General features: G+C 44.1%; 2 protein-coding genes across 4 annotated transcripts; one reads left to right on the forward strand and one right to left on the reverse strand.

Moving 5' to 3' along the window:
• Nucleotides 1-19786: 19786 nt before the first annotated feature.
• On the forward strand, nucleotides 19787-72886 carry ZFYVE1 (zinc finger FYVE-type containing 1). 2 transcript variants are annotated; one of them, XM_025919512.2, is made up of 12 exons: nucleotides 19787-20024; nucleotides 21404-22324; nucleotides 43847-44351; nucleotides 48217-48431; nucleotides 62531-62637; nucleotides 64610-64718; nucleotides 65275-65372; nucleotides 65469-65586; nucleotides 67959-68129; nucleotides 68868-69048; nucleotides 69720-69833; nucleotides 71309-72886. In XM_025919512.2, the coding sequence occupies exons 2-12, from the start codon at nucleotides 21842-21844 to the stop codon at nucleotides 71539-71541; spliced, it is 2334 nt and encodes a 777-aa protein (XP_025775297.1). In that variant the 5' UTR covers nucleotides 19787-20024; nucleotides 21404-21841; the 3' UTR covers nucleotides 71542-72886. The 2 variants fall into 2 exon arrangements, with proteins under 2 accessions (XP_025775297.1, XP_086565473.1); XM_086709347.1 differs by lacking the exons at nucleotides 19787-20024; nucleotides 21404-22324; nucleotides 43847-44351; nucleotides 48217-48431 and adding an exon at nucleotides 57117-57951.
• A 5743-nt stretch (nucleotides 72887-78629) lies between these two features.
• DCAF4 (DDB1 and CUL4 associated factor 4) lies at nucleotides 78630-103404 on the reverse strand. 2 transcript variants are annotated; one of them, XM_086709350.1, is made up of 14 exons: nucleotides 103280-103404; nucleotides 97891-97993; nucleotides 95635-95738; nucleotides 95056-95213; nucleotides 94288-94370; nucleotides 92936-93038; nucleotides 90269-90412; nucleotides 89261-89310; nucleotides 84834-84913; nucleotides 83469-83564; nucleotides 83259-83356; nucleotides 82100-82273; nucleotides 81692-81806; nucleotides 78630-79695 (listed from the first exon to the last, which is right to left on the reverse strand). In XM_086709350.1, the coding sequence occupies exons 2-14, from the start codon at nucleotides 97983-97985 to the stop codon at nucleotides 79502-79504; spliced, it is 1494 nt and encodes a 497-aa protein (XP_086565476.1). In that variant the 5' UTR covers nucleotides 97986-97993; nucleotides 103280-103404; the 3' UTR covers nucleotides 78630-79501. The 2 variants fall into 2 exon arrangements, with proteins under 2 accessions (XP_086565476.1, XP_086565474.1); XM_086709348.1 differs by lacking the exons at nucleotides 92936-93038; nucleotides 95056-95213; nucleotides 95635-95738; nucleotides 97891-97993; nucleotides 103280-103404.
• Between the last annotated feature and the right edge of the window lie 35356 nt (nucleotides 103405-138760).

Genomic DNA, 138760 nt, shown 5'->3' on the forward strand with positions numbered 1-138760 from the left:
TTGAAAAAAAAAAAATTAAAAAAAAATAAAAAAAATAAAAAAAAAAAAACCTTTGCGTACATGCACCAGGACACATATTCAAGAATGTTTATAACACCATTGTTAATAAAAGAAAAAAAATACTCGTAATTACTCGAATGTCTAACAAGAGAATAAACATATTTTCAATAAGTCACATGATGAGCATTATACAAAAATAGAATGAATAAACTACAGTTACACACATGAGATATTGAATGAAAAAAAGACAAGTCAGAAGTCTATATTGTATGATACCATTATCAATGAAGATTAAAAACTGGCCTATGTAATAATCTACTGTTGAAAGAAACAACAGATTTTTTTTTTTTTAAACCAAAGGGTATTTCAGGGTAGTGGTTACCCCCTAGAGTTATTATTTCCCTTCTGGAGGGAAGAAAGGTGATGAGAAAAAAGAACATATACGTAGCCTCGATGGTTTTGGTAATGTTCTGGTTCATAAACTCAGTAGTGGGTTCACTGGTTTTCATTTTATTATGCTTCATAATTTACATATGCATTACATCAATACAGTAAATATTACATAATTTTAAATTAAAAATAAATTATGCAATCATGTCTATATATACTTAGAGAAACATATTTTATTTTGCTTTTTAGAATTTTACATAAATGGAATCATAGAGTTATTCAATTTTTACTCAGTAGGGCTAGGATTTTTTTGGTATGTTAAATCAGTATGTAGAAATATACCTAATTTTGGGGTGCCTGGATTGCTTAGTCGGTTGAGCATCCAACTTCGGCTCAGGTCATGATCTCAGTTTATGAGTTTGAGCCCCACATCAGGCATACTGACAGACTGCTGTCAGCTTGGAACCTGCTTCAGATTCTCTGTCCTCTTCTCTCTGCCCCTTCTCCACTGGTTCTCTCTCTCTCTCTCTCTCTCTCTCAAATAAACATTAAAAAAAATGAGTTCAGTCTTTAAAATTAGGTAGATGTTTTAATGTTTTTATTTTTATTTTTGAGAGAGAGAGCAATTGGAGGAGAGGCAGAGAAAGAGAGGGAGACACAGAATATGAAGCAGACTCTAGGCTCTGAGCTGTCAACGCGGAGCCTGACTTGGGCCGGCCCATGAACTGTGAGATCATGACCTGAGCCAAAATTGGGGCAACCCAGGTGCCCCTACCTCATTTTTTTTAAGTTTATTTATTTTTCTCAGGGGTGCCTGCCTGGCTCTGTCAGTGGAGTATGTGACTTTTGATCTCGGGATCATGAGTTCAAGCCCCATGTTGGGCATTGAGCCTACTTAAAAAAAAAAGTTTGGGGTGCCTGGATGGCTCAGTTGGTTAAGCATCAAACTCTTGATTTTGACTCAGGTCATGATTTCACAGTTCATGGGTTTGGGTCCTGAGTCAGCCTCCATGCTGGCAGTGTGGAGCCTGCTTGGGATTCTCTCCCTTTCTCTCTCTGACCCTCCCCTGCTTGTGCTTGCTCTCTCTCTCTCTCTCTCAAAAATTAATAAACTTAGGGGTGCCTGGGTGACTCAATTGTTTTTTTTTAATCTTTTTAATTAATATACTTTAAAAAAAAGTTTATTTATGTTTTTCAGGAATCTCTATACGTAACATGTGGCTTGAACTTAGGACCCTAAGTCCCGTGCTCTTCCAACCAAGCCAGGCAGGTGCCCCTGAATATTTTTAAAATTGCTACATTGGGGGTGCCTGAGTGGCTCAGTTACGTCTCTGATTCTTGACTTCAGCTTCTGTTCCTGGGATTGAGCCCTGAGCCAGGCTGTCAGTGCAGAGCCTGCTTGGGATTCACTCTCTCTCCTTCTCTTCCCCTCCCCTGCTCCTGCACTCTCACTCTCACTCTCACTCTCTTTCTCTCTGAAAATAAATAACTAAATAAACATTTTTTAAAATTGCTACATTGTATTCCATAACATGGTTGTGTCACAGTGTATGGACTAGAATTTTCAGAAGCAAATAACAGACCACTCAACTCAAACTGGCTTAAACAGTAAGGAAATGTTTTGGCTCATCCCACAGAAAGACTAGATAGGCTTCCCTTCAGGGTTGAGTGATCCAGAGGCTCCGTAATTTTATCAAGAACAAGGTTCTTTCTGCCTTGCTTTTTTTCTCTTTGCTCTACTCTCTACAATGTAGGCCGTCTTCTTTGTGTTTTTTTTTTTAAGCTTTCATTTTTATTTATTATTTTTTTAGTAATCTTACATCCCATGTGGGGCTCAAACCCATGATCCCAAGATCAAGAATTTCATGGTCTTCCAACTGAGCCAGCCAGGCTCCCCAATGTGGGCCTCATTCTAAGGACAGCTCCCCTCAAGGTCATAGAATGGCTATATTGAGCCCACATGCTTTTTGATTCAGGAAAGAGACCAAGTAGATTTCAGAAGCTCTTCTAGAAGATCAAGGAAGAACATTCCAGAAGCTCCAAGAACCTGAATTGAATCGCATCCTACACTGAGTTTCTTGCTCTTGCCTAAAACAATCATTGGAAAATCAGGCCTACCCCTTGAGCTAAGAGTCCAGTTACCTTTCTCCGAAACCCAAGGTCTCCACTGGGGAAAAGTAGACATTTAAACAAAATTAGAATTCTGTTAGAAAAGAGGAAGAGGGAAATAGTTACTGAGAAGGCAACCATCATCCACTATATAATTTATTTAATAATTCCCTTATTGATGGATATTTGTTTCTATTTTGTACACATTTAAACAGTTTTGCAATTACCATCTTTATACATGTTTCCTTAAAAATACATGAAACACCGGGGTGCCTGGGCAGCTCAGTTGGTTAAGCATCCGACTTTGGTTCAGGACATGATCTCACAGCTCCGTGAGTTCAAGCCCCACATCAGGCTCTGTGCTGACAGCTCAGAGCCTGGAGCCTGCTTCTGATTCTGTGTCTCCCTCTCTCTGCCCTGCCTCCACTTATGTTTGGTCTCTCTCTCTCTCTCTCTCTCTCTCTCTCTGTCTCTTGGAAATAAACATTTAAAAATTTGAAAAAAATACATGAAATATTTGTCTATAATTCTCTAGAACTGATATCAAGGCAAGGTGGAAGGCTATGCTAATTTCTAAACTTGAACAGATAATACCAAATAGCACTTCAAAAGGGTTATATCAATTACATTTCTACAAATAGTTTAAACTTGACATACATATATATATATATATATATACATATGTATATATATATACATGTATGTATAAAACATTCTAATGGGAGACAATGACATTTAATTTAACTTTTATATCTCTGACTTTCTGTAATAAAGGAATTTTTTTCTCTTTCTTTTAAATTTATTTATTTATTTTGAGAGAGAGAGAGAGAACATGCATGGGAGGGGCAGAAGAGAGAGGGAGAGTGAGAGAGTCCCAAGCAGACTCTGTGCTTTCAACACGGAGCCTGTTGTGGGGCTGGAATTCATGAGCCATGAGATCATGACCTGAAATCAGAAGTCAGATGCTTGGGGCGCCTGGGTGGCTCAGTCAATTAAGTGTCCGACTTAGGCTCAGGTCATGATCTCGCGGTTTGTGGGTTTGAGCCCCATGTGGACTGTGTACTGTCAGCCTGGAGCCTGCTCTTGATTCTGTGTCTCCCTCTCTTTCTGCTCCTCCCCTGCTCTTCTCTCTCCCTCTCTCTCTCTTTTTTCTGTCTCTCCCTCCCTCAAAAATAAATAAACATTAGGGGCGCCTGGGTGGCGCAGTCGGTTAAGCGTCCGACTTCAGCCAGGTCACGATCTCGCGGTCCGTGAGTTCGAGCCCCGCGTCGGGCTCTGGGCTGATGGCTCAGAGCCTGGAGCCTGTTTCCGATTCTGTGTCTCCCTCTCTCTCTGCCCCTCCCCCGTTCATGCTCTGTCTCTCTCTGTCCCAAAAATAAATAAACGTTGAAAGAAAAAATTAAAAAAAAAAATAAACATTAAAAAATTTTTTTTCATTAAAAAAACAATAGAGACACTTAACCACCTGAGCCACCCAGGCATCCCTAAAGGTACCTTTTTCAATAACTGTTATCTGAACCCAGTCTCCACCAATCCAATAAAACTACATCTACTTTTTGCTAAGCCCAATGGACATTTCGTCACCTTTATCTTATTTTACTTTTCTAGCATGTAAGGTTTCTGACCACTGCACTCTTTCCTTGGCTTCTGTGTCCCACACTCTTCCTCCTACCTCTCTGCTTCCTCTTGTTCATTCTCCTTTGGAAGGTCCTCTTCTTATGCTCATATCTTAAAATGTTGATCTTCTGTAAGCCTTCCCCTTCCTATTCTAATGATTCCACAGCGAACTCGTGTACTCTTAGGGCTTCAACAACCATCTCTTCCCAGGTCTATTTCTGTAGCCTATATCATTTCGGTTCCCTTCTCTTATTGGCCAGCTACCTACTAAGTACCTCCACTGGGAATATTCCCTGGGCACTTCAAACCCACAATGGGCAAAACTACACTTACCACCTCCCTTGTTTTTGCAACTATCATCACCATCCAGGACATTTTCATCACCCCAAATAGAAATTTCATACACATTGGGTAGTCACTACTTATGACCCACTCCCCACAGCTCCTGGCAACCACTAACCAGCTTCCTGTCTCTATGGATGTGCTTATTCTGGGCACTTCCTATAAATGGAATCACAGAACATGTGACCTTTTGTGTCTGTCTCCTTTCGTTTAGTATGCCTTCAAGGTTCAGCCATCTTACGCCACGTGACAGCACTTCATTCCTTTTTAGGCTAAAGAATATGCTGTTGTATGAATATGCCACATATTATTTAACCATTCATCAGTGGATGGACACTTGGGTTGCTTCCCCAACGAATAATGGTACTATGTGCATTTGCGTGCAAGTTTTTGCTTAAACGTGTTTTCAGTTCTCTTGGCTATGTCACTGGAAGTAGGACTGTGGGATCATATGGTAGTTCTATGTTTAACTTTTTAAAGAAATGCCAAACTGGTTTTCATAGCAGCTGTGCCACTTTACGTTCCCACCAGTGAGGTTTGAGGGTTCTGTTTGTCTACACCATTGCCAGCACTTGTTATTCTTTGGGCTTTTTTTCTCCCAATTATACCTTTCCTGCTTGATGTGAAGCGAGATCATTAGGGTTTTGATAGCATTTCTCTCATGACTAATGATGCTGAGCACCTTTTCATGTGTTTATTGGCCATTTGTATATCTTCTTTGGAGAAATACCTACTTAAATCATTTTCCCATTAAAAAATTTTTTTGTATGATTCATTTTTATTTTTGAGAGAGAGAGAGAGAGAGAGAGAGAGAGAGAGAGAGATCACAAGTGGGGGAGGGGCAGAGAGAGAGGGAGACACAGAATCTGAAGGGAGACACAGAATCTGAAACAGGTTCCAGATTCTGAGCTGTCAGCAACAGAGCCCCATTCGGGGCTCAGACTCGTGAACCGTGAGATTATGACCTGAGCTGAAGTCGAACGCTCAACTGACTGAGCCACCCAGACGCCCCCCCTTTTTCCATTTTTAAAAAATGTTTATTTATTTATTTATTTTGAGATAGAAATAGAGAACGAGCAGTGGAGGGGCAGTGAGGGGAAGACAGAGAATCCCAAGCAAGTTCTGTTTTTTAAAAGATTTTATTAAAAAAATTCTTAATGTTTATTTTTTGAAAGAGAGAGAGTGAGGGTGAGCTGGGGAGGGACAGAGAGAGAGAGAGAGAGAGACAGAGAATCCAAAGCAGGCTGTGCTCTGTCAGTGCAAAGTCTGACATGGGGCTCAAACCCACAAACCATGAGATATGGCCTCAACCACTCAACCAACTGAGCCACCCAGGCACCCCAAAAGATTTTTTTTTTTAAGTAATCTCTATACCCAGTATGGGGCTCGAGCCTACAAACCCAAGATCAAGAGTTGCAGGCTCTACCAACTCAGCCAGCTAGGCGTCCCGTGATTCATACAAGTTTTTAATTTTGATGAAGTCCAATCTACCTATTTTTTCTTTGCTTATGCTTTTCGTGTCATATTTAAGAGACTATTGCCTAATATAAATTATCATAGTCTGTTCAGGTCACAAATATACCCACTGGCTGGGTAGCTTACACACAGCTGATTTTTATTGCTCACAGTTCTGAAAGCTAAAAGTCTGAGATCAGGTTGCCAGCATGGTCAGGTGAGGCCACTCTTCCCAGTTGCAGACTTACTGTATCCTCATACGGCAGAAGGAGCTGTGGGATGTCTTTTATGAGACTAATCCCATTCGCTAGAGCCCCATTCCACATGACCTAATCACCCCTCAAAGGCCCAGCCTACTAATACCATCAGCTTCAGGGGTTAGAATTTCAACATATGAATTTTGGAGGGTTACAAATACTCAGATCTTATCACAGGGTCATGAGGACTCATACCTATACTTTTTCTAAAAGTTTTATACTTTTAACTTCTTTAGGTCTTGGATTAATTTGAGTTGATTTTGTATTGTGATATAGGGATCCAAATTCAATGTTTTGCATGGATATCCAGTTATCTCTGCACCAATTGTTGAAAAGACTATTCTTTCCTTCATTGGACAGTTTGGAACTCTTGTCAAAAATCAGTTGAACAGGGGTGCCTGGGTGGTTCAGTTAGTTAAGCATCAGACTCTTGATTTTGACTCAAGAGGTCATGATCTCACGGTTCGTGGGGTCTATTCTCTTGGGATTCTTGGGATTCTCTCTCTGCCCCTCCCTGCTTGTTCTCTCTCTCTCTCAAAAATAAATAAGTAAACATTTTTAAAAAATCAACTGACAAAAATGGATGGGTTCATTATGGACTCCCAATTCTATTCCATTGATCTACATTTCTTTCTTAAAGGATTTTTTTGAGAGAGAGATTTAAGATTTTTATTTGTTTATTTATTTATTTATTTATTTATTTATTTATTTATTTATTTATTATTAGAGAGAAAGAGTGTGCATGCAGACATGCAGAGAGGGGAGGGGCAGAAAGAGAGGGAGAGAGAGAATCTTAGGCAGGCTCCATGCCCAGCGCTGAGCCCAACTAGGGGCTTGAACCCATGAACCGTGAGATCATGACCTGAGCCAAAATCAAAAGTCAGACATTCAACCAACTAGACACCCAAGTGCCCCCATTTATCGTTCTATATTTCTTTTTTTTAACTCTTCTTTTTAAAGTTTATTTACTTATTTTGAGAGAGAGAGCAAGAGTAAGAGAGAGAGAGAGAGAGAGAACACGAGCAGGGGAGAGGCAGAAAGAGAGGGAGAGAGAGAATCTCAAGCATGCTCCATGATGTCAGCTGTCAGCGTGGACCTCTATGTGGGACTGGGGCTTGATCCCACGAACCATGAGATCATGACCTGAGCTGAAATCAAGAGTCGGACGTCCAACTAACTGAGCCACCCACCCAGGCTTCCCTGTCTTTTCGAATTTCTTTTAGTAATGTTTTGTAGTTTTTAGCATACAAGTCTTTCATCTCCTTGGTTAACTTTATTCCTAAGTAGTTTATTCTTTTTGATGCTATTGTAAATGCAATTTTTTTCTCCTGAAACCATAAAACTCCTAGGAGAAAATATAGGTGGTAAGCTTGACATTGGTCTTAGTCAATTTTGGGGGGCTTGACACCAAAAGAAAAATTAACAAAAGCAAAAGTAAACAAGTGGGACTCCATCAAACTCAAAAGTTTCTGCACAGCAAAGGAAACCATCAACAAAATGCAAGGACAACCTACCGAATGGGAGAAAATATTTGCAAATCATATATTTGATAAGGGGTTAATTCCAAAATATGTAAAGAACTCCTACAACTCAATAGCAAAATAGAATATTATTTTCATACAGTTGGCCAAGAGGTACATAAAAAAGGCGCTCAACAATACTAATAATTAGGGAAATGCAAATCAAAACTTCAAAGAGATATCATCTCACCCCTGTCAGAAAGGCTATTATTAAAAAGACAAGATATAACAAGTGGTCGTGAGGATGTGGAAAAAAGAGAGCCCTTGGGCACTGATGGTTGGGAATGTAAATTGGTGCACTCACTATGGAAAACAGTATGGAGGTTCCCCCTAAAATTAAAAATAAAACTACCATATGATCCAGCTTCTGAAGAAAATGAAGGAAAAAAAAAAAAAAAACTAACTTGAGGGGTGCCTGGGTGGTTAAGTGTCGGACTCTTGGTTTCTGCTCAGGTTATGATCTCATGATTAGTGTGTTCGAGCCCCACATCAGCCTATGTGCTGACAGTAAGGAGCCTGCTTGGGATGCTCTCTCTCTCTCTCTCTCTCTCTCTCTCTCTACCCCTCCCTGCTTATGCTTTCTCTTTCTCAAAAATAAACTTTAGGGGCGCCTGGGTGGCTCAGTCGGTTAAGCGGCCGGCTTCGGCTCAGGTCATGATCTCGCGGTCCGTGAGTTCGAGCCCCGCGTCGGGCTCTGTGCTGACAGCTCAGAGCCTGGAGCCTGTTTCAGATTCTGTGTCTCCCTCTCTCTGACCCTCCCCCGTTCATGCTCTGTCTCTCTCTGTGTCAAAAATAAATAAACGTTAAAAAAATTTTTTTTAAAAATAAACTTTAAAACATTTTATTAAAGGAAAAAAACTAACTTGAAAATGTTAAATGTAAATGCTGCATCATTGCAGCAGTATTTACTACAGCCAATATACGGAAACAACCTAAATGCTTGTTAATGGATGAACGGATTAAGTGTGGTATATATACACAATGGAGTATTATTCACTCATAAAACAGAATGAAATCTTGCCATTTGCAACAATACCAATGGACCTGGAGGGCATTATTTGAAGTGAAATAAAATTACTGTATGATTGCACTTTTATGTGGAATCTAAAACAAACAAAACTGATAGATACAGAGAAAAGACTGGTGGTTGCCTAAGGGTAGGGTGGTGTGTGTAAAATGGGTGAGGGAAGTCAAAAGGTACAAACTTCCAGTTATAGGGGAGTCTGGGTAGCTCAGTCGGTTAAGCCTCAGACTCTTGGTCTTAGCTTAGGTCTTGATCTTAGGCGTGTGAGTTTGCGGGCCTACTTGAAAGTCACTAAGAGTAAATCTTAAAATTTCTCATCACAAGAAAAGAAGTTGTGTAATTTCGGATGGTGATGGATGTTAACTAGACTTATTGTGGTGCTCATTTCACAATGTATACAAACACCTGACATAAATAAAATGTTATATGCTGATTATACCTCAATAAAATAAAATAAGTTGGAAAGTGTTCCTTCCCTTTATGTTTTTTTGGAAGAATTTGTGTAGAATTATATTATTTCTTCTGTAAATGTTTTGTTTTGTTTTGTTTAGAGAGAGAGAAAGAGAAAGAGAGCACAAATGGGGTAGAGGAGCAGAGAGGGAGATAGAGAGAATCCCAAGCAGGCTCCATTCTCAGCGCGGATTCCAATGAGGCTGATCCCATGACCCTGGGATCATGACCCGAGCTGGAAATTAAGAGCTGGATGCTCAACCAACTGAGCCATCCAGGTGCCCCCATAAGTGTTTAATAGAATTCACCAGTAGAGTCATCTGGGATTGGGGGGAGGGGGTGCCTGGATGGCTCAGTTGGCTAAGTGTCTGACTTCAGCTTGGGTCATTATCTCATGGTCGTGACTTCCAGCCAGGCATTGGGCTCTGTGCAGACAGCTTGGAGCCTGGAGCCTGTTTAGGATTCTGTGTTTCCCTCTCGCTCTGTCCCTCCCCCATTCGCACTCTGTCTGCTTCTCAAAAATAGATAAACATTAAAAAAATGATTTAAAAAAGTCATCTGGGGATGGAATTGCCTTTCTGGGATGGTTATAAATTAAAATTCCACTTAATGGATCTATACGCCTCCTGAGTTCTCCCTGAAATTCTCTTTTTCTTTGTATTTCGCCCTAAAATTCTAGTTCCTCTCACCTCACCTTCCTCTGAACTCTGTCTCTTTAACTAGGTGAAATTGCTACGATCAGCTTGGGTTCTCCCTCCCTGCACTGCACCTGGAAATTCTCTCCAGGTTGTAACACTGGGGCAATTAGTAATTGTATGGCTCACCTCATTTGTTCTTTTTTTGGCGGAGATTAATGTCTTTTGTCATTATTTCATATACCTTGTCTAGTTCCCTAGCTACTTAAAGTGGGAGGGTAAATATGGTTCCCATTATTCCATCATGGCCAAAAAGAAGTCCATTGACTTTTTTTAAATTTATTTTTGAGAGAGAGAGAGTGTGTGTGAGCTGAAGAGGGGCAGAGAGAGAGGGAGACACAGAATCTGAAACAGGCTCCAGGCTCCGAGCTGTCAGCACAGAGCCCGACGTGGGGCTCGAACCCACGGACCGTGAGATCATGATCTGAGTTGAAGTCGGACACTTAACTGACTGAGCCACCCAGGCGCCCTCCCCCCCCCCATTGACTTTTTAAGATCAGTTTTGTATTTTCTCCTTAGAAATTCTGCCTCATTATTTTTTTTATGATTTCTTGCTAGTTTTATCAAGTGATTCAATATTTTTCTCTATATAATCAATATATTTGATAATTATAATAGCTGGGAATCTCAGAGGTAAAAATACCTCGCTTTTTGCAGATTCTTATTCATGGGGGCTTGTTTTTGAGTTCATATTTAGCCTAGGTTTATCTGCGACAAAACCAAGGAGCCTAGGTTGAAGATTCTTCCAGAGCGGGTTTTCATTTATACTTGCTATGTGCCACTGGGCACTACCAGCTTGGGATCACTTCATTTCAAACTCAGACCTTCATGAGGGTAAAACTATGTTTACAAATTCTCGGTAAAGACTATCATTATCACTATTATTAGCAGTAGCATTATCATGATTCTAGTATAGTCTACCTGGAGTCACCAACACTAAGACAGGTTTCTTTTTTGATTCCTTTGCCCGCAGGCAAATTTTCTTCTAGCTCACCCTTTCACTCAGCCTGTTGAGGCTCTAAGCTCTGTTCTTCAAGGGCTCTCTTTTATTGCCCAAGACTTATTTTCCTATTCTCCTATGTAATTATTAATTATCATGACTCGAGGATAGGCTCCTGAGGCTTCCCCACCAACTTACTCTTTGGGATTTTATACTTTCCTTTTTTTTTTTTTTAAAGATTTATTTTATTTTTTTTTAGAGAGAGACCATGAGCAGGGGAGAGGGGCAGAGAGAGAGAGAGAGAGAGAGAGAGAGAGAGAGAGAGAAGAGAATCTCAAGCAGGTTTCACACTCAGCATGAAGCTCAATGCAGGGCTTGATCCCATGACCCTGGGATCATGACCTGAGCTGAAATTGAGTCAGACACTCAACTAACTGAGCCACCCAGGCACCCTAGCAATGCATGTAAATGTATATTTGCGTAGTTTATCCAACATCTGAATATTCTTCTACATAAGCATTTTTAGAATATCAAGTCAGGCATACTCTTAAAAATAGAAGTCTGTGCTGACAGTTCAGAGCCTAGAGCCTGCTTCCGATTCTGTGTCTCCCTCTCTCTGCCCCTCCCTTGCTCGTGTCATGTCTCTGTCTCCTCTCAAAAATTCATAAACATTAGAAAAAAAAAATAGAAGTTTCATTCTGAATTCCAAACTGTTCCTTTTATTTACTTATTTTTTGCCATTGCTCCAGACTTATGGTCCTTGGTCAGCCCACTGGTTGAACAATGTCTCATCCACACTTATACAATAGGTATATCTCCAAACACAGGGAAGATATTACATTTAGGGTACACTCTCAGTAGCAAATGTCCACCCTGTTCATTGTTTTTGGGCGTCAATTCCAAATTCCCTGGGGCAGAGGGTCTGATTGGCACAGCTAGGGATTAGGCTGATAGAATACAAATGTTATTGATTGGGACCCACCTCTGTGAGTCAATGTGGCAGTTTCCAGAGAAAGAGAAAGTAATTATCCACTGAGAAGATACTTTAAAAGGTATCTATTTTGCCTTCTCTACCTGCTAAAGAGCTTCAAGAAAGTTAATCATTCTGCAGTTCCAAATAACATAATTGTTTTAGCCTTAGTAGTAAAAATAATGGGTAATGTTTGAATACTGCCTGATTTCCTGTGTTGAATACAACTTTGGGCTGTATTTTTGGTTTATTTTCTCACCTCATGGTATGGTTACCAAGGGCCTTTTCACAAAGAAAAAGCTTTCATTTGATGATGTCTTTTTCTTTTCTTTTTTTTCTTTGATATAATTTATTTATTTATTTTTATAATTTACATCCAAGTTAGTTAGGACATGGTTGAGGTCTTTTTCTTTTATATCAATTTTCTCTCTTATGATTTGTGTTTTTGGTATCATGCCTAAGAACTCTTCACCCAGCTTGGTCCTGGATTTTCTCATGTTTCCTTCTAAAAGTAGTTTTGCCTCTTACATTTAAATCTATGATCATTTTTGGGGTGCCTGGGTGGTTCAGTCAGTTAAGCGTCTGACTTCAGTTCAGGTCATGATCATCTCACAGTTCGTGAGTTCAAACCCCGTGTCGGGCTCTGTGCTGATAGCTCAGAGCCTGGAGCCTGCTTCTGATTCTGTTTTCCTCTCTCTCTCTGCCCCTCCCCCACTCTGTCTCTTTGTCTCCCCAAAATAAATAAGCATTAAAAAATATATATAATCAGTTTTGAAATAATTTTTTAAAGGTTTATCTTTAAATAATCTCTACACCCAACGTGGGGCTCCAATTTACAACCCTGGAGTCAAGAGTTGCATTAAAAAAAAAAAGGGTTGCATACTCTTCCAGTTTTGAATTAATTTTTTGTGTAATTACATATGAGGTTTAAGTTGAAGTTAATTCTTTGCCTGCTTCTTGTCCAATTGTTCCAGCACCATCCTTCCTCTAGTATCCTTCCAGTGTTGAATTACTTTTGCACCTTTGTCAAAAATTGGCTGAGTGTGTGTCCAAAGCTGAGAAGTGGAGAGGGAAACAAGGTCCTAAGCATATTATTTGATTCCTAGATTGGGCGTTTGCTGCAAGTGTAATTGCCCAGATTGTTGAGTACCGTGAGCCAGTACTTTTATTGATTAAGGCAGTTTGATTTGTGACTTCTGTCTTAACTAATGGAAGAAACATGCAGATCGTACGTTGGCAGGACATAAATATAACCTGGTGAAATATATTATCATATATAACAAAAACAGAAGTGGAGTAAACTTAACCATTTAGGTATAGATAAAGCAAGGTGCTCTTGGCAAAATCCAGGATGGCCACTAATTTGTTATTTAATGGTCCAACAGCTAACCTCCCTTTGTATTTGTGGGTAATCCTTCACCATGTCATGCCTCTCATTCTGGAATTCAAGAGAAAAATCCTCCCTCTTCCCACTTTGCTTATATCCAGGGCATAGGTATGTGATCTATGCGAGACATTAGATTTTCCTGCCTAGGATTTTGAATCTTGAGAGAGAGTCTGAACAAAAGTGCACACATTACCACACTGGCTTAAAACAACACAGATTTATTATCTTACACATTTTTTAAAAGGTGTTTTAAAGCAAGGGGACAGGACCCGTGGACAGGAAGAGCTGCCCCTACGGTCCTATAGTTTATCAGAAGTTGGATATAAGTTTACTGGAGTAAAACCAAGGCGTTGGCAAGGCCGTGTTCCTTCCTGAGTCTGTAGGAACTAAACTGTTTCCTTGAGCTTTCCAGCCTCTAGCCGCTGCCCCTGCTCCTCCCCCGCCAGGGTTCCTTAGCTCTTGGTTCCCTTTCTCCATCTTCAAAGCCAGTAACTCTGTTTCTGTCATCACGTCTGTCTAGGACAGACAGCTGGGAAAGGTTGTCTGCTCTGTGATTAGACCAGGCCCACCCGCATAACCCAAGATACTCTTCCCGTATCAAGATCCTTAACTTCAGTCACATGTGCAAAGTCCCTTTCGCCATATGATGTAACATATCTACAGGTTACAAGGATTAGGATGTGGACATCTTTAACATTATTCTGCTTATCACTGTTGCTGTCATTCAGAGTGCAGTGGGGGCAGTACCACAGAGAGTGAGTTGGAAGAGGTATTCAGTGGAGACAATGACAATGATGGCATCATCACCTGGCCTCACGTGGTGAGAACTTGGTTGTAATTCTTGCTAACTGCTTCCCTTGTCCCTGACCAGTTTTTGAGCCTGATGTTCCAAACTTCGCAGCAAGTCTAAGATACCTAACAGCTATTCAATCAATTAGCTTTCTTCTTAAATACAGAGTGACTTTCTGAGTTCTGTCTTGGTGGGTAACCACATAATGTCAAAGAGAAAGGAAACTTTAGAATTTAGTCTCTGGTTCCCTGGGCAAGACTGTCTCTAATAAGAGGTCTGTACACGTTAGCCTTTTGTCATAAATATTCAATGACTCTGACTATTTTTCTTTTGTTCTGATTCCATACTCCCCAAGCACCTTTTCAGCAGGCTTCTCCAACAAATGTGCTGTGTGAGGTTTGAGCATTACGGCCTGAGTGACAACAATATTTCATCGTGAACGATTGGATTGGCATTCTCGATCTGGTAAGATTGTTTAGTGTGTATTTATCCCAGAGAGAGACTGATTCACTCTTGGTGGGTGATAAAATAAAAGTTCTGTATATATAAGACTGAAGGTTGGATTTTGGGCTCTGGCAAATTTACCAAGGAAATGAATGTCATCTCTCAGCGCTATCTGGGAAATACACTTTTCCTATTCCACATTGAATATCTTGATGTAGCCACTTAGAAATGTGTATTTTATTTTATTTTTTAAGGTTTATTTATTTGAGAGAGAAAGAGAAAGAGAGAGAGAGAGAGAGAGAGAGAGAGAGAGAGCGCATGCACAGGAGAGGCAGAGAGAGAGACAATCCCAAGCAGCATCTGAGCTGCTAGCACAGACCCCAATGTGGGGCTCGAACTCACAAACTGTGTGATAATGACCTGAGCTGAAACCAAGAGTCAGACACTTAATCTACTGAATCACCCAGGCACCCCAGAAATGTATATTTTAATAGCTAAAGATCAATTGTGTGTGTGTCTGTTTATATTAACGTCTCCCTTTAAGGGCACAAGCCTGGAAATTTGTCTTCTACTTGTTTTGTATTTCCTGAAATTGTAGTTAAATATTATTAAGATTTTTTTTTTTTTACTGTAATCTCTATCCCCAATGTGGGGCTTGGATTCACAACCCCAAGAACGAGTCACATGCTCTACCAACTGAGCCAGCAGCTAGGTGCCCCTTGTTAAGATCTTTAAAATGTTATTATTATTTTTTTAATGTTTGTTTTATTTTTGAGAGGGGGCATGAGCAGAGGAGGGGCAGAGGAGCCAAAGCAGGCTCTGTGCTGACAGCAGTGAGCCTGATGCAGGGCTCAAACTCATGAACCATGAGATCACAGCTTGAGCCAAGTTGGAAGCTCAACCGACTGAACCACCCAGGCACCCCTAAAATGTTATGTTGAATGACTTCGGGAAATGATTCTATTAAGTCCAAGGGCTTGGTTTGTTTACCTTGTAGAATTTACTTTTATGTTACCTTTTACTTTACTTTTTTCCTAATTAAAATTAAATTTTTTTATCTTTTATGGAGCAAGAAAGATATACAGACGGAAGAATGCAAAAGACACAGGGCGCGTAGGTGGCTCAGTGGTTTAAACATCGGACTGCAGCTCAGGTCATGATCTCACAGTTTGTGAGTTTGAGCCCCATGTCGTACTCTCTACTGTGAGTGCAGAACCCACTTGGATCCTCTGTCTCCCTCTCTCTCTCTGCCCCTCTCCACCCCTCTCTCAAAAATAAATAAGCATTAAAAAAAAAAAAAAGAATGCAAAAGATCCATGATCTAAAGCAAGTTTATCAAGTGAAGATTGGTGCAGCCACCACCCAGGTTAAGAGCTGAACGTTGCCAACACCCAGAAGCCCATATGCCCTGATCATATCAGTTCCCTCTCTGAGCTAACCACTAGCTTGATTGTTTCTTTTTTGTAATATGGCTCAGAGTATGGCAAAGAGTTCACCCTGCCGAAAACAACAAAAAATGTTGGTAAAATATTGAAGAGTCAACAAGAAGATACGTTAATTATAAAGACTAAAATCTAGGTGAAGGCAGGATCTAAGTAGAGCAACGATGTCACTTTTACCCTGGGGCATGTTCCTTAATTGGCACTTAAGCTTGGCTTTTCTAGGCCTTTGGGACAGAAGACAAAGCCCAGGGTGGGAGTGGGAAGTCTAAAGCTGGGGCCTCAAGGGGCTATAATTTCAGCATAAGGGTAAATTGTAAATAAATAGACCCCCACTCAACAGACTGGAAAGAATGTTGTCTTGGAAGGAGGAGATTGAGGGGAGTTAGAGGGGGCACTGGACCCATAAGAGAGCCCTCCCAATACAAGTTTCCTGGTGGTTTAAAAAAATCCCAAACAATGGAGCCTGGGTAGCTCAGTCGGTTAAGTGTCCAACTTTGATTCAAGTCATGATCTCGCAGTTCATGAGTTCGAGCCTTGCGTCATTTGGGCTCTGTGTTGACAGGTCAGAGCCTGGATCCTGCTTCGGATTTTGTGTCTCCCTCCCTCTCTCTCTGCCTCTCCCCCCCTCACTCTCACTGTCTCTCTCTCAAAAATAAACAAACTTAAAAAAAAAAATTAAAGGGGCGCCTGGGTGGCTCAGTCGGTTAAGCGGCCGACTTCGGCTCAGGTCATGATCTCGCGGTCCGTGAGTTCGAGCCCCGCGTCGGGCTCTGTGCTGACGGCTCAGAGCCTGGAGCCTGTTTCGGATTCTGTGTCTCCCCCTCTCTGACCCTCCCCCGTTCATGCTCTCTCTCAATAATGCTCTCAAAAATAAATAAACGTTAAAAAAAAAAAATTAAAAAAACTCCTAAGCAGTGACTACAACATAAAGTGGTCCCTCCTAGAGGCGCCTGGGTGGCTCAGTTGGTTAAGCATCCGACTCTTGATCTCAGATCAGGTCACGACCTTACGCTTCATGAGTTTGAACCCCCAGATGGGGTCTTGTGCCCACAGCGCCAAGCCTGCTTGGGATTTGCTGTCTTCCTCTCTCTCTGCCCCTCCCTCCCTCTCTCTTTCTCAAGTAAAAAAATAAACATTAAAAAAAAAAAAGTGGTCCTTCCTGGCAGAAGCAAAAGGAAATCCTCTCTGGAGGAATGAAACTTTATCCTAGGACTCAAAGAATTCCCACAAATAATTTTCCAAGTAGAATGCGGCTCATAGTAAAAAAATAAGCACACAAAGAATGAGAATGAACAAAAACAACAGAAACAGGTCTGATAATTTCAATTATCTGTTAAATAAAAATAAACTACCTTATTATTATTAGTAGTAGTATTGACATATTGCACTTACATAGTAAAAACCTCAAGAGTACAAATTTGTTTTGGGGCACTGGCTGGCTCAGTAGACGGAGCATGTGACTCTTGATCTCCAGGTTGTGGGTTCAAGCCCCACGTTGGTTGTAGAGATTACTTAAAATTTGGGGGCGCCTGGGTGGCTCAGTTAGTTGGGTGTCAGATTTCAGCTCAGGTCATGATCTCATAGTTCATGAGTTTGAGCCCTGCGTTGGGCTCTTGTGCTGACAGCTCCGAGCCTGGGGCCTGCTTCAGGTTCTGTGTCTCCCTCTCTCTGCACCTTCCCCGCTCATGCTCTGTCTCAAAAATAAACATCTAAAAAAAAATTAAAAAAAATTAAATCTTCCAAAAAAAGTACAAACGTGTTTTATTTATTTATTTATTTTTTACTTTTATTTGAGAGAGGGGGGGCAGGAAGGAGTAGAGAGAGAGGAAGACAGAAGATCTGAAGCAGGTTCTGTGCCGATAGCGGAGAGTCTGATGTGGGACTCAAACTCACAGACCGTGAGATCATGACCTGAGCTGAAGTTGGACGCTTGACAGACTGAGCCACCCGGCCGCCCTCAAATATGTTTAAGTAAAGTCTTCCATTTTACGTCACCTTAGTTCTACTCCTTGGAGGCAACCATTTTCCACAGGTTTAGGGGTGCTTATTACAACTTTAAAAAATGAACTTTAGGGGCACCTGGGTGGCTCAGTGGGTTAAGCGGCCGACTTTTGATTTTTGGCTGGAGCCCCACATCACAGAGCCTGCTGCGGATCTTCTGTCTCCCTCTCTCTCTGCGCCACCCCCCCCCCAGCCCCCACAATCACACTCGTGCCCTCTCTCTCTCTCTCTCTCTCAAAAATAAATAAATAAATACATAAACTTTAAAATAGGTATCCTTGGATTCAAAAGGGATTAACTACCATTTTGTTCCCAGGATATGTCTTCATTTTATTATTTATTATTATTATTATATATTTATTTTGGGGAGAGCATAAGTGGGTGAGGGGTAGAGAGAGGGGGACATAGGGTTGGAAGCGGGCTCTGCACGGACAGGGTGACAGCAGTGAACCCGAGGTGGGGCTTGAACCCATGAAGAGTGAGTTCATGACCTGAGTTGAAGTCAGAAGCTCAACCGACTGAGCCACCCAGGTACCCCATCCTCATTTTATAATTAGGAATATAAAACAACATATTAAGCTTAGAAAAAATTACAATATCAGTCTTAGGAACAAAACCCTCTAGGGAATTTTTAAGAGCCTAGCTCAAGACCTATTCTCTTAACTTACTAAAACCCTTCTTTTCCTCTTCCCACTTTGAAACTTTGACGTTTTAAAGTGCTATAGATAGCTTAGTTCTTAATATCCTGGTTTGTGATAAAACATAGGAAAAAAATTCTGTCATGTTGTGCAGTTTTTCCAACTATTGGCTCTCTGCCCAGTCTTGAAAACATAATTTTTATCAATATAACCTTCCTATGTGGCTCACTCATTATAATGCAGATTTGTTTTCACGATTGGTCTAATTATGTCCCTTAAACCTAAGAGTATGTGACTAAGTCAGGAGATGGATTCTTGTCCCAGCTTTGTCAATCATTTGCTGTGTAACTTGGCAAGTCACTTAATCTTAGTTTTCTCTACTGGGTTAACAATTATCAAGGTAGAATCATAGAATGTTAGAATTGGCAAAGCCTTCATTATTGATCCAGTGCAATTCCTTCATTTCATGGAGAGGTTGAGTGACTTACCCATTAGCTTTCTAGAACAAGCACTCGTCTTCCCATCTCAGACCAGTGCTCATTTCATCATATCATGCTTTCTTTCAGTGTTGTTCCAAGAAACAAACGGAGATAAAAAAAAAAAAAAGGAAACAAACAAATAAACCCCAAAGTGAAAGCACTGAACAAATATATGGCTTTCTATAAAAAAGCCCGATAACAGTGTTAACCATTAGCCTGCACCGTAAGTCCACAAGCTTGTCTGAAAATGTACCCCGTCTAGCTTAAGGATGATTTAAAATCCAGAAGCTCTAAAACTATGTAAGAAAACGTCAAAAAAGTGAAAGGTAAGGAAAATAAATAATATTTGGCTTGAAGAATACTCATAAGGGAAAACAAAATTCCAAGAGTATTCTTTTGTCAATTCTTTCTGGTCTTCTCCTAATTTGTGCAAGGTGAAATTAGGGAAGAGGAGACCGCTTGTTTTTACACATTTCTGAAGGAATGGTGTGCAACACCGGTTACTTGAAATCGAATTATTTGCCTCAACTACACAACACATTACATCAGTCATCTAATTTAGCGCCATTCCCTCTCCGGCCACTACCCAAAACAACGCGCTGAAACCTTCGAACACCGCAGTCGATGCAAAAACTCCAAGTCCCGAAATACTCGACGGCCTGTCTTCACCACCTCCTCACAAGAGCACTCTGTTTCGTTTTGGGAGTTGTAGTCATTCAGAGCCTTCCCTTCCGGGACGTGGGGGAGGATTCACGTCCGCGGAACTACACTTCCCAGGAAGCTGTGCGCGCCCTTCTCCACCCTCGCGGGAGTCGGACTCCACCCCCTCCCGTTCGTCCCTCCCTGGGCTGCACTGCTCACGCCTTCCTGTTAGTCCGAGCTGGGAGAAGTTCACTCCGATCAGCTGATCCCAACTGACAACAGGAGAGGAGGAAGCCCGGGAGGCAGCGAAGGAGGAGGGGGGCGGAGATGGAGATGAAGATGGATCCACCGGTGCCCTGAGGAACAGCCCCCGCCCCCGCCGGCGCACCGCGGTCCCCCGACGCCGCCTCGCTGCTGCCGAGCTGCTCCGTGGTGGGGTTCCCGGGCAGCCGCGGCGGGGAGGGAAGGGCACGGCCCTGCGGCGGGCGAACGATAGTCCTGGAGCTCCGGCTGCCCCCGGGGCGGGGGGGGGGGGGGGGGGGTGCGGGTGCGGCTGGGGTGGGGGTGGGGTGGTATAAACAATAGATTCGGCTCTGGCCTCTGCTAGCGTGGAGGGGAGATTTTGGGGGACCTTCTTTGTTCAGACTCTGCTCCTGCCCCTCGGGTTGTGGTGGTGTTGCCCGGGAGGAAGGAAGGGTGAGGAATCCCCGGCTCGAGAGAGGTGTCGAGGTGGGGGCCCGAGTGGGCAGATTGTTTGCTTGGCCGGCTGGTCCGGCGGTGAGGTGTTCTTTCGAAGGTTGATTTTCTATTTTTCTAAATTTCTCTGACAGATTTTGATTTTCGTTTCCGTTGTGGAGGCTGGTTGGCCATGTCTGAGGTTAGGGTGTAAATAAGGTCTCCTAGTCACTCTCTTCTCCTTCCTTGTTTATCCAAAAATAAGATTGATAGATTGATTACTACAGGGTGGAGTGAGTATTTGTGAGGAGGGCTTTACGTTTCGTTGGTGCATTAGAATGGAGGTCAAGGCTAAAGGGGGGTTTAGAATGTAATTGTAGAAGTGACAAAAGCCTCTTCCCTGTCCCAGTTATCCTATCTTTTTCTTTTTCCTTTTTGAAGTTATTTTTAAGTTAGTTTTTGAGTGACAAAGAGAGAAATTATTTGTTTTAACTCACTGCAGGCCTGGCTTTGCAGTGGGCTGTAGAGGAGGAATTCTGTCTCCTGTTGCTCCCTTTTTTTTTGCAGTTAGAGAAGGGACAAAAGGAAGTATAATAATTGCATTTTATTGTTTTTAAATATGACACGGTGACTTTTGTTTCCAGGCTGACAGTCCTTAATAGACATCTGTCTAGAGTTGAAACAACCTAACTAGATCTGCCAAAGACTTTGATGGAGCCAAAGTCTGTATTATCATTTCTTTAGCTTTTTACAGGCCTCTTTATCCACCTCACAATTGTGTGCTGCAGGTTGGGGGACTGCAAAGGGTTGTCCCTCCAAGGACTTTTTGCTAAATGATTTTGATTCTGAATTTAATTAATAACTGGACGAACAGAGAATTTCAGTCTGAGAATTAAAGCGGCAAAGTCTCTGAAATACCCTGGGCCTAGGGATAGTGGCTGTTTTCCAAAGGGGGAGTCTTGCCTGTGATTTTGAGACGAAATTTCGAGGATCAGAAAGAGCCGGTGTAAGCATTACAAGCAAGAATGAGATTTCTGTCAGGAGTTTTGGCCTCTTATTTAATCACATTTTTTTTTTTTTTTTAAGGTGCACTTCTGTTTTTAGATTAGTGAAATCCTTTTCCTTCCTCTATTTAGGTATCCCCTGAAATATTGACTTGGGGTTGGATTATTTTGCAAAGCTCCTGACCACTCTGTCACTATACCAAAACCTCGTGGCCGAGGCCCAACTGATGAGCCCACCTCGGTGAACCCATCGGATCTCTTTCAGATAGCCCGAAGAGATCCTTCCAGGCTTGCACTTTACAGACGGATAACACCATCAAACCAAATCAACGTTGCTGCAGATACAGGAATCTTGGAGGCAGAAGATTAAAAATTGGAACGTTTGTGAGCGTGTGAAGAATTCTGATAGGACCCCAGAGGTTTTTTGTTTGTTTGTTTGTTTGTTTTTTTTAAGGCGTGCAGAACGCCGTGAAGGTTCTGTGCAGGCTTCAGACCCAAAGCCTTGGTCTTCACTGCTGGGGAAAGCCCAGTGACGGTGACGTTGTGGGTGATTTCCTTACCGATCCGAGTATGAGTGCCCAGACTTGCCCGGCAGACAAGGGCCTGAATCCGGGGCTGATGTGCCAGGAAAGTTATGCCTGCAGTGGGGCTGACGAGGCGGTCTTTGAGTGTGATGAGTGCTGTAGTCTGCAGTGTCTCCGCTGCGAGGAGGAGCTCCATCGGCAGGAGCGCCTGCGAAACCACGAGCGGATAAGACTCAAACCTGGCCATGTCCCTTACTGCGACCCCTGCAAGGGTCCCAATGGGCATTCACCAGGTGTGAGGCAGAGGGCAGCCGTGAGGTGCCAGACCTGTAAAATCAACTTGTGCCTGGAGTGCCAGAAGAGGACTCATTCTGGGGGTAACAAAAGGAGACACCCCGTTACTGTGTACCATGTCGCTAAGGTCCAGGGGTTACTGGAGGAAGAAGAGCTGGATGAGGAGACCAGGAGGAAGAAGATGACCGAGAAGGTTGTGAGTTTCCTCCTAGTAGATGAAAATGAAGAAATTCAGGTAAGCCTGTGGGTGAAGCCCATGGGATTCATGTGGTTGTGGGGCAGATCTCTTGTTGGAAGGCACCTCTCAAAAGGGAATTCCGAGAAGAGCTCACCTTTTTAATCATTAAAGGGGGAGACCCCTGAAAGCTTAAAATTACAGGGTGTCAGATTAGTTTCTTACCGGTTGTGTGACCTTGGGCTGAATTACTTTATCTCTTAGCCTTAGTTTTGTCGTCTATAAATTGAAGACAGTGCCTGCTTTGGGCTGGTGTGAGGATGTAATGGCACCGTGTTTGTTGAGCCTGTTGCATAATAAATGCTCAGAATATGGTAGCTGTTATTGTTATTAGGGCTATTATGGGGAAGACCTTATTTAGATCAGCTTTCTGAATGAGAGCACTTGGCAAGTTGTGAATAAATGTGAATGACGAGGGGCTGTGTGTGCAGGGCAGGAGACATAGCGGGTCCCCTGGGAGTGCGAGGCAGTAAGTCATAGGCTTGCTATCTCAATTTAGAGAGGCGGGTCTTCAAAAAGTGGCCTCTGATAAGGATAGTATTCTGTTCAGATGGCCTCTTCACGTATAGGCTGATTGGGAAAAGCCAGTGAGGGCACCTGCCGTTACAGAAGGACTGGAGCATATTTGATTTCATTCCAAGTTGAGGGGGGAGGGTAGTGTGTGATGGGAGCAAGCTGGGCAAATGATGGCGTGTCACAGTGAGGGGTGACTCGGGAAGGGTGGTATAACGTTTATACTTTCCAGTGGAGGCATTGTGATGTCTATACTTTTGAGTGAAGCCTGCTTGAATTCATCCGAGCTTCACCACTCGGTGGCGGTGTAACCATGGACAGTTATTTCAGCTTTGTGCCTCAGTTTCCTCTGTACTTCACAGTAGTAGTTGAGAAGATTCAAAGAGATTAAGGAACGGGAATGGAAGGGCCCTCATCACAGGGCCTGGCACATAGTGCCCAGGAGCAGTTCGTTGTTTCTGTCAACGTCATGGGGTATTTGTGGTACATCGACTCCATACTTTGAGCAGTGATGACTCCTCAAGTCACCAGGTTGGAGGAGACCCTACGTGAGTTGCTGTTTGACAACTTTCCAGTTACCCACTAAACATTTTTCAGCTCTGTCTTTTTGCTCCTTGGTAAGATTATGGAAATGCATTACATCATGATTCCATTGTCAGCTAAATACTTTGCTAACACAGACTTCTTTATTGGCTGAGAGGAGCTAATGGAGTTATGGAAGAGTGACCCAGATCCCATCCTGCCTCCCTTGTTAGCAATAATGTCTTCATTATAGTTATGCTCTAATTGGGTGACAGTTGGATTAAATATTTTATAAATGGAACACTTGGACTTGGATGATTCTTGTTGGTTTTGCCACCAGTTCAGCCTTTGGAAAGTCATACTTTAGATTGCCGTTGCTTTTTAAGATGAGAGGAAGACTTAGGATGAACCAGTAACCGTCATTATTGTGTTGGCACCAAAAAAGAATATTTTTTGAGGGGAGGAGGGTGTGTATCTTGTTTTTCTTTTTGTGGCTTTGATACATGTTCCTTAGTAAAGAATTAGAGAATTAGGAAAATGTAATGAAGAAGACAAATCCAACTACCCAGAGATACTTGTCCATCTTTTTTTTCTTGCAGTGTGTAATAAAGTATGTAATTGTGTTTTTGTAAAGATTTCTCCTGCTTTTCCTTCCTTCTTAAACACTGACCACTTCCCAAGAAGTAACGGTTTCTTAAGCACAAGCAGCGCTGGTTGGGACTAATGGATTAGACGTAGAATTTATTCTTTTTAGGTGGTGATTTGTTCTCTGAGTCACAAGTGGAAAAATACTTTGAGAGAATGTGTGGTTCTGTTTTCTTAGGTGAATGTCCAAAACAATTGGATGATTGTCTAATACAAATCTAGATTATAAATTCAGCCAGAATGTGAACTCCTGGAGGGCAGGACTGTGTCCTATGCCCTGTAGCATGTACAATGGTGGGCACATTGTCAGTGCATAAATACTTGCTGATAGGTTGGTGATGTCACAACTCAACTTCAGTTTCTTAAAAATGGGTATCAGGCACATACCTAGTTAAAACCTAAAATAACATAAAAGGGCATGTGATGGCAAGAGTTTTCCCCTCCTGTTCCATCCCCTTAGTCTCTTTTCTTCGAACAACCACCGTGAACAGGGAACTACATGCATGCCCTTTTAGAAGTTTTTTAGATGTACTTATGAACATATATATATATATATATATATATATATATATATCTTTTTTATTTTTATTAAAAATTTTTTTTAATCTTTATTTTTGAGAGAGAGACAGCGTGTGAGCAGGGGAGGAGCAGAGAGAGAGAGAGGGAGACACAGAATCTGAAGCAGGCTCCAGGCTCTGAACTGTCAGCACAGAGCCCAACATGGGGCTCGAACTCATGAACTATGAGATCATGACCTGAGCCGAAGTCGGATGCTCAAATCTGACTGAGCCACCCAGGCGCCCCTGTATCCTTTTTATTTTTAAACAGAAATGGAACCTAATATTCTCAATATTCTCCTAATATTCTGTCCTTGAGCTTTTTTTTTTAATTAGAGGATACATCTTGTAGATTTATCAGTACATTTTATAAGCTCATTATTTAAAGGCTGCCTACTATGTTGCTGAGTGGATTTTCTATAATTTTAGCCTGTTAGTGGATATTTGAGTAATTACAAACAAGGATGTGTTGAATATCCCTGTGAATCTTTTTAGAAATGGAATCTCTTTGTCAAATGACGTGTGCCTTTTAAATTTAGATAGATATTACCAAATTTCCTAACTTCATTTTTTTTAGCCTGTGAAGTACTTCAGTGCAGTCCTCTGGGTTCTGATCTTGACTCCTAAGAGCTAAAATGTAAAGAGCTCTTACTATCGCTGTTAGGAACCGTTCTTAGCACTTTACACGCATGAGCTCATTTAATCCTGTTTATAACTATGTATTAGTTTCTTATTGCTGCTGTAGCAAATTTCCACACATTTAGTGGCTTAAAACACAAATGTATTTTCTTATAGTTCGGAGGTCAGAAGTCCTAAAATGGGTCTGTATAGTTGTGTTTCTTGTGGGACTCTAGGGAGTATTTCCTGGTCTTTCTAGCTTCAGGAAGCTTCCCGTATTCTTTGGCTTATGACCCCATCATCTGGCTTCAAAGACAGCAATGTACCATCTTCCAATCCCTCTCTCTGTCATTCTGCTTCTGTTGTCATATCTTCTTCTGGGTCTGTGGCCCTCTTGCCTTTCTTGTACAAAGACACTTTGATTATGTTGGACCCACTTGGATAATCCAGCGTCGTTTCTTGCTCTCAAGGTTTTTAATTCAGTCACATCTGCGAAGTTCTTTTGCCACATAAATGGACCCATTCGTAGGTTTCAGGGATTAGGATGTGGATTTCTTTGAGGAGGGGCTGCAATTTCAGCCTACCACACCCTATGAAGGAAGTTGTAGTCAGTTTGGGCTGCTCTATGTGATAAAATACCATATATCATTATATTACATACCATTGGGTAGTGTATAAGCAACAGAAGTTTATTTCTTGCAGTTCTGCAGTCTGGGAAGTCCAAGATCAAGGTGCTGGCAGCAGATTTGGTGTCTGGTGACGACTTGCTTCCTGATTCATAGACAGCCATCTTATCTTCTCCCTGTGTCCTCAGATGGTAGAAGGGAGTTCTAGAATCTCTTTAATAAGGGCACTAATCGGGGCGCCTGGGTGGCGCAGTCGGTTAAGCATCCGACTTCAGCCAGGTCACGATCTCGCGGTCCGTGAGTTCGAGCCCCGCGTCGGGCTCTGGGCTGATGGCTCAGAGCCTGGAGCCTGTTTCCGATTCTGTGTCTCCCTCTCTCTCTGCCCCTCCCCCGTTCATGCTCTGTCTCTCTCTGTCCCAAAAATAAATAAAAAAACGTTGAAAAAAAAAAATTAAAAAAAAAAAAAAATAAGGTCACTAATCTTACTCATACGGACTCCACTTCATGACCTAATCACTTCCCAAAGGCCTCACCTCCCGATACCATCACGTTAGGGGTTAGATTTCAACATGAATTTTGGGGGGGAGGACACAAAACATTTCATCTATAGCATTGGGTTTTATAGGTGAGGACACTGAAGCACAGAGAGATGAAGTAACTTGTCTGGATCGAGTTACAGTAAGTGGCAGAGGATTTGAACACAAGCGTCTGGGGGTGCCTGGGTGGCTCTGTCGGTTAAGCGTCCGACTTCGGCTCAGGTCATGATCTTATGGTTTGTGGGTTCGAGCCCCGCATCTGGCTCTGTGCTGACAGCTCAGAGCCTAGAGCCTGCTTCGGATTCTTTTTTTTTTTTTTTTAAATTTTTTTTTTCAACGTTTATTTATTTTTGGGACAGAGAGAGACAGAGCATGAACGGGGGAGGGGCAGAGAGAGAGGGAGACACAGAATCGGAAACAGGCTCCAGGCTCTGAGCCATCAGCCCAGAGCCTGACGCGGGGCTCGAACTCCCGGACCGCGAGATCGTGACCTGGCTGAAGTCGGACGCTTAACCGACTGCGCCACCCAGGCGCCCCGAGCCTGCTTCGGATTCTATGTCTCCCTCTCTCTCTCTACCTGCCCGCCCCCCCCGCCCCCACTCTCTCTCAAAAATAAATAAAATGTTAAAAAAAATAAAAAAAAAAACAACACAAAAACACAAGCGTCTGGCTCTAAAATCCTTGGTCTAACTCTGACCCTCTTGTTGTTTCTGACCAAGTCAGTGAAGCTTTCTGATGAAGCTTTATGTGGCCAGTAGCATCAGCTCACCGATTCCTCAGGGCTGCCTTGAGGAGCAAATAAAGCAAAGCCCGATATAAATGTAAGACAGTGTTATTAAAGAACTGTTTACTCACCGTGGTAAGGATTCTATGAGTTAGGCCCTGTCTTTGTTTTTCATTTTATGTTTCTGGCATTTGTGGGTTTTGGCCATTTTCAGTTTAGTACATAGGAATTATTTTAGAAGCTTGTAGGCTGTAACTTATGTGTGGTTTCCTCAAATTCTGTGGCCTGGAGTCCCCTAAGGTTTGTTGCTTGTGCTTTGAGTATTATTCGGTTCCTTTTCGAAACGAAAAAGTTCCTTGTAGGAGTGAGAATTCTAGCATTACCTTGTCGTTTGGGTGTGTACTATAGTGGTAAATTTGAGGAGAGACTGACTTTTGGTCTCAAGCAAGACTTCATCTTTGGCTTTTAAACGGGTACATTTAGTCTGTTAGCCAAAAGCATTCATTAATTCCTCGCATTTATTAAGCGCATATTATGTGCCAGGTACTTTCTAGGTTCCAGGGAAGCATGGGTAATAAGATTTGGTCCATGCTCTCATAGACTTACCATTTAAGTGGGGGAAAGCAGAGTTCACACATGTAAAACACATAAAAGATGGCTCAGGTGTATTATTAATATTATTATCTTTAAATTATTTTATTTATTGGAGTGCCTGGGTGGCCCAGTCAGGTAAGTGTCCAACTCCTGATTTCGGCTCAGGGCATGATCTTACGGTTGATGAGATCGAGCCCCATGTCAGGCTCTGTGCTGACAGTGCAGGGCCTGCTTGGGACTCTCTGTCTCTTCCTGCCACCCCTCCTCTGCTCATGCTATTGCTGCCTCTCTCAAAATAGATAAATAAATTTTAATTATTTTTTAAAGTTTATTTATCTATTTTGAGAGAGGCAGAGGTAGCATGAGTGGGCAAGGGGCAGAGAGAGAGAAGACAGAGAATCCCAAGCAGGCTCCGTGCTGCCAGAGCAGAGCCTGATGCAGGGCCTGAGCTTATGAAGCTGTGAGATCATGGCCTGCTCTGAAACCAAGAGCCTGATGCTTAACCTACTGAGCCACTCAGGCACCCCTTAGATGTAGTATTATTAAGCAAGAGTGATTTGGAAGCTACTTGTGCAGGATGGTCAGGGAAGCTTTTATTGTAGAGGTTACTTTTAAGCACAGATCTGATGGATAATACTACCTGGGGAAATAGCTCTCTGGACAGAGGGCAATGAGAACAGAAAGAAGGTGTATGTCATGTTTGTGGTATAGGAAGAATGTCCCCGTGGCTGGAGGGAGCTGGCAGAGAGTGTAAGGGAACAGGTTCCACACGACGTGGGGCCTTGCAGGCCGTAGGAAAAAGTGTGGTTGTTACGTGTGTTGGGAAGCACCAGACTGCTTTCTGGTAGAAAGTCTCATGATCTGATAGACATTTTCAAGAAGTGGCTTCAGTGTGAAGGCTAGATTGTAATGAATGTAGTGGGGCGAGAGGAAAAGAAGGGAGACCACTTAGGCCACTGCAGAAGATGAGGTGAGAGGTGGCTTCGATTCGGTGTCACCAAAATCACTGGGGAGATGGAAAGGCACGATGAGAGCTTCTGGGTTGGTGAACACATGGACACTGGGGAGAGTTGCATGTATGGAGGGGGCATGGAAGCTCCTCGTGTTTTCCCCATACCTTTCCCAATGCATCTCTCCATCTGGCTGTAGATTTGTATCTTTTATCATATCCTTTAATAAACTGGTAAGTATTAAAAAAAAGACATTGATGGATTTGGGACTAAGTTTGGATATAAAACAGGAATGCTGTTATAGAGTAGAGAGTGAGGAATGACCACCCTCAGTGGTGACTCCTTGGCATTTGGTTTGTGCAGATCACACCCTGGATTTTATTGATTTGTTAAAACTAAAAGACTTTAAGAACCCAGTTCATACAACAAAGAGCTAAATTAGTGTCATTTGGTTTTATTTAACTCAGTGGTTCTCAATGGGGAGTGATTTTGCTCTCCCTGCAGTCATGTGGTAATGTTGAGAGACATCTTTGGTTGTCATGATTGGGGCATGTGCCACTGGCTAATGGGTAGAGGCCAGGGTGTTGGTAAATATCTTACAATACATAGGGTAGCCGCCCCCCCCCCACCCCCCCCAAAATAGTGATCTGGTACAAAATGTCAGTTGTGCTGCAATTGAGAAACTGATCTAAAGGATGCAGGTTTGGTCTAATAGGAGATCTGCGTTCTGGTGACGTGGAAAATGTATCAGGGACAAAAATTTAACATATACACTAGTTTTTCCTCCCTCTCTTGGTTCTGTTTGCTCCCCAGAAGTAATCTAGCTGAAATCAGTATTTTCTTTTGGCATACTTGCAACCTCTCTCATGAAATGGTTAGATTTTCTTCTGTGTTGTTGTCATTGATTTTTCTAGGCCTCTGTAGAACTATGCTAGGAAAACCAGAGGACTTTCAGGTCCATTATTTAGAGTCCATAATAAGTAAACGATTCACACTGACAAATCAGTCCCCAAGCTCTTGAACTTAGAGACAACACCCTTCTCAAACAACTCAAAAGGTTAGAAGAATAAAGTTCTAACAATGGGAGTTCTTAGTGGAAGAAGAGAATGGTATTTTCCTATCTGTTGTGTCTTGTGAGGGATTCAGACATCCTGTGTGAATAACCACCCCATTCTCTTCTTTGTCCCTTTTCTACAAACTTCCTGTGACTGTCTTCTTTCCGAGAAAGTAGAGCAACAAACTGATGAGAAATTTCACTTGTTGTCCCTTTGTGCTGACTGACCCCCGAGTGGGACATTAGGAGAGCCAGGGAGCTTTTTGTGCCAAAGACTCTTCAAGTTAGATCCCCTCATGCTGAGCACACAAGGTGATAAGGAAGCCCGGTGACCCAGGAGCGGTCAGTGAGAAGCTAAGAAAGTGTTCGCTGGGGCAGGTCTTCCTTGACTCAGAGATACGCAGTCTGGACCCACTCTGAAGTGGAAGGCCACAGTGAGCCCTCTTCATTCCTTCTTCAGCACAGTGGTAGACTTCCTCTCTTCGGAGACCGTTCCTTTAAGAAGACCCATCACGTTGTTTGGCTGCTTCACTTGTTTACAATCCCAGAATAGTGTGGCTCAAAATACTGGGACTTGGCTTTTTTTTTTTTTTTTTTTTTTTTTTAATTGGCTAAAAGAGACATTATTCTTGTGAGATTCTGGAATGGAAAATAGCAGAGGATGTTTTCATACTGTATGGGAATCCTTGACCATAAGCTGGCTGTGCTGGTCTGTCCCACTTTTGTGCTCCTTTTTGGACTTCATCTGCTAGAGACCCTTGTGGCCCTGTCCTCTGTTTCCTGGTTTATAGGGTACCTTGCTGGGGCTTGGTCACTTTTCAGATAGGCTGGCAGAAACACCTGAGGACTTAATTCTGGCCACCAGTTCGTGAGCCAGGGGAATCGATCTAATTTGTGGAACTTCCCCATTTTTGCTCTGCAGATGGCCAAACCATTACAAAGTAAGGACTAATTTTGATGCTGTGGCTGGTTGGCCCTTCGGCAGGTTCTGGTCGGTACTTGAATATATGTGCTACAATATTAATCCTTGGGTGCCATATGAGAAAATAACAGATCTGCTTAGGAGCTGACTGTCACAATCATAAGCAGTAATTGAGTAGCACGGGCTCCCTCCCCCATCACTGCTCTTTACTCTCAGAAACCCAAGTGAAAAAAGCCCCTTTTGCTTGGTAATAGTAGTAGAGGGAAAGCATTGTGTAGAATTACTGGGAAATTCAGGGTTGAGGATGACTCAGACAAACAGAAGGAGGAAAGGGCCCCTATGATGTGCTTTCTGTTTCTGCTTGGCATCTTTTGAGCTTTCTCAGTCTTGGACTCATTCAGTTATAACGGGGTCCCAGCATTTAACTTGGGAGGCTATTTTGTTTAGTATAAGGCTTTTTAAAATTTGACCCACAGAATCCATCAAAACCACTATGAATCAGCTTTTCAGGGAACCTGTCTTTAACTATTTCAAGTTAGCTCCAGTTTGTGTGAATCTGTTTCTTCTGGTCTGTTATTTCCTTGAAGTGATTGATTTTTCTGGAATTAGGCAAACATTTGACTTTTTGAGCCAAGGTCAATATAACAGGCAGATTTCATATTAAGTTGACCTTATATGTTTTTCCTGTGGATGTATCTCCTGGCGGTAGTATCCCTGAGTTTATCCTGGAGATTGTGTGGCAAGGAAGTGCTTCAGACAGCTGGTTGAACTTTCCTGGGGAGAGGGATGGTCGTGCCTGCTTTGAGACTGTTTCTGAGGTTAGAATTGCTAAATGTATTGATGAAGAAGGGAAAGAAAACAAGGATATAGAAAGTTCCAGGCAAGAAGAATTGGGATGGGAAGGGATACAGAGGAGCTTTTGGAGGCAGGAGAGCATGGATGTTTCCTGGGACGCTGTTTTGTTCATTTTCCCATTTTTCCAATGGCTTCTGGCCAGCAGTTAAGAGGGTTTCTTTGACTGGTTTTTGTGGTCAGCTTGGTGGTGGCTGGAATTCTTGGGTTAGAGAAGTAGGTGTGCAAAAGCACCTGACCTCTGGCTTGACTTGACTGGAGGATGATTCTACTTTCTGGTAGCTTTTGAAAAAAATTTTTTTTCCCCTTCTTGATTTCCTTCTATTTGAGACTGAATTATCACTGTGTTTCCCAGAGAATTTGACTCTAAATGTTAGAATGCTTGAAAAAAACTGACAGAACCTGGTTCCTGCTTATAGACACAGACATCCTAAGTTCAAGTTAAGAGACAACATAATCTTGAGCATTTCCGCATAGAGTATTCTAGAAATTCCTCTGCTTTCTAGCTCAGTTCTTTCTGCCTGGTGAATGTCAGTCCAAATGGCTAAACTGTTTTCTGTAATCTCTCATAGCCTTTTCTTTAAAAGAGCTAAATTCACTTTATCTGTATCACTCAGCAACAGTCATAAACATTTATTGAGTGTCAATTATGTGCCTTATTTGTTTAAGTAATCTCTATGAAAAATGTTTTAAAATGAAAATTGAGAGGTTAAGTGAGACTGGGCGGGTGTGGGGGGTTGCAGATGACAGAGATCTTCATTCCCAGGAAAGCTTTTATTTCTCTTTTGTACTTGTCTGTGAGCAGAGGCTGTTTGAGGATGCCATAATTCTTTTTGCACCCTCTCTTGTCATGCCTGGTGACCATGCAATCATAGGTCACAGGGTGCACTATTGTTTTTCCCCCACGTCTCTCTCAGTCAACTCTGTTATTTAGATCTGGACTATGACTGTTGGACAGATGGACAGGCAGACAGCCTGCTTGCCGGTTTTTCTTTTTGTCTCTTCTCTGTCTTCTCTTTCCTTCCCTGTTTCCTCCCTCTCTCTTTTTCTCCCTCCCTCCGTTAGTTCCTCCTCTCTTCCCTTCCCTCATCTTTCTCTCCCTCTCTCCTCTCCTTCCTCCTCCCTAACTCCCCCAACCTGCCTTCATGAATTAAGAAGTTAAATCTGCTATTGCCAGGGGAGAAAAGTTTCTTTCTAGAACTAAATAGAAATGATTTTAGGCTTATGTACTGTTTTGGATTGTTCGTGACATTTCTCTTCCTTTTGTTACCACAGAAAATTGTGTTCATTACATTGTTTTTAAAAGGATTGACCTAAAGAGGTTTTGCTTCACAGTGCAACTTCTTTAAACACCATATTTCAAAGAGCAACTCCTGCCCTGGCCTTGTACTGTTAGTCTCTCCTGATTTCTTTTCATACCACTTACCACCATTTGACATAATGTATACTTTAAAAAATCAGCTCTAGGGGCACCTGGGTGGCTCATTCGATTAAGTGTCTCTGACTTCGGCTCAGGTCATGATCTCACGGTTTGTGGGTTTGAGCCTCGCGTCGGGCTTTGTGCTGACAGCTCGGAGCCTGGAGCCTGCTTCCCATTCTGTGTCTCCGTCTCTCTCTGCCTCTCCGCTGCTCAAGCTCTGTCTCTCTCTGTCTCTCAAAAACAAATAAATGTAAAAAAAAAAAAATTTTTTTTTAAATAAATAAACTTCAAAAAAAATCAGTCCTATTGTGATATAGTTTACGTATGATGTAATATACACATTTTAAGTGTACGTTTTTATGAGTTTTGACAAATGCACGTGCACGTGTATAACCACCACCACCACCACCACCACTGCCACCACCACCGAGATACAGAACATTTCCATCTGCCACGATGGTTCTCCAGCAGTCACTGATCTGTTCTCTATCACTTTAGATTTGGTTTTTCTAGAGTTTCTTATGAATAGAATCATGCAGTGCTGTTTTGTGCTGGCTCATTCACTCACCGTAATGTTGTGGAGGGAGGGTCATTCATCTTGCCTGTCTCAGTTCTTTTCTTTTTATTGCTGAGTAGTGTTCCATTGCATGGATTCACCACAGTTCGTTAATCCAATGACTTGTTTTTTGGTGTGTGTGCTGTATATTTTAATTGTTTGAATATGGTCCTCTCCCCATTAGAGTGTAAGCTCCATGAGGGCATTTATTTATTTATTTTTATTGAGATGTAATTCACATCACACAAAATTAATCATGGAGAAGTGAACAGTTAAGTTTTGTGCATCCCCTACTCTGTCTAGTTTTTTTTTTTTAATGTTTATTTATTTATTTATTTTTGAGAGAGAGAGAGAGAGAGAGAGAGAGAGAGAGAAAGAGTGCGAGTGGGGAAGGTGCAGAGAGAGAGAGGGAGACACAGAATCCGAAGAAGGCTCTAGGCTTTGAGCTGTCAGCACAGAGCCCGATGCCAGGCCTGAACCCATGAACTGGGAGATCGTGATCTGAGCTGAAGTCAGATGCTCAACTGACTGAGCTACCCAGGCGCCCCTACTCTGTCTAGTTCTAAAAAATTTTCATCATCCCAAATGAAAACCCTTTACCTGTTGAACAGTCCATAGCAGAGGGTAGTGATTTTTTTTTAAATTTTAAATTTAAATTTAATTTTTTTTAATTTTCCAATTATAAAACAACAGATTCTGCATGTTAAAATACTGAAAATACAGAACTACAGAAAAGTATAGAATTTTATCTTAATTTTGCAATAAAAGAAGTCCACTAGTATCTCCATTCTTTTCAATGTTGGATTTACTTTCTTAAAAAACAATTTTATTGGGATACGATTCACATACTGTACAATTCACCCATTTAAAGTATACAGTTCAGGGGCACCTGAGTGGCTCAGTCAGTTAAGCGTCCGACTTTGGCTCAGGTCATGATCTCATGGTTCGTGGGTTCGAGCCCCACGTCGGGCTCCGTGCTGACAGCTCAGAGCCTGGAGCCTGCTTCGGATTCTGTGTTTCCCTTTCTCTCTGCCCCTCCCCTGCTCACACTCTGTCTTTCTCTCTCTCAAAAAAATAAACATTAAAAAAAAATTTTAAGTATACAGTTCAGGGGCACCTGGGTGGCTCAGTTGGTTAAGCATCTGACTTCATCAGGTCAGAATATCTCGGTCTATGGGTTCGAGCCCTGCATCTGGCTGTGTGCTGACAGTGTGGAGCCTGCTTGGGATTCTCTCTCTCTCTGCCCCTCCCCAGCCTGTGTGTACATTCCCTTTCTCTCAAAATTAAAAAAAAAAAAAGTATACAGTTCCTTGGCTTTTAGTACATTCATGTATATGTACAATCATCACCACAGTCACTTTTGTAACATTAAAAGACAAAACAAAACCATTTTCATTGGGCAGTGATTTTTGCCTCTTCTGTTCATCAGCATCTAAACCAATGTTTGGCATATAGTAGGTACTCAATATCTGTTGAATGAATGAAATGCATTAATGAGAATAAATCAATTTAATCATTAATTCAATGAACATTTAATGAGTGCCTACTGTGTGCTGACCACTGAGGATAATTGCAGGCGGCACTCAGATACTGAGCTTGCCCTTGGGGAGAGGACATTCCAGTGGTAACAGAAGACAAATATGTGGAAATAAGATGGATGAAGTCTGAGTGGTAGAGAGAGGATGTTATGGAAATTCAGAGGAGGGGAATACTGCTGGGGGGGTTACTTTGTTGACTTTAAGTAGTTATATGCCATGTTGTTACTTCACCAGGGCTCCACTGTCACATTCGATATGGCATAGAAAGCAGCCCCTTTCGTGGGGCGCCTGGGTGGCTCAGTTGGTTGAACATCCGACTTCAGCTCAGATCATGGATTTGCTGTCCGTGAGTTCAAGCCCTGCGTCAGGCTCTGTGCTGACAGCTTGGATCCTGGAGCCTGTTTCAGATTCTGTGTTTCCCTCTCTCTCTCCCCTTCCCCCACTCATGCTCTGTCTCTCTCTTTGTCAAAAATAAATCAACAGTAAAAAAATTAAAAAAAACAGAGCAGGCCCTTTCGGTCTCCACCTCAGACACCAAAGATCTCCTTGAATGCCAGTGTCATCTATTAAGATTTTTTACATAAGGGAGAAGAAGAACATTTTTAGGGAGTCTATGGTATAGTAATAATTCTTGGAATCATGGCACGTCGTTCTTTTGAAAACGTTATGCCATCTTCTGCATAATGTATGTATTCAACCTCAGAACAGCTTTTTTTTTTTTTAATTGAAAAGATACATCCTTTTGAGGGAGGGAACAGTAAATATTGAGTAAGCATCTTCTTCCAGTATCTCTAATTTTTTAATGAGCTGTGTATTGGAAACCTTCCCATGGAAGGGTTTTTACTTGGGATAATGGAATGAAATTCTGTGGTGGTGGTAATGACTGTGGCCTAGAAGCAAACCAGTATAAATACAGCAATATGGCAGCCAACTCTTTTCTGGCATTTACTGCATGATTCCAATGTGCAAAGTGCTTGATGTGCAATTATCTCATTTAATCCTCACAGCAATTTTTGAAGTAGATTGTGTTGTTAACCCCATTTTACAGGTGAGAAAACTGAGGCCCAGGGAAGTTAAATTCTTTAAGGTTATTCTAAAATCAGCAAGTGGATGGGGCGCCTGGGTGGCTCAGTTGGTTAAGAGTCTGACTTCAGCTCAGGTCACAATCTTGTGGTCTGCAGCCCCGCGTCGGGCTCTGGGCTGATGGCTCAGAGCCTGGAGCCTGCTTCCGATTCTGTGTCTCCCTCTGTCTGCCCCTCCCCCGTTCATGCTCTGTCTCTCTCTGTCTCAAAAATAAATAAAAAACGTTAAAAAAAAAAAAAATCAGCAAGTGGAGGGGCTCCTGGGTGGCTTAGCCGGTTTAAGCCTCCGACATCAGCTCAGGTCATGATTTCATGGTTTATGAGTTTGAGCCCCGTGTCGGGCTCTATGCTGACGGCTCCGAGCCTGCTTCAGATTCTCTGTCTCCCTCTCTCTCTTTCTGCCCCTTCCCCGCTTGCTCACTCTCTCTTTCTCTCAAAAATAAATAAATCATTAAAAAATTAAAAAAAATTTTCAGTTAGAAAAAATCAGCAAGTGGTATGTAAGCAGATTGGTTGAATCCTTAACGGTAAAACTATTCCCGGAGAGAATGTAGCATTTAGATATTCACTCATTTAACAAATATATGTTGATTCCCTATTATGTATCAGACCCTGGGCTAGGGCTACAGTGGTGAACAACACAGAACAGACCCTGGCCAGCATGGTACCTTATGTTGGGAAGTTCAGAACCAGGAAGAATGGAAAAATGTTAAAAGAGACGATGAGTGGGGAATGGAGGAGGCTTTGAGCAAGAGAAGGGTTGAGTGAAATTGCCCATGATCTAATCCAAGTAGAGGTGGACCTAGCTCTCTTGTCTTCTTTCTGGCCTGGCGCTTTTATTGCTAAGTCCCAGAGCCTTTGTTGGAGCTTATGTCTGTTTTATAGCTGGCCAAATACGGGTATGCCGTGCCACTTAAGAGGGGGGCTGTGTATGCCATCTGGAAGTTCCTTGAAAGATCCTCTTAGGGGTGATGTGGGTCTTGAGGATGACTCGGTATTTCCTGTCTGTCCTCAGAATTCAGCTTTGTTTTGGAAAGCTTTTTGTTCAGATATAGAAGGATAGCTGAACAGAGTGAGTTGGGTGGAGGTCAAAGAAACCAACTGATCATGGAGCTAAAAATGACCCTCTTTAAAGAATTCACTTTGTGGATCATTTCTGCATACAAACATTCTCTTTCTTGCTGGAGTAGGAGGGGAGCTGCAGGCAGAGTCCGGGAGGCTGTGTGTCAGAAGTACTTCTGGTAGTTCTAAGACAAGGGGGGAGAATTCCTGACCTCTCAAGTAATGGAATGCTTTGGGGACACTGGAGTGGAAGAAAGTGATCTTTGCCCTTACCAAATGTGCTCAGTGTGTTTGTGAGGCCAATCTCATGACTTCAGTGGTCTTAAGAAAACATTTGATTGAGAAACAGTTGAGTTTTTTTATGAAACCCTATGGACACATACATGGATAAACACAAAGTTACACACTCCTTTTAGAATACAATGAAAGGAAACTTTCTAGACTTGCAAGGTTGGAGAGACAGGTTTACTAGAATTTTCTGGCATAGGAGTTTATTACTGGAATGGAACATCCTTGTCATTTGGATTGTAAAAATAGATCAGCTGCTGGTCTGTTTGACATTGTTTAGGTAAAATCTTATGTGAAAATTAGATCATTGACTTAAATCACGACCTGGAGGCTCTTTTCAACATGATGAAAGTGGCTCTGGATTTTTCTAGGAAGAGTTCCCTCGCCTTCCACTTCTCCTTTACCTCCCCAGGAGAAGGAAGATGTTACCCAAGTTGTATACCTGTGCTGTATATCTAACGTCATCAGGTTAGTGCCAGGCACTAGATGAAGCTTGATAATGTATGTTGTTCTCGTTTGTTGAAAAAAGTTCTAGTTTCCTTTTGGGATAGCGGTCTCAGTTCTGGTAAGAGTGACAATCTGGTTTGGTTTCTTTGGGTTCTGTCTCTTCCTCTGAACCCAGCTAAAAATGGAATGAAAAGTAAGATAAATCAGAGACCAACACGTAGAAGTAATTAGTAGGAAGTTCCCTTTGGCAGGAACTATGGACCGAGGCTAGTTTTAGAATCTCAGCGGGGAGGCATAAAATCATCTTTGTTGGTTCAGGGGTGGGATCTGTTGTAAGCATTGGGTTGTGAGGGGTTGGTAGGTGCAACCAGCCTTCTCTTAGCTCTTTCTGTGACTCTGGGGAGGGAGCTGGGTTTTGCTCTCAGCCACAGGGGACACCTTTATAAAAATTTAAAGGACTGTATGATTTTAGTTGGCACAGATTTTTTTTTTCTTTTTTCTTTTTTTTCCTTTTTTTCTCTTAAGGCCAGAACTGAAAGGACCTCAGTGCTTAGCTACTTTCCTCTAGAGTTTTTTTCTGATGCCTTTGGGATTTCACTTCTGTGCTCTGTTGAACTTTCCTCCTTCCAGGCTCTTTCAGTTCCTTCTCTATCTCTTGCTTTTCCCTTTGCAGGGGACAAAGCTGTTTTCCCTCAGAACAAAGCTTATGTGGTTATTCTTTCTAGAATGATTCTCTAAGGGCTAAGCAGAAATTTCTTGACGGAGATTGTCATCATTGTCACTGTCTGCTTGGGACAGAGGGTGACTGCTGGACACTTTTCACTATCATAAACTGCTCTAAATTCTAAACTGGAACAGTGGAGATCACTGAGTTATTGTTATGTTTCATTTTAGAAACTCTGTTTGGAACCCTATACAGAGCGAAAAGCTTTGTGAGTGAGAGAGAGGTATACTCTTTGGTTTCTTAAGAACTGATGATGTTAGATAATCACTTTACTAAAAGTAAATACTAAGAGCCAGTATTACTAATATGTTGTTTTGATGAGAGGGAGAGGAAAGGAGTCAGGGAGCTTCCTTCCTTCCTTCCTTCCTTCAAGATTTTATTTATTAAAATTTTTTTTTAATGTTTATTATTTATTTTTGAAAGAGAGACAGAGCACAAGTAGGGGAGGAGCAGAGAGAGAGGGAGACACAGAATCCAAAGCAGGCTCCAGGCTCTGAGCTGTCAGCACAGAGCCCGACGCGGGGCTCGAACCCACAAACCAGGAGATCATGACCGGAGCCGAAGTCAGAAGCTTCACCGACTGAGTCACCCAGGCCTCCCTGTTTATTTATTTTTAAAGTAATCTCTACACCAGTGTGAGGCTTGAACCTACAACCATGAGATTGAGAGTCTCATTCTCTACTACTGACTGAGCCAGGCAGGGGCCCGGAGATGTTTCACTTTTACATAGACTCCGTTTAGATCTCACCACATTGCTGATTTAGTCTCTGAATGAAAACTGGGCAACAAGCTAGTGCAAGCCCAGTTGCCACTGCTGTGTCCCTGGATGTTTTCACAATGAACTGGTCTTGAAATAATCATGGGTAATATTTATCGAGTGCTTACCGTGTGCCAGGCAACGTGCTGCGCCCTTTACCTGCTTTATCTCCCTTAGCCCTCTCAGTATCCCCGGTGGGTATGGAGTGTTGGTATCTCCTTTCCCTGAGGCCGTGGTAGCGAAGTAGCTTTTCCAAGGCCACTCAGCCGCAAAGCCAGGAGTGGAATTTGGGAGTTTCTGTCCAAGAGCTCGGGGGAAGAGCAGAAGGCAGAAGTTGGGGAGGGGAAGCTTTGGTGCAGTGCTCTTGCTGTTGTGTAAGGGCCGAGGAGCATTGCAGACATGTGGAGCTGGGTGGGGTGGCCGGCTCTGGCATGGCTCGCTGGGAGGCAGGCTGCTTCTTTCACTCCAGGAGTAGAGCAGAGTGGGGTCATTGATTGCAAACTGGCAGAACGAGTAGAGCAAGCGCCTTGTTCCCTTCTGGCCCCTTCCTTCCGTCATGAAAGGGAATCTTCTTATCTTTTCTTTACCATTTCCCCCCCTGACTGAAAATCAGTCTTGCTGCTGTCTAGGCTGTTCTCTCCTTTCTAGCTCAGGGGAAACCGGCCACAGATTAGGATGATTTGAGTAGTAGAACAGGGAGCGAAATAACATGGACGGCAGAAGAAGGAAAAATGAACTATGGTTTCAGTTTACGAGGCATTTTCTCAATTTACCTATTTATTTGACTAGCAACCACTACCCAGTCTGGGAGGGCAAAGATGACTATGTCCTCCCTTTACATGTGGAAAAAAAACAACAACCCCACAATCAGTCCATGTTAAATGATTATCCAAGGCTTGTCAGTAGAGAAACCAGCCTAGGGCTTTGAGCTCCTGGAATTCTTTGCATTGAACTCAGATGCATAGGCCCAACACAGGAACGTGTGTGTTTAACATTCCCCAGGACACTGGGTGTCAAAATCATACCCCCTCGTGCTGACAGGGAGTGCTTTATTTTCATCCCAAATGTGTTGTTTGTTTATATATATTATGTATATCACTTGGTGGATACTAACATAAATCCTGAGGCACTTAATTGTGTACTTAAAGGCTCCCACATGCCCCCTTTTCAGGTGCCCACCGTATGTATCGCAGAGAACCATTGCTCTGTGGGCTAACAGAGTCACAACAGAGTAGACTTTCCGGGGAGGAAATCCCTAGGCCTAGTCTTCTTCCCCAGGACTGTTTGGAAGGTGCTGGCTCTCGAGCCACCACTCCGACCTTACCTGACTCTTTGCCAGTAGAGCTTTATGGAGCTTTTGTTGTCTCTTTCTCTTGTGGCTGACCTAGCAGTTTGGAACCAGTGAGTGACCCCAGTCCCAAACGGGCTGTTCCATGTAACTTTTTGTTCCTTCCAGTTGTCTGGGAGGTCAGTGAGCCCATCACCAGGTGTATCGAATGCTGCTGTGTGTTAAGCCCTATGGAGGATATAGGGTGGAGAAAAGTGATTAAGGTACCTAGCAACATGCATGACATTCATTCATTCATTTATTCATTCAGTAGCTAGATATTGAGCCTCTCCTATGTTCCAGGTTGTATCCCAAACACTAGGGATGAAAACATAGGATAGATATGGTTCTGCCCTCATGGATCTAGTTAAGGGCACTGTCATTGCAGTAGTCATTCAGTAAATTATTAGCATTGCCATTAACGTTAAGGCTATTAATAACGTAACAATAGTGATGTTATTAATAGGATCATGAGTAGTTTACTATCTTGATGAGGTTATGGGAAATGAGGGCTCATATTATCACACCCATGGCCTGAATATATTTCTCTAATTGCTCTTTGTCAAACCAGCAGACTCTTAAGAATCAGGAAGGTGTGTTTTCTCTTATGGCTAAAGGATACTGGGTGTAAAGGTTTATCACTCCTTGCTGGAGCAGAACATGGCTTATTTAGATTAGGAACTTTGGCACTGGGATTCTGTATTCTGAGGTAGGAATCCCATCTTTCTGGGGGTCCAGTCTGAGATCTCACTGGCACTGGGTCTCTTCTCTCCTGCCCTGATTTTTTTTTTTTTTTTTTAACATTTATTTATTTTTGAGAGACAGAGACAGAGCATTGAGCAGGAGAGAGAGAGGGAGACACAGAATCTGAAGCAGGCTCCAGGCTCTGAGCTGTCAGCCCAGAACCCGACGTGGGGCTTGAACCCACGAACTGTGAGATCATGACCTGAGCTGAAGTCGGACACTTAACCGACTGAGCCACCCAGGTGCCCCTCTCCTGTTCTGACTTCTTAAAGAATTACAATGTTCTTTAAACTGTGAACAGAGGAATTATGGGATGGGTGATTTTAACCAACACTTAAAAAAAAAAAACAGCTTTACTGAGATGTAGTTCATATGACCGTATATTTTACTCTTTTATTTATTTAAAAAAATTTTTTTAACATTTATTTGTTTCTGAGAGACAGAGCACAAGTGGGGGAGGGGCAGAGAGAGAGGGAGACACAGAATCCGAAGCAGGCTCCAGGCTCCGAGCTGTCAGCATGGAGCCTGACGCGGGGCTTGAGCCCACGAACTGTGAGATCATGACCTGAGCCGAAGTCGACGCTTTAACTGACTGAGCCACCCAGGCGCCCCTATTTTACCCTTTTAAAGTATATAGTTCAGTGTTTAGTGCATTTATAAAGTTGTGCAATCCTTAACACTAATTCCAGAACATTTTTATCACTCAAATAGAAACCCTATACCCATTAGCAGTCATTCCCTAGTCCTTCCTTACCCCAGCCATTGGCAACCAGTAATATACTTTCTGTTATTATGAATCTGCCCATCATGGATATTTCATATGAACGGAATCATAGAATATGTAGTATTTTTGTGTCTGGCTTCTTTCACTTAGCAGGATGTTTTCAAGGTTCGGCCATGTTGTAGCATGCGTCAGTACTTCATTCCTTTTCATGGTTGAATAATAATACTCCATCTTATGGATACACACCACATTTTGTTTATCCATTCATCGGTTGATGGACATGAGGGTTGTTTCCACCTTTTGGCTCTTAGGAATCTTGCTGCTGCCACGAACATCCAATGTTCAGGTTGGTGTGGACATATGTTTTCGGTTCTCTTGGATACATACCCAGGAGTGGAATTACTGATATGTATGGTAACTCCGTGTTTGACTTTTTGAGAAACTGCCATGCTGTTTTCCAGAGTGGCTGTGCCATTTTACATTCTTACCAGCAGTGAGTGCATAAGCAGTGCGGTTCCTCCATATTCCCACCAGTGTTGTCATTGTGTTTTTTTTAAAGTACTCTCGGGACGCCTGGGTGGCGCAGTCGGTTAAGCGTCCGACTTCAGCCAGGTCACGATCTCGCGGTCCGTGAGTTCGAGCCCCGCGTCAGGCTCTGGACTGATGGCTCAGAGCCTGGAGCCTGTTTCCGATTCTGTGTCTCCCTCTCTCTCTGCCCCTCCCCCGTTCATGCTCTGTCTCTCTCTGTCCGAAAAATAAATAAACGTTGAAAAAAAAAAATTAAATTAAAGTACTCTCAACCCCCAACATGGGGCTTGAGCTCACGACCCCGAGATGGAGTTGCATATGCTCACCGACTGAGCCAGCCAGGCACCCCTAATAAGTACGTGAAGATTTGTGTTATTCATTTGTTTGTTTGTTTATTTTTTAACCTTTTTTTTTTAGTGTTTATGTTTTGAGAGAGAGACAGAGAGACAGAGCACAAGCCGGGGAGGGCCAGAGAGAGAGGGAGACAATCCAAAGCAGGCTCCAGGCTCTGTGTTGACAGCTCAGCCAGGGCTCGAACCCACAGACTGAGATCATGACCTGAGCTGAAGTCAGATGCTTAACCCACTAAGCCACCCAGGCGCCCCTGTGTTGTTATTTTTTTTAAAGCTCACTTATTTATTTTGAGAGCGAAAGTGTGAGTGGAGGAGGAGCAGAGAGAGAGGGAGAGCTCAGAGCCAGACGCGGGGCTTGATCCCACAAACCGTTAAGATCATGATCTGAGCCAAAACCAGGAGTCAGACAATTAACTGAACCACCCACGCACCCCAGGAGTTCTTTAAATATTCTGGAATACTCGTCCTTTATTAGAGAAATGATTTGCAAATACTTTTTCCCATTCTTTGGGCTTTCTTTTCACTGTCTTGATGGTATCCTTGCAGAATACAGATTTTAAATGTCATATCTAAGAAACCAGTGCCTAATCCAGGGTCACAAAGATTTGCTCCTATGTCTTCTGAGAGTTTTATAGTTGTAGCTTTTTCACGAGCATTAAATTGTACTGCCTGAGGGTTTGAAAGTTCTTAGCTGTTTTCTGCGGGTTAGGCTGGGTGGGAGGCTGTCATCCTGGGGCTTTTTTTTCCTTGCCACCTGGACAGTCCATTCAAGGACCTTGACTTTGAGAAGCAGTTGTTCTTGCAGGTTTTCTAACTAGTATGCATTTTATATTCCTTTATTTATTTATTTTTTTTGAAGGTAACGAATGAAGAAGACTTTATTAGGAAATTGGACTGCAAACCTGATCAGCATCTGAAGGTGGTTTCTATTTTTGGAAATACTGGTGATGGAAAGTCTCATACTCTCAACCATACTTTCTTTTATGGTCGCGAAGTCTTCAAAACGTCCCCTGCCCAGGAGTCCTGCACCGTGGGAGTGTGGGCAGCCTATGACCCAGTCCACAAAGTAGCAGTGATAGACACAGAAGGGCTCTTGGGGGCTACGGTGAATCTCAGCCAGAGAACACGACTGCTGCTTAAGGTCCTGGCCATCTCAGACCTCGTCATCTATCGAACTCACGCAGACCGGCTGCATAATGACCTCTTCAAGTTCCTTGGGGATGCCTCTGAAGCTTATCTCAAACACTTCACGAAGGAGCTCAAGGCTACCACTGCCCGCTGTGGCCTGGATGTCCCCTTGTCCACCCTGGGCCCTGCTGTTATCATTTTCCATGAGACTGTGCACACTCAGCTGCTGGGCTCTGGTAAGTGGACAGGGTACCGTGTCACAGATCGACCTTTCTGGGTACGTGGAGGCAGCCGCTGGGCTGCAGTAGTAACTTGGTGGTGGTGGATTGCCCAGTAAAATTTCTGCCTGGGGCAAGACATGAAGGAGTGTTTGAAGAAGGATGGAGTGAGCAACCATGTCAAAATCTGCTTATGGTCAGGATGAGGACTGAGGATTACGGAGGTCCTTGGTGATCTGGATAAGACCTGTTTCCCAGGGATGGTGGGCATGAAAGCCTGATCAGGGTAGGATCAAGAGAGAATAGGAGGAGAGGCATTAAGGTTGTGCATATATTCCACTCTTTCAAAGAGTTCAGTTACAAAGGGAAGCAGATAAACGAAATGATAGCTGGAGGCTGACATGGGATTTCAGGAGATTTTCCCGTTTTTAAATTGAAGCTGTGAGGTATTGCAGAGATTTGTGTACTGGTGGGAATGCTTCACTAGGAAGGGAATAATGCAGATGGAAGAGAGCAGGACAATTGGAGTGAGGCCCACGTGGATGGGTTGGCCCTAGGAGCAAGGACAGTCCCTCTATGAGCACAGGAGGGAAGGTAGAGTGTATGGACACGATTGCAGGTAATTGGTAGATGTGGGGTGTGTGTGGGAGTTGTCTTCTTGTTTCTATCTCCTTAGAGAAGTAGGAAGTAAAATGATTGGAGGGAGGATGGGGGAGCAGGTGCAGCAACAGTAATTGGACACAGGTGGGGGCAGTAGTGTGGGCCCCTAACACAGTTGTATCATTTTCCTGCTCCTTCAGTCAGCAGAGTTTCTTAAAAAAAATTTTTTTTTAATGTTTGTTTATTTTTGAGACAGAGAGAGATAACGCGAGCGAGGGAGGGCGGGGCAGAGAGAGAGGGAGACACAGAATCCGAAACAGGCTCCAGGCTCTGAGCTGTCGGCACAGAGCCCGATGCGGGGCTCGAACCCACGAACAGTGAGATCATGACCTGAGCCGCAGTCAGACGCTCAACTGACTGAGCCACCCAGGCGCCCCAAGTCAACAGAGTTTCTTAAGTGCACAATGCCACGTGCTGAGTGCTGATGCGCAGAGCTGAAAAAAATCGGGTCTTGCCCTTGAGTAGCTCACAGTTCGGTTGGGGAGACCACATGTGGTCTCTTCTGTAGTGGATGTAGATCCTGGAGCTGTGGTAGTACAGAAAAGGGACTTTTTTTTTTTTTTTTTTTTAAACGTTTATTTATTTTTGAGACAGAGAGAGACAGAGCATGAATGGAGGAGGGTCAGAGAGAGAGGGAGACACAGAATCTGAAACAGGCTCCAGGCTCTGAGCCATCAGCACAGAGCCTGACGCGGGGCTTGAACTCATGAACCGCGAGATCATGACCTGAGCCGAAGTCGAACACTTAACCAACTGAGCCACCCAGGCGCCCCGACTTTTTTTTTTTTTTTTAATATTTACTTTTGAGAGAGCGAGAGAGTGTGAATGGAGCAGGGGAGGGAGAGAGGGAGACACAGAATCTGAAGCAGGCTCCAGGTTTTGAGCTGTCAGCACAGAGTCCCATGTGGGGGCTCGAACCCATGAATCGTGAGATCACGACCTGAGCCGAAGTCAGGTGCTTAAGTGACTGAGCCACCCAGGCACCCCCAGAAGAGGGAGGATCTTTATAGATCTTAAGGGGATCTAGGGGAGGGGAGGTGATGTTTGAACTCTGGACAGGTGGCTTGGTAGGGCAGTGGGGGAAGGACGCTCTGGAAAGCCCAAACCCCTGGTGGTTTGAAGGAGCAGATTGTGTCTAGGAAACTGCGTGTGGTTCTCTAATAGCTTCCTAAGTTCCATTCTAGCCCCTCAGTGCACCTTCCACACAGCATCCAGGGAGATCTTTTCAAAGGCTTTATCGATAATTTAGATCGTGTCGTACTCCTGCTTACAAGCTGTCGGTGGCTTTCACTACAAACTAGTTACAGTGTCCTTACTGTTAAGCCCTGTCTGTGTCTCTGAACTCCTTCTCTGGTTATGTCCTTCATCCCCTTCCGCTGCCCGCTGCCTGCCCCCGCGCACATGATGTATATGCACACTCCCTTTAGCAGACATGCCAGCCTTTTTTGTGTTACCACCTTTGCATATGCTGCTCTGTCTGCCTGGAACACTGTTCCCTCAGCAGGCCATACTTCAGATTCAACTCAGCTCTCACTGGCTTGGAGCCCTGGCTCATGTCCCCTGTAAAGTGGTCCTTCTTCCTGCACCCTCACGGTTACGCTCTGTTCATTTGCATCGGGGCACCTATCACTATCTGAAATCATCCTGTGTGCTTCCTTGCTTGTTTTTGTTTCTTTCCCATTAGAGTGGAAACTCTATGAAGTCAGGAAACTTGCCTGTCTTGTAATCTCTAAAGAGCCTGGATGAGTGCTTGACACGTGGTTGCCTCTCATTAGATGTTTGCTGGATAAGTAAATGAAGCGGCTTGTTGTATCTGAAGCACAGATTGTACAGGAGGAAATGGTGGAGCTGCTCGGGGGCCGGATCACAGATGCCTTGACTCAGTTCTCAAGTATGACAGGAGCCCCTGAAGGATTTTAAGCAGGGAGTTACATGATCAGATCTATATTTTCAAAAGATCCCACGGCTGCCCATTGCAGGATGAACTAGAGAGGCATGCCTGGAGGCAGGGAGACCAGCCAGGACGTTACCACGGTACTGGATGAGAAGTGATGGGGGCCGAGCCAGGCCAGTGGCATGCATAAGAGGGAGGTGGAGAGACTGGGGCCGAATGAAGGATGTGGGTCTAGCAGGAAGATGAGAAATCTAAATGTTCCAGCAGAGGCTCCTTAGCAAGTGACTCTGAGGTAAGAAGACTGGAAGTGCTGACTTTCAGATGCCTCCTGTGATTTGCATTTTTATGCCACTTTGGATTTTTACAAATTTGGTAAGGGGAAGGTTTAATTTTTAGCTCAGGATTTTGAAATAATGAGCCCTTCATGGATAAAAAAATCTTGTTTCTTTGTACCATCTACCGCTAGGTGGTTTTATTTTTTTTACTTTTATTTTCTTAAATTTTATTTATTTGAGAGAGAGAGTGAGAACAAGTGCAGGGCAGGGGCAGAGAGAGAGAGAGAGAGAGAGAGAGAGAATGAATCCCAAGCAGGCTTCATGCTGTCACCATGGAGATCGATGCAGGGCTCAATCCCACGACCCTGGGATCCTGACCTGAGCTAAAATCAAGAGTTGGATGCTCAACTGACTGAGCCACCCAGGTGCCCCTAGCTATTTATCTTAAATGTTCATTGGTAGATAACTGGTTAAATATGCCTATAGAATGGAATGTAGCTATTAAAAAGAATAAAGAACTTCTCAGAGTGTGTCATGAAAAGGACAGATACTTACAGTATGTTATTAAGTGATACAAGCAAGTTGCATATATGTGTTGGTAAGTGTGTAGGAAAAAAAAAGGCCTGAAAGGGTAAACACTGAATTATAACCACCTCTGGGAAGTAGGAGAGAGCAGAGGAAATCTATTTCTTTCCTCCATGCTTTGACATGTTTGGATTTTTTTACAATGAGCAGATTAAAAAGAAAAAGACTTTCCTTTGAAGTATAATGTACATACAGAAAAGTGCACATCAAAAGTATATAACACGATGAGTTTCACAGTCTGGATGTACCTGTGAAAATACCAGACCATGACATGCCAGCACCCACTTCATGGGGAAGCCCTGCTCATGCTCCCTTCTAGGCAAGGCTAACCTGAAGTCTAACAGCGTAAATGAGTTCTGCCTGTAGGTGTACTTTATATAGAGTCAGACTGTATACTACTTTTATAGTGAAAGACAGATTTTCTTTTTAAAAGAAGGGTCACTGTTTATGTACCTGTTTCCTTATCCAGATCACCCCTCCGAGGTGCCAGAAAAGCTCATCCAGGACCGGTTCCGGAAGCTGGGCCGCTTCCCTGAAGCCTTCAGTTCCATTCACTACAAGGGAACGAGGACTTACAACCCTCCCACGGACTTCTCTGGGCTCCGGCGTGCTCTGGAGCAGCAGCTAGAGAACAACACTACCCGTTCTCCCCGGCACCCGGGGGTCATCTTCAAAGCCCTGAAGGTCAGTTGGCTCCTGCCCCAAGTGCCTCTCACTGGGTACCAGTGGGTGGCGAGAACACTCTGCTCCCATGTTGTTGCTGGGGATTGGAAACTGGGGCTGGAAGGACAGGTTGTAAGAAAGGAAGTGCATGAGTGGAGTTCACAAGTGTTGAGTGAGCTCATCTTGCCGGGGGCATGAGTACAGAGGAATCTTGGGTGATAATTAAAAAGTGATGGGTCCCCATTTCAGAAAAACCCGGTATTCAGAGGATAGAAAAAGCGTTCATTTCTGCGTGGTGTGGCCCAGCCCTGGTGAGTTGACCTTGTACTGAGGCTCAGTTATCTGAACAGGATTCACCTTTTTTTTTTTTTTTTTTTAAGCCTGTATTAAATTTATTTAAGAAGGCAACTTTTGTTATCACCATAAATGGAAAACCACTGTCACAGGTAGAAGTTTCCCAAGATAAAAAATGAACACAGACACCCTATAACACTTATTGCTGTTTATTGTATATTAGCATTCAGAGGAATGTGTATAAATTAGTTCATTTAATCCTTACGCCAAGGGCGCCTGGCTGGCTCAGTTGGTAGAGTGTGTGACACTTGATCTCGGGGTTGTGGGCTTGAGCCCCATGTTGGGTGTAGAGATTACTTAAAATCTTGGAGCACCTGGGTGGCTCATTTGGTTGAGTAATTCTTGGTTTAGGCTAAGGTCAGGATCTCACAGTTTTGGGGGTTTGAGCCTTGCATGGGGCTCTGTGCTGGCAGCTTGGAACTTGCTTAGGATTATCTCTCTCCTTCTCTCTCTGCCCCTCCTCCACTCATGCTGTTTCTGTCTTTCTCAAATAAAAAGTTACAACAAAAAGTCTTTATAAAGAAAAAGTCCTGAGCGGCCTGGGTGGCTCAGTCGGTTAAGCGTCCGACTCTGGCTCAGGTCATGGTCTCACTGTTCGTGGGTTAAAGCCCTGTGTCAGGCTCTGTCCTGACAGCTCAGAGCCTGGAGCCTGCTTCAGATTCTGTGTCTCCCTCTCCCTCTACCCCTCCCCCGCTCATGCTCTGTCTCTCTGTATCTCTCTCTCTCTCTCTCAAAAATAAACATAAAAAAAAAAAAAAAAAAATCCTTACATCACCACCCTGTATGAAGTACAGTTACCATCCTCATTTTACAGATGAGGAAACTGAGGCACAGAGGTGAAGTAATCGGTTACACAGTTAGTAAGTAGCAGCAGGTATACACCCTGGCTGGTTTACTCCAGAACCCCCTATAACCAGTAAGATTCTCCTGCTTCTCAACAAATATAACAATATATTATTTCCTCTCTAGAGACTGTTGTTCATGGAAGGAGACTGGGACTTGTTTTTTCTTTATTTAAAAGGAGTATTAAAAGGGGTATTAGGTTCAAGAGATGATAAAGATAATGTTACCTAAGTGAGACTTTCTCTTTAACAGAATTCTGAAATTTTGAAATTTTGAAAATGAGTTTGTTTATTTATATGTTTTTAAAGTTTATTCATTTAACTTATATATATAGAGAGAGAGAGAGAGAGAGAGAAAGAGAGAGAGAGGGAGAGAAAGAGAGTGCACAAGAAGGGGGAGGGGCAGAGAGAGGAGGGGGAGAGAGGGAGAATCCCAATGTGGGGCTTGATGTAGTGATCCTGACCTGTGCTGAAATCAAGACTTGGACACTTAACCAACTGAGCCACCCAGGCACCCCAAAATTTCTCTATTATAAAAAATACCACAACTGTATATCATAAAAGCTCTTCCTATATTTGGAATTATTCTAGGTTATATTCTCTTGAAGTAGATTGCATCAAAAGCGTGTGTGTATGTATATATCTATGCATCTATCATTGCATTTGTGCTGTTTCGCATAGTTGGACATGGAATTCTATTTAAGTATTTTTACTTATTTGTAAGTAAATTTTACTTATTTGGTGTCTTTTTTTCTGTTTTTCTGTTTTTAGTATTGCAGGGATTTTGTTTCAACACAACCTCTTATTTATTTTACCATTCTTGATAATTCATCAAGTGGATCCCTGTGAATGCTGCTTCCTTTTTGCAGTGTGCTCTTTGCTCTGTGCTAACCGCTGTGTTACCAGGCCTGCAGGCTTAGGACAGAGGAGCAGGAAGGGAGCAGGGCGTTTGGGGCAGTGCTGCGGGTGTGGGATCTGGAGAGAGGCTGGGGATTGTTGACAAGATTGGAGCTAGGGTCGTGAGGACACCCCGAGGACTAGGGGATAGAGACTGGGGCCGGGAGGGATAGGAAGGAAGGGATAGGAGAAAGGGGTTTGGCATAAGATGAAGTAGGCTCTGTGCACACTGGAACAAACATCAGACATATGCGGATTTGCCCAACCCATTGAGGTTTTTAATTTTGTTTTTGTTTAAGTTTATTTATTTATTTTGAGATAGAGTGCAAGTGGGGAGGGGCAGAGAGAGAGGGAGGCAGAGAATCCCAAGCGGGCTCTGCATTGTCAGCGCAGAGTCGATGTGGGGCTTGAACCCACAAACCGTGAGATCGTGACCTGAGCTGAAGTCTGACGCTTAACCGACTGAGCCACCCAAGAGCCCCCTTCACTGAGTTTTTAAAAGGTTCGTATTGGGGTACAACATAGACAATTAGTGAATATGGGTAAATTGTATATGAGCGTTTCTTGTACTATTCTTTAAACTTTTCTACAAGTTTGAAATTGTATCAAAATGAAGAGTTATCCTTTAGGGGCGCCTGGGTGGCTCAGTTGGTTGGGTGTCTGACTTCGGCTCAGGTCATGATCTCGCAGTCTGTGGGTTCGAGCCCCATGTCGGGCTCTGTGCTGACAAGCTTGGAGCTTGGAGCCTGCTTCGGATTCTGGGTCTCCCTCTCTCTCTGACCCTTCCCAGCTCGTGCTATGTCTCTCTCTCTCTCAAAACAAACAAAACAACAACAACAAAAAACATTAAAAATTTTTTTTGAAAAGTTACCCTTTAAACAAACTTTGTAGTTTTTGCATCATGGTTGCTTTAGGCTGGATGTTTGTATCCTCCCAGAATTCATGTGTTGAAACCCTGATGCCTGATGTGATGGTATTGGAGGGCCTTTGGGAGGTGATTGAGTCATGAAGATCGAGCTCTCACGAATGAGATTAATTTCTTAGAATGAAGCCCCAAAGAGCTCCCTCGCCCCTTCCACCAAGCGAGGACGTGGTACAAAGGCACCATCTGTAAACCACAAAGCACGTCCTCACCAGAACCTGACCTTGCTGGTATTCTATCTTGAGCTTCCAGCCTCCAGATCTGTGAGAAATACGTTTCCATTGTTTAGAAGCTATCCGGTCTGTGGTATTTTGGGTTCTGGAGTCAGACAGACTTGTAGGAATATTCCAGTTCTGCCACTTACCATCCACTTACTTGGTCTTGGGAACTTTAGTTTATTTGTTCGTTGGTTCATTCATTCATTCAAAAAATAAAAGAGTGCATCTATGTGCCAGGTAAAGTTTGAGGTGCTGGAAATATGGTGGAGAACAAGATAGACAATAACCTTTGTCCTTAGAGGACTTCTTCAAACCTTTCTCCTCATCTTTAAAATAGGGATAACAAAAGAATGTTCCCAGGTGCCTGGGTGGCTCAGTCGGTTGAACGTCTGACTCTTGATTTTGGCACAGGTCATGATCTCATGGTTCATGGGATGGAGCCCTGCTTGGGATTCTCTCTTTCTCTCCCTCTGCCCCTACCCCACTTATGCTCACATACTTTCTCTCAAATAAAATTAAAACTTAAGAGAAAGGGCGGGGTTGCCTGAGTGGCTCAGTCAGTTAAGTGTCCGATTCTTGATTTTGGCTCAGGTCATGATCTCACGGTTCGTGGGTTTGAGCCCCATGTCAGGCTCTGTGTTGACAGTATGGAGCCTGCTTGGGATTCTCCCTCTCTCTCTCTCTGCCTCTCCCCTGCTCTTGCTCTCTCTCTCAAAATAAATAAATAAAACTTAAAAAAAAAAAAAAAAAAGAATGTTCCCACTGAAGTTGAGCTGAGGATTAAATGAGAGCAACAGTCTTGAAGAAACAAAGCACTTGGTATATAGTAAATGTTCAGTAAGTGTTCAGTGGTGTGGATGATTCAAAGGAAAAAACTATGAAAAATTATTGTATTTGAATAATTCATGAAATACATACTTCTAGTTAGAGTTGAGGTACTTAAATGTACTGGCTTATGTCCTTGAAGTGGCTCAAAGGTAGTCACAGTGGAAGATTCCACCGTCAAAAGAGGCAGAATCCATACCCTGTTATACAAAGAACTGTAAATCTGATCAGTATACATAAAAATTTTTTTTTTAATTTTTAATGTTTATTTTTGAGAGAGAGAGAGAGAGCGAGCAAGCAGGGGAGGGCAGTGAGAGAGGGAGACACAGAACCCAAAGCAGGCTCCAGGCTCCAAGCTGTCTGCACAGAGCCTGACATGGGGCTCGAACTCATGAACCATGAGATCATGACCTGAACCGAAGTCAGATGCTTAACTGACTGAGCCACCCAGGCTCCTTGATTAGTGTACATTTTAATGACAAGGCCAATGGCTGGGTTCTAGAATTCCTTAGGTTTTCTCTAAGCTAACCCAGCTTAATGTCTAAATTAGACTGTCAAGCACACTGAGTGCTGTAAGCAGTAATTAGCGCTCAGGGATTTTTTACCCTCAGGAGATTTGGATGTCCTCCTCCAGGCCAGTTTGTTAGGCAATTTTGAAAAAAATAGTTACGCTCTATGCGTAGGAGTTGTTATGGTTCATGAAGTTTTCTGTAAATACACTGAGCCTGGTCAGCTGGAGTTGCGATGATTCTTGGTAACCAGGACCTGCGGAGTTTCACTTGGACCCTGTATTCTTTAGTCTCTGGAGTGGAGACTCAGGACATGCGGCTTCTCTCCACGGGCAGAAGTTATCTATTGAAGCATGCGTCTTTGACTCTCCCCGGGGAATTGTGGGGTTCTTGCAGCTTGCTGAAATCCTGGAAAAAATTGTTTTTGTCTTTTTTGGTTGTTGCTTTTTAAATTTCTTCTTTAGGTCAGAAGTTGTTACTTCTCTGATTATCATTCTGATGGAAAGCTACTGGTGAGGTTTGCATTAGGCAAATTGACCCAGTAGAGTTTTATTGCTGTTGAAATACACTAACTGAAATCTTCATAGTTCACAGCAGTATATAATAGAATGGCTGTCCTTCTCCATTTATTTTTTATTTTTTTAAGTTTATTTGTTTATTTTGAGAGGGGGGGAGGGGAAGAGAGAGAGGGAGAGTGAGAGAGTCCCAGTGTGGGGCCCGAACTCATGAACCACAAGATCATAACCTGAGCTGAAACCAAGAGTTCGATGCCTAACCCACTGAGCCACCCAGGCACCTCTCCATTTATTTTTTATTTGGCTTTATTTTGTTGTATTCATTTTTACAAGGAGCCTTGAATTCTTTTTGGAACAGATGAGTGGGGATGGGCATAAACAGATAAATTATCAATGCCAAAATAATTTGTTTGGCTTCCTGCTTCTCCCAGTTTTTTCTTTCTCTCTCTGGTATTCTTAGCTTTGTCCTATTCCTCGCTAACTCAGTAGAAACACTTCACGAAGTGGTATGTTCTAATATGACAAATGTAATTTTTTTTCCTATGTAAATTTCTCTTTATTTAAAAAAAATTTTTTTTAATGCTTATTTTTGAGAGAGAGAGACAGAGTGCAAGCTGGGGAGGGGCAGAGAGAGAGGGAGACACAAAATTTGAAGCAGGCTCCAGGCTCTGAGCTGTCAGCACAGAGCCTGACATGGGGCTCGAACTCACGAACCGTGAGATCGTGACCTGAGCCGAAGTCAGACGCTTAACTGACTGAGCGACCCCGGCGCCCCAATTTCTCTTTATTTTAGATAAGATGTACAGGAATATTGTCAGGAGAAAGTGTATAAACTTTTAAGAACATGCAGACACAAATCACAAATGAGGGGATCAAAACTGGGATGCACAAATATAGAAATCTCAGCTCTCTAGGGATCAAAGAAACTCAAATGAAAACCCCAGCGGTATGAGGGCAAACACTGAAAAGTCTGGCAAGAAAATGTCCAAAAGGATGTGAAGCAGTGCAGACTCTTACTGACTTCCCATGGTGGTGGCGGGGGCGGGGGGCACCTGGACACCTGGGCGGCTCAGTCTGTTGAGCATTGGGACTCTTGATTTCCCCTCAGGTCATGATCCCAGGGTCGTGGGATCCAGCTTTGTGTTGGGCTTTGTGCTGAGCGGGGAGCCTGTTTAAGATTCCCTCTCTCTTTGTCTGCCCCTCTCCCACACACTCTCTCTCTAAACAAACAAACAAAACAAACAAAAACAAAACCTGCCAGTTGAAGTTAAAATTAGTACAACCATGGCTTCTGACTGGCTCGGTAGAATGTGCGACTCTTGATCTTGGGGTCATGAGATTGAGCCCCATTGAGCATAGAAGTTACTAAAAAAAAAAAATTAATTAAAAATAAACAAAATTAGTACAACTGTTTTGAAATGCAATTTATAAATATCTAGTGTAGGTGAAGATATGAGTAATATATAGTCTAGGTGTATCATCTCTAGGAATTTATCTTAAACTCTTCCACAGGAACATAGGAGACCTTTAGAGGGGATGTGAATAGCACATTCTTTTGTAATGGCAAAATAATATAAGCTAAGTATGAAAAAGTAGATAAATGGTGGTATGTGAGTCTTTGCTACTTATTTGTTTTAATTTTAGAGAGAGGGAAACAGAATCTCAAGCAGGCTGCATGCTCACTGTGCTTGGGGTTTGATCCCATGACCCTGGAATTATGACCTGAGCCAATATCAAGAGTTGGACACTCAAGTGAATGAGCCACCCTCTTTGCTATTTATTTGTTTATTTTAAAGTTTATTTTGAGAGAGAGAGCGCTTGCAGTCGTGGGGGAGGGGGACAGGCAGAGAGAAAGGGAGAGAGAGAGAAACCCAAGCTGGCTCCATGATGTCAGCACAGAGCCTGACGTGGGCTCAGTTCCATGACCCTGGGATCATGATCTGAGCTGAAATAAGAGTCAGACACTCAGTCAACTGAGCCACCCATGTGCTCGTCTTTGCTATGTATGTATGTATGTATGTATGTATGTATGTATGAATGAATGAAAGAGAGCATAAGTGAATGAGGGGCAGAGAGTGAGAGAGAGAATCCCACGAGGGGTAGTCCCATAGGGGCAGAGAGAAAGAGAGAGAGAAGCATTCCTCACTTGAAGCAGGGCTCTGTGTTTTACCTGGAGTGGAGCTCGAACTCAGGAACTGTGAGATCATGACCCGAGCTGGAGTCAGCTGCTTAATGACTGAGCCACCCAGGTGCCCGCTACTTATTTAAACAGAGAATTGGGGTCAGAGTGTATGTATGTGCAGTTACATACTTTGCTTTGTTCACGGAACATTGAAGCCTAGTGTTTTCCCCCGTGCCATTAAATGTTTTATGAAAACACGTCTTGAAAAACAAAGCTGTCTGCTTTTCATTTATACGGAGGACGGATCATTTTTTACATTTAGTTAATTTTGCTTATTTTAGTAGTGGTTTTCGTCTTTTCCTTCTTCTATTTTCTGTATATTTAAAGGTATTGTTTACATTGTGCCTGTTTCCTTAGGGTAAATGACAACCCCTCTGCTATTACTGACTGATGTCACCGATTGTTCACTGTGGGCCACGTAGTGTATGCTCTGCACTGCGTGTAATAGATTCACTTAATCCTCATACCTGCTGTATGAGGTAGAGACGTGGAGGCATAAACCTAATTAATTTGCTTGAGATGACTCAGTCAGTGGTGGAGAATCTGAACCAGCTAGTCTGGCTACCAAGTCGGAGCCTTTAACCCAATGGAATCTGGTCCTTCTCAGTAGTTACTCCACTCCTAAGAAGGTCAGAGAGTGTAGTCATCTTGAAAGGTTCCTGATGCACGTGCCAGTTGCCTTTAGAAAGGATAGTCCCATAAATTGTATTTTCATGTTCAAAAAGTCATTTATTAATTAAAAAAGCAATGTGTGTTCATGATATACAATTCAAATAGTACAGAAATGTGTAAGGTACGAGTTAAGGTCCCTCTCCACCCCCGTCATAACCATTACTAATACTTGTATATGCTTCTAGAGATTTTCAGTGCTACACAAGTATATCATGTATTTATTTTTCTCCCTTAAAGGGATCGTCTGATTCCTGTTATCCTCCAGCTTGCTTTTTTTCACGGAATCTTGAATTATCTTTCTAAAATAGTACATAAAACATACCTCATTCTTTTTTTTTTATACTGAACATTCTGCGTGTACTTTATTTTTTTTTAAATTTTTTAAAATATGAAATTTATTGTCACATTGGTTTCCATACAACACCCAGTGCTCATCCCAAAAGGTGCCCTCCTCAATACCCATCACCCACCCTCCCCTCCCTCCCACTGCCCATCAACCCTCAGTTTGTTCTCAGTTTTTAAGAGGTTGTTTTTTTAATGTTTGTTTATTTCCAAGAGACAGAGTGAGCATGAGTGGGGGAGGGGCAGAGAGAGGGAGAAGGAATCCTAAGCAGGCTCGGTGCTCAGCTTGGAGCCCGACAAGGGGCTGGATCCCATGACCGCGAGATCATGACCTGAGCTGAAATCAGTCAAGAGTCGGCCACCGAGGCATGCCTGAAACATACCTCTTTCTTAATGCAATTAGTGTACTTTAAAAAAGTTACTAGCTGTATCTTACTTACGAGCTTCCACCTGGTTGATGTAGCGCTGTTGGATTCCCAGGGAGCCTAAGTGCCCCTTTCCATGTTCATTATGGAACAGGAAATGTGCTGAATGAGAAGGACGGAAGAGTTTGCAGAATTTGTGTGAGAGAGAGGTCTACAGTGGTCCTCTGCTCTCGTGGCCTGCCCGCTGTTTCCTGATTCATCATGCTGACCTGATCATTCTTCCTGCCAGTCGGCCACTGTGTGGTCCAGGCTCCAGTCCCTCTTATCTAGCAGGGTTATTTCCCCCTTCTTGACCAGGTTCCATGGTAGTAACAGCTCACACTCCTACCAGCAGAGCGTGCCCTCACTGAGCAGGTAAATCTGTTTAAAGAGCTATTCAGGTTTCTGTTGAATAAGGGAGTGAAATACTGAATTAACTTACCTGTATTTACAGTTCTGAATATGTGAGAGAACCGTCTTAAACCTTCTTTAGCCTCTGATCTTTAATTGTAGAAACTCTGACTTTCTAATTCTATCACATCAGGAGGTATCTATTTATAAAGTTATTACATTTGGGAGTTGGGTGGCATCAGTGATTTACGTAAGAGTCTCCATTTTGAATCAGAAAATTCACCGATAGCCCTTGATGACTGGGACTAACCTTACAGGTTCAGTAGAAAGGGTCATACTGTTGCCAAGGCAACTAAAGTTCAAGATCATCTGGTCTCCAGGTAACCTTTTCTAGAGTTGTCTCAAATGCTCCCCCTAGCTTTCTCAGGAGAGGTCCTTCCCTGCCTTTCTCTAACAGCTTGGGGACCTCAGGAGGAGGAGAGTCCAAGAAAAACTGGAATGATGTGAGGTTTGGAATCTTTGAAAGACGAAGTATATGAATTAGGTGGCAGGGTCCACACTGGAAAGAAAGGAGGATCCTTTCTCTTTACCCTTGTATCTAAAACACACTAACATTGGATTTGTTTTGAACAGCTCTGCTGTTATATTCCCATACTGTTGGTGGATGTCAGTCCTCCTGAAGTTTGTTAAGCTCCGATTCATTACTAACTACCAGCTCTTCAGCGACTTGAGGGAAGTGAGAGGGGTGATGAGCGTCTGAAGTGATGAGGCTGGTTAACCTAGGAGTTCTTCTCTTTCTGATGTCACAAGAGGTTATGGCTGCCCTGGCCACCATAAGCCAACAGTGACTTGGTCTAGGGCGGGCGGCGGTGGAGGTTCTGTGGGCATGCGTACCACGGAATCAGGCTGCAGACTGTTTCACGCCTTGAGATGCTTGCTACCATTTTTCTGAAGAACTTTCAGAGAAGTGAGCCAGGCCACTTGGGTTTGGAACAGAAAGAACCTTGTGCTGCCACTGTTCCTGGGCTGCAATTTTATATTTTTGGGGGAGTGGCATCCCCCCTGAATTCGGCCCAGCTGGTGAACTCGGGCTACATTTGATATTTTTCCTGAGGGAAACTAGTACTTAGGTTATCCTTTCAGTTACTTGTTTAAAAGAAAAAACTCTGGGGTAAAGATACTTTTTTAAAAAAAATATAATTTATTGGCAAATTGGTTTCCATACAACACCCAGTGCTCATCCCAACAAGCACCCTCCTCAATGCCCATCACCCACTTTCCCCTCTCTCCCGTCCCCCATCAACCCTCAGTTCTCAGTATTTAAGAGTCTCTTATGGTTTGCCTCCCTCCCTCTCTGTAACTTTTTTTTGCCCCTTTCCCCTCCCCCATGGTCTTCTGTTAAATTTCTCAAGGTCCACATATGAGTGAAAACATATGGTACCTGTCTTTCTCTGCCTGACTTAAGATATTCTTTTTTGGTTTTCCCTATACCTCTTTAGTAGCTTCTATGTTCCTTAGTTTGTTTTTTTTTTTCCTTCCTATGTTACCCCATCAGATACACACACGTCTTTTTGCAACTAAATATTCACCCACTGAGTTCAAGCCCCACATTGGCCATAGGGCCTACTAAAGAAAAAAAAATAGGGGTACCTGGGTCGCATAGTTGGTTAAGTGTTCAACTCTTGATTTTGGCTCAGGTCATGATCTCACGGGTTGTGAGATCGAGCCCCTCGTCGGGCTCGGCGCTGACAGTGGAGCCTCCTTGGGATTCTCCCTCTTCGCTCCTCCCACACATGTGTTCATTCTCTGTCTCTCTGTCTCTGTCTCTCAAAATAAACTGAAAAAAAAAATTTAAAAAATAGGGATACCTGGGTGGCTCAGTCGAATGTCTGACTTAGGCGCAGGTCACTATCTCACAGTTCATGGGTTTGGGCCCTGTGTTGGGCTCTCTGCTGTCAGTGTAGAGCCTGTTTTGGATGCTCGGTCTCCCTCTCTCTCTGCCCCTCCTCAGCTTGCTCTTTCTTTCAAAACTAAACTAACTAACTAACTAACTAACTAACTAACTAACTAAGCGAGCCCCTCTCTGGCTCAGTCGGTGGAGCATGTGACTCTTGATCTCAGGGTCGTGAGTTCAGTCCCCACTTTGGGCATAGAGCTCGCTAACTAAATAAAATTCGCCAACAAATGGAAGCAACTGTGAAGACCAGTGAGCTGTCTTGGAAAGGAAGGAGGTTCTTGTATCCCCTGTGTGTTACCTGGATTAGGTAGGAGGGTATCCAAGGAAAAAAATAAGAAAATTATCCGCATAGGAAACAACACAAAGGACGTTAATAATGGCAGCGAGTGTTTTCTATGCTCTTAATTTATGCCAGGTGCTCCTCATGTTTAAGTTCATCTGATCTTTATAGTCTAATTGTGAAGACTCCTATTGAGGAAGGTACTACCAGCATCCCCATCTTATAGATGAGGAAGTAGAGGCACAAAGGGTGCAGACCTGGAAACTACAAGCTGATATGCCTTTGCGGGGGGGGGGGGGGGTGTCTCATGTTTTATTTACCCAAATTGTTCGGTGTCATACTGTGCCCGGGTTTGCGCAGTCTGTATCTATCAAACTTTCTCTCCAAATCTTTCAATAAACTGATGTATTAGGAACATGATGCTGTATTTTCCCACAGCCAGCCCCAGACAGCTATGCATATACCTGTTGGAGAAATACAGCTTTAAGAGTTGTCAGTAATTTGACAAATCAGGGAGCAGCTGGCGTTAAATTTGAGAGGGTCTGTGGGCATGAGATGAAGCCTGGTGCGGAGGGCAGGGCAGAGGTTGGCGTATGCACGGGGGTTGGACCGCTTCGTTTCAGACGTCCTAGTTGAGCACCTGTCACGACCTTCGCTGGGAGTCAGCGGAGGATACAAAGGTAGGAAACCGCTTTCACAGCGCGTGTCTTCTCGTCTGCGAGGTCAGATCCGTAGAGCTGGGCCGTAACTTTGCTTCATTGCCTAGTTACTCAGTGCCTCTGTCAGGTATCGAATACGACAGCTGTTTGGAGAAGGCTGTTTGGAGTGTGGTATGTCTTGAGGGGTTGGGAAGGCTTTGGGGGAAGAGGCGAGACCAAAAACCCCTGGAAGGATGGGTCATTTCGAAGTGGGACAGAGTAGGCCATGTAGACTGGTGAGTGATTCTCCTTTTGGTTCTTGTTTATTCTCTTTAATATTCCTATGTATAGTTATTTATATTCTCTCTCTGGAAAGCTTAGTGTTTTCCCTAAGCTACTCCTCACAAAATACCCCCAAGAGGACAGGACTTACATGTATTATTTGTCAGGCCTTTTCCATTGGTCTAAGTGAAGGATTGGCACTTGCTGGGCCATTGCTGTCAGATGGTGTCTTCAGGGCCCCGTGCCTTAGCCTCGCAGAGGCCGAATATGAATGCCCTTAGGTGAGCCGCGCACCCTCACTTTGACACGTTCCTTGCCATTAGTGTCCCACACCTGGCCTGGCTCAACACTGATGTCATGTGCCTCTGTAAACACTTGATTTTGGAATTCAGGATACTAAGACCTCACTGAGAAAAGGAAAAGGAACTTGAACAAGTAAGTTCTCATTAAGTGAAATTCCCTTCAGAGCTTGAGAGCCTTAGTTTAAATTTTTATTTTTTACATTGATTTATTTTTGAGAGACAGAGACAGAACACAAACAGGGGAGGGGCAGAGAGAGAGAGAGGGAGACACAGAATCTGAAGCAGGTTCCCGTTTCCAAACTGTCAGCACAGAACCCAATTGGGGCTCGAACTCACGAACTGTGAGATTGTGACCTGAGCCAAAGTTGGATGCTCAACTGACTGAGCCACTCGGGCGGCTCACGAGAGCCTTAGTTTAAAATCAATCTGCTCTTTTCCCAAATCGCATCTTAAATTTTCTTTTGTCTTTTTACTAAGGGAAATAACTTGTCTTTCTGTTTTAGCCACTTTTCCTTCTCTTCCCCTGGAATAGTGCATGGCTGCCTCAGCACAGGAGATTGAAACTTAGAAGCCCGGAACTGCATGCATATAATGATTTTTAAAGTTTGGGCGCCTGGGTGGCTTAGTCAGTTAAGGGTCCGACTTTGGCTCAGGTCATGATCTCACGGTTCTTGGGTTCGAGCCCTGTGTTGGGCTCTGTGCTGACAGCTCGGAGCTGGGAGTCTGCTTCGGATTCTGTGTCTCCCTCTCTCTCTCTGCCGCTCCCCCCTTGTGCTCTGTCTCTGTCTCTCAAAAATAAATAAATCCCATTAAGATAAAAATAGAAAATCCCATTTCTATTTAATTTATATAACTTTTTCCCTTTGCATATGAGTAAGGGCCTGGCAGGAAGAAGTTAACCTGAAAAATACTTTCAGTATAAAGTAGTGCCTGAAAACAGAGGACCAGCAATGAAAGCTACCTTTCAACATAAAATTTTTCAGTTTGCTTTTGCAAATACTTTATCTTTCTTGGCATTTATTTTGGCCATTTGCGGTCTTTTAGGTTACTGTAGTTGACAAAAGGCTGCCAGGCACCGTATTCTTCCTTGTTTTTTGGCTGATGCCTTCCTTTTGACACTGAGATAGTTCTGTGGCCTAGCGGAAAAAGAGCGCCTGTGGTTAGAACTGGGGTAGACGCCCAGGGAACTCCCAGCTCACCGCTCAGCTCTGCCTCTCTCTGACTTAAAGACGAGCCCTCTTCTCAGGTCTCAGTTCCTTGGTTCCTGCTTCAAAAGATGCAGTGGGCATTAGTCAATGTCTGTGGTGGGTTTGAATGAAAGACTGAGTGTGTGAGGTGTTCCTAACCTCCAAGGTAATCAGGAGAGCGCAGTAACTTTGTTGGCTCCCTTCTGACCTCTTGGGAAATGAGCTGGTTCTTCCTCAGGTTTCCTGTGGTGAGGACTGGGGCATGTCGGGCCAAGAAGGTCGAGGGTGAGGAGCAGAAGTCATTGGGTTGCCTCTCCTGGCTGTGGAGCCTGTGAGAAATAAGCCAGCAGCGAGGGGGGACTTAGAAAGGCACGTAGTGGAAGGGCCAAAGCACGGGGGCTCTGCCAAGTGCCTTCACGTGTCGCCTTCCCTCCTCGGCAGGCATTGAGTGACCGCTTCAGCGGTGAGATCCCCGATGACCAGATGGCGCACAGCTCCTTTTTTCCAGATGAATACTTCACCTGCTCTTCCTTGTGCCTCAGCTGTGGGTAAGTGAGGCTGGCCATCTTGGGAAAAGAGGCTCAGAATTCAGGCTTCAGTGTGCATGCGGATCACCTAGGGTCTGGGTAAATCACAGACTCTGAATTAAGGATGGGCGGGGCTCTGAGAAGGACACTGCCAATAAGTACCCAGGTGGTCCTGGCCGTCGGAGGACCACACTCTGAGGTTGTAAGACACATGATTATGAAGAATCCTCTGAAGATTCCCACCTGGTTTAGATGGGCCATTGCCTTCTGGTCTGGGAAGTTTTTACTACAGAAAACTTCAGTTGCTTTGTTTTTCCGTGTTTCTCCTACCAAGGCTTTTTCGCTGTAGTCATTAAACTCATTGATATTTGGTAGCCTAGTGTGTACAAAGCTCTGTGGTAGGTACTAGTCCTGGTTAATTCCTTTCACCGTGAGGGCAAACTCCCGAGCACATTAGAATTATCCAGGGATCTTACAAAATCATGAAGGCCTGGGCCTCCCTTCCAAGGATTCGCACTTAACAGATCTGGGGTGGGGCCTTCACACTGGTGCATTTAAAAAGGGTCCTCAGATGATTCTAATATGTTGAGTTGAGAACGAGAAGTTAGGGCAGTGCTTCTCAAATTTTATAATCTGTGTATTTATCACCTTGGGATTTTGTTAAAATGCAGATTCTGAACCACAAGGTCTGCTTTTAAGATTGTGTATTTCTAACACGCTCCCGGGTGATGCCTGTGCTGCTGGTCTGTTGACCACACTTTGTTACGGGAGCTTTAGGCAGTGATTCTCCCATTTTAGTGTGCACAAGAAAAACACGTTAAAACAGATTGTTGGGCCTTGCCTCCCCAGTTTCTGATTCAGTTGGTCTGATGTAGGGCCTGAGAGTTTGCATTTCTGATAAGTCCCCAGGTAATGCTGATGTTGCTGATTGGGGCCACCCTTTGAAGATCACTGGATTAATTTGAGCTGTTGATGGCTATTAAATCACAGTCAGGTGACTTGTCCCATGGAGCTCGGCGGCGGATTTAAGTGCTTTGCAGTCTCCTGGTCCCATAGACACTTCCCCACCCCACCACCTTCTTCACCATTGAATTGTCTTTGCTCACATCAGGACCTCTGGTCCTCCTCCTCCAGATTTATCCATTTGGGGGAGGAGATCTGAGCCTTTTGTGAAAGGTTTTGTTTGTTTTTGCATGGAACCCTGTAGGCTACCTGCTGGGCTCAGAAAGCCACCACCTTGGCTCTGAATATGTAAAAAGGATTTGGTTCTTAGATTACACAGTCTGGGCTCAGAGAATGAAGGTTATTTTGGTGAGGAAAGAGGGATGGTAGTTGCCAGCATGACTTACCTTCCTTTTTGTTTACCCCATAGCCCAGCATGAGGGACTTAGGTTCTTTTGGATCATCACTTTTCCATTCTAACAGCCTCACCAGGGTTTCCAGAACTTTCCTTTCTATCACAGTGAAACTCTAAAGTCCCGATCTCTGTTTTTGCCTTGTCAGGATGGCAGAGCTCACTGTTGATTCGGAAGGTTTTCTTGTTCAGCTTAAGCCTCCTCTTAATGTATTGCCAAATTTTGGAGGTTGGTTTTTGTTTTACATCTTGGCAGCCTGTTCTGGCTAAACTTCCCGTTTCCTGCTTTTTGGATTTGGGGGTTTGCCGAGAGCCATTCAGTCTTTATCTCCTGTCAAGGTGGTGTCTTCAGGCTCCTCCTTTCTGCTGTGGGACCAGGTGGCTTTTCCTGGAGGAGATTCCTCCTTTTCTCCTTTCTCCTCACACAAGGCCAATAGTGCCTTTGAGCGCTGTTGGTTCAAGTACAAGAGAGGCATGTGGATTTCTGAGACATGCGCCGTGCCCTCTGTGCTCACTATTCAGGGCCCAGTTCGTAACCAAGGTCTGGTTTCGGCCCTGTGTCTGGCTCTGGCTCAGACTCTGTGGAAGTGGCGGGGGCTTCTTTAGCCGCCTCACCGTCAGCTTTTGGGCTTCACTCAGGGCTGGATGTAAGAACAGCATGAACCATGGGAAAGAAGGAGTCCCTCACGAAGCCAAGAGCCGCTGCAGATACTCCCACCAGTACGACAACCGGGTTTATACCTGCAAGGTGAGTGCTCTGAGCTTCTCCCTGCTCCCGCAGCTGCCTTGCGGATTCTGCTCGGCTTTTGAGGACTGGCTTGGGGCCACCCTTTACTGTATCCCAAAGAATTTGATACTCAAACCGAGTATCTCGGGAACTTCTTCCCTAGCTCTAACCAAAAGAACTCAAGAGGCCTTTGATGCTGGGGCCCCTTGGTTTATTTATTTATTGACTTCCCAGCAGATTTTCCTGTTACTCTGTTGGCTTCTATGCCAGGGCCATGTCCATTGACTGTTCATTCTTCCCCAGAGCAGGAGTGCCCTGCGGGAACCCAGTTGAATGGACCGTGATGGGTATAAATTACAGCTCAGTTTTGGGGCCCGGGACCGGGCCACATTCAGTTCATGATTGTTCAGGGCACTGGCTTTTTTTAGAGCAATGATCCCTCCTCTGATGTGCTGAACTCCCGAGTCTGTAAACCCTCAGCTGGTATGGTTTGTTGGGAGGGGGCTGGACAGGGACATAAAGAGGCCAGGGGGTCTGGTGTACAGAGAAGAAGCTGGCAGAGTGCTCCATGTTTCAGGCCTGCTATGAGAGAGGCAAGGAGGTCAGCGTAGTGCCCAAGACATCCGCTTCCACTGACTCCCCCTGGATGGGTCTCGCAAAATATGCCTGGTCTGGGTGAGTTTAAATGACGACGATGTAGCTGAGGGTTGTTGGTGTATTCGTCTGCCAGGTACCTGCCCGGGTAACAGGGTCTGTTTGCTTTCCTCGTAGGTATGTGATCGAGTGTCCTAACTGCGGCGTGGTCTACCGTAGCCGGCAGTACTGGTTTGGGAACCAAGATCCTGTGGATACGGTGGTACGGACAGAGATTGTGCACGTGTGGCCGGGGGTAAGAGCGGTTCTGTTTTTCTTCTTGTATCGTTCATTTATTCATGTGTGTGGAAAAGAGCTTGTTTGGAATTCAGGTTAACCATGAATTTTAATATATTGGTGGTTTAGGAAGGCAGGATCTGGAGAGCCTTTCTTGTTCGAGGCCGTTATTTTCATTTTTTCTTGGATGTACATTAGAAGCACAACTTCATTTTTTATTTTATCATTTTTATATATAATTTCTTGTCACATTGGTTTCCCAGTGGTCCCACACCCAGTGCTCATCCCGATAGGTGCCCTCCTCAATGCCCATCACCCACTTTCCCCTCTCCCCCACCCCCCATCAACCCTCAGTTTGTTCTCAGTATTGAAGAGTCTCTGATGGTTTGCCTCCTTCCCTCTCTGTGACTGCCCCCCCACCCCGCTTTCCCTCCCAACTGGTCTTCTGTTATGTTTTCACTCACACATGGATCCTGAGAAACTTATGGCATCTTTCTCTGCCTGACTTATTTCACTTAGCCTAATACCCTCCATGTTAGAAGGAGAACTTTAAATAAACTAAATGTTGGCCTATTGTTGTACTGTCTTAGCAAATGAAATACTTTTTCACATTCTCCTTTCCATAGACATGTTTGTATAGATGCAAATGTAATTTACGTGCCATTTACCTGCTTTTTTCCCATCCCACCATTTATTTTTATTTATTTATTTTTTAAGCAGCCTCCACACCCAGTGTGGGGCTTGAGCTCACAACCTTGAGAGCAAGAGTCGCATGTTCCACTGGCTGAACCAGCCAGATGCCCCTCATACCATCATTTTATTTCCACATTGCTTCCACTTCTCATGATTTTCCTTTGTAGTCAACTGTGTAACATTGTCTTATGCTTTATTTTGATTCCCATCCTCTTTTTTTATGTTTAAATTAAAAAAATTTGTATTTTGATAGCACATGTGTGAGTGGGGGAGGGGTGGAGAGGGAGAGGGAAAGTGGGAGGGGGAGAAGGAGAGAGAGAGAATCCCAAGCTGATAGCGTGGAGCCCGATGGGGGGCAGTCAGTCTCATGAACCGTGAGATCATGACCTGAGCTGAAATCGGGTTGGATACTTAACCAAGTGAGCCACCCAGGTGCCCCTCCCCATCCCCCCTTTTTTGAATATTTATGCTGTTTACGTAATGTTTTTATTATCAAAATGCTATGACATTCTTTATGTAAGAAAGCCTTTGTTCTGGGAAATTTTCTTGCAGTATATTCTAAGAAGTGGGATTACTGTAGACCCTATTTTTTAATTTGACTTTTGAATTCAATTTTGAGGTAGCAATGTGGTGATTTCATTCTGCATCAAACCACAACTCACACTTGGAATTGCAAGTAATTCAAAACACATTTTCTATTTGTAGGAAAAAAAAAAAAAAGATTTTTCTCTAAGGAACTTATCTTACTTGCTGGGTGACTCCTAAGGCTACTGGTCAGCCTGACAGGCTCCCTGCAGCCATCTTGAGCTTTTCCAGGTCCTACAGCTCATAAAACTGAAGATGTCCTTAGTGTTTAGTTCCTCCTCTCTCCAGTTTCCAGCCCCACTAAAATTTGTCCCTGTGGGATGGTCTCACTTCGGGAACCCACCCTCTTGGCATGATGGGCCAGGCCATCCTGTCCCAAGGACTTAGTGTGGCCTTGAACTAGTATAATTTTCTCACTGTACTTTTTATGACTAATGTCTTTTGTTTTTGGATCTGTGTTTGTTCTTGTGAAAGCTGTTGTCTCTATGGTAAATAGTTCTATTCCAAGAAAGTAGTAATATCATAGTTCACTTTTAGGCCACATTCCTCATGGTCCTTAGGATTAGAGGATACAGGTCCCTCCCCTTCTGTTCGTTCATTCACTCCTTCATTATTTGAACTTAGGTTGGTTGAGTACTGTATGCCCAGAATTGAACTAGACACTTAAAAATACAAAAATGAAGAAGATAGGTTATTTTCAGAGGGTTTGGTCTAATAGTCAAATATGTAAACAGATACTGTCTTTACATGTGAAAATAGGATTCTCAGAAGAAACCGAGAGGAAGGGCTAAACCCAGCCTGGGGTGGGGGGCTTCCTGGAGGAGGTACCATCCTTACTCGAGTATCTCCTGGATTGTACATGTTGTTTGGCAGGTAAGGCCTGAATTGAACAGCTGTGCACCAGATCTTGTCGCCTTGAAAGGAATAAGTCAGTAATGACTGGTTGGCTGTGGTATTGCCTAGAAGCCAGAGGGAATCCTGGTCTACTCCTCTCTGCCCGGGAGTTTGTGGTTCTGAGTTGACTGTGATGAGTGTGCTACTCACCTGAGACCCCTCGCCTTCCTTCCTTTTGCTCTTTTCGGAGAATGATGGGAGCCTGCATTTTCATTTCAGACCGATGGATTTCTGAAGGACAACAACAATGCTGCCCAGCGCCTCTTAGATGGGATGAACTTTATGGCTCAGTCAGTGTCTGAGCTTAGCCTTGGGCCCACCAAGGCTGTGACTTCCTGGCTGACAGACCAGATCGCCCCTGCATACTGGAGGCCCAACTCCCAGATCCTGGTATGGTGTGGCAGGATGCACCCGCATCCCTGGTGTGGCCCATGCTGGTGCCGTTTTGCCCCATTCTAAGCTTATTTTGTGAGGGAGGTGTGGAATTTCTCTTTCAGATTAGCTCCCAGGGTATTAGAAAAGGCGGGGTGCATCGAGGCAGCCAGTGTTCTCTTTGCCCATTGATTTCCCTTTGTGTTACTCTGTGATTTTCTTTCCAGTGGGTTTTAGTTTCTTGGCCTGCAGGGGCTAGTTATTATTGGTTAGATAGATGTCTGAAGTCCTAGATAACAGAATCTGGAGGGAAAGGGGAAATTTAGAGGTCATTTGGCCTGGTTCATAAATCTCTACAGTAACCACATCAAGGGAGTCCCCAGCTTTGGTCCAAACACTTTGTGACGGGAAGCTCACTCTCCACCAACTTCCCAAAGGCTCTTTTGGGAAGCTGTAGGAAAAAAATGAATTCTCATTGGTCTCCTGGCTAGAACTAGCATAGTTTTTCTGAGAATGCTGTGACTCAGCCAAATAGATATAAGGTGCCTTTCCAGGTATTTCTTGGAAGAAAATGATAGTCACAGCTGTGCTTCAGTGGGTGCATTCCATGTGACCAGAGGCCTTAGGTTCTCTCCGTTACAACTGTTGGGTTCCTGCCGTTCCAAGTGTCCTGTGGTCCTCCCCTGGGTCTCGCTGACTTTTCTCAGCTGAGCAGAAACGAATAATACCTGCCTCTCTGTTTTGGGCTTGGAACAGAGCTGCAACAAATGTGCTACATCCTTTAAAGATAACGACACCAAGCATCACTGCCGGGCCTGTGGGGAGGGCTTCTGTGACAGCTGTTCATCCAAGACCCGGCCAGTGCCCGAGCGGGGCTGGGGCCCTGCGCCTGTGCGGGTGTGTGACAACTGCTATGAAGCCAGGAATGTCCAGTTAGGTAACGTGGGGCCCAGGGGCTGCAAGGGTGGAGGGGACCCTCTCTTTGGCACAGGGTACTGGGAAGTGGACCCCCACATGCCTAATCCTGTTCTTTTTTTTCAAAATGTTTATTTTTGAGAGAGAGAGAGAGCAAGTTGGGGAGGGGCAGAGAGGGAGACAGAGGATCTGAAGCGGGCTCCATGCTGACAGCAGAGAGCCTGATGCAGGGCTCAAACTCACGAACTAAGAGATCATGACCTGAGCTAAAGTCTGACACTTAACCGACTGAGCCACCGAGGCGCCCCGTAACCCTGTTCCTAACCCAGTCGCTCTTCTAAGGGCAGCTGCTCCCCTGGTCCTGGCTGGCATCCTCTAAGCTCTTTGTTAATAGAGTCCTAGGGGGTGCTAGTCCTGGGTTGGGGGGCTTAGCCCTGTCCTGCGTTTATCAGACATGGCTTAGACTGGATCTTCTTCCTGGAGAAGGCTCTTGGTCCTGTTCCTAGCCCCTTTCTGGTTCTAAAACAGCTCCAGAGTGAAGTAAAGGACTAACAGAGGTCACTTGGTGTCAGGGTGTGTCCTGACCCACAGCCCAGACCCCTGTAGTCTTTATAGGGTAGCACAGTGTTTGCCCCAGTTTTCCATGGGAAATGACCTAAGAGGTGATGGCTTTTCCTTTCTCATTGTCCACAGATGTTACCGAAGCACAGGCTGACGATGAAGGCGGGACGTTGATTGCTCGGAAGGTGGGCGAGGCCGTGCAGAGCACTTTGGGAGCTGTAGTGACAGCCATTGACATACCACTAGGTGGGTGTAGTGTACGTGGGATGAGGGGTTTCACGGTGCCCTGGGCTGTCATTTTGTCAGAGCTTGCTGACCTAGATTGAGTTGGACAGCAAGGAGTTGACTGAGAATGTACATTTTCTTGCTTCTGCATACCTTTGTGTTTATTCCCGGAGGCCATCTCTTTATACCATCTATTGCCGTCTAACAAACTACCTGGACACGTAAAGGCTAAAAACAACCACCATTTCATCATGTCTCACAACTTTGAGTCAGGAATGGTTATTATTCTGGTCAGGTGGCATTGCCTAGAGTTTCCATCTGATGCTCTAGTATGGCAGCCTGACCCGTCTTGAGGGGTCAAGCCAACCTCACTCACATGCTGGGTACTTTGTCAGGGATGCCCGGAAGGTGGGCTTGGTAGAACCCATCTCCATCTATTCTCCAGGCCTCTCTTCGTGGTTTCTCCCGTGGGAGTTAAGACTTTTTACATGGGGTGCTTAGGACTCCTGTTCCGAGAGGTAGGAAGTGGAAGTCAGCAATGTCTTAAGGTCTGGGCCTGGAAGCTGGTACTCCTACTCTAGTTTCCCCTAGTCACAAAGCCTGCCTGGGTCTGAGGGAGGGGCAGGAGTGTCAGAATTTGTGGCTGTCTTTAATCTACCTCACTAGTCAGTTCTTCATTTAGGATAGATCTTTATTTATCTCCTGATGGGAGGGGTACTTGTAACTAGGATGGTGAGAGGAAGGGGAAGGGAAAGGCACCGGTGTGTGGAAGGCTTAGGCAGGGTTGGCTGGGCCTCGGCTGTCTCTGCCCATTGCAAGGGAGCAACCAGAGGCTCCTGGGTTGGGTGGTGGTGAAAATTGCTTGGATCTGATTTACCACCACTGGGGCTCGAAGGTGAGTAGATGAACTTTTGACTCGAGGGTATAGGAATAGGTTTGCCCAGGCTTGAAGCTCAGGTTGCATCTGCTCTCAGGGGTACCTGGGAGAAGCAGGGCTGCCCTTGGCACAGAGAGCCTGCCGTCTGCTCCCCACGGGGCTCACCTGCTGAGCGCTCTCTGGCTGGCGGGTCCCAACGTTAGACATGTTCTTTCTCGTAATCCCCACAGCTGCTCTTGAATGTGGCTTGTTGAAGATGAGGAAGCCAGGGCCCTGAGGGGTTAGGGAACCGTCTCTTAATCCTGCAGCTGCTAACGAACACGTGCTCAGTGGAGCTGGGGTTGGAACGAAGGGATGTCCCGACTCCCAGAGTCTGGGCTGCTTTATTGTTACTCCAGTGGTTCTTACTGGAGCTGCGCCTCAGGGTCACCCGGGAGCCCAGTGCCTAGGTGCCAGCTCTGGAGATTCAGAGCCGCACGGTACGGGGTGAAGGCCTCTGTAGGGGGCTGTGTGCGCAGCAGGACTGCGAGCCAGAGGTGCCCGAGGATGCTTCTTGCCCGGTGGGACTCGGCGTGCTGGGTCCGTGTATCCCACTCATCGTCGTTTGCTCCTGCCACAGGTCTGGTGAAGGATGCGGCCAGGCCGGCGTACTGGGTGCCTGACCACGAGATCCTGCACTGCCACAGCTGCCGGAAGGAGTTCAGCATCAAGCTTTCCAAGCACCACTGCCGGGCCTGCGGACAGGGCTTCTGTGATGAGTGTTCCCATGACCGCCGGGCTGTCCCCTCTCGAGGCTGGGACCATCCTGTCCGAGTCTGCTTTAACTGCAATAAAAAGCCCGGTGACCTTTAACCCCAGCTCCCTCTCCGAGTCCTTCACAATTCCTTAGGTTCTCAGGGTTAGAAACAGAAGTCTCATTGAGGTAGGCCCTCCCCACCGGGCACCTGTTATGGTGTGTGTCCTCTACTCATCCCGGGTCACTATCCTGCTGTGGGGGGAGGGAGGAGCCTGGCCAGGGCCGAACGTGTGAACCCCTCAGGGCGGGGGACCGAGCAGCTTAAAGTGGAATGAACCTGAATCCGTTGCATTTATGTCAGTTAAGAAATCTACAACGGTGTGCGTATATCCATATGAAAGGGATGTGGGGCGTATTCAGGCTGCTGCTGGCTGTGAAGACATAGCACAGTCTGTCCCCAGCACAGGGATAAGGTGGCAGTGGCCCTAGGTCCCCCCCCCCCGCCCCCCCCCCCCCCAACAGAGCCAGGTTCAGAGCCACTGTGTTACTAGTCACCTTTTGCTTCTTCTCTGTGAGCCTTTGAAGCGTCTCCTTTCCTTGCCTTTTCCCAGGTACCTCTTGCTTGGAATAGCCTGAAAGGAACCCACCTGGGTCCTCTGGAATTGGATCCCCATTCCTGGCCTAGGCCTGTTTCAGTCAGAGACTACCCAACTTAGCGTGCAGGTCACCAGAGTGGGTGGAAGGTGAGGGGTAGGGTCCTCAGCCCTGAGAACGGGGGAGAGCACAGAAGGAAACAGGCCTTCCCCAGCAGTGTTTCCTGCTTATTGATGCTCCTGTGTCCACTTGGCTTTTTCCAGAGGCCGCACCCTGCCCCTGAACAGCACCTGCTTCCTTCCCCTCCACCCTGCAAGCCCACCATCTGCTTCTGAGTGTTGCACTAGGATTTTTATTGCTTATTTTGAAGTGTCTTAATTCTTTGTTCCCTGATACATGACCCCTCTGGCTACTGGAGGGGTGACCTTGAGAAATCTTCCAGGGAAACAGTGCACCGAATGGACTGTTTTAAATATATATAAATATCTCGACGGATAATAAAGAAATTCTCTTTGGTTCTTGCAAGAGAAGTCAAACTTGTTTCTTATCAAGAGCCGGGACATTCATATCTCTCATGACTGGAAAGAGACTGTTGTGCCGAAATCCTGTCGTCATGGTGGATTTTCTTCAGTGGCCAAAACCGAAGAATTAAATGTGGCGTAATTCTTGACTGAACTGGTGGGTGGGCCGAACTTCAGGGAGGTACGTAGCGGTCATTCCTGGCATGAGTGCAGTGTGACGTGAGCCCTGGAATGTGTTGGTCCTCAGACCTGCTCCCTTCCTGCCTCCTGTGGCCCAGTGACTCAGGGCCTACTCTAGTACTGTGTATTATCAAATTCGCCATTATAAAGGAATCTTCCTGCTGAATATGGACTGTGCTCTTTGCTTTAACTTCATCAGTAAATCTTGCCTCTTTCTAGTCGATAGGAGAGTAGCTGGTGGCTTTCAGAGCAGAAGCTAGTGAGAGGCATGTTTCTAGAGTGGTAGTGTTTGGCCTTTAATACCTCAGCCTGTTACTTTAACAAGAACTTAAAGGCATAGCCAAATACCACGAACCATGATAGGGGTTTTCATGTCATGATGATGGGCTGTTTTTGCCCCAGTTTTTAGACAGATGGCTTCCTCCAGCTGTTTGCTAACTGGGAACTTAGTGGCTATTCCTTTAGAGAGGATAACTGACGCTCCTAGAACTTTCTGGTGGCGAGGGCTCCACACGGGCTCACTGGCCCTTCCATTGCCTTGTACTTGGGCTGTTCGTCAGAGCTTTCCACAGTGGGTGGGGCCAGCTGGCCCCAAGTAGGCAACCCGTGCCAGGCAGTGGCAGCGGCTTAAGGACTTGGGTTCTCAGGGTTCACTCGTAGCTGTGGGGCTGCAGTCCCGGGGAGTCCTCTCACAGGAGACTATGTGTTGCTATCAACCTAGGGAAACTCTGGGGAAAAACTGTCTTCTACCTTTTTATCTGTCACTTCCCTCTTCGTTCCCCTGCCCGGTCTTCTCTGTTCCACTCCCGTGTCCATCCGCAACTGTCTTCCTCCTTCTTGTGGGTATGACACTCTGGTCTTACCAGCACCCAGATGAAGAAACAGAACATATCCGCCACCGCGAGAGCCCACTGTCTTGGCATCTGATAGCACAAATTAGTTCCCCTCTTTTAGCGGGTGGCTGCATAAAGACTTAATACATTCCTGGTTTGGGGTGCCCGGCTGGCTCAATTGGAAGAACATGCGACCCTTGATCTCAAGTTGTGAGTTTGAGCCCCAAGTCAGGCATAGCGGTTACTTAGAAAAAACAAATTTTTGGCTTGAAGGACTTGCTCCGAGGTGGAGGAGATGGCTGGGGAAGCTGTCTCCGAGAGCTGTGATGAAAGGCTTCAGCTGTGGCTGAGAACCAAGCGGTCTCCGGGGCAATGGGATGCGGTGGGACCCTTACACATTCCTTGGGTTTCTCTCTGCTCCTTTGACTTCCAATATACAGGTGCCAGTTATCTGCCAGGGACTATGCTAGGATCTGTATATGGTTGATATTCTCACAACCATACTGGAAGGCAGGGGGTAGTGCTTGTGTTTTACAGCTGAAGCTACTGGCTCAGAGACATTTGGAAGCCCAGGGCCGCCTGGCTAAGGAGACTTGAAGCTGGGGTTTGAGCACAGGCAGGCCTCATAACTGCCGTACCGAGTCTGCACCCCATCCTGCTGGCATTGCAATGTAGAGAGAGTGTCTCTTCAGTTTCCTTCCTCCTCCTTGAGCTGCGAATTATTTTGCATTTCCAGATAAGACAGTGACCTTAAAATTAAAATAGTAGCACATACCTTTTTTTTATTTTAATCGGAGCTTAACTTTACATTTAATCATTTCCATTGGCCCTCAGAGGTTCTCATGATAAAGGAGAGTAATGCTTCCTTGTCACTAAAAATCAGAGAAACTGGTTTAGAGATTAAGCAAGTTGATCTAGCCTGTACCAATGGAGCCAAGCTTCCCAGTTGTTGAAAAATTAAGTTTTTCTTAATATTTGCATTTTCTTTTTTTTTTTTTTTAAATTTTTTTTTTCAACGTTTATTTTTGGGACAGAGAGAGACAGAGCATGAACAGGGGAGGGGCAGAGAGAGAGGGAGACACAGAATCGGAAACAGGCTCCAGGCTCTGAGCCATCAGCCCAGAGCCCGACGCGGGGCTCGAACTCACGGACCGCGAGATCGCGACCTGGCTGAAGTCGGACGCTTAACCGACTGCGCCACCCAGGCGCCCCAATATTTGCATTTTCAATTTCACAACTACCATCAATGGGTGGGGTAGAGAGTTGAACCCATGATGGTATTTATCATGGCTTTTATCACCAATGGACTTAGTTTTAGAATTTGAGTTTTACCTTCCGTTAAATTACACCTGGTGCAACTTTTTTTTTTTTTGTATCTGGGAAAGTTATGAAAACTGATGTGCAGATGGTATGGGGGTATATAGGGTTAGGGAAGGTGTAATTTAGGGAGATGCTCATGACCAGCACCATCTTTGAAACTGCCATTTGTAGACGACAGCATGTCTTTCTGGGTCTGGTGGACTTTGGTGGGCTGTGTCCATCTATAATGTTAATACTGAGTGACTTCACCCACTGCCATGATTTCAGCTGCCACTTTATCCTGATCATATCAAATCCTTAACTCTAGCCTGAATCGCCCTCCAGGTTCTGGCTCCATCCCTAGACCACTCCCTTCCATTTCCCAGACACCATGTCACCTCAGTTCTGGCTGCCCTGGGCTATTGGCAGCATTTGTATCTGGGTGCCTTTGCTCTGATTTGGGCTTCTGTAGAGCAAGTCCTTTTTGCTCTTGCTGTAGCTGCTTCTATTCAAATGAAGCCAAGAGTGCAAGCAGGTGGGTGGGAGGAACAAGCCAGGAGAGGCGAGCAAAGGCAGGCCAACCAGTCCGGAGGTCACTTGTAGGGGACAGAGATGGCTGGTCTTGAGGAAAGTGGACAGAAGGGAAAATTAGGTCAGTCGCCTGGGTGGCTCATTTGGTTAAGCATCTGACTCTTGGTTTTGGCTCAGGTCATAGTCTCATGGTTCGTGGGATCAAGCCCTGTGTTGGGCTCCACGCTGCATGAGATTCTCTCTCAAATTAAGTAAATATTAGGGGTGCCTGGGTGGCTCAGTCGGTTAAGCATCCGACTTCAGCTCAGCTCAGGTCATGATCTCGTGGGTTGTGAGTTCGAGCCCCGCAACGGGCTCTGTGCTGACAGCTCAAAACCTGGAGCCTCCTTTGGATTCTGTCTTCTCTCTCTGCCCCTCCCATGCTTATGCTCTGTCTCTCAATAATAAATAAACGCTAAAAGTTAAAAAAAAAAATGAGTAAATATTAAAAGGGGAAATCAGGTCAAACTGGACCCAAGACCTTACATTTCCAGGGGAAAAGTAAAAATCCCATTCCTTTAAGCACAAGGGGCCTAGTAGATTCTCAGACTTGAGCCAAGACCCTGCTGGCTCTGTCATTTATTAGAAGACTTGGAACAAGTCACTTCTATTTTTCTTCAGTATATTGGAGTGACCATCACCTACTTCACAGGGTTATAAGAATTAAAAGGCAGTGATGTTGGCAAAAACTGCTTATTCCGTATAATGAGCGCCTGGTTGTGGCAAGTGCTGGGAAAGCTAAGCTTTCTGGAGGTTTTTGAGACTTAACTGGGACTTTTACAGATGGAAAGGGGCAGTACGGCTAGCTTGGAGGCCCAGGGGAAGGTGGATCGTGAAACATTTGTGTCCTGAGGCCAGGCAGGAGGCAGAGATGGGCCAAAGGGGTAAGGCACACATGATTTAGTCTCCAGAGGCCATTTTATTGTGAGGCACAAGAAGCCTCTGAATGCAGGGACCTAGGAAGGTCACTCCCGCAGCAGGGGCCACGCGGTGGGCAGCCTGGAGAGGCAGACACGGCACCATACACCACAGGAGGGGGAGGCGAAATTCAGCCTGCCATTTTCTTCAGAGATGGCTTATTGTGGAAGATTCAGACCAGGACAGATCAAGGGCTGACCACTAACTGTGGCAAACTTGGTCTCAAAGACCACTTCTGGGGACCCTCCTAGGGGGACACCAAGCAGGCTGTCTGTGCTCTCCAGAACACGTTGGGCCAGCTGAATTCAAAGGTGTCTGCACAGCGAGATGGGATGTGAAGCAGGTATTTACCTCACGGCATTAAAAAATATATCCGTATTTGAGAGAGCGAGCATCTTAAGCAGGCTCTGCAGAGCACAGAGTCCGGCCTGGGGCTGTCCTACCACCCTGGGATCATGACCTGAGCCAAAATCAAGAAGACACTCAACCAACTGAGCCACCCAGGCACCCCTCGTGGTCACTGTTCGCTCATCTCTGTTTGCTAGGCTATAAGCAAGCAAACGCCAGGCCACGTAGGTAGGAGTTCGTCATAGCTCAGTGCTGCCGCCCCCACCACCTGTTCATTCTCTACTTTTGGTTGTCACCTGGGAACAGGGCAAAATGCCCCAAGACACCTGCAAGTGAAAAATGCTTCACTGAGACTATGTAATGTACTCCTCTCGGGGATACTATGTCACAAGCAAAGAGACCAAAATACTTCTCAGCTAAGTCTGACCTCTTTTCATATAACCTAGACCAAATATATTAGCAGTGACTGCTAACCAGAGATTAAGAACCAATTTGCTGAGTTGAAATCAGAGGTTTTAAAGAACCACCCCCTTCCTTTTAAAAAGCCTAAGGGAAATCTAAAATGATTGACCAACAAGAAACTTTGGCTATGAAACAGGTGTTAAATAGTTTAGAAGGGATGGGGCCATACATGTCAGAACTCACCTGGTATTCTCCTGAGGGGTCCTATTGTCTCCACTGTTTGGGGAGAGATCAAAGTTGGGTTGAAGAGCCACCCATGGGCTCTCAGCTCCATAGAAACAATGTAGAACTGTGAGGAAAACTGCATTAGATGAGCAGGACCAGGGATTTTAAACTGCAGATCCTGCAATGAACGAACCGATTTAACTTTGAACTTGAGGGGACAAAAGTATGAGTGCATGTTAGGTTCATGGCTCAGCATTTATGCTTAGTTGTGCTCTTGGGCAGGGGCACACCACCAAAGTTACTCCAAGAGACCCCACAGTGATGGTGGCCACCTGAACTCTTCAACTGTGTATGTAATTTCCTGGGACCTAAGTACAGGTCAATATGCCAGGGTTGAAGAGATACAGGGACAAAGTCTAAATAACTAAACACTTCAGAATGCTGGTAATTAGTAAGCTTATCATTGGTGAGCGCCAGAAAAATTTACCGGGTGATCAAACGTGAATGATTAGCACTGCACGCCCCCATGTGCGCCACGCCACTTCTTGATTTCTCGGCAGCACTAGCCGTGATACGCAAGTACTGTCGGTGACTACAGGTGCGTGGGCAGCACCGAACACGGTCTCAAGTCTTCTAGTTCCAAGTTCCAGGTCCCGCTGAACAGGTCTGTGCGCGCAGGCCTCTTCACCTGTAAAATGATGCTAATGATTTTTATTACTACTGCTGTAACTCTTTTGTGTGTTGTTAAGGATCAAGATGGGGGAAATTTTTATAAAATATGAGGCACTAAAAATTTTTTTTTAAATATAGCATGTAAACAGCTCAATCTGTCAGATGACCAACCTGATATGCTCATCTTTTTTGGGGGGCAGATTTGGATTTCTGTACATTAAATTGTACTGGCAGGAAACAAGATGTAACTAACACTCAAGGGAGTAACTGAAGAGTTTAACTGAAGTTCCTGGGCTAGCAACAGTGAGGTGCAGTTAGTAGATCTGAAGAGACAAGTAGAAGCTGCTGGAACGTGCAGAGCTATGTTCTAACAGGGGCTGCGGCCTGGGGTGGAGGGACACAGCCAAGCCCCCCACAGCCTAGCAGGAGGGGAGCTGGGGAGCCTGCTGTTGTAGCCCATAGGGGCCAGCTTCTTGAGGCACGCACCTCAAGCAGGCACAAAAAATGAAAGCTCTCTTGCAAAGCCATCGAAGCTGGTCTCCACTCCTCATCTAAGATCTGAGTAGACGTTACTGCGCTGGCTCGTTGCCGTAGCGGCCAAGCGTCATGATCTTCTAAACGTTGACAGAGCAACACACTACGCATCGTTCTTTCTGGTTTATTGTTCGGTAGAAAGACAGGCTCTTGAAAACTTTGTATAAACAGCTCACAAACTGCCTCTCCTAGATTACAAAAAATGAAAACCAATTTTCTTTGACATGAGGCCCATGAAGCTGACATTCAAATCACCATAACGGGAATAGGAACTGTTGTACCTAACATGCTGGGAGGTGCCTCAACAAAGGCATGCTAGGGCCTGTTTAAAACCTCTAGCATCTAGAAAGGTCCATTTTCCCTCCCAATGCCTACGAATGGTAATAAAAGGGGGATCCAAGATCTGCCACTGATGTGGAATGAGTCTGAGAAGGCTTTTTAATGACCACCCCCCGCAATCCAGCCTTCAATCTTTCTCGAGAGACTCAGAGAAAGGACTCCCTGCTTCCCCTTCTCCCCAGCTTTCTCCAGTCCAGGCGCACACCTTTCTGGGACCCAGGCACTGACTACACTAACAGTCTCACCCAATCTCATTACCCTTCTTGAAAGGGCTTTTGGTGAAAGAAAACTTCAGTTACTGCCAATCTTCAGCCCTTAGCAGAGTTTTTGTTTGAAAAGGGCCGGGGCGGAGGAGAGGGGAGTGGAGCACAGGCTATTCTAAGGAATTCAACAGGAAACAAGTACCTTTTATGAAAAGGACTTCTGAGCTCTCTGAGCTCATGACTTAACTGGAATAACTTTACTGAAGTGTCTCCACTTAAAACATAGCAGCTCTTCCCAGCAGCCGGATGGATGGGATCTGTGTACACAGAGCACCCATTTAAAATGCCCTCATTGGAAACAGGAATTGTGGCAGAGGCATGGCTGCTCCTCACTCCCGTAAGTCAAGTCCACATCCCTCTGGGTTGCACCCCGTGGAATTAGCTGTAGGAGAAACAGTAAAGGTCCTGCTGGACGGCCATGAGCAACCCTGGGGCTCCCCGGAAGCCCCCGAGCCGAGACGAGAAGGCCACACTGGGGATGTCAGACTTGGAGGTGGGGTGTGGGGAAGGTATGGTTCTCAGCAGGCAGGCATCATGGAAGCTCCAGATTCTTGTGTAGCAGTCCTGGCCCACTAAGAAAGAGGGAAGATACACAGCAGGTTAGTGAGAGGATGCACAGGAGAACGTGTATACATGTGGACATGGCTTCTCGCGATTCCTAAGGCTAAAAAGGACTCCACGGGAGCCAAAGCACAAATGCAAATGGAAACTATTTCTGCCGATAACATGTACTTCTCGAAAATCAAAGTTCCAGGTCTTCCTGTGCTCCAGAAGCACCACCAGTTGCAGGTATTCCAAGTGACCAGATGCGTTGGCTGGCGACGCCTTGGATGGTGCCCCAGGCATGTCGGCTAACAGGTGGGCGCTCTGCTTCTCTTGTCAAGGGCTGTTCAAGAGGGTGACTGCAACGGATTTCCTGTTTGTGAAATAGTGACCAGGAAGACCTCTTCACTTTAATGCATCCCGGGGACAAATCAGGTGATGACGCTCCCCAGAGCTTTTTCTAGTTTAAAGAAATTTTTTTTTCTTTATTAAAAAAAAAATTTTTTTTTTTCAACGTTTATTTATTTTTGGGACAGAGAGAGACAGAGCATGAACAGGGGAGGGGCAGAGAGAGGGAGACATAGAATCGGAAACAGGCTCCAGGCTCTGAGCCATCAGCCCAGAGCCTGACGCGGGGCTCGAACTCACAGACCGCGAGATCGTGACCTGGCTGAAGCCGGACGCTTAACCGACTGCGCCACCCAGGCGCCCCTAAAGAAATTTTTTTAAACATTAAAAAAAAAAAAAAAAAAATCTTTTTTTAAAGTTTATTTTCAGAGGGCGTGAGTAGGGGAGGGGTGGAGAGAGAGGGGCAGAGAATCACAAGCGGGCTCCTTGCCGGCAGCGTGGATGTGGGGCTCAAGCTCTTAAAACTGTGAGCTCGTGACCTGAGCCAAAACCAAGAGTCGGAGGCTCAACTGACTGAGCCACCCAGGTGCCCTGTGCTTTTTCTGGTTTGATGGCTCAGTGTGTCAGACCACGTAAGTCTTTAGGGCCCAGAGCTGTGAGGGATGTGGCACCTAACAACCACTGGCTGCGGCAGGCCAGACGCGGTCTACACTACTGGAGAGCTTCCGAGGAAAGGAGGGCAGACCTTAGGGTTTCCCGGATTTCACATCTGTGCCTGTGGTCAGCCGAGACCGTGCACTCCCTCGGCTGTGGATGGATTCAGGCCGCGCAGTTCACCGATTACTGCAGCTAGCCCACATACCTAGGTCTGCCTCTCAACGGGGCTTCTCTCTTTTATATTATCCAGAACACAGAAGTTCTTCTTAGATGAAAACTTATGGAAACTAGGCCTAAGCAGGAAGCTAACTGCTGCTGGCGGTGAGAGTAGTAAATCAGCCTGAGAAAGTCCTAACCAAGTGACGCTTCTTGGGCGTGGGGAACAAGTACATTCTGTAGGCATATTTGCAAATGTGAGGACTTGTCAAGACCAAGAATGTATTCCTTCTGTCAAGGGCCTACTATTTAATTTGTCAAACCACTGAGCTTTCATGCTATCAGAACATTTTGTAGCCCAGAAACTCAAAACCTGTGATCAACCTGTAGCTCCTTTCAAAGCAGCAGCTAGACATTTCAGCTCCTGTTCTGCAGATCATGGATCCCCATGGACTGTGTTAAGGGGACCAGGAACCAGTGCTGTTACAATGACCTTAATTTCTTTTCTCAGCATCCTCTGCTAGAAAGTGAGCTCAAAGAACAGGGAGCCCAAGCTTTTCAACAGGATGGGCTAAGGGTCCCACTGAATGCTGACCAGGTGGACACCCAGGTCTCCCAAGCTGCTATATTTTATTGCACCTAACCTGCCTGTTACTGAGGTGATGTTGTCCCACTAACATGGGGACAAAGGGCTGTCCAACTGGTTGATGTTTAACTGCTGCTTACTCATGTCCTACTCTACGTCCCATCTGGTCCCCCTGACCTCAGGAGTCCACAGTCCCAAGTATTCAGTTCAGATTTGGAGTAATTTCCCCCTCTGCCATTTTATTTGACAGGACAGAATATCTCCCCCTCCCTAGGTACCTGCTACCACGATGCCTTCTTCCTCATGCACGTGCAGGGGCAGGTAGGCGTACTCGTTCACATGACCTTCGTATTGCCTTATACACTTAGTGGTTCTCAGGTCCCACAGCTTGATCTGTGGAAAGCACAAGGGGCCATCAGAAAGAGTCTGGCAGGCACACTAGCGAACGTAGGCGCGGAAGCCAGGGAGGACAAGGTGGTGTCCAAACACCTCTCCAGGTTAGGAAAATCTTAAGTTTCAAAAGCATCAAAACCAGTTTTGTGTCTGTCTAGATCGGGCTGGGCTCCCACCTCTGCACAGCCCACAACTGCCTTTCCCTTGCTACTGTCTTGCATGAGGGTCTCTTCTAGCTGGCAGAACTCTGGGCCAGTGGCTGCAGTGACCTGAAAGAGTCAGTGCTACCCTACCGTTCCCGCCATGTCAGATGCCATCAGGTTTTGCTCTTCTTGGAGGATCTGCACAGAGGTCACTGCTGAGTCGTGGAACAGGCGGGTGGCCTTCCAGCCCTTGCCCTGATTTCGACAACGCAGATCAATGGCAAAGATCTCCCCAGAACGACAGCCATTAAACAGCAAAGGAGCCTATGGAAAAAGGCACTGGTTGGTACCTCCTCCTCTAAGGCTGGGAGGGGTGTGCCTTCCAGAACAGAAGGCCTGTCTCGCACCCCTCTCCCAGCCCCTGGATGGCTTGGTGGGGATTTGAGCCTCAGTGTAGCCGGAAGATTTGAGCCTCAGTGTACCCTTAGGAAAGGGTAAGAGAACTGGACCCCAAGTGTCTTCCAGTGTCCTCCCCACTGGCTGCACTGGACCCTTAGGCCTCATTCTGTGAAGCCCATGTGATGGCGCCTTATCTCCACCAAGGAAGGTCCTTTGTGAGAAGCGAGGGTGGGAGTATGGAGTAGGAGAGATGAGACATCCAGGGAAGCCATGGAGTCCCAAACAGAGGGCAGAAGGCTGCAGAAACATGAAACATGCAGAAACACTTCTGTGCTTCCAGAAGACGGCAGGTTGGCAGTCTGCACACTCCTGCAGGCTTTTAAACAAAGATGGCATTTTTTAATGGGGGAAGTCTCTGAAAAGTAGGAATGACTAGAATTTTGTTAAAATTTAAAATATGTAAATTGAAAGCTAGGTATGAGGCTATTTAGTGTTATGAATTGAGACTTTATTTATATGTCAAAAAAATTACTTGTCCTGATGGCTAATCCCAGTACTTACGAAGTACTAACAATTCATTTAAATAGGAAGTTGTTTAAAGCCAGTTTAGGCAGCTTCCTGCCGTTGGTCCTGTCCCTGTGCTTTAATAAAATCACCTTTTTGCACTTAAAAAAAAACCCAAAACCCAAACAAAACCAAAACCAAAAGCCAGTTTAGCCAGGCCTTTCTGAATCAGCCAACTTTCCTCCAGTGCACATACAATCACCAAGTAAACCATTAATCCTCTCTGATGTCCTTTTTTCCCCTGAAAGAGAGGGACAACCAGATACCACACAGGAATCCATTTTCAGTCCAGCAAAATTTCCAATCTTGGGAAACTTTATACTGCCCCCTTCCCAATCCAACCAACCATGAGAGCAAACTGCTGGGCCAAGACATCACTGCTGGTCCCAAATGACTGCCGGTGTCCTGTCACCACGTTGGTCACTAGGACTCGCCGAGACAAGCCTGACAGAAATAGGGATGGGACAGAGAGACAAGGATCACTCACAGCCTGGACAGGGAGTTTGAAGTCTGAAATTCTTTACGCTGGGAACCTGCGGAGTCAGTCATGGCTCACCTGTACTGAAGCAGTTATTTGCCTGGATGTTCAGGGACCATGCACAGGACCAGGCCCCAGGGATCCGGAAACTGCAGAGCATGCCGGGCCGTTCTCCTGTTGATGGGAACAGTGACTATAAAGGGTCGCTGCCCTGGAGGGACGAAGATCTCCTCTCTATGCTGCCAGGCCAGTGACCACTAGTTCTGGGAAACCTCCAGGAATGACTGGTCAGAAGGATCTATATCTTGGCCCCATTCTGGGTTTTGTGGTAGCAAAAAAGAGACACTCCACTGGGGTACCTGGCTCAAAAGTGGTCATTCTGATAATGAGCACATCTTTCCCGACTTCCCAGTAGTAGCATTAGAACTACTAACTGCCGTCAGAGAAGCAGTGTGGTGTTTTTACAAGAGGGTTTCAATCCCACATCACACTATTAGATGTGTGATCTCAAGGAAAACATTTTTAAAATAAGCTTTTAAAGTGATAACAAAATTGATAACAAATTCCAAGTATATAGTTTAATGAGTTAGCACAAGGTAAGTATAGCTATACCATCATCTAGGTTAAAAAGCAAAATATTCCAGTACCTTGATAACCCTCCCAATTACCATCTCCCTACTCTTCCTTAAAGAGAATCACTCTCCTGACTTATGACACCATAGTTTTGTAAGGCAAATTCTGAACCTCTCTTTGCCTCACTTTCCTCATCTATAAAACGGGATGACACATGCTCCTGCCACGTAAGCTTGCTGTACGATGAAACGGCAGGCAGCGGGCTAAGTGTGCCTCATACCCTCCACGTAACCTGCTGCGGTAGGTGTTCTCTTCACGGAGTTAAGCCATCTGTTCAAGTTGGTAAGGGGCAGAGCCGGGACCCACGCCAGGTCTACCCGAAGCCCTGCACTCTTAGAGGTCTGACCCTCGTCTAACTGATCCTAATTCTCTGAAAGACTGAAAACTTAATATCCAGAATGCTGCCAGGAAGGAGAAGTCCAACTGCCTTCAGGCACACAGAATGCAAACATCCCCAGCAGCACCTGCCATGCTTTTCTGCATGGTCTGTGCAGGAAGTCCAAATAAATACTCCGATCTCTTGCACTCATTACATACTCTTCCTAACTGTTCTGGCTGAGGTGACCCCAACGAACGGGTCAATGGAGGGGTGTGTAAAGATGCACCTGCTTCTAGTACCAATCCTGGGTCCAGTTTACAGAATCCTACTGTGCTTCTGTAGGCTGTCCCCACCCACTCTGCGGTCCCCACACCTCCTGCCCCAACCTTCACCACGGAGTCTACACCGTTCTTGTGACTGCAGCTCATAGGAGGCAGGGACCAAGACCTCCTTCAGAGCACCTCCTTATCCAAAGGAAAAGGCCCCGGTACCTGGGTGACTACTGACAAACAGCGATGCTGGGAGCAGGGTGGCACAGCCTGGAGTCTCTGCGATTCCCATGAGGCACAGCCTAGAAAGCTGTTAAGGGCAGTCAAGTACAAGGCTCTCCTCTGGGAAGAGAATGGGCATTAGTACCCTTTAAGAAACTGTAACGCCGTGAGCCAGATTTAACACGCTTACATTTTCTAGATTTAGTTTCAGATTTTTTTTTCTTTAAATTTTTTTTTAAAGTTTGTTTACTTGAGAGAGAGAGAGAGAGAGAAAAAGAGCAGGAAGAGAGAGGGAGACACAGAATCCGAAGCAGGTTCCAGGCCTGAGCTGTCAGCAGAGCCTGACACAGGGCTTGAACTCATAAACTGTGAGATTGTGACCTGAGCCGAAGTGGGACACCTAACCAACTGAGCCACCCAGGCACCCCAGTTTCCGATGTTTTAAAAGGAAAAATATGTCACAGTTAAAAGACTCTCTGACCCCTCCCCAGTCCAATGCTTCCCCTACCCAGAATCACATTCTAAAATTGGTCTGAGGTCTGGGCCATGCTCTATTTCCTTAGAGTATCTTCTACAACTTTTCCATCTTGCTGTCTTCTAGATTCACCTGTATTAAAGCTTGTAGCTCCTGTTCCTTCACTTTCACTGTGGATGAATATACAATTCATCTGCTGATGGGTACTTAACTTGTTCTGTGTTTTTTTTTTTTCCTCTGCTGCTGGAATGAGCATCCCCTCCAGTGTTCCTGTGTCCTGCTCCATATGTGGGAGGCTGCTTTAAAGCAGTGTTTTCTTGAACCCACTCTAGGAGTTTGATTTTACGCTACCACGCACTGCATTCACGCAAATAACTGAAACAGAAGTTTTAGAAAATATTTACTCTCACTAAATATGGAACCGATTATTTTCTAGTCTGTTTCATTAAAAAAAAAAAAAAGTGCTGCTCACGAACGGCAGAGGTCACGACTTGCAGTTTGCAAACAGGTTCTAGCGTCTAAACCCAGTGCGGAACTGTGGGGTCACAAGGGGTTGCAACTTAAAGGGTCTTATCAATTCACTTACACCAGCAGTTTCCCCCATCTGCCGAACTGGGCACTATCAGACTTTTAAAACTTTTGCTCATCTGAACGGGTATAAAGTGACATCTCATTTTAACTTGAGTTTCCTGGGCTACAACTGGATGTGCTGATCCATCAGATCACAGCCATTTGGGTTTCCTTTCCTTTGAACTGCCTCCGCATGTCTACCGGGCCATCTGTCTTCCGACTGCTCTGGCTCCTCTCCCTTCACAGGCAGAATTCTCTCAACAGGAGTCTGTGTTTCTCTACCTCCTTGCCCTCCTGTCACTCTTCAGCTCACTGAAACCCAGGTCTGACACTCCTCTTCCAATCAGGTGTTCTCCCCAAGGTCTCCAGCGAACTGTTTCTCACTCCCATCAACACTTTCCAGTCTTGCCTGTGGCCACACGACACTTTCCAACCACACGCTCCTTTGTGGCCTCCACAACCGCCCTCTCGGAGTTCCCTCCTCAGACCTTCTCTTCCACCTCCATTCCCTGGCCTAGATCCTAAGCCTCTTGGACGCATGCCTCTCCTCCACTCCTGCTCATCCATCCCACCCTCTCCCCTGCCCTCGGTCTTGCAGCAGCTCTCTGCCTGAGGTCTCACCATTGCCAGTCTCTTGCCCACACTACTTTGTAAGAAATACCTCCATGGCCACAATCTTCTAGAACATTCCAGCAGCCAGGGCCCCACCTTGCCAGAGACTTCAGACATCAGACCACTTACTGCTATGCAATGTGCAAGCTCCCTTCTGCTTCTTCCTTCTGCTGTGAGCTCTGTCCCCTCCTTTCTGTATGGGATCACCTCCAGGAAGGCCACCCTAATCCCTTTCTCCCGCTTGCATCCAATTGCCCCACGGACTCACTATACAGACTGAGCACCTGCTGCGCTGCCATTTCTAGCACCTTGCACAGGGATTGCATATAAACTCAACAGATTTTGGAGGAATGAACACATACCTCAGTGAAAAATGTAAATACCTGCAAAGCAATCAAGCAACATTACTGATCGTCTGAATGTGTGATGTGTACACATCACACTGCCTTGGGTGGTAAGCCTCATGTTAAATACAGCAGTATGGAGAGTGCTGAAGCCATAAATAATAACATTGGAGCTGGGCAGCCCAGGGTTCTTTAGCCCTTCCTAAAGAAACCTCTTTTCCTTCTGGGTTTGGAGGGTGAGGATGCAGGGAGGGAGTCCCTACCCAGATGCACTTTCAGTTACTAGGACTAAGACCCAGGTTACCCTTAAACCCTATAGGATACTAACGGGGTCAGTATTAGATTTAACCCTTTAATAGGCCACAGGTTATTGAAAAGCCCAGTTAAGTACAACTTCGATCGAACCTCCCACCGTTCTTTGGGGGGAAAATGCAGAGGACAGGTCTAAATGAGTTCCAGGACCCTCAGCAGAAGCAGCGGGTGCACAGAAGCCTGAAGACTACCTGAAATGATCACCAGAGGGCAAGTAGCTGATGAAACTACCACAGACCGTATCTTTAAAACCAATTATATGGATTTTTATCCTCTCCTTAGCCTAAGGAGAGAAACATGGGAAAATGTTATCCTGTTTTAAGATCAGAAATGAGAGCAAGGTTGTTTTCTCTCCTTTAAGACTTGGTCTCTTCTGTCCTCTTGTAACATCACAGTAACAGGTGGCCTTATCCTTCCACAGAATCGCACCAAATGAAAGCCACATAGAATTTTCAATTTACAGAACACACACAATTTTGTGTCTTATATAAAATGTATAACCTGAATCTGTGTTTTTATTTTTATTTATTTTTATTTTTTTATTTTTTTCAACGTTTATTCACTTTTGGGACAGAGAGAGACAGAGCATGAACAGGGGAGGGGCAGAGAGAGAGAGGGAGACACAGAATCGGAAACAGGCTCCAGGCTCTGAGCCATCAGCCCAGAGCCTGACGCGGGGCTCGAACTCACGGACGGCGAGATCGTGACCTGGCTGAAGTCGGACGCTTAACCGACTGCGCCACCCAGGCGCCCCTGAATCTGTGTTTTTAAAATAGAGTGTTTTAAAATAAAATAAAATGTTTTAAAAACAGAGTGCCGTGGGGGTGCCTAGGTGGCTCGGTCAGTTAAGCATCTCACTCTTGATTTCAGCTCAGGTCATGATCTCACGGTTTGTGAGTTTGAGCCCTGCGTGTGGCTCTGCACTAACAGCACAGAGCCTACTTGGGATTCTCTTTCTCTCTGTCCCTTCCCCACTCACACTCTCTCTCTCTCAAAATAAATAAAAATAAAAAAAGAGAGACAGAGTGCCATAGAACAAATTAAAAAACCCCAACAGGTTCCAATTTTTTGAAACCATTATTTGTTGAGGACCCATGATGTGACAAGCACTGTGCTAAGTGCATTCATAGACATTAACTAATATTAGCCTCGTGACAACTCATGAAATAGGTGTTAGGTACAATGAGTGGTCACATAGTTTCAAGAACTCATTTATTATGGAAATGAACCAAGGACAAGACATATGAATGTGTGGCTCTGGCTCAAACAATATTACTCTCAGAAGCACGAGACAGACAGGTGTCTTGTGCATCAAGAGCCCTCAGGGACTCCAGGGGAAGGGTCTAGCTAGCCTGAAACTACGCTCCAGTGCTCCTAGTAGAAGAACCCTGATCGCTCTCTGAGAGGGAAGAGGCTACAAGAAGAGGGCTCTAAAGAAGGCCGTGTCTGGCAGGGACCCCAGGCACAGAGCCCACACACTCATGTCCAATGCCAAAGGAATCCCTTTTACTGATGTACGCCCTCAGCCTTCCCCCCGCAAGGGGTCCAGACCACCCTCAAACCACTGCAGCTCTGAGTTCCTCCTCCTTCACCTCAGGAGGATGTGGGGTTTCTGCCTAAGGCTTTACTATTCTTTTACAGATCTTTTTTTCTTTTTAATGTTTATTTATTTTTGAAGGAGAGAGAGACAGAGTGTGAAGAGGGGAGGGGCAGAGAGAGAGGGAGACACAGAATCTGAAGCAGGCTCCAGGTTCCAAGCTGTCAGCACAGAGCCTGATGTGGGGCTCGAACTCACGAACCACGAGATCATGACCTGAGCCGAAGTCAGACGCTCAACTGACTGAGCCACTCAGGCGCCCCAGTTCTTTTACAGATCTTAACAGTGATGGCACATAGTGACATCAATGTCACCCTGGGACCTCGACTACTTCTCTGTGCTCCATGGGAATCTTTGTTCTCTACCTAGCTGCAATGCTCCTTCCTAAAGGGTGAGATGTGCACACAAAATGGTACAGACCTCTGGCCCCTAGGACCACCTCACAAACCCCACAGACACTCAGCTCCTCATCAGGGCCTGGCCTGCCCACCAAACCTCTTCGTCTGCCAAAAGATACAGAATGTGGGAATCCAAGTGATTCAGCGAGGCCCAGCACACAGAGTTCACCTGGTGAGGAAACACACAGCAAGACAGAAAGACTGGTTTGACTGCCAACTCATGGAGAGAAATAGACAATGCCTGCCTATGGAATAACTAGTAGGGATACAGACATGGGGCTTCTTTCTTCAGGTCTCACTCCTTTTAAAGACACTGGAACAAGCGTCAGAACAGGGAAGTTCCCTGCTCCACCATGTAGCGCCTTGAGAGGAACAGGGAGGAAGTAACCCCCAGGCTTTGGTCCTTTGTTGTCAGCATGGACCTCACAGTGAGACATCTAGTAACTTTCTGGTTTGGGGACGGGTTCTCGGCAACAGAAGGGGACAAAACCCAACTCTGAAAGGCATACTGTATTTCGTTTCATTCAGAAACCATTTTCAACCTGTATCCATCTTGTGGCTCGTGTCCCAAATGAATAGAATGTCACACAGCTCTTTACACATGCAGCCATCACCCAAGTGCAATTTAAAGGTTGCTCCCTAGACGGCAAGCTGTGCTGTATTATATTTATGTAACCTCATCTTTATGTATATTCTATTTATGTAACCTCTTTTTATTTATGTAACTTCTGGGTAGGCCACAGACTGGCTGAGTGACTGATGCACTGGAGGACTATCCACAAAGATAACAACAGCCCACTGCCCAGGAACTTGGTGCCTGGCACAGGCTCCTTCAGGTCACCTCGATCCTCTGGAGGGAAGGTCTGTATAAGCAGTTAAAGAAGCCTCTCAAGCCTAAAGAGGTTTCATGCCTTCTCCCAACTATTGACAGTTATTTCTCTTCTAAGAGAAGAAACTCCTGAGGCCCTTTTCTTCCCTTATAGGTTATCAAGATCTAAAACTCCATTTTCTCTTGGTAAAATGAGGTACCCAAGGTTCTCTCCTCTACTCTAAATTGGGCCAAGTACTGCAGGCCCCCTGCATCCAAGGCAAAGGGGGTCGCGAGGCTAATGGGAAAGGCAACATACCTTCCGGTTGGTGAAGTAGAGGTTTTCGTGCATATGCACCTTGAGCGAGGGGGTCTTCAGACCACGCAGGCTGATGATGCCATACTTGGAGCCTCCGACTTTGACATCATTCACCGTGAAGAGCCGGTCACTGTTGGTATCGGCCTGGAGGGGAAAGGAGACCATAGGTGACCTCCCAGGCTGAGCCAGGTGAGCTGCCTAAGACCACCTGCCATCTGTCTTAGATCCCATGCTCTGAGCATTTTCACTTGGTGAGTGCTCCCACCCACGAGGGAGCATGGAGGTAACCTGACTTGCACCTACTCAGTCCAGCTGTCACTGGGCAAAGCTAACAGGCATCTGATCTCGCAGTCCAGGAGTGGGGGTGAAGGCGATGAGGGGGAACTGTCAAGAGGCATGAGGTCGGCACAGTGACTCCACTCAGAACTGGTTTGGCAGAGTCCCTACATCCATCCGGAAGAGCCACATGGTGACACGCAGCCATCATGAAAGCCATACAACGATGTGGAAAATGCTAGTTATAACTGTGAAGGGGTAAAAGGAGGAAACAAAACTGGATTCCCATTACATGGGCACTTTTCCCCTCAATGAGATACAAAAAACAAAAAACAAAAACCCACTGCATTGTAGGAAAAAATTACAATAGAAAATACTACGGGGTGCCCAGGTGGCTCGGTCAGTTAAGTGTACAACTTTGGCTCAGGTCATGATCCCACAGTTCTGAGCTTGAGCCCCACGTTGGGCTCTGTGCTGACAGCTTGGGGCCTGGAGCCTGCTTTGGATTCTGTGTCTCTCTCTCTGCTCCTCCCCGCCTTGCACTCCGTTGCTCTCTCAAAAACAAATAAATGTTAAAAAAAATTAAAGGGGCCAGGCCTGGGTGGCTCAGTTGGTTAAGCGTCCAACTTTAGCTCAGTTCATGATCTCACAGTTTGTGGGTTTGAGCCCCGCATCGGGCTCTGTACCAACAACTCAGAGCCTAGAGATTGCTTCAGATTCTGTGTCTCCCTCTCTCTTTGCCACTCCCCTGCTTGTACTCTCTCTCTCTCAAAAATAAGTAAACATTAAAAAAAATTTTTTAGGAGCACCTGGGTGGCTCAGTCGGTTAAGCGTCTGACTTTGGCTCAGGTCATGATCTCGCGGTTTGTGAGTTTGAGCCCTGCGTTGGGCTCTGGGCTGACAGCTCGGAGCCTGGAGCCTGCTTCTGATTCTGTGTCTCCCTCTCTCTCTGCCCCTCCCCCTGCTTACGCTCTGTCTCCCTCTCTATCAAAAATAAACATTAAATTAAAAAAATTTTTTAATGTAGTTAATAATTATTTCAAAGCAAAACCCTACATATTTAAGTGTTTTATGTATACTTATAAATACAACATACACACATACATGGGTTTGGATGTTGGTGAAACTGTATTCACTTTGCAAATTTACTTGGAAAGCACAGTTTCCTGAAGAATCATGACAGAGACTGGAATCAGATCTGAAAAGCTGATCTCTGGGTGGCAAAGCTCCCTTCCCAGTACTCTGGTCACACAGCCAGCCAGTCACGTCTAACCCTGGGTGACTGGGAAGATCTGGGCACTAGTGCCAGCCTTGTGTGAGATGAAGTAGGAGGACCAGGGGCTCAGGCCATACTCAACAGCACAGGCATCACCACCCAATTTTATGGAAGAACCCCAGGGAAGGAGCTCCTGAGGGGAAAGTACTGCAAGAAAGTTTTCCAGCGATTCAGGTCAAACTGTGCCCCCAAACACACGGGAGAGTAAAGCCAGGAGAGAACACACGTCCTGGAATACCCCTTGCAGAAGGGCTCTCCTGTTGAGGTCTCCTGGGGCAAGACCTCAAGGGTGAGCACTGTCGCTTCAGATTCCAGTCCTTTCAGCAGACCACCAGGCTGAGGTTTTTCATTTTGTGTCCTTCTCGAATTCTCAGCTTTCTCCTGGCCTCCAGGAAGGACAGGGCTTACAGGACAGGCCATGATCTCCTGTGGTCTCAAGCTTCTGGTCTAACTCAGTGGTGTATCGCCTTCTGTTTGCAGTGGACTCTCGGTCCTCTGCCAACATTTCCCTGAACCCTAGGTTCCAGCAATCTCTGGCCTTAACCTTGGCTTCCAGCCCAGGTCTAACCTAAAGCAGAGAAGATGGCTCTGCTCCCTGTAAAGGACATGACAGAGCTGTGCTGGACATGCAGGCCCAGGAGCACAGACCCTATAGGACCCTGCCACTGAGGTCAGAGCCAGCAAGCAAGGGAATAACACATAGTCACTACTAAAGGATACTGGTGCTTCAGGTCTGACCACCAGATTATGCCCAGTATAGAAAGGATTAGAAGCCCCTGGTCCACTGTGTACCTTTTCAATTTGCAGACAACACACCAAAGGGAAAATTACATTGTGACAGTTCTCAATGTGGGGTGGGCTGAGGCTCTCAGATTAGATGACAAGAGCTGTAGTGGGGGTGACGATGGTCGGCACAGCCTGCCCTGCCAGCTCAGCGCCTGCCAGCAGGTAGCCAGTAGGCGCTGGTTAGTACCATAAAACCAAGAGGACACCACTTGCTTTTGTGGCACTGGCTTCCGCACGGCTAGCCCCAATGAAAGCCAATGTTAAGCCATGCAGTGTCCGGGGACAGCAGCTATACCTCTGGCACCCGCAGGGCGCTCCCTCCCACTCACCAGTATGAGGTTAAATCGGTCGCTTGCCAAAGCGGAGGGATCCGAGCTCTGAATCTGGACCTTTTTCCTCTGCATGCAGCTCACTCGCAGCTCATGAGCTAAACTGCAGAGGGAAAGAGGGACGGGGAGGGCATGGATGTCGTAACGAGACACCCGTGAAGCAGACTCAGAGCCTCTGCCCTGGCCCACACCCTGGAGACCGCCTCCCCTAGTCAGCCACTTCTCCTCCGAAGTAATTCTCAGCAATGGAGTTGAGTAGGGTCCTAAATAACCTCAATTGTAGAACTCTTAGGAAAACTAAGGCCAAGAAATGGGTGGCCCATTCATAGGGTCAAAGAGAGATGAACTAGACCAATCTGTCTTTGGATCATCTCGTACAACTCTTTCTTGGATCATCTAGTACAACTCTTTCTTGAGACAAAAAGAATTTGCCTGAAAAATGCAAGAAACAGCAGGCCAAAGAGCACCCAGCTAGCAAGAACCAGGTATGGACCCCCTTCTCTCTCCACATCATGGCCGCAACCCCACTAAGAACAAAGCATGTTTTAGGGTGAACAGAGGTATTTCTACCTAGACCTTTAATTCCTTTCCCTCTCAGGAGGGAAATTCTCAGAGGCATACCCGACCTGACCTGGCGGATACCTCCTGCATGGCTGGCCTTCCCTGAAGGGGGCCTTGTTCCACGGTAAGTGCTATAAGGCACTCAAACTCAAGTTGTTTCTTCATAACATGAGTTCCGTGCACAGAAGGGAGACAGCAGAATGTAGGGGTTAGGAGCTCAGATGTTGGGAGTCAGATAATTCCACCCTTTCTAGCTTTACCTTGAGCCAGTCAATCAACTCTAAGCCTCAGTCTCTTCTGGAAACTGGGGGAAATATCAACCTAGCTCACAGGGTTTTAGTTAGAATTATATCAGACATTACAAGTATATAAAGTTTAGAACACATACATCTGTTTAATGCTCTATTTTGGGTGACAACTTGCTGGAAGAGGAGAAGGGAGCAGATATCGCATGGGAATGAAGCTATAGGGCCTCCTATTACACTAAAAATGATTTCAAGTAACACAGAGGAAACATCTTGAGAAATTTCTGCTCAGTTTCTCTGCCTAGATCCCCTCTCTCTTTGGCTTCCTACATGAGCCACTTCCCTTGCTCTACAGAGAGACTGCTTCACTCAGGACTGGTTTTAGCAGCAGAAGGCAGGCTGTGAGCCGAGCCCCCCTCTCCCAACTGTGAAGACTCCTTACAGAGTGGTTATGTACTCCATCCTGACTGACTTCTTGGACCATGGAAATAAGAAACAGGAAAAGAATATTCATGAAGAAAACTTAACAACGAGGCATTGTCTTACCGGCAATAACTGGTGGCATTGAGAAAACCCAGCTTGTTTTTTTGGAGCAATGAAGATGCATTAAAGCCCATCCTGGCTATTTTCTAAATTAAAAGAGAAGAGAAGAGTAATGAAGTTTTATGTTATGGGATAATAGAGAATGTTTTCAGTTCCACAGGATGTAATGAAAAAGCAAGCGTACTAAGTTGGCAGAAACTATATGCATAAAGTTCTAATGGTCTCCTCTTCTTGGCAAGAGGAAAAGTCCATCACAAGAAAGAACGTGTGAGCTAGGAATTTGGTTTGGTGCCCACGTCCAGACTCCCCATCAATTTATGCCTGGGGAGATGAAGCCACCCCACTAGTGAACACAAGAATGGCACTGGTCACTCAGGTCTGCTTTCTGTTCGACTACTAGTGACCCCGGGGCCCCCATAAACCACTGAAATGTGCTGGGATGTAATCCCCACAAGGGATGCAGGAAATCCTCATATCCAAACCACATCCCTCGGTTTTCTATTTAAAATATACAATTACAGAAACCATTTCATGCCACTTCCCAAGATTCTTCTGAGAAAGGACAAGATGTGAGAATCACTGATGAAACTTTGCCGATAAGAAAAGGGGGGTGGGAGATTTCTTGCCTTCTTACTCACTTCATCAGATTACTATGGTGGAAGGTTGATGTCACATTCCCTCAAGTGCACCATGCTAAGTGTTACAGAGGCATCTGCTCGGCACCTCCTATCAGCAGTGGATGGATGTGGCCATCACGAGTGTGGAGCCCACCTTTTTCTGCTTGTCTTCTTCCTCCAGCAGCTGCAGCCTTTTGCTTTCCATCTCCTTGTGCCGGATGCTCTCCTTTGTGAGGGGGTTGCAATTGTTATGTCCGGGGAGCAAGCGGAAGTAGCGCTTCTTTTCCGGGTCAAAGTAATACCCTGGCAGATCTTTAGTCAAAAAGAAATGAAATCCACTTAAACACTGCACTGACCCACCTATGAAGGAACCCAGTGATCTGTCCACACCACCCCTTACAGATGCCTGTGTTTTCTGAGGGGCGGGAGGTGGGCTAACATTGTCACTCCCCATCCGACGCCCATTTCGGTCCTGCACTGGCGGAGCCGTTTGCCTCAGAATCCCCATTCCTGACACAGGATGTTTAGTCAGTGTTTTAATTTGCTCCAGAATTTCCTCCAAGCCGGGAACGGGCGTCGTTGACACACATGGAGTTCACCCACATGCAAGTGCAGACACACATGGCTAAGAAGGGCAGCCAAAACAGTTAGAACCAGATGATGAGGCAGGGTGAGGTTTCATCTTTTCTACAGGCAGGGACACAGGAGGTCTACCATCCAGCAGACGCCTCACCTGGCGCGGAAGAACTCCCAGCTGTGCCAGATGAGGTCGATGGGGCCTCGTCATCATCGGCACGGCCAGAATCCTGTGGGCTTTGCTGTGCCGCTGCGTTACACCTGTTGACACACAGTCACAGTAACTTGCAGTGAGGAGCTTGAGTCCCATTCTCTGACTGTGGGATCCTGCTGGGGTCGTCAAGGCAGTTCCATGGCCTTCATTTCAACCCTCTGATTCTTCTGATTACCTGGGGAGCTCTGACCTCTCTTTTCCTGGAAAGCAGTGCTACCTACTACAAATATACAGAGGTCAGGGCAAGGTTTTGGTTCCTCATCCTTAACAGGACACGGGTCACAGTAATTCCCTTTCCTTGTCTCCTCATGTGAGCATTTTGTGAGATCTTTTCAAAATTTCCCAATGAAAAGGGGAACAGAAATCTTTGCCAATGAGAATGTTACCAGCTGGGCTCATCTGTCAGCTCAACAGCAGTTACAAGGCCAGGTGCATTTCATTCTTTATTGGATTCAGCAGTACAAAGGGTTTAAATTTTACCTGGCTACACAAGCTTACAGATGGAGAAACCGGGGTTCAGGGCACAGAGGTGATTTGCTCAGTTAATACTGGGATAGAGCCATGGTTTAAACACCTGATTTGCAAAACTACAAGCAGCTTCTGTGGCAATTACAGGCTGAAGGATGTAACGATACAGCAAAACACCTAATTTTAGAATCCTGACAAAATCCACTTTAAAATCAAGAACTTCCTGCCTATCCCTCAAAGGAATACAAACTGAATCACTAGGCTGAAGGAATGAAAGAACTTTCTCTTCTGTCTGTGAATTCTAACTATGCCATTTCAGAGAAAATCATTTACTCTCCCTTTTTATGGCCCGGACCTTTCTGAGGCAGCTCATCTGGCTGCCGCAAGAGAAGGATTAAGCATCAAGAGCAAGAGTGATCAGCAGCAAGAGAAGGATTAAGCATCATGACAAACGTCCACATTTCTAGTCCAAGGAATGCTGTTCCATTCTGTCTATACAGAGCCCAAAAGGTGGCTGCCTGGCGTGTTTCCACAGTACCTGCCAGGAAGAGTAGTGCTCTTTTTGCACAGATCACATTTCGCTGTACATTGGACTCTTGTGCGAAGGCCCGGGGCCCCCAAAATATCCATAGCTCTCCTTACAAAACATACAAACACTGGGCACCGTCCTGATCTTTCCGCAATATGGGTCAAGTCTGGGACTCTGGCTCAGAGTCACCGATTTTATCCGGCACCTAATGAGGCCCACCATATATGAAGGGCCTGCTCAGAGGCAGGAAGCCCATCAGAGACTTTACATAACAGTATTGCAAACCTTGTACTAGCTCTCTTGTACAAGGGTGACTCAGAGTGAAGTAACTTGCCCAAATTCACATAGGAAAAAGCAGAGTGTCAAACCTAGACCTTCTGATTCCAAAGCCCTTGTTCTTTCCACAACACTTTGGTGGTTTTTATTACTGTTTAGGTTAATCTGTTCTAGAGAAGCTTCTTGGTATCTGGCATCTTCTGACCCTGTAGTTAAGACACCCGTCCAGGTTAGAAGGAGGTCTGAAGTACGGCAGAATTTTGAAATTGGCATGCAGGCTTTCTCTGGTGAGGAGGGGGCTGTGGAAAGATTTCTGCATGAAAGAAACACAGTCCAGTCCCAGAACAAGATGCCCACCTACAGCAGGATAAGACACTCCCCACAGCTCAAGGCCAACAGGACTTCTGGCCATAAGAAAAATAAGTTGAGAATGGAACATGTTTTATGCTGGGGACTTTGAGTACAGACTAAGTTTTACTTTCTAAACTAGGTAGCGGGTACATGATGTTCATTGTATTATTCTTTACACCTTTTTGTGTTTATTATATACAATATTATATATTTAGCCTTTCTAAGGACTTAGGCTAAATGAAATTAGGTCTCCGGAAAGCTATTTTCATTGGCTAGAAAAAAAGGGAGAGAGAGAGAGAAAAAAAGGCTGCAAAACAGAAAAACAGCTCTTGAGTTCTATCTGTTAAGGTCTCCTTCTAAGCCTCTGGCTAATACTCTGTACAGAGGTCATGGTCACTCTCAGAAGAAAAGAGTCCGGCCATATCTCCTAACTACTCAATCGGTGGTGGGCAGGCTGACCTGCAGCAGTGGCACTGGGAACGTGGGCCCCGGCTCAGACCCTGCCTTTTGATGAGAACCCTGTGACTCCTGTGCACGGACAGGCTGCACATGCTGGGATGGCACTGGGCAGCAGCACTTGCCTCTCGTCAGAACCGTGTTGTCTGAACCAAGGGTTCTGCTGGTGGCCCCTTCGCACACGTCTTCTATTCTGCCTGTTGTTTTTATGCATTTCTGCTCCTAAAAGAGAAAAAAAAGAAAGTTTACACACAAATATGTGTGTGTATGCACTTTTCTGTTTGTTTTAAACAAAAATATTTTTTTAATGTTTTATTTATTTTTGAGAAAGAGAGACAAGAGTGAGAGCAGGGGAGGGGCAGAGAGAGGGAGACACAGAATCTGAAACAGGCTTCAGGCTCGGAGCTGTCAGCACAGAGCCCGACGCGGGGCCTGAAGTCACGAACTGTGAGATCATGACATGAGCCACAGTCAGACACTTAAATCAACTGAGCCACCCGGGCGCCCCTGTTTGCCTTTTTTTTTTTTTTTTTTTAATGTTTAGTTTTAAGAGAGAGAGTGCATGTGAGCAAGGAGGGGAGGTGCAGAGAGGGAGAGAGAATCCCAAGTAGGCTCTGCATCATGACCTGAGCTGATATCAAGAGTTGACACTTAATTGACCACCCAAGGCGCCTTTTTGCTTCTTGATAGTTCCTTCATGCTCAGAGCTAGGCAAAAGGATGGCTCAAAATGGTTTCTCACCAGAGCCAACACACCAAGCCTCGCCTATAAAGGCTGCCTCCTTTATAGGAGATACCGGTAAAATCCCATGCTCCTGAAGCCACTTCTTTGGCTACAGTTCTCCTACCTCACAGTTAACACCTGGCCTGCCAATCTGCCAACCTCTGGTTCCCTGGGTCACTGTGTGAGCTGATGACAGATTCTCACAATTACTTTAGATGGCAGTTGAGGCTGGCATGGAAATTCTTAGGTTATTCTTCTTTCTTTTCTTTACCAGATAACACCAGGGCATATAATTTTTCTTTCAATCCACACACATCCCTATTCATAGAGAACAGTTGACAGTGAACACTTTCTCCTACACAATTCCAGCACTGAGCAGGGAAAACTGTGAAATAACTAAAGGAGAGCGCGTGTGTGGGACTTCTCAACATGCTGTATAAAGGTTTTAACTTCCTGAAGTATGCTAGCTATTAAGGGGACAGGTGTGCACATGCACTTTTAAAAATAAAAATGAAATAAAAACACTTCTTAATGACATGTATTGCCATATTTCAAGTGACTTTTTCAAATCTTATATAGCCTGAAACCAGCACTTGAATCACAAGTTTCAACACTGGGAATCACAGTAAGAGGTCTTAAAAAGATCAAACTGTGGTACATAGACCAGCTGCTCTGAGTTTCATGCTTTTCCAACACCTGGTGACTCCCCCCACCTCCAACCCATGGGAGACAATGATGACATCTTGCCGAATACTTTTTTTTTTTTTTTTTACTGAATATACTTTAAAACCGTATTCAAATGCCATAACAAAATTAGAAAAACATTTCGAGGGCTGAATGCAGCCAAAGAATAGGCTAGAAATCTATTTGCCTCTATTTTCCAACTTATACTTCTGAGTGGGGAATGCTTATTAGCATCAGAGCACCAAAAGTCTGGACTTCTGGTCTAGTACTTACGCAAACATTTTGCGAATTCTATAACAAAGTCCTCAGTTTGCTTGCTTCAGACAGTCAGTCTGCCTCCCCCACTGGGTCATCCCATAACCTGGATTACTTTCACCAGACGCTCTCCAGTCCTGTGTCAGAATGGAGCACGAGTGAAGCAAAGTCTGTAGCCCTGCGGATGTGGAGTCATCATAAATGTCTTATTTTGTCTTACATGTCTTAAATTGTCATCCTCTGCTGGGACAGTATGAATTAACCTAGTTGGAGTCACTCTCGACAACGCAGGGTGTTGCCACTGTCCTCACACTCTTCCCACTTTCTTCCGGCCCCTACTTGCTAGCATAGGTCCCTGCCTCACAGAGAAGAGAGATGTGGCCAGGAACGAACACCCCAACTTCTCTCCCTTCCTTCCACAAACATCTGCCTTTCATACTTCTAACGGTTTTTTCTCTGGTCTTGGAGAAACAGGCGTCCCTGGGCCTCTTCCTGGCAAACCCACGCCACCTGGCTGATGCTCACATTCCTCAGACTCTGCAGCCACCCGTTCCCACGCATGTTCCATCAATTTCCCGTCCTTCTCTCGGCTTACGAACACGGCCAGGTTTTTCATTTGTATGCGCTCCCTCTCCGACCCAAAAGGAAGAGGAGTATTCTGAGCACGTGGTCTATGTGCACACATCCCACCTGTTGGTTTCCCAGTCATTCCTCAGCCCACTACAGTCAGGCCGCCTCCCTCACCTTTCTGCCGAAACGCTCCCGTGAGGTCCTACTTGCCAAAGCCAGTGGTCTCTTTTTAGTCCATTCCTACCACATGTGATGCCATAAAGCTTCACTCTTTCTTTGGCTTCTGGAATATCTTTCTCTTCGTTTTCCTCTTGTCAAATTCAGCCTTTTCTGGTTTCCCCGTAAGTGCGTTTTCTACTGTTCTGTCCTAGATCCTCTTCTTTTCATACTTCTACCATCTCACCTGCCAACACAGATTCATCTCCAAGCCCTAATATCCCTCCTGAGCATCCACTTCTTCCACCACCACCTCTCCCTAGCTCCCCCTCTGCTTTTACCTATCCCTTTTTCCCTTCTCTGTAAATAATACCACTACCGCCGCCTTCACGACTCTGTTCAACAGTGTAACAACTTTATTCATCTTCCTAAGCAACCCATTTTCATGGCTCCTGGACACTACACATATGGGTCTCCCTAAGGATCAATTTTCCTAATCTTCACTTAAGAATAAAGTTGTATTTACTAACTAGTTAAGTTACAAGCTAAGAGGCACTGTGCAGACAAAGGGAAATCGGTAGGACTAGTGTTAAGAAAATTGATGAGAAGAGGGGTGCCTGGGTGGTTCAGTTGGTTAAGCATTCAACTTTGGCTCAGGTCATGATCTCGCTCGCGGTTCATGAGTTTGAGTCCCAAGTTGGGCTCTTGCTGACAGCTCAGAGTCTGGAGCTGCTTCAGATTCTGTCTCCCTCTCTCTGCCCTTCCCCTGCTCACACTCTCTCTCCTTTCTCTCTCAAAAATAAACATTAAAAAAAAAAAAAAGAGAAGAAAAAGATGCCATACTGACATAAAAGGATAAAAATTTCTGTAGACTGCACATTCTATACATATGACCCCAGTTTGCTTTAATTATGAAATAATGCATGATTCCAGTGAAGAACACAGTAATGGTTAAGTCAAAGGCTTCAGATCAGGAGGTAGGAGCATGGCCTACCTGCAACCTTATTCTCAAAAGAAGGGCACAAAATGATGAGGACACGGTAAATAATAACTAGTGCTGATTTTGGAATATTTCTACACCATCACCTCACACAAACATAGGTTCAGGTTCTGCAACAGAATGAGAGGCTGACAACATCAACCAATCTGATAAGCAACATCAAGCCAAAGTCATTTTATTTTTTTCAAGTTCATTTATTTATTTTGGGTGGGGGGGGGGAGGGAGGGAAGGGCAGAGAGAGAGAGAGAAAGAGTGAGAATCCCAAGCAGGCTCCACACTGTCAGCATGGCGCCCAACGCTGGGCTCGATCTCACAAACTGTGAGATGATGACCTGAGCTGAAATCAAGAGTTGGATGCTTAACTGACTGAGCCACCCAGGGGCCCCAAGCCAAAGTCATTTTAAAAAGTCACAACAAATAGAAGTAGACTAAACACAGAAAGGATTAGAGTATGGTGAAAAGGGATCTTTTTGTACTTTTAAGAAGCCTATTTCAGGGGTGGGGAGAGTCTTCCCGAATACAGATCTAGTTCACTCTCAGCATCCACTTTATGCATTACACTTGTCCTTATCACTCTGTACCAAACTTTGTACTCCCATCTCATGTTAAATGTGATGTGAATTTTCTAAGCAAAGATCCTGCCTTGTTCCTTCCTCTGTTCCTAGCACCCATGACCTAGTTGGTTCTCAGTAAATGTTCACTGAACTAAACAAACACCAAAACAACCCTGCAGCTACTTTAAAATCCCAGGTAGCCCCTTTCTGCTCTAGGCACTTTCATTTGCTGTTCAACACAGATTTACAGAGAACCCACTGAGCCCTGGGGAGCAGGCAGAGAGAAATAAACTGTGGTTTCCATTCTCAAGACACTAGTTGATCACTAGGGACGTAGATGCATGAACCGGTTCCCGTAGTGCCTCATAAGTGAAGACTCAGGTCTCTCCAGGTGTAGCAAAAAAGAAGAGAGTCATTGCTCTGAGTGGAAGGGCTAGAGGGGAGAGACAGTCTGAGTTGTGGTTGGAGTGTCAGGCAAGGGGGTGAGGGGCCTGCAGCAAGCAGTTTGCTATGGCCAGAGCCTAAAGTACAAGTGGTTGAGGGATGAGGCTGGAAAGGCAGGCAGGGCCAGCCCATGAGGCCTCTGCTATGATTAGACATCCATGTTGGAAAGGGCACTATACAGGCAGCACAGAGAATAAGCTGGAAGTTAAGGACTGCTGCAGCAAACCAGATGAGATGAACTCACCGGCTATGGAAGTGACACTTGGAACAGAGGATCTTGAATTTAGACAGACTCAGGTGAATTTCATGTGACAGGTGGAGACAGAGGAGTGAGGAACCAGTAAGTGACTAACTGGTAGGATCCTGACCTGGGAGACCAAGAATAAAGGAAGAAGAGCAGTTTGCGGGAGAGAAGACAATGAGACTCGTTTTGTACACACCAAATTCAAGATGCCTGCAGAACAGAGGCAGGCAGCTGTAAAAAGCGTCTGGGAATCCAGAGAGGAAACAAGGCTAAAGATACAGATTTGAGAGTCATCAACATGTGAGGACACAGACTGAGACAAAGGTAGATCCAAAGCAAAATATACAGTGAAGATCTGAATTCAAAATTAGAGATAATTTTATTGGATAGTAATAGAAAATTCACATTTATCAGTTTTTAGATCAGTGTTTCTTAACGGAGGACAATTTTATTCACCAGGGGACTTTTGGCAATGTCTGGAGACAGTTTTGTTTGTCACAACTTGGGGGAAGGGGCAGTGATGGAGGTGGATGACATTGCCAGTTAGTGAGAAGAAGTCAGAGATGCTGTTAACCATCTTACAATACACAGGATAGTCCCCTACAATGAATTAACCCAGCTCCAAATAGAGCTGAAGTAGAGAAACTTTTTTTTTTTTTAAGGCTGGTTGTTTTGTTTTGTGAGACTGAGCATGAGCAGGGGAGGGGCAGAGAGAGGAGAGAGAAAATCCCAAGCAGGCTCATGCTGTCAGCACAGAACCCCGTGTGGAGCTTGAACCTACTGTGAGATCATGACCTGAGCCGAAATCAAGAGTCGGATGCCTGTATGACTGAGCCACCCAAGTGTCCTGAGAAACTATTCTTGATAGAAGTGCTCACCAACAATTTGCTAGATGAAAATGCTGAATCCCAGCTTCTTTGCAGCTGCTTTGCCAGACAGGCATTAAGCAAGATGTGTTGTGGAAGGCTGGGCTTGGCTCTGCCCTTCAGAGAATCTTATAAGTACTTGAAGAAGAAAAATAATTTCTTTTTAAAATATTAATATTAAATCTTAATATTATTTTTTTAAACATCTATTTATTTTTGAGAGAGAGAGAGGGCAGGGGAAGAGCAGAGAAGAGAGGGAGACACAGAATCTGAACCAGGCTCCAGGCTCTGCACTGACAACAGAAAGCCCGATGTGGGGCTTGAATCCATGGACCGTGAGATCATGACTTGAGCTGAAGTCAGATACTTAACCGAGCCACTCAGGCGCCCCCTTTTAAAAATTTTTTTAAATGTTTTATTTGTTTTTGAGAAAGAGACAGAGCCCGAGCCAGGGAGAGGAGCAGAGAGAGAGAGGGAGACACAGAATCTGAAGCAGGCTTCAGGCTCTGAGCTGTCAGCAGAGCCCGACTGCAGGGCTCGAACTCATGAACTGTGAGATCATGGCCTGAGCCGAAGTTGGATGCTTAACCAGCTGAGCCACCCAGGCGCCCCAAGAAAAATAATTTCTAAGAGACCATTATTCTGTTAGAACAACGTTAATTTCAAAGAAACATGATTTAATTTTGGAAAGTGATTGGGCAATACTTACCAAAATTATGATATGAATATACCTTATGACACAGATACACAAATCCTCAACAAAATGCTAGCAAATCAAATCCAGAAGCATATAAAAAGGATTATACATGATGAGCAAGCAGGATTTATCCCAGGAATATAAGTTTGATCCAACATAGGAAAATCAATCATGTAATACAGCATATTAACAGAATAAATGGAGGGGAAAACTCCATGTGATTATCTCAATAGATGCAGAATGCCTCTCATGATTAAAAACTAGGAATAGAAACGTTATAACTTCCTCAACTTGATATAGGGCATCCACAAAATACCCAAAGCTGGGGTGCCTGGCTGGCTCAGTCATTAGGGCACGGGATTCTTGATCTCAGGGTTGTGAGTTCAAGCCCCACATGGGTGTGGAGCCTACTTAAAACAAACACCCAAAACTAACATCATACTTCATGGTGAAAATAGTGCGAATTTTCCCCGAAGATAAGGAACAAGACAAGGATGTCCATTCTCACCATTTCTATTCAGCAATGTACTGGAAGTTCTAGTCAGGGGCAATTCGGCAAGAAAAAGAAATAAAAGGCATCCAAGCAGGAAAAGAAGTAAAACTATTTCTATTTGCAGATGACATGATCTTATGTAAAAAAAAAAAAAATCCTAAAGACTACACAAAAAAACTATTAGGGGTGAAAAATGAGTTAAGCAAGTTTGCAAGATACAAGATATTAAAAAAAAAGGAGTTGTAATCCCATACTAGCAAAAAACAATCTGAAAATTGAAATTAAAGAAAACAATTCCATTTAACAATAATATCAAAAAGAATACTTAGAAATACATATAATAAGGTTAAGTGTATAACTTGTACATTGAAGCTATAAAACACTCAAAGAAATTAAAGAGCATCTAAATAAATGGAAAAACATCCATGTCATGGATTGGAAGACCCTGAGATTACTAAGAGTCTCATACTCTACTGACTAATCCAGCCATGCAACCCCCAACTGATTTTTGAAAAAGGTGCCAAGACTATTCAATGAGGGAAAGAATAATCTTTTCAACTGCTATGACTGCTGGATATTCACCTGCAAAAGAATGAATTTGGATCTCTATTTCACATCATACATAAAAATTAACCCTAATGGATTCAATATTTAAAACTATAAAACTCTGAAGAAAATAAAGGTATAAATCATCATGATCATGGAATAATGGTTTCCTAGATACAACACCTGAAGCATAAGAAAAAAATAAATTGGACTTCATCAAAATCAAAAACTTTAGTGCAAAGGGCACTATTAAGTGAACCCCCCCCAAAAGTAATAAGACAACTCACAAAATGGAAGAAAATTATTTTTAAATCATATATTTGATAAGGATCTAGCTATCCAGAATATATAAACAACTTTAAAGAGGAAAAATAACCCAATGAAGTAATGAGCAAAAAAATTAGACATACAAATGGCCACTTAGAACATGAAAAGATGTTCAACATCATTAGTCACTAAGTAGATGCAAATCAAAACCACAGTAAGATAGCACTTCATGCTTATCAGGATGGCTACAATAAAAAAAAAAAACACAACAGGTAACTACAAGTATTGGTGAGGATGTGGAGAAACCTCAAACATTGCTGCTGGAAAGCAAAATGCTGCAGCCACTTTGGAAAAATAGTCTGGGAGTTTGTCAAAAGTTTCAACCGTTACCACATGACTCAGCAAAACCCAGCAGAAATGAAAACCTGTATCTATGCAAAAATTTGGACGGTAACATTCGGTAACATTCACAGCAGTATTCGGTAACATTCACAGCAGTATTCGGTAACTGTCCCAAAGTAGAAACAACCCAAATCTCATTCAACTGATGAACAGATAAACAAAATACACCACATCCACAGGACAGAGTTCAACCATGAAAAGAGTGAGGTATGGATGCCTGCCACAATGTGGATGAACCTCGAAAACATTAAGTGAAAGAAGCCGGACAGAAAAGGCCACATATTGCATGAATCAATGTATAGGAAATCTCCAGAATAGGCAAATCCAGATACAAAGAGAAGGGAGGAGAGAGGGGAAGGAAGAGGTGGTTTCCAGGGGGCCTGGAGTAGGGGAAGAGAAGGCAGAGAATGGGGAGTGACTCACTGGTACAAAGATTTCCTCCCTCACAAGGTTCTTTATAAAAGAAGCTTCTTGAGGAGTCTATTTTTCCGTTATGAGTAATTGCTTTTCTCAGTCATCCCAGGTTAGTTGATAAAGACTTTGATTACATTGTTTTATATTTTTAGGAATAAGAGTCACTGTTACACCCTTTATCTAGGTGCTGACTTAGTAAATTTTTATAGAATTTTAAATGATGGGTGTCTTGGTGGCTCAGTTGGTTAAGTGACTGACTCTTGATTTCGGCTCAGGTCATGACCTCACGGTTATGAGATTGAGCCCCCAGTTGGGCTCTGCACTGCTGGTGTGGAGTCTGCTTGGGATTCTTTTTCTCTACCCCCCCTTCTGAGTGCTCTCTCTCAAAATAAACATTAAAAAACAAAAACAAGAATTTTAAATGATTTATGATGTTCCATGTGTACCTGTTTATGTTTCCATAGGCAACATTCCACCAAATTATTAGCTTTGGTAACAAAAGCTATGGTATCATATATAATACTTTATTATGGCAGCAGTTTTGTTTGTTTTAAAACCAGAATCAGGTTGAATGTGACTTTCATTTAAATTCAAATTTATGCCTGTGCATTTGTAAAACACTGATACACTAGTGTCATATTTCCTTTATTCTGTTTGGTTACACACCTATTGAAAGGTAAATATACAGAGTGAATGATGAGACTTCATGTTTCAGTAAGTTAAAAAAAAAAAACTTGGGTCTTTTTACTTAATGTTTCATGAGATAGAATTTTTTAATCAGAACAACTAGATAGGATCCTTTTCCGGAGGCGACCTAAAAGAAGCTAACTGGAGTTGGTAGATCTTTTGGTTTCTGTTATCTACTTACTATAGCACTCTTGACTAGGAACAGTGCAATATGAAACACTTTGAAATCCATAATCTTTAAAAAAAAAAAAAGAGGAAGGTAATGATACAAAAAAACCCACTCATTATCACAAGGTAAGAGGTTAAAATGACTGGGGGTATGTAATATTTTTTAAAACCTCCATGTTAGGTCAGCACAAACTTAATTTTCCCCCCTATTTCCCGCAGCGTTTCATTCTGAGGTTTAACATGGCAGGCCAGTATAAAGTTTTACAGTTCAGTACAGCAGATCCCCAGGCCCACGGTTTCACTTTCCCCAGCTTTGGTTATCCTCCATCAGATCCAGAAGCAGAGGCTCTTCCTCTGGTTAGATCTTCAGGAGATCAGTAACAGCCTATTGTGTCACAACGCCTACATGTTGATTCATCTCGCAGGCATTTTATCATCACATCATCACAAAAAGGATGAATACCGTAAAATAAGAAATTTTCAGACAGACCATGTTCACATTTTTATCACAGTACACTGTTGTAATTGTTCACTTTATCATTAGTTGTTGTTCACCTCTTACTATGCCTAATTTAGGAACTAAACTTTATCACAGGTATGTATGTATAGGAAAAACATAGTATATACAGGTTTCAGTACCATCCATGGTTTCAGGCATCCACTGGGGGTGTTGGAATGGGTCCCCCCAGACAAGGGGTACTATTGTAATCCTAGATTCTGAGTCATTTTAAGATAAAAATGGAAAAAAGTGTAAGAAAATTAATTTTCTTCTTCTGTAACATTTCAAATCATCTGCTTGTTGATCCTCTCTTAGTCAACAGGTAGATACCTGTCCCCTTCCAAATACACTTAGCTGACAGCAATCTCTGAAAAGGAACTCTTAATCTGCTGTCAGCGAGCACTATAAACCCCAACACATAAAACCAGAAATAGACAGGACAACCTAACTCATGCTCTGAAACCTACTGTTTTTCTTTCTTATTATACTTTCTTGAGGCACTGATGAAGATGTTTTGCAGTGACCAGAACATTGCAACCGCCAGGCCAGCAAAGTCCTGACAGCAACAGAATGCCGAAGACCACATCCCAAACATTCCCTCCTGGGGCCACGATCACTTGCTTTACACGTATCCACCCACTGTGATCACATCCTGTCTGCTCTTTTGCACACACCCTCCTGAACCTCTCCCTATAAAACTACAGGTGTCCATCTTGCAGGCTGGGACGTCAGTTAAGGCTAGAGCCTGCCACCTCCTCTGGTTGCCGGCACGGAAATAAAATTCTCCCTTTTTTCCAAACCCTTGTCTCTTATTACCGGCTTCTCTTGCCATGAGTTTATCCCAGTTACTTCCGAAACAGTGTTGGCAAACCTAGTCAGGAGGTGTGCTTTTGATTTGCCAAGCTCCCTTGGGATTCCCAGGGATGGAGCAGTTGGCCTCACAGGGAACCAAAGCTGCCCTCTTAGTTTCCTGAGGTACTGGCTGAGATGGATCGTTGGGTTATGTTCTCACATTATCTAATGTGAGATAATGAGGTGGATAATCTGGTGGATAATCTGGTGGATACCTAGAACTTCTGAAAAACCTATAAATCTTCCTCATTAACCTTTGCCGTATTTTGGTAGGCAGCAGTGTATATCTGTAATGCTTTGAGGTGAAATAGAATTCAGTAGTGATAGAACTGAAATACAGTCTTGGTATCCTTGACTTTTTGCTTTTCAGAACTGCCAATAGGTTTCTCCAGATGAAAGCTGTTTGGATAGCACCCACTCTAGCTGTCTGTAATTGGGTTCTGCCTGTGAAACAACATACCCAACAGGTGGTTTTGCGGACTTGTCCTTTCTAATTCCACTTAGCTTCCCCATTCCTTGCTGTTAACAGTTGCTGTAAAGTCATCTCATTTCATTTTTGCCTTGGCTGCATAAGCTTTCAAAGGTTCACCTCCTTTGGCTCCAAGTCTGAATCTCCACTTGTGGATAATCCAGAAGTTGGGCAAGTTCCTGAGTTTTTTGGGCCCTGCTTCAAAATCTAGGGTCTCTGTAGAGGCCTGATGGAGGATCTCACCCGGAGGTTGGCTTTGCCTCACAGTCAGGCAGTTCTCTCCAAAGGAGCGGCCAAGATTTGGCACAGCTCTCCAAAAGGCCTATGGCTGGAATATCCCAGTTTTCCCGATAACCGGCACTCCCCCTCCCCCAAGACAGCTCCTGCTCGCCTCCATACCATGTGGGATCAACTCCACACCATGTGGGATTGTGGGGCTGCCCCGGGCCTCTACTCTTCCTGCACACTGGGAGCAGGCATGATTCTCCTTGCTCCAGCCCAGGGCTAAAATTCAGCATGGGGTACAGGCTCCATCTCCCCCACCGGAGACCTCAAGGTTGGGAGGCCCTGGCAGCTGGGCCTCAGCATTCGGCCTGGAGCCCAACAAGGCCCCTTTGAGGCGCCTGGGCTGCATGGGGCCAAGGTTTCTTTCTGGGGTGATGAAAATGTTCTGCAATAAGATCATGGGGATAGTCGCACGACCTTCTAAATATACTACAAAACCCACCCAGCTGTACCCTTTAAAATGGCAGATTTTATGGTATGTGAATTATATCTCAAAAACAAAGATTTACTACGCATCAGTATAATATTTAAAAGTGAGAGGGGGCGCCTGGGTGGCGCAGTCGGTTAAGCCTCCGACTTCAGCCAGGTCACGATCTCGCGGTCCGGGAGTTCGAGCCCCGCGTCAGGCTCTGGGCTGATGGCTCAGAGCCTGGAGCCTGTTTCCGATTCTGTGTCTCCCTCTCTCTCTGCCCCTCCCCCGTTCATGCTCTGTCTCTCTCTGTCCCAAAAATAAATAAATGTTGAAAAAAAAATTAAAAAAAAAAAAAAAGTGAGAAACAACCTAAAACTCTAACAGGGTAATTAAGGTTATAGAGACTCTGGATTGTAATGTGGAAAATGCTAATGCTGAACGGTTTGTAAAGCAGAATACAAAATGGCCTCTACTAGGAGCTTGCCAAGCCCACCTTGAGTTTTTTTTGTTTTTGTTTTTAACTATTTTACCAATGAGGAAACTGAGGCTCAGGCTAAGTATCTGACCCAGCAGGACACACTGAATGGTGGAAAAGGAATCTCACCCCCGCTGGTCAGGCCCCTGGGCTTGGTCACCCACAGAACACCACTCCAACTCTAATTTCCATTGTTATTTAAAGCCAGACTCTGGGGTTTTGGAATTTTGTTTCCCCCAGGAAGTTGTCCCGGTTTTCTTTCCTGCTTGCTGTCTGGTTCACAGGACAAGGGGTGTAGACTACCCCACGCCCACCTGGGGGAAAAGGGGTATCACTGAGGTCAACGGGGGGCGGGGTGCGATGAGGCTTCCAGGACCCTGAGAACAGGAAAAGGTGGCTCTCCCGCTAACACACAACTCGGTGAGGAGGTTAGCTCGGAAAGCTTGGGTTCAACCCGGGGCTCCACCATTCACTAGTTCAGGAGTCAGCCTGGGCGAGCGAAACCGCACTAGGCCTCCTACTGCGTCTGACAAAGGTAGTCCTGCCCACCTCACTGGGCTGGTGGGGGTGGAAACTTACTTAAGGCTTGGAAAATAGCCGGCACAGTGCCTGGCACTCCGTAAGCGCTCAGCATGCACACAACCTCAACTTTCAGGAAAACCGCCACCAAGGGTCCGCGGTCCAACCTAGTGGCAGGTGTCGGGCGCCACCTTCAGCAACAGCGCTTAAAAAAAAACGCTCCTTCGCGACCGACGCAGAGAGGCGACACTCGCGGCCCCCCCCCACCCGGTGTTCAGAGCAGAAGAACCTACCAGACGAGACGAGCCCAGCTGTGCCCGCCCACGAAGCCCGCGCACGGTAGTTCGCCGGCCCAGCCCCCCACCCACCCACCCACGCCTCGGTCGGGCCGGCGTTCCACGTGCTCGGCTGCTCCCCGCCCCTTTCTCCGGCCTTCCCCCGCGGCCCATCCCATCCCGAGCTCTGTGAGGGGAGCAGCAGCGGCCCCCGGACCGACGCCAAAGGTCACGCTCGTCAGCAGACACTTACTTCTTAGAGCGTCCCTTCTGGATCTCTCTCGGGCCCAGGACCGGCACCAGTACGGGCTAAGCGTGGAAGGACCCGGAAAGACCCAGGTATAGCGTCCGCCACTTAGTGGCGTCCGTTTTTGTGTTGTCGCAGCGGATAGGACTAGGCGGCCGCCCCTTCCTTCTTATTGGACGTGGCTTCTGACTGTCTACGCCAATAGGGTGGATCTTGGAGGGGGCGGAGATTGGGGGTTCGGCTTCGCCCAGGCCTGGCGTAGAGGCCGCGTGTCTGCCGGCGAGTCTGGGGCGGGGCCGGACGCGTTTGGGGCGGGGCCGGGCAGGGTAGGAGGGTGAGTTCTGACCCCGGAAGTTCCGAGGCGGCATCCTCGGAATAGGTGGGTACCTAACCCAGCCACGGGTACCTTGTCTCCCCGAAGCTGATGGGTCCAGCCCGGAGAAATCCTCTCGCCGCTCGGGACTACTACCTTCAAAGCTGAGACTTGGGGAGGAGGAAAGGTTTTGTTGAGGGAAGGGGAAAGGAGCCTCTTAGATGAGGGAGAAAAAGGAACGGGCGGTGACTTCTTGGGCAGTGACCTCAGGTGGCTGAGGCTGCTGTTCCTAGATGGCTCTAAGGTGCAGAGGAGCGTGGCCTGAAGTGCCACTAGGAAGCTCGCTTCTAGGTCTAGTTCTGTTTTCCCGCTTTGCTGTGTGACCTAGGACGAGTCTTTTACCTTTTTGTGCCTGCATGAAACAATGAAGTTGATCTGCTGTTCCGATGTTCTCTCCAGCGCAAAGTTTGTTCATACCAATATTTCTAGAATGTTCTGTGTATGCTGTTTCTGTACCAGGTATCAACTGACAGCTATCAGAACTTCTAGAAACCTGTGATGGGCACTTGGCCAGAAGGGACGGTTCTGTGAGAAGATCTGGGTGCAAAAAGGCCAGGCTTGAAAAAAGAAAAAGAAATTAAACAAATAGGTCAGGCTTGGTCGTTTTCCCTAGCAGGCCTGGCACGCCATGTGCCTTTTTAACCCAGGCCCCTGTGCGTGGCTGGACCAATTAGGAAACGGGGTTGTGTGGTTTATCAGTTGTATCTCTATGTGAAAGCATTTCAATCCATAATAAGGTAGAATTTCTGCTCTCAAGGAGTTTACAAACAAATGCAGGGTGTGGAGCAGGGGAGACGTGGCGAGGGGAATGAGAAGTGAGTACAGTCACAATAAAGGACAGCTTTGTGAAGCTTGAGCGGCCCACAAGAGAAGGCAGAGAGAGAAATTCTAAACTGAACAAACAACCTGACTGGAAGCCTGTTCACGGAACAGGAATTCGTTTGGCTGCATGGGAGGGGAGTCTGGGAAGCAAGACCAGCCGGGTAGGTTGGGCCAAATGTTAGGGAACGGACCGGGCGGAGGGGTCCGAAGGTTTGAGAATGGGGCAGGTCAGGACTGACGCTGGGCTTCGGAGAGATCAGGGCAGCACAGCAGAAGAGACTGGAGAGGAAAAGATTGTGGACGTCGGCGGGCAGGCTCTTGAGGAGCTTTATTGCAGCAACAGTTCCTGTGAAAGGTAGTCAGGGCTGAGCCAGAGTGGTGGCAGCTGGGATGGAAAAGAGGGTAGATGGGAGACACATTTCCCAGTGGGAAGCATCTGCGAGGCTTGATGAATTCTGTGGGAGGAGTCAAATGGGATTTCAAGCCGGAAGAGCTAGGGTTGCTGGAGGATGGCAGGAAGGAGTTGGCTTTGGGGCCGGAGCTGAGTGAATGGCAGCCAGCCGGCTAGAGGGCTGGTTCTGCCTTGGGGATCCGCTACAGGCGCACCATGGAAGGATCAAAGAACATTTGCAAATCAAGGCCGAAAGGGAGCTTGGTCTTGGGCAAGTCATTTGGCTGTCTGTGAACCTCAGTTACCTCACAAAGTGACAATGATCCCTTACTGAAGACGGTTATTATGAGGAGTAGATGTGGTGACTGCTTGGCCTACGTGCCCATGGATTGAGCACCCTCTGTTCTGAGGAAGGCTGGGTATCTGGATGGTGCATGTTACCATCAAAAGTAAAAACAGTTCCTTTTTTTGTTTTTTGGTTTTTTTTTTTCCATTTTATCTCCAGAATTTGAAGCCAAGGCAAGCACAAGTTTTTCTCTGAAATGGCATCTAAAAGGGATAGCATTTGGGGTGCCTGGGTGGCTCAGTCAGTTAAGCATCTGATTTCGGCTCAGGTCATGATCTCACAGCTCATGAGTTTGAGCCCCGTGTCGGGCTCTGTGGTGACAGCTCGGGGCCTGGAGTCTGCTTCGGATTCTGTGTCTCCCTCGCTCTCTGCCCCTCCCCCACTCATGCCGTGTCTCTCAGAAATAAATAAATGTTAAAAAAATTAAAAAAAATTAATAACATTAAATTTGACATTAAAAGAAGAAACATACTTATATAGTCCTTGTCATGCCACATATTTTCTAAGCCCTTTCCATAGATTCATTCTTTTCATTACAACAGCCCTGTGGGGTAGGTACGATTAATATCACTAGTTCACTGATCAATTGAGTCATAGAGAGGTTAAGTAACTTGCTCAAGGTCACACAGTAAGTGGCAGAGCCAGGATTTAAACTCAGGCAGTCTGGTTTCAGAGTTAGTGCTCTGGAACTATTTCAAAACCATTGAAAGTTACAGCACTCCAGTTTGATGTAAAATACGTATAATTCCTATTACAGAGAAGTGATTTTCTTAATATATAAAGTACTACAAATAAACTCAATGGAAAAAATGAGCAGTGGGGTGCTTGGGTGGCTCAGCTGGTTAAGTATCCAACTCTTGATTTCAGCTTAGGTCATGATCTCACGGTTTGGGAGATTGAGCCCCAAGTCGGCTCTGCAGTGGAGCCTGCTTAATATTCTCTCTCTCTCTCCCTCTCTCTCTGTCTCTCTCTGCCTCTCTCTGTCTCTCTCTCTCTGCCCCTCCCCTGATTGGTCTCTCTCTCTCTGCCCCTCTCCTGACTGCTCTCCCTCTCTCTGTCCCTCCCCTGTTGCTCTCTCTCTTTCCCCATCTCTCTGTCAAAATAAATAGATAAGTTAAAAAAAAAAACCACAAAAACAGTGGCCATATACAGAAAAGGAAGAAAACATGAAAGGATCCTCAGTGCCACTCAATATAAGGAAAATGTAGTTTAAAACTCCTCTGACATAACCTTTTCATAACCAGATTGGCAAAATCCAGAAGTTAATGCTCAGTGAGACTCTCCTACAACCTCTAAGGGAGACAATTTGGCAACATATCAGTATTATCAAGATAAAAAATGCATATACCTTTGACCCAGCAATTGCACTGCTGAGAATTGATCCAAAGAATATATTTGCTTATGTGCAAAATGACTTAGGTACATGGAATATTGTGTAATAGCAAAAGTTTGGAAGGCATCTTAATGTCTTTTAGTAGGAGACTAGTTAAATAAATGATGGTGCATTCATAGTGGAATACTATGCACTAAAAAAAATAAAAAGAAAGGTTCTTTTATATACTGACATAAAATTACCCCCAGGGTAGGGACGCCTGAGTGGCTTAGTCGGTTCAGTGTCTGACTCTTGATTTCTGCTCAGGTCATGATCTCACAGTTCGTGGGTTGAAGCCCCTGCCCACTGTCAATGCAGAGTCTGCTTGGGATTCTGTCTCTCTGTGCCTGCCTTGCTTGTTCTGTCTCACAAAATAAATAAATAAACTTAAAAAAATACCCCCAAGATAGATACTTGGTGAAAAAAGCAAGGTGAAGAACAGTATGTAGAGTATTATATACAGTTAAAAATGTGTATGTGTGTATGCATGTATATCTCCCTGGAATGATAGATAGGAAACTGATACCACTTACCTCTAGGGAGGGGACCTGGATGGTTAGGAGACAGGGATGACCAAAAGTCTCATTGTGCCTTTTGAATTTTGATCATATGAATATAGTGCCTATTAAAATGTAAAATTTATGGGGCACTTGGGTGACTGAGTCAGTTAAGCATCTGCCTCTTGATTTCGACTCAGGTCATGATCCCATGGTTGGTGAAATCGAGCCACATGTCAGGCTCTGTGCTGACACTACAGAGCCTGCTTGGGATTCTCTTTCTCCCTCTCCCTCTGCCCCTCCCCAGCTCACACACATGTGCTTCTTCTCTCTTTCAAAATTAATAAATAAACATTTAAAAAATATATAAAATTTAAGTGTTAAATGAACATTACGTACAGCAACCAACTGCCAAAGTTACTAATTTTAAGAGGTGATATGTAGGGGCGCCTGGGTGGCTGAGCGACCTGTCATGATCTCAGGGTCATGGGATTGAGCCCTGAGTCGGGCTTTGCACTGAGCATGGGATTCCCCCACCCTTCTCTCTTTGCTCCTCTCCCCTGCTTGCTTTCTTAAAAAAAAAAAAAAAATGTAAATGCCTTGCTAAAGGAACTAGAATACCCGTCAAATCCCATCATGGACACACTAATGGAAAATATAATCAATACAGGAGAAACAGAAATTAACACATCAATTAAGTGATAGCAGCCCACCACAAGCACAGAAAAAGTATCCTTGTAGTCAGAATTTGTCAATATTTATTCCGTAGTTTATGTTTATTCAGTGTTTATTCACTGGAAATCTTCATCCAGAGTAACTCTCCAGTCCTTTCCCTAATGTGAATTACATTTTCTACAAGACTCTCCAACCCTCTTTGTACCATTATATTCACCAAACTGCTGATGACTGCTTCTACTACCCAGGAAACATGATTCTAGAAGGGAGGGAGCTTTGGGTAATGGGCAAGAATATTCTACATACTAGGAAATTATATATCCCAGTAATAATAAAAAATTGGTATTCTATGTACTTGGATGGACTGAAGCAGTTTCTAACGATCTGGTCCAAGTAACTGATAATATCAAACGTTGGAACCCCCAAACTCAAGGACAAGACTCGTGGTGCTTCTAAAATGTCATTCTTAGCTAGTGAACAGCTTGACCAATTCAACAATAATACACACTTGATGAAAAAATTTAAGAAACAGAGAAGCACAAAGTTTAAAAAAAAAAAAAAAAGCCCCAAATGACCTATGATAAATCCATTCCTTGAAAAAAAACTGTGGTTAATATTTCGATATCTTTATTTCTCAGCATGCGTTTGTTGAAGTTGTTTAATAGTTCATTAATTTGTTCAAATATTTATTGAGTACTGGGAATGCTATGCCTGTTCTAGGTAATGGGGATGTAGTTGTATTTTTTTTAATAATTAAAAACTTCTTTTTGAAACAATCATGAACTAATAGAAAATTCCAACTATAATACAGAGAAATTTCCCACTGGAATATTCTTAGTTTGTATTTTCTACAGTATAACCAATATGTATATATTAAAATATGTATATATTGGTTATACTGTAACCACAATTTAACCATCAAAATCAGGAAATTAATATTTTTATACTGCTACCATCCAATTCTTGGCCCCACTCAAGAATCACCCATCGTCCCAATAATTTTCTTTATGGCAAAAGGATCCAGTTCAGAATCACATGCTGTATTTAGTTATGTCTCAAATCTCCTTTGGTCTAGAACAATTCCTCAATCTTTAATTTTCATGACCTTGATGCTTTTGATGATTGCAGGCCAGTTAATTTGTAGAATGTCCCTCAATTTGGGCCCTCATTTGGGTGTGTCTTATGTTTTCCAGGATTAGATTCAGACTGTATCTTCAACAAGGAAAGCATAGAGGTGACACTGTATTCTCATTGCATCCTGTAAGGTGGGACATAATTTTGATTTGTCCCATTATGGATGATGTTAACTTTCACTTCTTGATTAATGTCAGACAGGCTTCTCTAATGTAAAGTTACTCTCTTTTTGAAATTAAAATTTATTTTAGGGACACCTAAAGTTAGTTCAATGTCCTACTCTGGCTTAGGTCATGATCTCGTGGTCCATGAGTTCAAGCCTCACGTCGGGCTGTATGGTGACAGCTCAGAGCCTGGAGCCTGCTTCGGATTTTGTGTTTCCCTCTATCTCTGCCCCTTCCCTGCTCACACTCCGTCTCTCTCTCTCTCTTTCTCAAAAATAAATAAACATTAAACAAAAATTAGGGGCACCTGGGCTGCTCAGTTGGTTAAGCATCCAACTTTGGCTTAGGTCATGATCTCACGGTCTGTGAGTTTGAGCCCCATATCAGGCGTGCTGACAGCTCGAGAGCCTGGAGCCTGCCTCAAATTCTGTGTCTCCCTCTCTCGCTGCCCCTTGCCCTGCTTGTACTCTGTCTCTGTCTCTGTCAAAAATTAATAAACATTGGGGCGCCTGGGTGGCTCAGTCGGTTAAGCAGCCGACTTCAGCTCAGGTCGTGATCTCGCGGTCCGTGAGTTTGAGCCCCGCGTCGGGCTCGGTGCTGACAGCTCGGAGCCTGGAGCCTGTTTCAGATTCTGTGTCTCCCTCTCTCTGACCCTCCCCCGTTCATGCTCTGTCTCTTTCTTTCTCAAAAATAAATAAACGTTAAAAAAAATTAAAAAAAAATTAATAAACATTAAAAAAATAAAATTAAAGGTTATTTTAAATTTTGAAATAATTATAGACTCACAGGAAGTTGCAAAAATAATATAAAGAAGTCCCTGTAACCTTCATATAATTTCCCCAATGGTAGCATCTTACTGACATAACCATAGTGCAAGGTTACTTTTTTTTTTTTTTTTTTGTAATTTGGTATTTGTGAGTCTATGTAAATGTCCTATTCTTTATCAAGCATTCAATTAATTAATCTATTTTAATTAAAGGACTCAGAGTTTCCTAACATTACTTCGTGGGTTAAATCCATTCTCATCATTACTTATTTTTATGCTAAAATAGTCCCAGTTTGGTAGTAGAAGCTCTTCAAACTGACCTCTGTGTCCTTTTGACATGTCCTCATTATTCTTTGGTCATCCTTTTCTGGCAAAAGATGTTGCAGGCTCGTCTGATACTTTTCCCTGCCCCAGGCCTAAAATGAGTTATTTCTCTAAGAAGTCCTAGTACCATTTAGTGGACAGTGTTATTTAGAAGCCAAGATCTGAGTGCTATGCATACTTGTTGTTATTAGGGTGTCCCTGTTGTAGGGCCCACTCAGGGTCACAGTTGGGAATATACACCCACGCACTTCCACACACAATGCACACACAAACACATACACACATTTACGTCTGTATTTACTTGCATATCTATCTATCTATCTACCTATCTATCTATCTATCTATCTATCTATCTATCTATCTACCTATGTCGAAAACCATGAACTAACACGAGTACCTCCAACTCCAATCCATCATCGCAGGGCTCATACAAGTTTTCTCCCTTTCCATGTTTGTATCTTCTTCTCTAACAGTGAATTATCTTTAACTTACTTACTTATTTGATCAACTCTTCTGGATATAGCCACACATACAGGATTCTCTGCCACCATTCCTTTCCCAGTGCCGATGCCCTCCCAACCCCACACAGGCTCTGAGAACCTGTGCTGGGCCTTACTCTCCACCCCCCTCCAAGGAGGATGCCTTCCTTCCTCACTCTTGGGCTGCAACACTCCATGTGGGGATATAGTTTTGGACAGACAAAAATCCTTGCTTTCAAGGAGCTTACATTCTAATGGTGGGGCAGGAGGAACAAAGACATAAAGATAAAACAGGTAATGGTAAGTGCAATGAAAGAATAAAACAGGATAAAGTGATAAGAAGGGACTGGGGTGCTCCTGTGGATTGGTGATGTGTGGGTTATTCTCTTTATGTACCATTCTCCAACGTTATTTGCCCTGCTCCATGCATACCTACACAATGCATTAATTTGGCTTCTCTACTGCCTGCTTTGTGATGGAGTTCAACCAGTAGGAGATAGGTGGGTGAAGGAGAGAGAAATCTCCCTGCTTTGGGATGTATTTTCCAGCAGTGGCCCCTCCTTGGGCTTCAGCTCTCACTAGGCTCCAGAAATTGCATATCTTCTTCTTGTCCTTTCAAGCCCTCTGGTAGTAATAGCTTCTCACTGTTGCTAGTGGGTGGGTGCCCCAATGGTCTTGTTTCTCTTTACCCTGCTTCCACCTTTGTTAATATTTCCATCACTCAAGTCTCTTGAACCTTCTGAGCTAGATGGTATTTCAGGAAAGGGCTCTTTAAGAAAATGACTCTTTTTGTTTAAACAATTTTTGTGAGCTATTTTTTTTCAGGTCAGTGTATATTCTTACACAATATGATTTTCAAAGACTCACTCTGATCACTTAAAAAAGGAAAACGTTAACCAGGCTTGTCTTTCTGGAATTGAGTGCAGAATGGATTCATTTCTTGTCCTGCCCCAGACCTGAGGGCTAAGTAGCTTGTGCTGTGTTTTAAAGGGGGTGGCATTGATGGGGCGTCTGGGTGGCTCAGTCGTTTGAGCGTCCAACTTCAGCTCAGGTCATGATCTCACCGTCTTGTGAGTTTGGGCCCCGCCTTGGGCTCTGTGCTGACAGCTCAGAGCCTGGAGTCTGTTTCGGATTCTGTGTCTCTCTCTCTGCCCCTCCCCAGCTCACGCTCTGTCTTTCTGTCTCTGAAAAATGAATAAACCTTAAAAAAAAATAAAAAAAAGGGGTGGCATTGAGGAGGACACTTGTTGAGATGAGCACTGGGTATTGTATGTAAGTGATGAATCATGGGAATCTACTCCCGAAGCCAAGAGCACACTGTGTCCATTGTATGTTAGCTAATTTGACAATAAATTATATTTTAAAAATAATAAAAATAAAACCTTCAAAAAAAAAAGATAAAAGTGGGTGGTCTGCATACTGTCGTGACTCTACCCCCCCCCCCCCCCCCCCACCTCCCCAGGCATCCAGTTTATCCAAGTAATTCCATTTTGGGCTTTTTTCCCATACGGACTGTATTTCCTTCATGAAGTTTCATCCTCAGCTGTGCATTTCTCTACTCTCCTCCCCCCAGGGAGGGATCTCAGTCATTAGGAGTCGATGGAGCCCTTTTTTGGAAACACAAGCCATTGCTTACTTTTTCCACTTTCTTTTATTACCCTGTCTACTTGTGCCAAGAATTGTGCTTCCATCTAGAGGATTCTTCAAATAGTTTCTAAAACTCCTCTCCTGCCCTGCTAAGCATTTGCAAGCCTGGGGTCTTCCCAGGGTGGCCTGGATTGGAGAAAGAGAAGGGGCCTGCGGGAAGAGTATTCTGTGCCATAGCTTCTATCAGCATCGCTCATTTCCTTGGCAAGCTGGAAGGATATTAAAAGGATGCACGTTGTTTCCCATGACTGGCTTTATCAGTGACAACAGCTTTGTAGACATAAGAAAATATAGACTGAGAGAAGAGAAAAAAGATCCTGCAGAGTAAGAGCAAGAAAAAAAAAATCGAGGCATGCCTTTGTTCCAAACTGCATTCCTGGTTTCTTCTGCACTTGAATTTGTGTTTAACACTGATGGAGGGATTGCCTTCAGGGGATGTGAGGAAGGGAGTAGGAGAGAACTGGCTTCAGTGTAGCCTTAGGAGACTACAGGAAGCAGCAGAACCGGTTTCATCAAGAAACCTGTGCATGCATGTGCCTGGAGTGGCTTTTAAAAAATCAGATAGTCATGTTGTTCCCATCCTCAGGAGAGGACATAAGGGACTGGATTAGCTTTTGTTTGTTTTCTGGGATCACGCATGTAGAAAATCAGATAACCCAAGAGGGCTAAAGTAAGAGACCTCTTCAGCCTCCATTTCTCAGATGAATCCATACCGAAAGCCACAGGCTTTCGCAAAATTAAGTTCTTCTTTGTTCTGTGCCTTACTTGACTACCTAGACCCCACCTTTCCAGATTAGAAAAGTATTACACTATGGATAAGTGTGACAACATACTTGAAGGTGTTTTGTGTATTGGAAGGAAGATGCTTTATGAATGCTGCCTATTATTATTAGCCATCACTTGAAATACAGCCTAGAGGTTAAGACTGTGTGCTATGGAACCAGCTGGCTTGAGTCCAAATTCCTGTTCCATTAACAATTTAGCTGTGGGACCCTAGGCATGTCTCTCTGAGCCTCAGCTTCCCCAACTGAAAAAGGAGGATATCAAAGATATCTACTTCAGTGTGAGGATTAAATGCACTTGTATCATACAAAGCACTTAGAACAGCGCCTGACCCACAATGAGCACTTGAGAGCTCAGTGAAACGTAACGCAAACCCTACCCTCACCCCCCAACCAAAAAACTCTTCTTCTACACAGTGGGGATCTCAGCAGCTTAGCTGGATCTCCTTGAGAAAAAGCCGGGAAGGCAAAGGAGAATTGCTGAGGGAGATTGTCCAGGGATCTGTCTTCCCAGTCTGAGGCATGGGTGTGATTTCCTACCCGCTCCCCCCTCCAGAGGCGCAGCTCCTGCCTCCAGGGCTCAGTGTCAGCCACGGTGGGCTTCTGCTGCAACAGCGTCAACCACTTCATCTTGCAAAATAAGCTTCTCTTTCTATAAATTGCTTCTTCTCACCTCGCCTCCGTGGGCATTGTCTAATGGTGGGGTTGGCTCATTTTCTGGAACCGAATAAACATTTGTTCCCTCCAGCCCCACGGTGATAGTGCCACTATTAATGAGCTTGCAGCGTTGCCCATTGCTTCAGGAGCCATTAGGGAAGCCCTAATAGAGTTCTGTTTATTGCCAGGGGAAGGGTGAGCGGCAGAGAAAGCACAGCTGGGGCTTCCAGCCCCCAGCAGGTCGTGCGGTGCAGGCAGCCAGAGCAATCACTCTTAGACTTGTGAAGTCAGGACATAAATTCCAAGAGGAATAAAAATGAGTGAGATAAGGGAACTGGGGTCTGTGATTTAGAGTCATTTTTCAGGTTTCCGAAATTTTGAGTAAGTTAAGGTAATATGGTAGCACAAATGAAAGCGCACTGCCTAAAGGGGTAGCAACCTGAGCGATGCCCTATTAAGGGACAAGCTCTGAGTTGGTTTCCTTGTCTGAGACTGCACTCTCCGGTGCTCCATAAATATGCATTGTAGGCGCTGTGGATTGGCTGAGCCGTCGGAGAGATCTTCAGAATGAATAGGGCCCTTCACGGTGCAATCTACACAGAATATATGTTGTGACAAAAATCCATTGGTTCCCTCACTAAACCAGCCTCTACAAACACGGAGATTGTGCACGGCTAGTTGGTTGGCAGAGAATGCTGGATTTATATGAGCAAGAGATTGCTACAGAAATAGGCGCTTCTCAGAATTCACTTAAGGCAGGCTGGACCCTCCAGCACAAAGCATTTGTAGGTGCTGGTTTTACATGGGGATGTCTTTGGCTGGATGGACTGAGATTTGCAGATAAATGAAAGTCCTAGACCCGCTTCTTTGTGCAAAGCCCTGGAGTCCCAATCAGGCTAGCTCAAACCAAAGTAGATGTTGGTGGAAAGAATTCTGGGGGTGGTCTTGGTATCTATGGGAAGGAGGCACTGGAATTAGAAACTGGAATGTCGGGAACCCAGGTGACTTTCTCTCTACCTCTTGAGAGCTTTGTCATCTCTCAGCTCTGCTACTCTCTGCAATCTCATTGTTCTTGACACAAATCTCTGCAGGCTCATGCCCATTCTGATGAGCTGTAAAATAAAATATAAAAGGTCTAATAAGGTTTTAGAAATGGGTAGATGTAACTTAAAATCGTAGGAAAAGAGGCCTCAAAAAAAAAAAAAAAAAAAAGCAGACCCCCAGAGTTTAAGCTTCTCTTTCTATAAAAGTTTAAGGAAAATGAAGAAAGATTTGGATCTCCTCACTGTCACCTGGCATCATCAGCACCCAAGAGAGAGGAAATGTCCAGGTCCCCGGATTATAATAACACCACAGTGGAGGGAACCATGACTGTCAGACCACCCTGAGGAAGGTGCCAGGTAGGAACCTGGGTAGCGTCAGGAGTGGAACCAGAAGGAAGAGAGGCTTTTATACTGTATAACGATCAAGCCAGGTCTGTGTGCTTGACGCCTTTTTGATTTCTGCAGGTCTGTCCTGCTGACTCAGGTCTAGGCAACATATATAATAAATTGGACACATCCTTGCAGCCTCATCCAGCCTCATCTGTTCTTCTAGTTGACATTGATGCCCAGAGAAAGCTGGCCTGGAAAAGGTAAAAATATCTTGCAAGAATAAAGGTGAGATTTAGTCCAAAAGTCAGTGGGTAAGACTAAGCAAGGTAAACATCCACATGATGAGGACGTCAGTGGCCTCAGGTGGCAAAGCCTGAGTGGAGCGAGGAGGGCACCAGTACGGGGGAGAGGGTACAGCAGAGGCTGGGATGGTCCATCATGGGGAATGGACCACCTAGGTAGGGTGAGGTGGGCCATATACATGGGGGAGCGATGTGAGTGATGTTAGTGGCAGCAGGGTCAGCCCAGTATGGGGTGTTGGAGCCTGAGTGGGGTAGAGAGGATAGCTTCTTGGCTGAGGGGTGGGCTGGGAGTATGTGAGGGGCAGTGATAGGAGACTGATTACATATTGGGTGGAAGAGGGCGGGAGGAAGGGCAATTGATTTGCATTAGTTTGCTATGGCTGCATAACAAAATGCTACAGACAGGGTAGCTTTAAACAACAGAAATTTATTTCTCACAGTTCTAGGGTCTAGAAGTCCAAGATTAAAGCGTTGGCAGGGCTAGTTTCTCCTGAGGCTTCTCTCCTTAGCTTGCAGATGGCCACCCTCTCACTGTGTCCTCATATGGTCTTTCCTCTGTGCACATTCTTGGTGTTTCTGTGTGTCCAAATTTCCTCTTTTTAATTTTTTAAATTTTTTTTGAGAGAGAGAGGGAAAGGGAGGCAGAGGGAGAGGGAGAGAATCTTAAGCAAGCTCGGTGCCCAGCGAGGAGCCTGACATGGGGGCTCGGTCCCACGACCGTGAGATCATGACCTGAGCTGAAATCAAGAATTGGATGCTTAACCGACTGAGCCACCCAGGTGCCCTCAAATTTCCTCTTATAGGGACCCCAGTCAGGTTGGATTAGGGGCCACTCTAATGGCCTCATTTTCACTTAATCGCCTCATTAAAGGCTCTCTATCCCTAAATACTGTCACATTCTACTGAGCTACTGGAGGGGTCAGGACTTTAACATATGGATTTTGGGGAGACAGTTCAGCCCATAACTTTATCAAAAAAAGAAAGAAAGAGAAAGAGAGAAAGAAAGAAAGAAAGAAAGAAAGAAAGAAAGAAAGAAAGAAAGAGTAATAGGAGACAGCATTCTCACTGTCAAGGAAGGAAGCTAGCAATACAGAAAGATAGAAAACTAGATTGGAATTGAGGTATTAAAGTGAATCATGATTTTCAATAGAAAGAAAAACCAATACATATGTAAATGCGTGTGTGTGTGTGTGTGTGTGTGTATTCCTTAGCTTTGACTACTGACAGTGCCCAGGAGCAGCAACAACTTAATAACAATAAGCATACCTGAAGTTCAGATCTTGGCTCTTAAATACTATTTTCTAGTAAAAGGGACCAATTTTTTTTTTTTTAATTTAATTTTTTAGAAATGGCTGACTCCAGGGTTAGGGCAGAGAACATCTGAGACGAGTCTAGAATATCCAATTCGAAGGGGCTCCTATTGGCCAAATCTGGGACACCTTGGGTGCCCAAATACATGATGGTATTAATGGATTCTAACCCACTGAGTAAGTAGGAATCATTGGGCCCATACTGATATAACTAACTAAATGAATAAGCAAATGAAGAGAGAAGAAAAGTTTTTCTTACAGGACAGTGCCAATGAGTAGAGATGATGGAGTCAGAAAATCACGATTTGGCAACCGTCATCATCGTAATTAATTCAGCAAAGAAATATTAATGGATGATGGAACCAAAGGGCAAATGTTTGATGAGGTGAGGACAAATATACAATATTAAGATGGTTCCTAAAAATACTTATTAATGACCAGGAGAGAAAGAGTAATTATACAGTAGAGAAATCTGGCAGGTACCACCTTAATCAAGTAACCAGCGTTAATATCCCCAGTAATGACACACATCTCGATTGGGTACCATCTGATAGGCAACAAGAAGAAAATAGCATCACTTTTGTGGTACTCCTGCCAAAAACACAGAATCTGAATCTAACCATGAGGGAATATCAGGCAAACCCATATCGAGGGACAGTCTACATTTTACAAAATAATTGTCCTGTAATCTTCAAAAAGTTCAGGGTCCTGGAAGACAAGGGGAGTCTGAGGAGCTATTCCAGATTGCAGAAGACTGAAGAGACTGACAATTTAATGCAACATGTCATCTGATTTGCATCTTCTAGTTTTCCAGAGGATGTTATCGGAACAATTGGCAAAACTTGAGTGGTTCTCTAGATTAGATGGTGGTAATGGAGAATGTTAATTTCTTGATTTTCATGTTTGTATTTTGATTATGTAGGAGAATGTCCTTGTTGGTAAGGATTCTGCATTAAAATGTTTAAGTGTGAATAGGGCATCATGTCGGCCACTTATTTCCAAATGGTTCAAGAAAACAAGAGTTTTTTCATTCTAGTTTTGTAAACTTATTTATGTTTACAGTTCTTTCTTTTTTTAAGTTTATTTATTTATTTTGAGAGAGAGAGAGAGAGAGCGAGCACAAGCTGGGGAGGGGCAGGGAGAGAGGGAGAGAGAGAGAGAATCAGGTTCTACACTAACAGTCGTGGGATTTGAACCCATGAACTGGGAGATCATGCCCGGAGCCAAAACCAAGAGTTGACTGCTTAAGCAACTGAGCCACCCAGGCACCCCTGTTTACAATAATTTCTAACTTACAAAATATCTGGACAAGAAAATGGGGATAAAATTAAAACAAATCTCTTCTCTCTCTTTCTTTCTTTTTTGATAAACAAAAACTGAGAGAGTTTATTATCCATGGACTCACTAAGGGAAATTCTAAAGCACATTTTATTTTTTTAGACAAAATGAAAATGATCTCATGTGAAAGGTTTGAAATAAAGGAAGGAATAAAGAAAAGGGCAAATAAATGGGTAATCTAGAAAAACATGAACTGTAGAGTTTTAATGTCGTTTTCTTAAAATTTATTTTTGAGAGAGAGTGCATGTGTGTGCACGTGAGCAGGGAAGGGGAAGACAGAGACAGGGAGACAGAGGATCCCAAGCAGGCTCTGCCCTTACGGCAGAACACCTGATGTGGGGCTTAAACCCAGGAACTGTAAGATCGTGACCTGAGCCGAAGTTGGATGCTTAACTGACTGAGCCACCCAGGTGCCCCGAGTTTTAAAATAAAATACAGTTTGGAGCACCTGGGTGGCTTAGTCGATAAAGCATGCTACTCTTGATCTTGGGGTTGTGAGTTCAAGATGTACGTTGGGTGTGGAGATTACTTAAAAATAAAAAGTTAAAAAAACCCACGTGTCAATAATAACATATAAGTTGGGCGAAATATTGAATTTTCTGGGAAAAATATAGATATAATGATTATATTAGATTTTGACAAGTCAAGATGCATATTGTAATTTAATTCTAATACTGATTATATTAGATTTTGACAAGTCAAGATGCATATTGTAATTTTTAATGTGTAGCATGCTAAAAGTAAAAGAATAGAAAAATAATATATAACCTTAAAGAATAGAAAAATAATATATAACCTTAAAGAATAGAAAAATAATATATACCTTAAATAATAGTATATAACCTGCTCCTTACACTCTTAAAGAGTGTAAGAAAATTAAATGATAAGAAATGCTCAGTCAGTCCAGAAGAAGGAAAAAAAGAAAAAAGAACACACACACACACACACACACACACACACACACACACACATATATGGAACATATAATTTCACTCAGATGTGGAATTTGAGAAACAAAACAAATGAGAGACAAAAACCGAAAGAAAAAAAAGACAAAAAAACCAGAGTCTTAACTATAGAGAACAAACTAATGGTTACTAGAGGGGATGTGGGTAGAGGATGGGTGAAATCAGTGATGGGGATTAAGAGTACTCTTATCGTGGGGCCCCTGAGTGGCTCAGTCAGTTAAGTGTCTGACTTCAGCTCAGGTCTTGATCTTGCGGTTCTTGAATTCAAGTCCTGCATCAGGCTCTGTGCTGACAGCTCAGAGCCTGGGACCTGCTTCAAATTCTGTGTCTCCCTCTCTCTCTGTCCCTTCCCTGCTTGCACACACACTCTATGTCTCTTTCTCTCAAAAATAAAAAAAATTGAACAAAGAGTGCTCTTATCGTAATGAGCACTGCCTAATGTATAGAATTGTCAAATCATTATATTGTACACCTGAAATTAATATAACCCTGTATGTTAATTATACTCGAGTTAAATAAAAAAAGAAGAAAGTACATAACAGTAATATAAGAGATGTTAATCCAAATATATCAGAATTTACATTAACTGTATATGGACTAAGTGCTTAGGTTAAAAGACAATGATTAGTGGACTAGATTAAAAAAAAAACCAAAATGAAACCCAACTATCTGCTACTTATAAGAGACACATCTAAATCATAAGGATACAAAAGGTTTGAGAGTCGGAGGAGAGTAAAAACCCCATGTGAGCTAGTAGAGATACTTGTGTGGGTGTGTTTGTATAGAACAAAATGGATTTTAAGACAAAAACCATAACTAGAAATAAAATACTTTGTAATGATTACCAGAGTTATGTGATTCGATTTACCAGAGTAATTGATGAATCTACCTTTGAATCACCTGATAATTAAGGCGTAGAATGTATAAAACAAAAATGGAGAGAACTACAAAGAGAAATGGGCAAAACCAAAATAATTGGCTACTTTATTTTTAAAAAATGTTTATTTATTTTGAGAGAGAGAGAGAGAGAGACAGAGAGAGGGAGTGTGTGGGAGGGCCAGAGAGAGAGAGAGAGAGAGAGAGAGAGAGAATCCCAAGAAGGCTCTGTGGTATCAGCACAGAGCTCAATACGGGGCTCCATCCCATGAACTTCAAGACCATGACCTGAGCCAATATCAAGAGTTGTCGCTCAACTGACTGAGCCACCCAGGCGCCCCAATAATTGGCCATTTTAATATATGGATCTCAATAACTCATAGGATAAGCAGACAAACTTTGGTCAGCACATGGAAAATTTGAACAACATGATGAGCAAATGTAATTTACTGGGCATATTAGTAAATAAACCACTACATCCAATGACTGCAGAATACATATTCTTTTCATATTCATATTCTTTACTATTTATAAAACTTGGGTATATATTTGGCTATAAAGCAATTCTTGACAAACTTCAAATGGTTGGAAAAATAGAGGCAATTACACCAGAAATCAATAACAAAAGATCACTAGAAAATAAATCTCCTTGCGTATGTAATTGCATTCGTTACCTTTAGTTGGGGTATCCTGTAAATAAACAACCTCAGACTCTGCTTGCCCTACAACAATTTATTTCTCATTCATGTTAATGTTGTCCCTGTTACAGCTCTGCTCCAAGCCTTAGGTTTGCTTCGTGTCTCTTTTCTGTATCTTTTTATTCTAGTAACAGGAAGGAAGGACAACCTCCATGTGTGACTTGACTTTCTTGTGGCTGAAGTCACTAGCCAAGCCACACAATCAAACTCTGCTGTAATGTAGCATATACATCTCCCTAGGCTTACGGTGAGGTTATGTCCCAACAAACCCATTGTAAGTTGAAAACACATTTAACCTACTGAACATCAGAGCTCAGCCTAGCCTACCTTTCATGTGCTCAGAATACTTTGTTAGCGCACAATTGGGCAAAATCATCCAACACAAAGCCAACTTCATAACGAAGTGTTAAATATCTCATGTAATTTATTGAATGTGGTACTGGAAGTGGCGAACAGAATAGTCATATGGGTTCAGAATGGTTGTTGGCATATCAGTTGTTTACCCTCGTGCCCATGGTTGTCTGGAAGCTGAGGCTGGTTGCCATTGCCCAGCACCATGAGAGAGCATCCTACACATATTGCTAACCTGGGAAAAGATAAAAATTCAAAATTTGAAGTACAGTTTCTACCGAATGTGTGTGACTTTTGCACTACTGTAAAGTAAAAAAAATGTAAGTCTAACCATCGTAAGTCAGGAACGGTCTGTACATCTGCTCAGATGTACAGTAGATGTACATCTGTTGGCCCAAGAAAGCCACATGGTCAAGTCTAAAGTCACTGGGCAAGTATTATCCTACTACAGGTTAGGAAAGAGTAAATAATTGAGAAAAAGAATGTATCTATAACTTAAATGAAAAGTACGTTTTAAAATATGGGTTAGGAAGAAATTACAGTGGACATTAGATTCAAAAATTGAATTAATAATGTAAAAAACAAACACATTAAAATCCCAGGATGCAGCTAAAGCAGCTTTTAGAGGAAAATTTATACTTAAGTGTTAAAAATGAAGAAAGATGGAAAATTAGTAGGATAAGCATTCATCTCAAGAAGTGAGAAAAAGAGCCACCCTACAGTGGTTGTGTCTTAGGAGGGCTGCTGAATGGCCAGAGGACAAGACCAGGAAGAATTACTTTCTACTGGATTTTTTTTTTTTTTTTTACCTTCTAAGTTTCATATCTATATGCACTTATTTATCTTTAGAAAAATATAGTGTTGAATGTGGTTTATAATGATGTATCCATTTCTTGTATATATTTGGTTTGAGGGGCTTAAAGAGGGGAAAAAAAAAGAAAGCAAAAATAGACTAGTTTAGAAATGAGAGGGGAAACATGATCATAGTACCAAACAGAAAAAGATTAAGGACTTTTGCTAGACTGCAACATATAACTCTATGGCAGCAAATTGGAAGTCCCAGAGAAAATGGGTGATATCTTATTAAACTACTATCAAATTTGACCCAAGAAGAAATGAAAAAGCAGAACAGATGACTTACCATAGAAGAAATCAGAAAGATGATTCAAACTCTACCATTAAAAAAGAGGACCAGGTAGATTCAAAGCTGATTTTTATCTCACCTTTAGAGAATGGATGATTCTAAAGTTTTTTAGTATATTCCAAGCTGCAGGAAAAAATCAAAACCCTTCAAATTGTTTTACAACCAGCATCATTTTACAACCCAAACCTAATAAAGGTAGTACAAAAGAAAATTATAGACCAATCTCACTAATGAATGTATATTTGCAGGGACTCTAAATAAGATATCAGCAAGTAGAATCTAGCAAAAAGAACCTAGTTTCTCAAAGATACACACACATACATAAACAAACAAAACAACAACAAAACAATGAAAGTACCCACCCCTGATATACCAGGACCAGGAAGGCTTTCTTGAGGTGATTCAGTATCAGGACTTTTCAATAAAATTCATGATTTAGATAATAGGAAAAACTATGTAATCCTATAATAGATGCTAAAAATGCATTTGATAAAATTGATTTCATTCCTAATAAAAACCCTAAGAAAATAGTAAGAGTGAAACAAATATGTCAAAGGTTATGTACCAAAAACTAAAAGCAAATAATGTCCTATATGGCGAAATGTGGAAATAATTTCCATTAAAATCACTATTATAATTTGACTGGCAAATTGGACAACAACAGAAAAACTATCATTGTTTTCCTGATGATGTGATTACATACCTAGAAAAACTGACAGCCTCTATTAAAAAAAAAAAGGTACAAGAATTAATAAGATAATTTGGTAACGGGAATGGAATTTAAGTAAATTTAAAGATCAGGGTGCTTGGCTGGCTCAGTTGGTAGAGCAAGTGACTCTTGATCTCAGGGTTTGTGAGTTAGAACCCTATGTTGTGGGTAGAGATTACTTAAAAATAAAATCTTAAAAAAAAGTGGAAATGGAAAAAGAGTATTGCATTTGTAACAACGATAAAAATAATGAAATACTTAGATATAAATTTAACAAGACACAACTTATATGAAGAAAACTACAAAATACTATGATAAAAACACAAATGAAGGTCTGAATAAATGCAAAATCCTATCATGTTCTTGGATATGGAGGTGATATTTAAAATTTCAATTCTCCACAAAATAATATATACATTTAATACAATTCCACTTAGGATGCTCATAGGTTTTTTCTGAATGAGATAAAATAATCTTCAACTTTATACAAAGAATAACTGACATACCATGGGAAAAAAGAATATCAGATATAAGAACTTATTGGTGTAGGCATTGATATTGGTCTAGGAATCATTAGAAGAGTGGAAGAAAATTGAGATTCCAGAACTGGACCATATGAGAGATTAATATATAATAAAGGAAGTATTTGAATTCAGTAGAGAGAGGATGAAACACTTTTTTTTTTTTAAAGTAGGCTCCACACCCACCATGGAACTCAATGCCAGACTCGAACTCATGACCCTGAGGTCAAGGCCTGAGGTGAGATTAACACCTGAGCTGAGATTAAGAGTCGGACGCTTGACAGACTGAGCCACCCAGGTGCCCCAGAGGTTGAAATACTTGTAATTTATTTATTTATTTTAAGTGTATTTATTTATTTTGAGAGAGAAAGCATGAGTGGGGTGAGGGGCAGAGAGAGAGGGAGAGAATCCCAAGCAGGCTCGGTGCTATCAGCGCAGAGCCCGACGTGGGGCTGGAGCCCATGAACCGTGAGATCATTACCTGAGCCTAAAATAAGAGTCCGCTGTTTAACCAACTGAGCCACCCAGGAACCCCGGGTGAAATACTTTATAAAATGATGTGGGTTTGGGACACCTGAGTGTCTCAGTCTGTGGAGTATGTGCCTCTTCATCTCCTGTACCCTGTCCAAGCCCCATGCTTGGCATACGGTTTACTTAAGAAAAAAAAAAATCTTAAAAATAAATAAATAAAATGATGTGAGTTCAATTGGTTATCTGCTGGAAGAAAGTAAATTTGGATTCCTATCTTACTTCATATGCATAAGTCAATTACCGATGGAAGAAAAGATAATTGTAAAAAATAAAATATATATGTTACAAGATAATTTAGAAGACTACATGTGTTTTCTAAGGATGGAAGAGGTCTTTTTAAATAAGACTGGAAGCCCAGAGGTTATAAAGGAAAAGATAAATATATCTGATTTGAAGATGGAAGAAATCAGGGCCACCTTCAGCTCAGGTCACGATCTCCCAGTGCGAGAGTTTGAGCCCAGCATTGGGCTCACTGCTGTCAGTGCAGAGTCTGCTTTGGATCTTCTGTACCTGTTCTCTCTGCCCTCCCCCATGCACACTCTCTCTCTCAAAAATAAGTAAATATTAAAAAAAATTAAAAGGAAATAAAAAGAGGAAAAAAAATTTCATATCCTAAATGGTGCCGTAAGTAAAGTTAAGGGACAAATAAGGGAAATGGTTAGTCAAAGAATTAATTTCTATAAAATTATCCTTACAAATTTCAATTCTTGTAAGTTGACAAGAAAAATATTAAATAATGCCATAGAAAAATGGGCAATTGGTTATAAAGAGAAAATTCACAGAAGAGCAAGTCCAAATATCCTGCCGTACAACTGCCACACAAAAAGATCCTCCAGTTTCTTGAGGTCAGGACAGGGCCGTTGGCAGCACCTTCCTATAAACTAGAAAAGGTCCTTCCTCTGCACTGAACACAGCCAGGATGCTTGGTTTTGCAAGCCATTTGAGGGCTGGATTTCAGCCCCAACGAACTATGCACATATTGCACAATGCATGCCGTAGTTCAGATTCGGAGAAATGCAAGTTCATGACGAAATATTGCTTTATACGCATCACACTGGCAAAAACTTAAAAAGAGCTGTAATACCTGTTGCCAACAGGCTTGTGGGGGAAGTGTGCTCTCACATATTGGAGTTGTAAAGCGTTTCAGCCTTTTTGGAACGTAATCTGGCACTATCTATTAAAATTAAAAATACATATTCCCCTTGACCCTAGAATCCTACTCCTAGGAATCTATTCCATAAAAATAAAAGTGCTAATTTGTAAGGACATGTGTGCAAGAATGTTTATTGCAGGACTGTTTGTAGCTGCCAAGAACTGGAAACATGGTGTATGGCCATTAATCAGGGAATGGCTGAAAAATTAAAATATATTACTCCATAGAATATTACGTGGCTATTAAATGAAATGAATTATAGCCTTACCAGATGTCTGAGAGAGATTTCCATGAGATATTGGTGAGTCAGAAAAGCAAGATGCAAAATGAGTGTAATATGATTCCATTATGGTAAAAAGCAGAACAAAGAGCCTCCCTATATATGTGGGTGTATATGAATATGTATATGTATATGTATATGCATATGTATATGTATATGTGTATGATAACAAAGGGAAATCTACATGGACACACTCTAGTTAATGTTAGGGGGAGAGAGGAAAAGAAGAGAAGAGTTGCCCATGATAAAAAGCAGGTGTGATATAATCCCATTCATGTGAGATTGTGGAAATATCTGTGCCTAAGTGCGTGTGACTATGTGTGTACATAGTGTTACTGGTTAGGATGGTGAGATTTCAGGAGACTTTCATTTTCACGATTGTTTCTTTGTGTACTGTTCTGATTCTTTAAAATGGACATGTATTATTTTTATATCCAGGAAGAAGATGAACTCATTTTCATTTTGAAAATGAAATAACAGCAAAAACCAAATAAACCCCAAACTCCTAATACTAATATGCCTCAGTAATACACACATTCTTATTTATAGCTGGCTCGAGGGGACTCAACTTGAAAAAGCGATGCAAAAGAATGAACCAAGTGAATGTCTGTTGCTCTGAAGTATTACCCTCATCACAAATTACGGGGCAGTTGGGAAAACGCTTAAAGTCGCACATATATATGTTACGGCACATCTTTTTGATGGTTTCACTGTGTCAGCAGAATTATTTGCTGCCTTTTGTAAACTTTTAAAAACTTTTAGTAGACGTTTGATATTTTGGTGTTTGGTTTTTCTTTATAGGAGGACATGGTGTGGATGGGAGGGCCACGGGAGGGGAAAAAGCAGTTTAAGTAAAAGGTGGGCAGGCCTCTCCAGCAGCTGGGGGCACTGGCTTAGTGTTGCCCGCTTCCTTGAAGGGTATGGTTTTAGCCATTTGAGAAGGAGGTATCCTCCTTACTTTTCAGATGGCTAATGAAAATAGCATTGTGTGATATTATAAACCCAGCTTTTGGGGGTGAAATTCATTTTTGCATTTTGGACTTGAGAGGAGAGTTATTTACACTGGAGTTTAGAGAATAGGAAATGGGTGTTGACCTAGTTTTAAGTCGAGGCTGCTAGTTAGTATGGGTTCACTTTTACCCAATTGTTCCTTTACAAACCGAGAAAGTGAGGGCAATCTTTCCTGCCTGTAAAATGGGGGTGCTGAGAGTACGTTTAAATGGGCTAAGATGGAGAAAATGCTTTAGAACGGTGCCTGCTCTTGGGAAGTGCTATCTAAGTGTTGCTTTTGTTATTATTATCACTATTACTGTCATTAATCTTTTCTCATCGGTTGGGCTCGACTGCTTACATAGGAAGCACTTGTTTTGTTTTGGGAATGGCTTATAATATAAGGCATTGATGTGGTGTAAGATTCTGACATGCTGTATGAATTACTTTGTGTATGATACTTCACCCAACACTGTGAACCTGAGGGCACTGTATTCTGTTTTGACGGTAGAATTAAATCAACAGTCACTTATAGTCACCTTCTAATGACACTTAGTGATTTAGTAGGATATTAACAATACTTTTGATTTTTATTCTTTTTTTTTTTTTTTTTTAATTTTTTTTTTCAATGTTTTTATTTTTTTTTATTTTTGGGACAGAGAGAGACAGAGCATGAACGGGGGAGGGGCAGAGAGAGAGGGAGACACAGAATCGGAAACAGGCTCCAGGCTCTGAGCCATCAGCCCAGAGCCTGACACGGGGCTCGAACTCACAGACCGGACCGCGAGATCGTGACCTGGCTGAAGTCGGACGCTTAACCGACTGCGCCACCCAGGCGCCCCTTGATTTTTAAAAACAAACGTGTTTTTCAATAAAATCAGGTGTTGCTCATTCTCGGCTTGGGACAGGACACAGAGAAAGTACAGCTTTATTGGGATATCCAGCAGTTTTCGCCAAGGATGTCTTTTCCTAATAATTAAAAAAAGAACCCTTTAAAGCATCATGTGATGAGGATGAGTTAAGGAGTTTTGCTTTTGGGGTTGGTGTTTCGTTTCATCTTGTTAAAATGTCCCACCACCTATATGACCTCTACAGCTCTGACGGCAGAGTCTTCGAATGCCATACTCTTTCTATCTCCTTCGCCCTCCCTGAGTTCTGGATAAGCTATTTTGACCCACCCACTGGGAGAGCACTCCTGGTGTGGGAAGGTCAGGAGCCCTGAAAAGAAGGTTGGAGAAGAGAAGGCCTCATTCCTCTGCATTAGCTGTGAGCCAGAAAAAGAACCCCCCTGCAGGGCTCCCACATTTGAAAAGCACCCTGGTGCCTAATGACAATTGTATGAGTGCAGAGCGGATGCTGGAGGACTCTGCCCCTCTCTGACCTCGTTCCTTGTAGTCCTTACTTAAAATAGTAACCAGTTAAATGTGGTGGCCAGTGGTAGCCTGAATTTTTACTCCCAATGCTCACCTGTCTGCCTCACTTTTGGAAATGTTGAGTAAGTGCCAGCCACTTTGGCACCCTCTCCTAAGGGATTTTATCTGGGGAACAGGTATTTATACCCCCTTCCCGGGACACCATGTGCCCTTGAGGCACTTAAGGCATCTGGTCTCCCTTTATCCTCTTGGTCCTGGAAAGCACATTGGGAATGATCATTTGAGTTTTCATAGCCTGTGCTCTGGGCACCTCTGACCAGAGTGTCTGAGGCATAAATCTGTCTGTGACTTCTAGGCCAAATATTCATCGGAAGCATCAATGGTCATTAGGTAGGGCTTTTGGGGATTTTCCAAAAGGCAGGGCAGGCTTGGTCTGTAAAACAGCATCTCAGGCAGTTCTGCGTGGATGTTCCATTTCAAGTAATCGACCATTCAGGGGACATAAATACAGGCTGTAGATACAATATGTAGGTATAATAGGCTGCCATTCGCCTAGGAAGAAACAGAAGGTGTTGCAGATTTTGTAAGCGAAGAAAATAGCATGGTGCCATATCATACATTTGCATTGGAATTGTACAGGGCATATCTTTCCAAGTAGGGAGAATGCAGGTCCCAATAACATTGCTGGCTTTCCCAGAAATCCAGGCACTTTGATCAAAGTGGATCGTTGCATGCTAGGGCCTTTTTTTTTTTTTTTTTAAACCTCTCTTAAGACTTGCAATCCTTTTAGGCTACATTGGCATAGCCTGGGAAATAGTTGCTGCATATTATGTCGAATATACTGAATATAACTAACTGCATAACAATAACAAAAGAAACTGGACTGGCAAGCAATTTGAGGTAAGTCTGTGTGGTTAATTTTTTCTTCTCCTCTCAGTGTAATAACAGATCTGATGCCAAAACAGCTTTGGCTATAGAACTGAGCATGTTTTTTCCACCTGACTCAGCATGGGTGATAAATAAATCAAGTACGTTTTACTGCTCTAACGGTATGTGGGATCATGGGTAATCTTTTCTCAGAGGCAAACCATGTTCCCCACTCTGCAGATGGACTCACCAGAGCTTAGAGAGGAAAGGACGACTTGTTTTTATGACAAGCACATTTTGGTTGACCCAGTGGAGCAGTTTCCTTAATTTCAACCAGGTGACCCAGCTGTACTTCTTACTCAACTGTATCACTCAGAAAGTATCCTAAAATCAAACAGTCAAGTTTTCCATTGCTGCATCAGTTAGACAGGTGGTGTATTCATTACATGTGAATGCCCTGGTGTGGCATTAATCCAGGACTCTTTGCCATGGACCTAATGCCATTCACTCATTCAGCAAAATCTTGTGAATTCTACTATGTTCCAGAACATCACGAAAAAAGGGCTCAATTGTGTCATACTGATGCGTTTTCATTTTTTTTTTCTTTGCCTTCGAGGTATCCATGTGAACATTGCTGTGTTTGGCAGTTTCTTCCAGAGCTGGAACCCTGCAGGGTTTCCCTGTTTTATGGCTTTCGAAGGTGCCTTCTCCACTGGCTGACGCTAGAGGGCGGCCAATTGCCAGTAACAAATTTGGATACTTAGATTTTGTGCACTATTTCAAGACTTTGGTTTTACTCTTTTCAGTAAAGAACGGTTGCACGACGCCATTCTCCTCCTAATGGGATGTCAAATGAAGGAGAGATTCTAACGTGGACTAGACGTTCGTTTCCTTAAAAAACAGACTTTGGAAATATCCCTGTTAACAGTGAATAATTTGTTAGTAACGGCACACCCTGAATATGACATTTAATCACATCCTGTTGCTGTCTACCATACCCCACGTCTAGTTCCATGATATTCCAAAAAGAAATTCTTGAAGGGATGGACTCCTGTATAAATTCAAAGAATTTACCGACAGGCCAGTTCGGCTCTCATTTTGCTATTTCATCCAATGCCCTTTCCACCTGGGTACAGGCAAGGGGCCTCCCATTTTGGCCCAGGATTTTCTGGCTTCAGCTGATTTAACGGAGCACATTCTCTTAACTCCGGACTCCACCTAACTCCTCCATTCCAGATCTTCTGTTCTTTCCTTTTTTGTACCTCTTAAGCACCAACCAGTACTCAGTCTTCCATCCTCTATCTCGGGAGAAGGGAGGAGTGTTTCTCAAGTGCTCACTATGTGTCAGTTGCTTTTCCTTTATGTCACTTGCACTGTCACATCTATTCCTCACAACAGCTCTTAAAAGCTGGTACCAATCTCCCCGTTTTGCAGATGAATAAACTGAGGATCAGGATTAAGTGGGGGGGGGGGGATGGTGTACTTTGTAAATAGTCAAGCCAGGATCCAGTTCTGAGATTTTCTGATTTGCTTTGTTCTGTACTGCCCTTCTTACTCAGACCTTCATCCTCTTTGGTATTGTCATCAGTTTGCGCTTGTATCGTTCCTTGTCCTTGTCATGCCAAGGACATGTAAAACCACCTTGTCGTTGGTTTTACCATGGGAAAGTGTAACCAAAATTCACAATGCATGATAAAAACTAGCTAACGGCAATATAAACATGAAAATGGACCTCAATTTGGATGATATTGCCTCTCCTACCCCCATTATATTTCAGAATTAAAAAGAAGCCAAAGTTGAGATAAGAGTCGCTTTGGTCCTCAGGTAGTTTCTCTGTTCAGCCCTTTTATTATGAGAGTTCACTTTAGGAATCACCCCAGAGTGGCGAATATGCAAGATTAAAACACTTAGCTTTGACTTTATCGAAAGACTTCCTAGAAACCCGAAGGCTTTCAGAATCTCTGTCAATGAGCTCATTTGTTTGGTCATAGTTATAGCTTTCACATTTTGAGTTTTTCAGGGCAAGGAATTTCTGAGTTACTTGGTATGAAACAAGAGGCTAACATGAATATAGAATCACCAAGTTGGAAATTGAATTTCCTCCTGTAGTCTAGGATTTCAACATGTCTCCTGCAGTCCTCAAGGAGAAAATGACCGTAGAAATGTCTGGATTAGCAAGTTAGCTTGGCATTTATTATGAGTGGAGATATTTCAAAAACAGCTTTATTAAGATATAGTTTACATACCATACAATTCACCCATTCAAGGTGTATGACTGAGCAGGTTTTAGTACATTGACAGCTTATGTGCAGTCATCCCCACAGTCAGTTCTGGAATACTTTCATCACCTCCAGAAGAATTCCTGGACCCTTTAGCTGTCACCTCTTTTCTCCCTATACCTACCCTCACATCCAGCCCTAAGTAGCCACTAATCTACTTTCTGTCTCTATGGATTTCCCTATTCTGGATTTTCACAGGAATAGAATAATATAGTAGGTGGCCTTTTGTGTCTGGCTTTTTTTTTTTTGCTTAATGTGGTGTTTTCAGGATTCATGTACGTTGTGGCACCTATC

This window comes from Puma concolor, chromosome B3, assembly GCF_028749965.1.
Source record: "Puma concolor isolate L17-30 chromosome B3, mPumCon1.1.hap2, whole genome shotgun sequence".
In the NCBI taxonomy this organism is placed as follows: Eukaryota; Metazoa; Chordata; class Mammalia; order Carnivora; family Felidae; genus Puma; species Puma concolor.

Bases quoted from the DNA above. Each gene is read 5' to 3' on its own strand.
- ZFYVE1 (XM_025919512.2), top strand. From the start codon at position 21,842: ATGAGTGCCCAGACTTGCCCGGCAGACAAGGGCCTGAATCCGGGGCTG. The intron at 69,049-69,719 runs GTAACGTGGGGC...CATTGTCCACAG, and splicing joins AGCCAGGAATGTCCAGTTAG to ATGTTACCGAAGCACAGGCT. The intron at 69,834-71,308 runs GTGGGTGTAGTG...CTCCTGCCACAG, and splicing joins AGCCATTGACATACCACTAG to GTCTGGTGAAGGATGCGGCC.
- DCAF4 (XM_086709350.1), bottom strand. From the start codon at position 97,985: ATGCATAAAAACAACAGGCAGAATAGAAGACGTGTGCGAAGGGGCCAC. The intron at 95,214-95,634 runs GTGAGGCGTCTG...TTTTGACTAAAG, and splicing joins TGGGAGTTCTTCCGCGCCAG to ATCTGCCAGGGTATTACTTT. The intron at 90,413-92,935 runs GTGAGTGGGAGG...TTTCCCCTCCAG, and splicing joins ACCGATTTAACCTCATACTG to GCCGATACCAACAGTGACCG.